The sequence below is a fragment of the Pongo abelii genome, chromosome 20 (assembly GCF_028885655.2).
Source record: "Pongo abelii isolate AG06213 chromosome 20, NHGRI_mPonAbe1-v2.0_pri, whole genome shotgun sequence".
Taxonomy (NCBI): Eukaryota; Metazoa; Chordata; class Mammalia; order Primates; family Hominidae; genus Pongo; species Pongo abelii.
In genome coordinates this window covers 62,125,137-62,263,660 of record NC_072005.2, presented here as the reverse complement: position 1 = coordinate 62,263,660, position 138,524 = coordinate 62,125,137, and the positions used below count along the sequence as shown (strand labels likewise).

Sequence of the window (138,524 nt, the reverse complement as noted above, 5' to 3'; positions counted from 1 at the left end):
AAAAAAATTTAACAATGGATTTCCATACTTTTGCCTTTATTTTCTAATTTTATTGTGATTGTTGAATGAGACCAGTGATCTCTGATTTAAAATGCCTGTCTCTCTTTTAGTTTTTATTTATGCCCAAGATAAGGTCAAGTTTAGTAAATGTCCCATGTGTGTTTGAATGGAATGTACATATTTGATTTGGAATCAAAGCACTTTCCCTTTAAAAAATGTATACATATATTTCACATACATATGCCACAAACTCTTTCTTGTGCATTACCTAAATGGCATATTATTTATTATTATTATTATTTTTTTTTTTTTTTCTGGGTGTGGTGGCTCTTGCCTATAATCTCAGCACTTTGGAAGGCCGAGGTGGGAGGATTACTTGAGGCCAGAAGATTGTGACCAGCCTGGGCAACATAGTGAGACATCATCTCTACAAAAATCTTAAAAAATTAGCTGGGCCTGGTGGTGTGTGCCTGTAGTCCCAGGTACTTGGGAGGCGGAGGCGGAGGTGGGGAGGTTGAGGAGGTCCTTGAGCCCCGGTGGGTGTGGGTGGGGGGCCGGTCGAGGCTGCAGGGAGCTGTGATTGGGCCACTGCACTCAGCCTGGGCACAGAGCAAGACCTTGTCTCAAATAATTTATTGTGATAAAATATACATAATACAAAACTTACCATCTTAACCATTTTAAGTGTATAGTTCAGTGGTACTAAATACACTTAAAATGTTGTACAAGCATCGTCACATCCATCTCCATAACTGTTTATCTTGTAAAACTGAAACTCTCCTCATTAAACAATAACTCTCCATTTTCTTCAGTCCCTGGCAACCGTCATTCTACTTTGTCTTTGTGATTCTGACCACTTTAAGTACCTCATATACGTTTAATTGAACAGTATTTGTCGTTTTGTGACTGGTTTCTATCACTTGGCATAATGTCCTCAAGGTTTATTCATGTCACAGCATATGTCAGAATTTCCTTCCTAGGCTGGGCGCGGTGGCTCACGCCTGTAATCCCAGCACTTTGGGAGGCTGAGACGGGTGGATCACGAGGTCAGGAGATCGAGACCATCCTGGCTAACACGGTGAAACCCCGTCTCTACTAAAAATACAAACAATTAGTAGGGCTTGGTGGCCGGCGCCTGTAGTCCCAGCTACTCGGGAGGCTGAGGCAGGAGAATAGTGTGAACCCAGGAGGTGGAGCTTGCAGTGATCTGAAATCGCACCACTGCACTCCAGCCTGGGGACAGAGCAAGACTCCTTCTCAAAAAAAAAAAAAACAATTCCTTCCTTTTTTTTTTTGAGACAGAGTCTCACTCTGTCGCCCAGAGTGGAGTTCAGTGATGCAGTCTCTGCTCACTACAACCTCCGACTCCCAGGTTCAAGCGATTCTCCTGCCTCAGCCTCCCGAGTAGCTGAGATTACAGGCACCTGCCACCACACCTGGCTAATTTTTTTTTGCATTTTTAGTAGAGATGGGGTTTTGCCATGTTGACCATGCTGGTCTTGAACTCCTGACCTCAGGTGATCCACCCGCCTCAGCCTCCCAAAGTGCTGGGGTTACAGACATGAGCCACCGCGCGTGGCTTCCTTCCTTTTTAAGGCTGTATAATACTGCATTTATAGACCGCATTTTGCTTTTCCATTCATCTGTTGATGAACACTTGGGTCACTGATGCTCCTATTAACATGAGTGTCCAGATAACTCTTTGAGAGAGGCTGCTTTCAATTCTTTTGGGTTGCTGGATCCTACAGTAATTCTGTTCTTATATTTTTCAGAAAATACGATACGGTTTTCCACAGTGGCTGAACCATTTAACATTTATATGTCACTAGGATACAAGGGTTCCAGTTTCTCTACCTTCTCATCAACACTTGTTTTGATTTTTTTTTTTTTTTGTAGTTACCATCTTAGCAGATGTGAAGTATTATCTCATTGTAGTTGTGATTTGTATTTCCCTAATGGTTAGTGATGTTGAGCCTCTTTTTATGTGCTTATTGGCTATGGACCATTTGTATATTTTTGGAGAAATGTCTATTCCAGTCCTTTTCTCATTGTTAATAAGATTGTTTTGTTATTGAGTTTTAGGCATTCCCTGTAATCTGGATTTTAATCCCTGTGAGATACATGCTTTGCAAATATTTTCTCCCATTCTGTTGGTTGACTTTTTACTCTTTTGATATCATCTTTGTTTTTGAGACAGAGTCTCGCTCTGTCACCCGGGCTGGAGTGTAGTGGCATGATCTCAGCTTGCTGCAGCCTCCGCCTCCCAAGCAGCTGGGATTACAGGTGTCTACCACCACACCTGGCTAATTTTTGTATTTTTAGTAGGGACAGGGTTTCACCATGTGGGCCAGGGGTCTCAAACTCCTGGCCTCAAGTGATCCACCTGCCTCGGCCTCCCAAAGTGCTGGGATTACAGGCATGAACCACCGAACCTGGCCGATATTGTCTTTTGGTGCACAAAATTTTTAAATTTTTCTAAAGTCCAGTTTGTCTATTTTTTTCTTTTGTCTGTGTCATGTCATATTCAAGAAATAATCACCAAATCTGTGTCTGGAAGCTTTTGCCCTACGTTTTCTTCTAGGACTTTTATACTTTGGGCCTTCCATTCAGATCTTCAATCCATTTTGCATTAATTTTTGTTTATGGTATAAAGGGTCCAAGTTTATTCTTTTGCATGTGGCCATAGGTGGTATGTAATCTTTGCTAATCTTTTGTAATTATCTGAAAGGTATATTAGCTCAGATACAATGATATTGTATTTGTCATCATCTCCTTGTGTGTGAAGTGATATTTTCAGGTGCACATATGCTCATGAGTTCTAGATCTTGGGGAACTGAATCTTGGTGTTCAAAAATTCTTAGTCCAATGAACAGACACTTCTCAAAAGAAGACATTTATGCAGCCAAAAAACACATGAAAAAATGCTCACCATCACTGGCCATCAGAGAAATGCAAATCAAAACCACAGTGAGATACCATCTCACACCAGTTAGAATGGCAATCATTAAAAAGTCAGGAAACAACAGGTGCTGGAGAGGATGTGGAGAAATAGGAAGACTTTTACACTGTTGGTGGGACTGTAAACTAGTTCAACCATTGTGGAAGTCAGTGTGGTGATTCCTCAGGGATCTAGAACTAGAAATTCCATTTGACCCAGCCATCCCATTACTGGGTATATACCTAAAGGACTATAAATCATGCTGCTATAAAGACACATGCACACGTATGTTTATTGCGGCATTATTCACAATAGCAAAGACTTGGAACCAACCCAAATGTCCAACAATGATAGACTGAATTAAGAAAATGTGGCACATATACACCATGGAATACTATGCAGCCATAAAAAATGATGAGTTCATGTCCTTTGTAGGGACATGGATGAAATTGGAAATCATCATTCTCAGTAAACTATCGCAAGAATAAAAAACCAAACACCGCATATTCTCACTCATAGGTGGGAATTGAACAATGAGAACACATGGACACAGGAAGGGGAACATCACACTTCGGGGACTGTTGTGGGGTGGGGGGAGGGGGGAGGGATAGCATTGGGAGATATACCTAATGCTAGATGACGAGTTAGTGGGTGCAGTGCACCAGCATGGCACATGTATATATATGTAACTAACCTGCACATTGCGCACATGTACCCTAAAACCTAAAGTATAATAATAATAAATAAAAAATAAATAAATAAATAAATAAACTCTTAGTCCATTTAGTGCTTTCTAGCTTGAGTGTTTTTCAGTGCTGATATTTTATACTATTAATACTTTGTTGGGTGAGAATTTGCCAGGCTTTTCCTTCTTCTATTTTACTTTTCTGTGTATTTTCTAGGATTCTCTTATAAACAACATATAGCAGGATTTTTATTTATCCAATGTGAGTCTATATATTAGTGAGCAATTTTATTTCATTCATATGTGTTAAAATTATATTTAGGCTGGGCACAGCGGCTCAAGCCTGTAATCCCAGCACTTTGGGAGGCTGACGCAGGTGGATCACCTGAGGTCAGGAGTTCGAGACCAGCCTGGCCAACATGGTGAAACTCTGTCTCTACTAAAAATACAAAAAAAAAAAAAAAAAAATTAGCCGGGCATGGTGGCAGGTGCCTGTAATCCCAGCTACTTGGGAGGACGAGGCAGGAGAATCACTTGAACCTGGGAGGCAGAGGTTGCAGTGAGCTGAGGTCATACCATTGCATTCTAGTCTGGGCAACAAGAGTGAAACTCCATCTCAAAATACATATATATATATATTTGGTATTATTTTTGCCACCTGTCTTATTTTGTCTAGCATATATTTCTACTTCATTTCTTGTCTTTTGTTGAATTGCAATGATTATCTGCAGGGTTTATAAAAGTGGGAAAGTTCACTACTCTGTTTCTGTCTGAGTTGTCTGCAGATGCTAACCTATAGTAAATCTAACTTTTTCCTTATATACTGCAATAAGAAGGCATATACCGGCCAGGTGCGGTGGCTCACACCTGTAATCCCAGCACTTTGGGAGGCCGAGGTGGGTGGATCACGAGGTCAGGACATCGAGACCATCTTGGCTAACACGGTGAAACCCCATCTCTACTAAAACTACAAAAAATTAGCCAGGCATGGTGGCAGGCACCTGTAGTCCCAGCTACTCGGGAGGCTGAGGCAGGAGAATGGCGTGAACCCGGGAGGCGGAGCTTGCAGTGAGCCGAGATCACGCCACTGCACTCACTCCAGCCTGGGCAACAGAGCGAGACTCTGTCTCAAAAAAAAAAAAAAAAAAAAAAAGAAGGCATATACCACCAAACAAGACAAAAAAAAAAATCTAAATTTGCTTTTATATCCTCTTCCTTTATTTTCGTCTTCCTGAATGTGATCATCTGTAATTTTAATATCAGCTCATTTTTTTCATTATCAAAATTGGATTAGACTATACTAAGCATGGGAAGGTCTATAGAGCAAACAAACTCATAGAACGCTGGTAGGAATGTCAGTTATTATATACATAAGGGAAAACCGTTGAGTGTTATGTAGCAAACATGGTGACCTGTGTTTTCTATTTGACCTATAATTTATAAATCTAGAGAAATGTGTGCTTATGTGCAGCAAACTACACAAAAACGCTTGTTCCTGGAAGCATCATTTATGTCAGACAAAAACAAGACACATAAGTGGCAGTCAACTCTACCATTCACATGCATTTGTTTGGAAAAAGATGAAGCTTCTTCCCTAGATGATGTTTGGTGCAAGCTACGCATGATGATATCAATAATTCTGAGCTGCTTTCGGCTGCTGAAACTTAACTCTGTAATCATATCATTCTTTTCCAGGTATCATTTATTCTTTATTTTTGAGGATCTTTCTTTTCCCTCTGGAGACACCTGAGTTCACAATCCTGGGGCGATATGGCAGAATCTTTTTTTTCGGATTTTGGCTTGTTGTGGTATCTGAAGGAGCTCAGAAAGGAAGAGTTTTGGAAATTTAAGGAGCTCCTCAAACAACCTTTGGAGAAATTTGAACTCAAGCCAATCCCCTGGGCTGAGCTGAAGAAGGCCTCCAAAGAAGATGTAGCAAAGCTGTTGGACAAACATTACCCGGGAAAGCAGGCATGGGAAGTGACACTGAATCTGTTTCTACAGATCAATAGGAAAGATCTCTGGACAAAGGCTCAGGAAGAGATGAGAAGTAAGTGCTGGATGAAGGGGCGAGGACCCATGGGGGAAGCCTGGGAACAAGGTGATATCATTGCTGAATGAGTGGCTACCGCCTCCATCAGATGAGAATGTGTGTAGGTCAAGGTGAGAGTTGAAGGCAGGAAAAGAATTGCAGGCCAGGGCTGTTCATATGTGGGCCAGTGATGAACTGGGGACAGACAGCGTCCTTATATCAACCGTTCACCTAAGGAGTGTCTTCCCATTTTTCCACCCCAAGTGGAGTCATTGTTGTTATAGGAGATGAGTGACCAGTTAGTGTCTGCATTGCCAGGTCTACTGAGATGGAATTCTAGTATAGCAGTTTCCTGTCTTCTTTTTTTTTTAAGAAACAGGGTCTTGCCATGTTGCTCAGGCTGGTCTTGAACTCCCACGCTCAAGTGATCTGCCTGCCTAGGCCTCCCAAAGTGCTGGGATTACAGGAGTGAGCCACCATGCCTAACTGCCTGTCCTTTTTGACCAGACATGTACCAAGCAGTAGGTAGAATCTTAATATTGAAGACAATCACAGACAGTGTATGTCCCGGGTACTACAGGAAGCATTCCTGCAAGCTTTTTTGGAGGTTCTAGTAGGGGAGCACAGCTTCTCTTCTGCCCATGACGGAAGGACCTTCCTCTATGGGCGAAGGTTGTCATCATCTTTCACCCACGGCAGACCTTCAGAACGGACGCATATGGAGCAGTGAGGGAGGAAGTGGACACCCACCCAGCTGGCCACATCAGCCGAATTAGCCCTGGGGCGATCAATGGGGTGACAGACATCACAGCCAGGTTGTCCTCACGTCCTGGAAGCACTCTTTCTGCATAATGTCTTTTCATTCTCATCACAACCCAGGAAAGGTTTACAAGTGAGAAAACTGGACAAAACAGTGTTCCCATGTGTTACATGACTTTTCCAAAAGTGACAGATCTGACTCCAAACCAGTTCTGCTGGACTCATTGATGGGGTCTACACCCTCCTCTGGGGGGATACTTAGGAAAAACTAAATATATTCCCTATTAGGTATCTAGTAATTAGTGTTTGTTTCTGATGATTGTTATCTTCTCCCTTTACTTTTGAGTTCAATCAACTTCTGTTACATTTACTTCTGTTTTGTTCATGTTTCTTCTTTGTGTTGGTAATTCTAATTTGAGACCTTATTTCGTATCCCCACATGCTTGAGGGTATTTTATTTGGTTTGGAGTTGCTTGCTGTGTTAGTTTTTTGGGTTTTTTGTTTTTGCTTTTGTTTTTGTTTTTTTTGAGACAGAGTCTTGCTCTGTTGCCCAGGTTGGAGGGCAGTGGCATGATCTCGGTTCACTGCAACTTCTGCCTCCCAGGTTCAGCGATTCTCCTGCCTCAGCCTCCTGAGTAGCTGGGATTACAGGCATGCACCACCACGCCCAGCTAATTTTTGTATTTTTAGTAGAGACGGGGTATCACCATGTTGGTCAGGCTGGTCTTGAACTCCTGACCTCAGGTGATCCTCCTGCCTGGGCTTCCCAAAGTGCTGTGATTACAGGTGTGTGCCAGTTTTCTTTATCTGTGTGGTTCGTGTCTTTGACTTTTCTGCTGATTAATGTTCTATGTTGGCAGATGAAAAAATGACCGAGTCAGTGTCTGAACTGAGAGTTTCTCAACTTGAGACACTGAGGTCCTAAATGTTATAAAAATCTCTAAGACATGACATGAATTTTTTTTTTTTTGAGATGGAGTCTCGCTCTGTCGCCCAGGCTGGAGTGCGGTGGCGTGATCTCAGCTCACTGGAAGCTCTGCCTCCCGGGTTCCCACCATTCCCCTGCCTCAGCCTCCCAAGTAGCTGGGACTACAGGCGCCTGCCACCACGCCCGGGTAATTTTTTGTATTTTTAGTAGAGACGGGGTCTCACCATGTTAGCCAGGATGGTCTCGATCTCCTGACCTCATGATCTGCTCACCTCAGCCTCCCAAAGTGCTGGGATGACAGGCGTGAATCATCAGTTTTAAATAACCTTGCTTATGAATTTTGTCTCAAAAAAAACCTTGGATGTCAGCAAATGTTTACTGTGGGCAAATATAGAAAGTGAATAATATAATGATAAATCCATTCAATTAAATAGCATAGTGTTTTGCCAGGCGTGGTGGCTCATGCCCGTAATCCCAGCATTTTGGGAGGCTGAGGTGGGCGGATCACCTAAGGTCAGGAGTTGGAGACCAGCCTGGCCAACATGGTGTGAGACTCTGTCTACTAAAAATACAAAAATTACCCAGGCGTGGTGGTGCACGCCTGTAATCCCAGCTACTCGGGAGGCTGAGGCACGAGAATCACTAGAACCCAGGAGGTGGAAGTTGCAGTGAGCCAAGATCACACCACTGCGCTTTAGCCTGGGCCACAAAGTGATGAGACTCTGTCTCAAAAAAAAAAAAATTTAATAAATAGCATAGTGTTTTATGATGAAAAATGTGCATGAATTTAGAAAGATGTCCATAATATATTTTTCAGTCAAAAACCATGTTTGAAAATAGTATATACAGTATAATTCTACTGCAGAGAGAAAAATAGGGCAGAAGAAAAATGTAGAGTAATACAGACACAGATCAAGCTATGAGCCATGATTACATACATTGATGGCATTTTGGAATGGCCTTATTTCCTTTCTCTTTATCTGCATTTTTTTTAATTTAATTTTTTAATAGAGATGGAGTCTCACTATGTTGGCCAAGCTGGTCTTGAACTCTGGGCCTCAAGTGCTCCTCCTGCCTCAGCACTCCCAAAGTGCTGGGATTACTGGCATGAGCCACTGTGCCTAGCATGTATGTTTTAAATTCAAGACAGTTTTACAATATTAATTTTGTACGAAGTCAGTCACTGCTCAGAGACTACAATAACTCCTGTGCAGCAGTGTTAAAGGGATATAGCAGAGAATAAAGTGGATGCTGTTCCCTCCTGTGATGTCCACAGACGAGTGTGCAAGGAGAACACAGACCATCGGTGGAACCGTCCCTGCCTTCCTGTGAGCGACTGTAGGGCCCCTTTGCAGTCTACTTCCATTCAGTCCCTTCCCAAGACTCAAAATTTTTCTGAAATTTGAAAACTCAGATTGTGAACAGGATTTTAATTCTTCTCCCTTCCCCATTTCTCATCACTCATTAGATAAACTTTGCATAAAATATGTATTTTGTGGCTGGGCATGGTGGCTGACGCCTGTAATCCCAGCACTTTGGGAGGCCAAGGCGGGCAGATCACCTGAGGTCAAGAGTTCAAGACCAGCCTGGCCAACATAGTGAGACCCTGTATCTACTAAAAATACAAAAATTAGCCGGGCGTGGTGGCAGGCACCTGTAATCCCAGCTACTTGGGAGGCTGAGGCAGAAGAATCGCTTGAACCCAGGAGGCGGAGGTTGCAGTGAGCTGAGATGGCACCATCTCACTCCAGCCTGGGGACAAGAGCGAGAGTCCATCTCAAAAAATATATATATATATATGTGTGTGTGTGTGTGTGTGTATGTGTGTATATATATGTGTGCATATATATGTATATATGTGTGTGTGTATATATGTATATATGTGTGTATATATATGTGTGTATATATATGTGTACTTTGCTGATAGGTGACCTGCTATCATCAGTTTAAAGAGAATGCAGAAATTAGGGGAAGGTTATATAGACAAGACCAATTTTGGAAACAATTGATATAGTAAAATTCTTTTTTTTTTTTTTTTTTTTTTTCTGAGATAGAGTGTCAGGCTGTTGCCCAGGCTCGAGTGCAGTAGTGTAATGTTGGCTTATTGCAATCTCCGCCTCCTAGGTTCAAGCAATTCTTGTGCCTCAACTTCCTGAGTAGGTGGGACCACAGGCACGTACTGGTTGACGGCCAGGCACGGTGGTTCACACCTGTAATCCCGGCACTTTGGGAGGCCGAGGTGGGTGGATCATGAGATCAGGAGATCAAGACCATCCTGGCTAACATGGTGAAACTCTGTCTCTACTAAAAATACAAAAAAATTAACCAGGCATGGTGGCGGGTGCCTGTAGTCCCAGCTACTCGGAAAGCTGAGGCAGGAGAATGGCGTGAACCCAGGAGGCGGAGCTTGCAGTGAGCCGAGATGGCGCCACTGCACTCCAGCCTGGGCGACAGAGCAAGACTCCATTTCAAAAAAAAAAAAAAAAAAAAATCTGGTTGACAACTGGTTGAGTTTATCTAAAGACCCGGGATCAAAATAAAGGAAATGTCTGGGTTAAGATAAAGGATTATGGAGATCCACATCGTTATTTGCAGAGGAAGCCTTCAGAGAGAATAGGTTGTAAAATGTTTCTTATCAGACTTAAAGCCTGTGTTCATGTTAATGGAGATGTATAATGAAGTATGTCTGACCCCCACTTCCCATCATGGCGTGAACCAGTCTCTCAGGTTAAATTTTAAAAGCACCCTGGCTTCAGATGGCTGGCGAGTATTAGAATTTTATTTTTGGTTTACAGTTCTCAGAAGTATGAAAGAATGAGTGCATTTTTACCTATCTTATATCCTGTTCTCATTAACACAGATAAGCTAAACCCATACAGAAAGCATATGAAGGAAAAATTTCAACTCATATGGGAGAAGGAAACCTGTCTTCATGTCCCTGAGCATTTCTACAAAGAAACCATGAAAAATGAGTCTAAAGAATTGAATGACGCATATACTGCTGCGGCTAGACGACACACTGTGGTCCTGGAAGGTCCTGATGGAATTGGAAAAACAACCCTTTTAAGAAAAGTGATGTTGGACTGGGCAGAGGGAAACTTATGGAAGGATAGGTTCACATTTGTGTTTTTCCTCAATGTCTATGAAATGAACGGTGTCGCAGAGACCAGCTTACTGGAGCTGCTCTCTAGGGACTGGCCTGAGTCTTCAGAGAAGATCGAAGACATTTTTTCCGTGCCAGAGAGAATTCTATTCATCATGGATGGCTTTGAGCAACTGAAGTTTAACTTGCAACTTAAGGCTGACTTGAGCGATGACTGGAGGCAGCGGCAGCCAATGCCAATTATCCTGAGCAGTTTGTTGCAAAAAAAGATGCTCCCAGAATCGTCTCTGCTTATTGCATTAGGAAGACTGGCTATGCAAAAACACTATTTTATGTTGCGGCATCCAAAACTCATAAAGCTCTTAGGATTCACTGAATCTGAAAAGAAGTCGTATTTCTCCTACTTCTTTGGTGAGAAGAGCAAAGCCGTAAAAGTCTTCAATTTTGTGAGAGAGAGTGGGCCGCTGTTTATCTTGTGCCATAATCCCTTTATATGCTGGTTGGTCTGTACTTGCGTGAAACAGAGGCTAGAGAGGGGAGAAGACCTTGAAATAAACTCCCAAAACACCACCTCTTTATATGCATCCTTTTTAACAACTGTATTCAGAGCAGGAAGTCAGAGTTTTCCACCTAAGGTGAACAGAGCCCGACTAAAAAGCCTGTGTGCTTTGGCTGCGGAGGGAATTTGGACATACACGTTTGTCTTTTCCCATGGGGATCTCCGGAGGAATGGGTTATCTGAGTCTGAGGGCTTGATGTGGGTGGATATGAGACTCCTCCAAAGGAGAGGGGACTGTTTTGCCTTCATCCATCTGTGTATCCAAGAGTTTTGTGCCGCCATGTTTTATTTGCTCAAAAGACCCAAAGACGATCCTAACCCGGCCATTGGAAGCATAACCCAGCTTGTAAGAGCAAGTGTGGTTCAGCCTCAAACCCTCTTGACCCAGGTGGGGATATTCATGTTTGGAATTTCAACAGAAGAAATTGTCAGCATGCTGGAGACCTCCTTTGGTTTTCCACTGTCAAAAGACCTAAAGCAGGAAATAACCCAATGCCTTGAAAGTTTAAGTCAATGTGAAGCTGATAGGGAAGCCATAGGTTTCCAGGAACTATTCATTGGTTTGTTTGAAACTCAGGAAAAAGAATTTGTAACCAAAGTGATGAATTTCTTTGAAGAAGTTTTCATTTATATTGGTAACATAGAACATTTGGTAATAGCTTCATTCTGCCTGAAGCATTGTCGACATTTAACGACACTTCGCATGTGTGTGGAGAATATCTTTCCAGATGACTCAGGATGCATCTCAGAGTGAGTCTTTCTATTAATCCCCTGCGCCACGCACTACGCTTGGAGTTTGCTCTAGTGGCCTGTGGGTATTTCATGGGCCTTATGCCACTGTGCTTAAAAGCATGGAGGTTGGAGTCAGAAAGGCTTCCTTTGGAGCCTTGGCACTGCTGTGGGATCATGAGCTGCAACTTCTTGAACTTTTTCCATTTGTATAAAGAGAAGTAAAAGTTTTATCTACTTCATAGGGCCCATGTGAGATTAAGAGGCGGCTAGCAGGACTTTTTTTTTTTTTTTTTTTTTTTTTTTGAGACAGAGTCTTGCTCTATCACCCAGGCTGGTGTGCAGTGGCATGATCTCGGCCTACTGCAACCTCCGCCTCCCAGGTTCAAGTGACTCTCCTGCCTCAGCTTCCCAAGTAGCTGGGATTACAGGTGCCCGCCACCATGCCCGGCTAATTTTTGTATTTTTGGTAGAGACAGGGTTTTACCATGTTAGCCAGGCTGGTCTTGAACTCCTGAACTCAGGTGATCCACCCATCTCGGCCTCCCAAAGTGCTAGGATTACAAGCATAAGCCACCGCGCCTGGCCTTGCTTGCTTCCTCCCTCCCTCCCTCCGTTCCTTCCTCTTTCTTTCTCTTTTTTTTTCTCTTTCTTTCCTTTCCTTCTTTTTTTTTTTTTTCCACCATTTTTATTGTTGTCAGACTGTGCTTTTTTTTTCCCCCTCCATAGCTTGTGCAGTATCCCCCAGTGACCCCACTGACAGGGGACTCCTGGAAGTTCGTACCTTGTTTCCTCTGCATTTCTTCCATATGCCTTTTCCCTCCGCTGATTTTGCCTTGTATTCTTCCATTGGGTTCAGGTTACCAGCTCATACGTTAGCTCTCAGATACATGCTGCTGTTCATGATAACATTTTTGGATACAGTTCCCTGTTCACTGAGGGCTCACCAAATAACCCTTGTTCACAGAACAATCAAGTATTCTCATCTAAAAGAGGAGGAAATGAAGCAGAATAAGGTTGAATAGCTTGTCCAGGGTCACATAGTTACTAAATGTTTACACAAGAGTTTGATTCCAATCAATTACTCTTGTCTCAGGATCCACTTTCTTTTTTTTATTTCCAACTTTTAAGTTCAGGGGTACATGTGCAGGATGTGCAGGTTTGTGACATAGGTAAGCGTGTGTCATGGTGATTTGCTGGGCAGATCATCCCATCACCCAGGTATCAAGCCCGATATCCACTAGCTATTCTTCCTGATGCTCTCCCTCCTCCCAAGCCCCACACTCCAACAGGCCCCAGTGTGTGTTGTTCCCCTCCCTGTGTCCATGTGTTCTCATCAGTCAGCTCCTACTTATAAGTGAGAACATGTGATATTTGGTTTTCTGTCCCTGCATTCGTTTGCTAAGGATAATGGCCTCCCGCTCCATCCATGTCCTTGCAAAGGACATGATCTTGTTCCTTTTCATGGCTACATAGTATTCCATGATGTATATGTACCACATTTTCTTTATCCAGTCTATCATTGATGGGCATTTAGGTTGATTCCATGTCTTTGCTATTGTAAATAGTGCTCCTTTTTTTTTTTTTTTTGTTCGAGACAGGATCTAGCTCTGTTTCCCTAGCTTAGTGCAGTGGCATGATCATAGCTCACTTTAGTCTTGTACTCCTGGGTTCAAGTGATCCTCCCACCTCAGCCTCCAAATAGCTGGGACTACAGGTGTATGCCACCACACCTGTCTAATTTTTTAAATTTTTAATAGAGATGGAGTTTTGCTATGTTGCCCAGGCCATTCTCAAACTCCTAAGCTCAAGCGATTATCTTGCCTTGGCCTCCCAAAGTGCTGGAGTTACAGGCTTGAGCCACTCTACCTGGCCAGGGCCTACTTTCTAACTATTATGTCATGTTGGCTCCATTTACTTGGCTGACCTTCTCCCTGTTCAGGCCTGGATGTCTGTCAGCTTTGAGGGGCTTTGGAAATGGTGCTCGACCTGTTTTGAGAATGTCTTGAATTGAGTTTAGCCACTGGAGAATCACGATCTTTGTTCTCTCATAGTTACAATGAGAAGCTCGTCTACTGGCGGGAGCTTTGCTCAATGTTCATTACCAACAAGAACTTCCAGATTTTAGACATGGAAAATACCAGCCTCGATGATGCCTCCCTGGCGATTCTTTGCAAAGCGCTGGCTCAGCCTGTTTGTAAACTCTGGAAACTCATGTAAGTTTGATGTTAACCTGTCCTTTAAGCAAATGGCAGAGTTTCCTTCTCTCTACTGTGGCCTTTTTGGAAGAAGACCAATGCATAAATGCAGAGCTGCAAGCCAGTGTGTTAAATGTAGTGACACGTACATGTATGTTTATTGTGGCACTATTCACAATAGCAAAGACTTGGAACCAACCCAAATGTCCATCACTGATAGACTGGATTAAGCAAATGTGGCACATATACACCATGGAATACTATGCAGCCATAAAAAAGGATGAGTTCATGTCCTTTGTAGGAACATGGATGAAGCTGGAAACCATCATTCTCAGCAAACTATCGCAAGGACAAAAAACCAAACAACGCATGTTCTCACTCATAGGTGGGAATTGAACAATGAGAACACATGGACACAGGAAGGGGAACATCACACCCTGGGGCCTGTTGTGGGGTGGGGGGAGGGGGGAGGGATAGCATTAGGAGATATACCTAATGTAAATGACGAGTTCATGGGTGCAGCACACCAACATGGCACATGTATACATATGTAACAAACCTGCACGTTGTACACATGCACCCTGGAACTTAAAGTATAATTTTAAAAAAATGTAGTGACATGTAAAATGAAATCTAGTTGGAGGACCAGAGAGCGAGCAGTCCTGGTTAGGGGTGACCTTTGCTTGGATGTGGGTGGATGGAGAATAGATGTTTCTCAGGTGAGAAAGGAAGAGTGCTGAGGACAGACAGAAAAATAGCCTTAAATTTGTAAAAAAAAAATAAATAAAATAAATAAATAAATAAATAAATAAAATAAGATAAGCATAATATAGGTAGCATTCATAAAACAGTGCTGATGTGCAATATTTTCTTCAGTTTCTTTTAATCCTAATAAAGTGTTTGTTATTACTTTTATACAGATAATGTATGAGAGGATAGAAACACAGTTGTTCCCTGATATTTTACTTATCTTGATTTGCCTGGGCCATGCTGTTCTCTTCACCCCTATAAGCAAACTTACTGCTTTCAGGTTAAATTTAAGTCTTCTTTCAGCTTGAAAAGTCATGTCATCACGGAAGACTTGCTATGCTCCCAAAGCACCTTATACATCTTTTTGGTAAGAGTTATTGCATTGAATTATTGGCCCACATATTTGTGCAGAAAAAAGTTAACATAGCAGACGTTAAGACTGCTGTCTCGAGAAAGGCCTGTTTGCTAAGTTGGTCCTTGGCTGATGTCTTTTTTGTTTGTTTTTGTTTTTGTTTTGTTGTTGTTGTTGTTTTGAGACGGAGTTTCGCTCTTGTTGCCCAGGCTGGAGTGCAATGGAATGATCTCAGCTCACCGCAACCTCCACCTCCTGGGTTCAAGCGATTCTCCTGCCTCAGCCTCCTGAGTAGCTGGGATTACAGGCACGCACCACGACGCCTGGCTAGTTTTTGTATTAGTAGAGACAGGATTTCACCATGTTGGCCAGGCTGGTCTCAAACTCCTGGCCTTGTGATCCGCCTGCCTCAGCCTCCCAAAGCGCTGGGATTACAGACGTGAGCCACCGCACCCGGCCTGGCTGATGTCTTGAAACTTGGACTTTGGGAGAGTTTCCACCAACCTAACTGATAAGAATGGTTCACTGTTTCTAAACTGTACTGACACTGTGGTTTATACTGAATGTCTGATTTCCTTCAGTGAGTTTTGAATTTTGGCTCATGCTAGGCAGAGGGTGCCTATATGACAAGCCCCAGAAAAAACCATGGACATTGAGTCCTTAATGAGCTTCCCCAGTAGATGACACTTCACATGTGTTCTCGCATTTTGTTGCTGGAGGAATTTATTGTGTCCTGGTGTCCTGGTGATCCCACGGGGAGAGGACTCTTGGAAGCTTTTGTCTGGTTTTCTCTGGATTTTTCCTATGTTCTTTTTCCCCTTGGTGGTTTTTCCTTTGTATCCTTTTGCTGAAATAAATCATAGCCATTGTATGACTGTACTGCAAGTCGTACAAGGTCTCCTAGCAAGTCACCAAAGCTAGGAGTGATCTTGGGGAGCCCAGTGTTTCTCTGTTGACTAAACCTCCATGATGGATGGGGATGCGTGTTTACCCTCACATCCTCAGCATCTAGAAAAATACAAAGCTTTGTAGGGGCTCACTAAACATCCATAGAATGAATGTGTGCTGAAAATAGTGAAGGAACTGACTCAACAGAATTTCTAAAGATCCCACCTGGATAGTAAAAAGTGGACCTCACTGAACTTTTTTTTCTGGAAAATGTTAAAGTAGGGGACTGGCTTGATTATAACGCATGAGCAGTATCTGAATTTCAATGTGATATGTGAGGAATAGTAGCAAGGAAGAGGTGGTTAGTGGTCTTGCAATTAAGACATTTGTCATTGATTTTTGTTTTATAAATTCAGTCTCAAAGCACAAGAAGTCATTGATTTTTAGATGAGATCAATGGCAACATGAAGCAGAAGAACAGTAATCTGGATAAACCTGGGTGAAGGCATGAATTAAGATGTACAGGTCCTTCCTAGGAACCTTAGGTTATAAAATGAGGACATCAGTGCTTCTTCACAGTATTGATGACAGTGAGAATAAATAATTGATCTTTTATTTAAAAAAACTTTTTTTGAGACGGAGTCTCACTCTGTCACCCAGGCTGGAGTGCAATGGCGCAATCTCAGCTCACTGCAACCTCCGCCTCCCAGGTTCAAGCGATTCTCCTGTCTCAGCCTCCCAAGTAGCTGGGATTACAGCTGTCCGCCACCATGCCTGGCTAATTTTGTATTTTTAGTAGAGACGGGGTTTCACCATGTTGGCCAGGCTGGTCTCAAACTCCTGACTGCGTGTGATCCACCTGCCTTGACCTCCCAATTCATTGATATTTTACATAAGTCCTTTAGTTCAATGTCTAGTAAAAATATCATTAGATTCATTTCAAGTTGTCCAGAAATGATAGAGACAGTTTGGTCATTTTTCTTCAAAAGTATCTAGCCACATGCCTTGAAATTGAAACATGTTTTTCCTTCTCTTTTCTGTTCTGTATATGAATGATAAATGCAACTGCTGAGACAAATGGAGAATCCGAAGCCAGAGCTCATTCCTTCAACATTGATTCTAATGCCTCCCCAAGGTTAGGGTTTAGGGAACATTGGAAGTATCATCCAACTGCCATCACTCACATGGAATGGTTAGTTCAGATCCTGTTCTATTTGCTTTATCAACTTTTTTCCCTCATAGTTAAGGGAAAAGTTATACTTGAGAAAAAGTGATAATAGTTTCTGGAAGCAGAGTGGCATCAGTAGAGGCTGAAAGAAGTAGATTGATTCCTTCGGTTATGTAGGGCAGACTAATCACAGATGGATCAATATGTTCCAAACACACATACCTCCAGCGTTCCTTAATCCCTAACATTGGGGAGGCATTGGACTCAAAGTTGAAGGAATGAGCCCAGGCTTCTGCTTCTTTATTCATCTCAGCAATTGCATTTTTTATCATTTTATGTGCCGAAAAAGGAAAAAGTTGACAAGGCAAATAGTCAACAAATGGTATCATAATCAACCCTTCTATTTTAGTTTGCCCCTTTTCCATGAGGTTCATTATCCTGAAATGGCAATGATTCCTGATTACATGTTCATCTTTGTGACTGTTTTCCCACCATATTGTCTGTTGACTCGATTGTTTGCTGCTGGCCAACGGTTGGCATTCACTGCAGCTGCCTAGCTAACCAATCCCGGTGCTTTCATTAATGTGGTGTGGTGGCTTGGGGGCCAGATCTTCCTGTCCTTTTTGCCCACCCCCCCATTCTCACAGGTGTCTCCAGAAATCAAGGGGGTTCGCTGTTTTTCTTTTTCTTTTTTTTTTTTTTTTTTTTCTGAGACAGTCTCGCTCTGTCCCCCAGGCTGGAGTGCAGTGGTACAATCTCGGCTCACTGCAACCTCCGCCTCCTGGGTTCAAGCAATTCTCCTGCCTCAGCCTCCCCAGTAGCTGGGACTACAGGTGCCCGCCACCAGGCCCGGCTAATTTTTTGTATTTTAGTAGAGACGGGGTTTCGTCATGTTGCCCAGGGTGGTCTTGAACTCCTGAGCTCAGGCAATCCACCCACCTCAGCCTCCCAAAGTGCTGGGATTACAGGCGTGAGTCACCGTGTCCAGCCTGGATTCCCTGTCTTCCTGTGGTAGCTCTTCCACCTGTTAGTGAGTCAGGCTCTGCTCACCCTCACCGCACAGATCCCTGTACATCTGACCGCCCTGTCACCAGCTCCTGGCTTCCTTTATCTCCGGGCAGGTGGTACCTGGGTGTCACTCAGACATTTAGGGGATCACTCTGCCCACAATCCCCACAGTTCCTTCAGCCTGCCGTTCGCCTCTGTGGTCTGCCGTTATCTGTCTTTTGATTCTGGCCTACTCAAAATTTCCATTCTAGTTTTTGAGCATGGTAAAAATATTTACTTTTAAAATTCTCTGTCATTTCTTAAAGTTGACTAGGAGAGAAATCAGGGTGCGCTCATCTGCTGTAATGCCAGGAGTCACATAGAGCAAGTTCTGTGTGTCATGTATTTATTCTTATGTGTCTGGTTTGTAAATACACATTTATCAGGCTAATAAATACATATATATATATGGTTTATACATAAATTTTGTCTGGATTGTAAGTACATATTCTGGTCTTGTATTTATCTGGTAAATAAATATGTACTTATCTGGTTTATAGATACATATTTGGTTTGTAGTTACGTATTTGGTTTATAAATACACATATATGGCATATACATGTAGATATTAAAATAAAAGCCAACATGAATTGACCATGTTCCAGGCATTACAATAAATGCTAATTTCTTTTTTTTGAGGTAGAGTTTCACTCTTGTTGCCCAGGCTGGAGTGCAGTGGCATGATCTCGGCTCACTGCAACCTCCGCCTCCTGGGTTCAAGTGATTTTCCTACCTCAGCCTCTTGAGTGGCTGGGATTACAGGCATGCACCACCATGCCCAGCTAATTTTTTGTATTTTTAGTAGAGACAGGGTTTTGCCTTGTTGGCCAGGCTGGTCTCAAACTCCTGACCTCACATAATCTGCCTGCCTTGGCCTCCCAAATCACAGGTGTGAGTCACCATGCCTGGCCTTAAATGCTAATTTCTTAATTACCATGACCATATCTATTTCATGAAGAGACTGGGCCACACAGCCAGTAGGTCATTTGCCCAATCTTGCAAAAGCAACAAGGAGAAAAGCAAAATGTCAAATCCAGTTTCCTGTAACTCGGAAGCCTGAGTTTTTTGACACTACATAACATTGTCTCTTTTATTAAAAAAAAAAAAAAAAAATCTTAGTTTTAAAATAGAAATGTGTTCTTTCCTTGGGTAACACAGTTTTGCTTGGAGCATTAATTCAGATATGTGTGCGTCTATTTTATGTGAGGCATTAATCTCAGAATACAAAGAGGTACAAGTATAGTTTGTTCCTGTCCCCATGGGTCTCGGTTTAACATGGGATACATCTGACTCATTTTCCTTATATGTTTGGTGTTATGTAGAAGTGGAGGGGCTAGGAAGAACCAGGAAAGTTCTAAGCAGCTTGAGCCTCTGTGCTGTCTGGTGTCTGAAAACCCCATCGAAAAATAATTTATGGGCAGGAGTAACCAGAATTCCAGAAACAGTGTGGTGAGGCCCAGCATTCAGGGCAGGAAGAATCGTACAAGAGGTGTCTGGCTTTGTGCTGGGATCTCATTGCATGACGCTATTTTTTTTTTAATCTTTTGCAGATTTACTTCTGTGTACTTTGGACATGATTCAGAATTATTTAAGGCAGTTCTTCACAACCCTCATCTGAAACTTCTGAGCCTATACGGCACTAGCCTCTCCCAATCTGACATCAGGCACCTGTGTGAGACGCTGAAACATCCAATGTGCAAGATAGAAGAGCTGATGTAAGTCCGGGCTGTTCATGCCGAGTGCTGTTTCTTTCCAAGGTGGGCTTTGCAGTTTGATTTTCTTGTTTTCCTTCCAGAGGGTCATTGCATCAGCCTTCATCTCTCTTGTTTTTCATCTTTTGAATCTCAGTCTCTCTCGTAAGGTGAAGGTAGATTCTGCCGGGAAGGCCTCCTCTTAGAAGGTTTGTTTCCACCTTCCCATCTCTAGTACTCACTTTAATTATGTCTTTTTTTTTTTTTTTTTTTTTTTTTTTGAGACAGGGTCTCACTCTGTTGCCCAGGCTGAAGTGCAATGACGCGATCTTGACTCACTGCAACCTCAACCTTCCGGGTTCAAGCGATCCTTCCACCTCAGCCTCCCAAGTAGCTAGGATTACAGGTGCACGCCACCATACCCAGCTAATTTTTGTAATTTTCTGTAGAGATGGGGTTTCACCATATTGCCCAGGCTGATCTTGCACTCCTGGTCTCAAGCTATCTGCTCGCCTTGACCTCCTAAAGTACTGGGATTACAGTACTTCACATGAGCCACCGCACCCAGCCTCATCTCACAGACACCTCCCTTGATACTTCCTGGTTCTGCCCTCAACCAACCAGGCCAAAACAACAACACCATTTTTTTTTCCCTAAAGATATTTATAGAAACATAAAACTGAAGCATGTTAATGATCACAAGTGTGATCGTCTGATTTGGCAGTTGTCAGCATTAAAGCCAGGGGGAGAATGACTTGCCCAAAGTAATTTCTTCCTCTTGAAAATTGTCAGAGTGGCCCCTGTCCTAACTGGGTGATTGCCAGGCAGAGCCAATCTATCTTTCTTTTTCTATTATTATTATTATACTTTAAGTTCTGGGGTACATGTGCACAACTTGCAGGTTTGTTACATAGGTATACATGTGCCATATTGGTTTGCTGCACCCATCAACTCATCATTTACATTAGGTATATCTCCTAATGCTCTCCCTCCCCCAGACGCCCACCCGCCGACATGCCCCAGTGTGTGATGTTCCCCTCCCTGTGTCCATGTGTTCTCACTAATCAACTCCCACTTATGAGTGAGAACGGGCAGTGTTTGGTTTTCTCTTCTTGTGTTACTTTGCTGAGAATGATGGTTTCCGGTTTCATCCATGTCCCTGCAAAGAACATGAATTCTTCCTTTTTTATGGCTGCATAGTATTCCATGGTGTATATGTACCATATTTTCTTAATACAGTCTATCATTGATGGGCATTTGGGTTGGTTCCAAGACGTGCTATTGTGAACAGTGCCGCAGTAAACATATGTGTGCATGTATCTTTATCGTAGAATGATCACTGGCCAATCTATCTTTCCAAAGAGAACAAAGGGAAGTCATTGAGGCAGCAATAAATAAAATCAGCCCACTAAACCCACTAAGAGAATATGCTCTTCTCTCTCCCAGTTCACTGTCTCGTCTTTGCAGTAATCATCAAAAATGTAATTGACAGATTCATCTATACTTGGTTAATTTTATGCATCCAGACTCATCAGGAGAAAGAGGCAGGTTCTATGCATAAGGGTTGTTTGAGCTTATAGAACTGCTGTAGATCTCATTCCTTATTCAAGCTGTTTCCATATCATGGCAACTTTTTTTTTAACTTCTACTCTAACTTTCTCTTCTCGGGGGGATCTTTCAAAATTCTATCGTATTTTGCTCCATTTCATAATTATGTTATTTGCATAGGGTTTTACCTGTTATACATTAACATAAGGATTGGGGAACATATCTACAATGATAGACATAATGTAGCTGGGAATGTTGCCTTTTGGGGTAAATGAACTATTCTTCATTTACTTCAATGTGGTATTGTTGGTGGAAGGCCTTCAAAGTCAGGTTCTCTCTATCTCAGTAGTTCTCGATGGGGGGAATTTTGTCCCTTTGGGGATATCAATGTTTAGAGACATTTTCAATGATCACAGTTGAGTGGGGAGGGTGCTGCTGGCATCTGGTGGATAGAGACCAAGTGTATTAGTCCATTTTTACACTGCTGATAGACATACCTGAGACTGGGCAATTTACAAAAGAAAGAGGTTTATTGGACTTACAGTTCCATGTGGCTTGGGAGGCCTCATAATCATGGTGGAAGGTAAAAGGCACATCTCACATGGCGGCAGACAAGAGAAAAGAGCTTGTGCAGGGAAACTCCCCTTTATAAAACCATCAGACCTTGTGAAACATATTCACTGTCAGGAGAACAGCCTGGGAAAGACACACCCCCATGATTTAATTATCTTCCACTGGGTCCCTCCCACAACACATGGGAATTATGGGAGCTACAGGATGAGATTTGGGTGGGGACACAGAGCCAAACCATATCACCAAGGATGCTGCTAAATACCCAGTAATGTACAGGACAGCTCCCCAACAACAAAGGATTATCTAGTCCAGTAGTGCTAGCCTGTGAAGTGCCCTAGGAGAGATTAGAGTGATGCTTCTCTTCTGGTGGTGGGAGGGGGTCAGCTTGGCTAAAACAGAATGGGGTATTTGCCTAAATCCAACCCAGGGGCTCTTGTACTAGGAAAAAAACATCCAATACTATGCAGTGGCCCTGGACAAACATTTTTATGGATACCATACCTTAATTCATGTGTGTCTGGAAACCCTTATGACAAACACCTGTTTCTCCACATCAGCCATTTTACTTTGTCATTGTTGTTGTTTACTTTTTATTGAAAGATTATTATACTCACAGGAAATTACAAAAATAGTACAGAGAAGTCCCATGTACCAATCACCACCCAGCTTCCACCGAAGGTAACATCTTACATAACAATAGTGCATTCTTAAAACTAGGAAATTTTTACTAATGAAACGTACAAAGCTGTTTTTAAAAATATGCTTTTATGAAACTTCCAGTGAAACTAGACTTAATCAGTATCTTTTAACCAGAGGCTTCACCAGATTATTTGCCTATGAAATGAATGCGTTCCACTTGTCCCATTTTTCTCCCCAACACTTAAGGGTGTTGATCTTTTCAAATCCATTCTGCTTCGGGCATAATATCTGAGTGAGTTTAATTTGCATTTCTCTAATGACTAATAATGTGAGCGCCTTTTCATTTGTTTGACTTTCTGGGCTTCCTGTTGTGATATGTCTGTTTGATGTGCTGGTGTAGCCCATTGTTTTATTGGGTTGTCTTTTTCTAATTGATTGACAGGTGTTTTTCCTATATTATGGAATGAATCCTAGGTCAAACACATGCATTGCAAATATCTTCTATGTGGTTTGGTTTTCCACATTCTTAATTTCATCTTTGAATTAAGAGAGATTCTTTATCAAAACTGAATGTGTCTTTTCATGTTCAGCTGCTTTTTGTGTTTGTTTAGGGAATTGTTGCCAGGCTTGGTGGCTCATGCCTGTGATCCCAGCACTTTGGGAGGCTGAGGCAGGAGGCTCGCTTGAGGCCAGGAGTTGGAGACCAGCCTGGGCAACATAGTGAGACCCCCATCTCTAAAAACAATAAAAAAAATTAGGTATGGTGGTGGATGCCTGTAGTCCCAGCTACCCATCAGGCTGATGCAGGAGGATCTCTTGAGCCCAAAGGTCCAAGGTTGCTGCAGTGAGCTGTCATCACGTCACTGCACTCTAACCTGAGTGACAGGGTGAGACCATGTCTCAAAAGAAAAAAATTGTTTCCAAGCCCAAAGTCATAAGAACAACTTCCTATGCATTTTTCTCTAGAAGTCTTATTGTACCATGCACAATTGGGGCTATGATCTACTTTGAATGAATGTTTCTATGTAGTATAAAGTCAGGTTTTTAAAATTTTTTTCACATATGAACAGAGAATGCTATTGAAAGACAACTTTTTCTCAAGTGAACAACAGTAGTTATTGTTATAAACCAGGTGACCACAGCGTATTTGAGACCAAAAATATTTGTTTTGATTTTATTTTTGTAGATTTTTTTCCCCCACGCATCAGAGAATTGTAGGTTTTCACTGTTTTCTTTCTTTTGTTCTTTTACATGTCAAAAATGTAATTCCATTCCATTCTGGCTTCCATGCTTTTTCTAAATTTAGCCATCAGTATATTTCATCCCATTATAGGCAATGTGCTTAATGTGTCTTGTCTCCTCTCCAGCTAACTTTAAGGTTCCCCCACCCCCACCCCCATTGTGTGTGGTTTTGGTATTTCTTTGTGTTTATCCCGCTTAAAAATTCACTGAGCTTCCTGCATTTGTGGATGAATGTTTGCACAGGCTTCTGAGAACGCGTTACCATGATCTCTGTCTTTAAATATGGTTTCTGCTCCATCTTCTCTCTCATTTCCTCTTGGTCTGAGAGGAGAGATCCCCATCACACTTTCAATCAAGACGCTTGAAGAATGAGGAGCTTTCTATGCGGCACAGAAGATAATTAGATACAGGCATGCAATAAGGAATAAAAAGTCAAAAGACTGAGGAGCTTTTAAAAAATTATCACAATGGGGAGCAAACAATCCATGCATGAACACTTGCGTATGCATTGCCCTTTGAGCAGGATGGAGAAGAGAGATCTGAAGGCAGCCAGTGGCCGGGCATGGCATTGCGCTCTGAGCAGGGTGAAGAGAGATCTGAAGGCAGCCAGGGGCCGGGCCGGGCACGGTGGCTCACACCTGTCATCCCAGCACTCTGGGAGGCCGAGGCGGGCAGATCACTTGAGCTCAGGAGTTCGAGATCACCCTGACCAACATGGTGAAACCCCATCTCTACTAAAAATACAAAAATTAGCTGGTTGTGGTGGCAGGCATCTGTACTCCCAGCTAGTTGGGAGGCTGAGGTGGGATCTCAGCTCAGTGCAACCTCTGCCTCCTGCGCTCAAGCAATCATTTATGAAATGTAATTGTTTTCCTGAGGTCTGTGATCCACTCTAGCAAATCAGTCTAACCCAAGGAAGGGATCAGGGGAACCCCCATGTATAGCCGGTTGGTCAGACACAGGCAGAGCAACCCAGCGCTTGCAACTGGCATCTGAAGTCAAGGGTGGTCTTGTGGGACTGAGCTCCTACCGTGTGGGATCTGACTGTCACCTAATTTAATAAATGATCTGAAAGATACAGATGTGCAGCTGGGATCTGACTCTCAATTTAATAAATGATCTGAAAAATACAGATGTGCAGCCAGATAGAGGGACACACAGGATGAGATCTGGAAGGGTCCTGAGTGTGAAGGGGGCCTGCCCCTCCACACCTGTGGGTATTTCTAGTCAGGTGGAGATGAGAGACTCAGAAAAGAAACAAGACACAGAGACAAAGTATAAAGGAAGAACAGTGGGCCCAGGGGACAGGCGCTCAACGTGCGAGGACCCGCACTGGCGCTGGTCTCTGAGTTCCCTCAGTATTTATTGATCACTATTTTTACTATCTTGGCGAGGGGAATGTGGCTGGGCAATAAGTGGGGAGAAGGTCAGCAGGGAAACACATGAGCAAAGAAATCTGTATCATGAATAAGTTCAAGGAAAGGTACTGTGCCTGGATGTGCAGGTAGACTAGATTTATGTTTCACTTTACACAAACATCTCAGTGTAGCAGAGTAACAGACCAGTATTGCTGCCAGCATATCTCGCCTCCAGCCACAGGGCGGTTTTCTCCTATCTCAGAATAGAACAAATGGGAATGGTTGGCTTTACACCCAGACATTCCATTCCCAGGGACAAGCAGGAGACAGAAGCCTTCCTCTTATCTCAACTGCAAAGAGGCCTCCCTCTTTCACTCCTCCTCCTCAGCACAGACCCTTTACGGGTGTCAGGCTGGGGGATGGTAAAGTCTTTCCTTTCCCACGAGGCCATTTCTCAGGCTGTCTCAGTGGGGGGAAACCTTGGACAATACCCAGGCTTTCTCAGGCAGAGGTCCCTGCAGCTTTCCACAGTGCATTGTGTCCCTGGTTAATCGAGAATGGAGAATGGCGATGACTTTTACCAGGCATACTGCCTGCAAACATATTGTTAACAAGGCACATCCTGCACAGCCCTAAATCCATTAAACCTTGATTCAATACAGCACATGTTTCTGTGAGCACAGGGTTGGGGCTAAAGTTATGGATTAACAGCATCTCAAAATAGAACGGTTTTTCTTAGTACAGATCAAAGTGGAGTTTCTTATGTCTTCCTTTTCTACATAGACACAGTAACAATCTGATCTCTCTTTCTTTTCCCCACACGAGTGCAGGAGCATCTGTCCCTGTGGAGCTGGGGCGTGGCGTGTGGATGTGTTTGCCAACCTGGACGCTCTCCGAACTACATTCTTTTAGGATTTTTATGGAGGCTTCATCACACAGGCATAATCGATGATCAACTCTGTGTCTAGCCCCTCTAGGAAGTGTCAGGATTGGGTTAAGTTTTAGGACACCCACTTAGTGGCTGCAGAAGAGCTGCCCTCCCGTCTCCGGTCACAGAAGCGTGTTGCACTGAGTGTGTGAAAGTAGGAAAAAAAACAGTTTGGTTTTTCCTATTTCTTGTAGTGCTATTGACAGAGAGTCAGATTTATCGAGTTCTGGATACTCCTTCGTTGCAGGGTCTGTCCTGTTCACTGAAGGATGTTGAGCAGCATTTCTGGCTGCCTCCGTTGTGACAACCAATAATATACGCAGACATTTCCACATGTCTCCCTTAGGGCAAATCTCCCCAGGAGGTGAGAAGCGTGGGGTTAGATGTTTTTCTTTTTTTTTTATTATTATTATTATTATACTTTAGGTTTTATGGTACATGTGCGCAATGTGCAGGTTAGTTACATATGTATACATGTCCCATGCTGGTGCGCTGCACCCACTAACTCGTCATCTAGCATTAGGTATATCTCCCAATGCTATCCCTCCCCCCTCCCCCCACCCCACAACAGTCCCCGAAGTGTGATGTTCCCCTTCCTGTGTCCACGTGTTCTCATTGTTCAATTCCCACCTATGAGTGAGAATATGTGGTGTTTGGTTTTTTGTTCTTGCGATAGTTTACTGAGAATGATGATTTCCAATTTCATCCATGTCCCTACAAAGGACATGAACTCATCATTTTTTATGGCTGCATAGTATTCCATGGTGTATATGTGCCACATTTTCTTAATCCAGTCTATCATTGTTAGACATTTGGGTTGGTTCAAAGTCTTTGCTATTGTGAATAATGCCGCAATAAACATACGTGTGCATGTGTCTTTATAGCAGCATGACTTATAGTCCTTTGGGTATATACCCAGTAATGGGATTGATGTTTTTCCTAACTTCAGTGCAAACCCACGGGATTAATGAGGGAGTCATGCCATTACGTTTGCACTTCTTAAAAGTTTGTAATGTGGCCGGGTGCGGTGGCTCATCCCTGTAATCCCAGCACTTTGGGAGGCCAGGGTGGGCAGATCTCTTGAGGTCAGGAGTTCGAGACCAGCCTGGCCAACATGGTGAAACCCCCATCTCTACTAAAAATACAAATGAGCCGGGCATGATGGTGGGCGCCTGTAATCTCAGCTACTTGGGAGGCTGAGGCAGGAGAATCATTTGAACCCGGGAGGTGGAGGTTGCAGTGAGCTGAGATCACACCACTGCACTCCTGCCTGGGCAACAGAGTGAGATTCCTTCTCAAAAAAAAAAAAAAAAAAAAAGTCTGTAGTGTAGATAATGGATCAGCAGGTGCAAGACTAGAATCAGAGGTGTCATTTGGTCTGTGGCTAATGTTTCATGAGCGATTGAAAGCTTTGGTCCATCTCATGGTGTGTGTTTCACATGTAGACTGGGAAAGTGTGACATCTCCAGTGAAGCTTGTGAAGACATCGCCTTTGTCCTGGCCTGCAACAGCAAGCTGAAACACCTCTCCTTGGTAGAAAATCCCTTGAGGGACGAAGGAATGACATTGCTGTGTGAAGCCCTGAAGCACCCACACTGTGCCCTGGAGAGGCTGATGTAAGTTGGTCTGCGGGAAGCACGGAGAGGCTGATGTAAGTTGGTCTGCGGGAAGCACGTTCGGAGGAGATTTCCGAAGCGTGCACCTGGATCCACCCATTATCAAAGCAAGGCAGTGCTCACTGAGGGGTGCAGCAGAATGTGGAATCCGTAGCTAGACCTGAGTTCCTTTTCCACGCCTCAGTTGCTCATCAGTAAAATGGAGCTGGCTGCGCGCGGTGGCTCATGCCTGTAATCCCAGCACTTTGGGAAGCCGAGGCGGGAGGATCACCTGAGCTCAGGAGTTCGAGACCAGCCTGGCCAACATGGGGAAACTCCATCTGTACTAAAAATACAAAAATTAGCTGGGTGTGGTGGCGCATGCCCATACTCCCAGCTACTCGGGAGGCTGAGGCAGGAGAATCACTTGAACCCAGGAGGCGGAGGTTGCAGTGAGCCGAGATTGTGCCACTGCACTCCAGCCTGGGAGACAGAGCAAGACTCTATCTCAAAAAAAAAAAAGAAAAAAAGAAAAAGATTTAAAAATTTTAAAATTGCATATATTTAAGCCATAAAATGTGATGTTCTGATATATGCATACACTGTAAAATGATTACTATAATCAAGCTAATTAACAGAGTTATCATTTTGGAGGATGTGAGAACATTTAAAATCAACTCTCAGCGAAGCATACAGTACATTGTGATTAAATAATTTTTAAAACAAAAAGTATTTGATATACACATCCATAGTAAAATGTTGACCGTCATCAAGGAAACTAACATACTCATTATCTGACATCGTTGAAGCATTTTATTTTTTTGTGACTAGAGCACTTAAAATCTATTCTTTTAACAAAACCTTAAATATGTATATTAAACAACAAAACAAACAAAAATTATTCTACATGGGATATCGTCCAGTGCATTCCGTTAAGCCATATGTATACTCCGTTGCAAAGAATGGGTGACTTTTGCCCTAGGTCTTTTAGCTGGTGTTGATCTGACTTGGAACTGGAATCTGAGATTGTTTGTTGGGACACTGTATTCCACATTCGTCCTTCTGTACATCTGTAGGTGTTACAAGTTTTAATCCCCTTCTTTTCTTTTTTTTGAGACGGAGTTTCGCTCTTGTTGCCCAGGCTGAAGTGCAGTGGCACAATCTCAGCTCACTGCAACCTGCACCTCCCGGGTTCAAGTGATTCTCCTGCCTCAGCCTCCTGAGTAGCTGGGATTACAGGTGTGTGTCACCACGCCTGGCTAATTTTGTATTGTTAGTAGAGATGGGGTTTCACCAGGTGGGTCATGCTGGTCTCAAACTCCTTATCTCAGGTGATCCACCCGCCTCAGCCTCCCAAAGTGCTGGGATGACAGGCATGAGGCACCGCACCCAGCTCCTTATTTTCTTGAGTGACAGCAGAGTTCAAGGAACATCTGGAAAGGTTTTGCCTGGGACAAAGAAAATATGGTAACATTACCATAGGAAGCTTCAGTGGGCTGGGAGATGGTGTGTTTCTCTGCAGGATGATGTACTGCTGTTCAGCAGGCTGGGAGACGGTGTGTTCTTTGCAGGTTGATGTATTGCTGTCTCACCTCTGTCTCCTGTGACTCCATTTCCCAAGTCCTCTTGTGCAGTAAGTCCCTGTCCCTCCTCGATCTGGGCTCAAATGCCCTGGAAGATAATGGAGTGGCATCTCTGTGTGGAGCGCTGAAGCACCCAGGCTGCAGCATACAGGAGCTGTGGTAGGACCGGCCATGATTTGCTTCAATGTTGGGGTTTCTTTTTTTGGATACTGTGGCTCTAGGAAAGACATAGGAAAGGGATATGCTAGCATCTGAATGTATATGTCCTCCCAAAATTCGTATGTTGGGTCCTCACCCCCAGGCTGATGGTACTAGGAGGTGGAGCCTCTGCGAGGTGATGAGGTTATCAGGGTGGAGCCTCTCACACCTATAAAAGAGGCCCCAGAGACTCTTCTGCCCCTTCTACCATCTGTGGACACCGTGAGAAAATGCCACTTCCAACGCAGAACGTAGCCCTCGCCAGACACTGAATTTGTTGGCATCTTGATCTTGGACTTCCCGGCTCCAGAACTGTGAGAAATGTATTTCTGTTGTCTATAAGGGACCCGTTTCCGTCTATGGCATTTTGTTATACCAGCCCAAATAGACTGAGACAGGAAGAGAATGGTGTCTTCTGAAAAAAAATCCAGATGAGGCTATACATTTACCCCACCTGGTTCTGGGAACCTTCAGTGGGAAGGAGTTGTCAAGACACAGCAGGGGACTCTGGAGTTGGGTCTCCAGCCCTAGAAAGGCCTGGATGGAGTCCCAAGTGGCCCTGACTGCCCGAGCTTGTGCAGGTGACTCACCTCTCCCCAGGTAATGTGAGGATAGCTACAGCCTCTTCCTCAAAGAATCGAGATGGCCAGTTGGAATCATACACATGAAGGACTATGATCAATGCCTGGCTTGTCATACACTCTCGATAAATGACAGTCAGAGCGCGAGACTCATTCATTCCCTCTGCTAGGAACTGAAGACGCTTCTGGGTGGATAAGTTGGTCAATAGAGCACTCTAACATCCCTGTTTCCATGGACTCCCATCTGATGGAGTGTCAGATACACACACATGCACGCGTGAGGCTGCAAGGATGTGTGTCTGCATTCTGGATTCTCAGTATTGACATGGGGGCATTTTAGCCCAATTCATTCTGTATTGTTGGGGCTGCTGTCCCATGCTTCCTAGGGTGTTGAGCAGCTTCCCTGCTTCCCAGCCACTAGAGGAGCAGAGAAGAACGAGGGAGGAGAGGGGAGGACAGGTGAATGGGGGAGGATGGGAGAGGAGGAGAGGGGAAGAGGGGATGGAAGTCGGGGCAGGAGGGGAAGAGAGGCTGAAAGAGGTAAGGGACGAGGGGGGAAGAGGGGAAGGAGGGGGGAGGAGGGGGGAAGGGGGGAGGAGGGAGAAAGAGGTGGAGAGGAGGGGGAAGAGGTGGAGAGGAGGGGGGGAAGAGGTGGGGAGGGAGAGGGGAGAGGTGGGGAGGGAGAGGGGAGAGGAGGAGGAGGGGAGGAAGAGGGAGAGGGGAGGAGGGAGAGGAGGAGGAGGGGAGGAAGAGGGAGAGGGGAGGAGGGAGAGGAGGAGGAGGGGAGGAAGAGGGAGAGGGGAGGAGGGAGAGGAGGAGGAGGGGAGGAGGGAGAGGAGGAGGAGGGGAGGAGGGAGAGGAGGAGGAGGGGAGGAGGGAGAGAAGGTGCCAGTAGCACTTTCTCTCCTGGCGTGGTAAACCAAAAATGTCTCCAGACACTACCAATGTCCTCTGGTGGGCAAAAATCTTGCCTACCTGAAAGCCACCAACACACAAGTACACACATCAGACATATACATATATGTGTATAAATGTGGATAGATACATGCCTATCCACACATCTATCTATATCATGTATCTATATGTCATCTGTCATTTGTCATCTATTAACTATCCATCTGTCCCCTATACTCTGTCCTCTATCTACCATCTTTCTGTCTATCTGTATTAGGGGGTAATAAGTACTATGAGGAATCACCAGCTTGGGCCCTGGAGAGGGATTGGACACATGATATACAAAATAGTCAGGGGAGGGCTCACCGAAAAGGTGACATTTGCACAGGGATTTGAAGGTGGGGAGGAGGTAGCTATGCTGATAATTGCAGCAGGAGCATTTCAACCAGGGAGAATAATGAGGACAGGTCACAGAGAAAAGAGAGCCAGGCAGGGAAGAAGAATTGCAGGGACCCCAAAGTGTTGGAGCAGAGTAGGGAAGGTGGAGGAACTGGGAAATCATTGCTGCTTCCACCTCCTTTGTCTTCCCTCCTCCTCTCTCCTGCCATCTCTCTTCCTCCTTCTCCCCCCTTCCCCTCCTCCCTCCCTCTCCTCCCTCCCCCCCTCCTCCCTCCCTCCCCCCCTCCTCCCTCCCTCCCCCCCCTTGCTCCCTCTTCCTCCTTCCTCCCCCCTTCCTCCTCCCTCCCGTCTTCCTCCCCCTCCCTCCCCCTCCCTCCCCCTCCCTCCTCCCCCTTCCCCCTCCCTCCTCCTTCCCCCTTCCCCCTCCCTCCCCCCTTCCCCCTCCCTCCCCTCCCCCTTCCCCCTCCCTCCCCCCTCCCTCCCCCCTCCTTCCCCCTTCCCCTCCCCTTCCCCCTTCCCCCTTCCCCCTCCTCCCTCCCCTTCCCCCTTCCCCCTCCCCCCTCCCCCCTTCCCTCTCCCTCCCCCTTCCCCCTTCCCCCTTCCCCCTCCCCCCTCCCCCCTTCCCCTTCCCCTCCCTCCCCTCCCCCCTTCCCCCTCCCTCCCCCTCCCCCCTTCCCCCTCCCTCCCCCTTCCCCCTTCCCCCTCCCTCCCCTCTCCCCCTTCCCCCTTCCCCCTCCCTCCCCTCTCCCCTTCCCCCTTCCCCCTCCCTCCCCCCTCCCCCCTCCCCCTTCCCCCCTCCCTCGCCCTCCTCCTCCCACCCCCACTCCTCCTCCCTCCCCCCTCCACTTCCCCTCTCACCCCCTGTACTTCCCGTCCCACCCCCCTCTACTTCCCCTCTCTCCCCCTCCACTTCCCCTCCCACCCCCCTCTACTTCCCCTCTGTCCCCCTCCACTTCCCCTCCCCCCCTCCACTTCCCCTCTCTCCCCCTCCTCTTCTCCCTCCCCCTTCCCCTCCCTCTCCCCCTCTTCCCCCCTCCCCCCTCTTCCCCTCCCCACTTCCCCTCCCTCCCCCCTCTTCCCCTCCCTCCCCCCTCTTCCCCTCCCTCCCCCCTCTTCCCCTCCCTCCCCCCACTTCCCCTCCCCACTCTTCCCCTCCCCATTGCCCTCCCCCTTGCCCTCCCCCCTCCTCGTCCCCTCCCTCCCCCTTCCCCTCCCTCCCCCCTCTTCCCCTCCCTCCCCCCTCTTCCCCTCCCTCCCCCCTCTTCCCCTCCCTCTCCCTCCTCTCCTCCCTCCCCTTCCTCTTCCCCATCCCCTCTTCCCCATCCCCTCTTCCCCTCCCCCTCTTCCCCTCCCCCTTCCCCTCCCCTCTTCCCCTCCCCCTTCCCCTCCCCTCTTCCCCTCCCCCTTCCCCTCCCCTCTTCCCCTCCCCTTCCCCTCCCCCTCTTCCCCTCCCCTTCCCCTCCCCCTCTTCCCCTCCCCTTCCCCTCCTCTTTCCTCCCCCATCATTCCTCTTCCCCCGTCATTCCTCCTCCTCCGTCATTCCTCCTCCCCGTCATTCCTTCTCCCTCTTCCTCCTCTCCCTCTCTCCTCTCCCTTTCCTCTCCCCCCTCCTCCCTGTTCCTCCTTCTCTCTCCCTCCTCCCCCTTTCCCCCTCCCCCTTTCCCCCTCCCCGTCCCTCCTCGCCCTTTCCCCTCCCCTTCCCTCCTCCCCCTTTCCCCTCCCCTTCCCTCTTCCCCCTTTTCCCCCTTCCCTCCTCCCCCTTTTCCCCCTTCCCTCCTCCCCCTTTTCCCCCTTCCCTCCTCCCCTCCTCCCCCTTTTCTACCTTCCCTCCTCCCACTCCTCTTCCCCCTTCCCTCCCATCTTCCCCCTTCCCTCCCCTCTTCCCCCCCTTCCCCCTCCCCTCCCCTCCTTGTCCTCCCCTCCCTTCCCCTCACCCCTCCCCTGCCCTCTTCCCCCTCCCCTGCCCTCTTCCCCCTCCCCTGCCCTCTTCCCCCTCCCCTGCCCTCTTCCCCCTCCCCTGCCCTCTTCCCCCTCCCCTGCTCTCCTCTTATCCCTCCCCTCCCCCTCCACCTTCTCCACCTTCCCTCCCCCTTCCCTCCCCCTTCTCCCCCTCCCCTCCCCCTTCTCCCCTCCCCCCCTCCCCTCCCCCTTCTCCCCCTCCCCTCCCCTCCCCCTTCTCCCCCTCCCCTCCCCTCCCCCTTCTCCCCCTCCCCTCCCCTCCCCCTTCTCTCCCTCCCCTCCCCCTTCTCCCCCTCCCCCTTCTCTCCCTCCCCTCCCCCTTCTCCCCCTCCCCTCCCCGTTCTCCCCCTCACCTCCCCGTTCTCCCCCTCACCTCCCCGTTCTCCCCCTCACCTCCCCGTTCTCCCCCTCACCTCCCCGTTCTCCCCCTCCCCTCCCCGTTCTCCCCCTCCCCTCCTTCTCTCCCTCCCCTCCCCCTCTCCCTCCCCTCCTTCTCCCCCTCTCCCTCCCCCTCCCCCTCTCCCTCCCCTCCCCCTCTCCCTCCCCTCCCCTCCCCCTCTCCCTCCCCCTCCCCTCCCCCTCCCCTTCTCTCCCTCCCCCTCCCTCTTCTCTCCCTTCCTCTCCCTTCCCCTCCCCTCTCCCTTCCTCTCCCTTCCCCTCCCCTCCCCCTTCTCCTCCCCTCCCCCTTCTTTCCCTCTTGCCCCTCCCCTTCCTGCCCCTTCTTTCCCTCTTCCTGCCCTTTCTTCCCCTCCCCACTTCTCCCCGTCCCCCTTGTCCCCTCCCCCTCTTCCTCTTCCGCCTCCCCCTCCTCCCCCTCCTCCTCCTCCCCCTCCCCCTCCTCCTCCCCCTCCTTACCTTCTGCCTCCTCCTCCTCCTCCTCCCCCTCCCGCCCCTTCCCTTCCTGCCCCTTCTCCCCCTTCTCCCCCTTCTCCCCCTTCTCCCCCTTCCCTTCCCGCCCCTTCTCCCCCTTCCCTTCCCGCCCCTTCTCCCCCTTCCCTTCCCGCCCCTTCTCCCCCTTCCCTTCCCGCCCCTTCTCCCCCTTCCCTTCCCGCCCCTTCTCCCCCTTCCCTTCCCGCCCCTTCTCCCCCTTCTCCCCCTTCTCACCCTCCCCCTCCTCCCCTCCCCCTCCTCTCCTCTCCCTCCTCTTCTCCTCCCCCTCCTCTTCTCCTCCCCCTCCTCTTCTCCTCCCCCTCCTCTTCTCCTCCCCCTCCTCTTCTCCCCCTCCTCCCCTTCTGCCTCCTCCCCTTCCGCCTCCCCCTCCTCCCCTTCCGCCTCCCCCTCCTCCCCTTCCGCCTCCCCCTCCTCCCCCTCCGCCTCCCCCTCCTCCCCCTCCTCCCCTCCCTCCCCTCCCCCTCCTCCCCCTCCCCCTCCGCCTCCTCCCCCTCCCCCTCCGCCTCCTCCCCCTCCCCCTCCGCCTCCTCCCCGTCCCCCTCCTCATTCTATCCCCCTCCTCCCCATCCCCCTCCTCCCCGTCCCCCTCCTCCTTCCCCGCCTCCCTGTCCCCCTCCTTTTTCCCCTCCTCCCCCCTCCCCCCGTCCCCCTCCTCCTCCCCGCCTCCTCCCCCTCCTCCTCCCCTCCTCCCCCTCCCCCTCCTCCTCCTCCCCCTCCCCCCTCCCCATCCCCCTCCCCGTCCCCCTCCCTGTCCCCCTCCTCCCCTTCCCCGTCCCCCCTCCCCCTCCCCCCTCCCCCTCCCCCCTCCCCCTCCCCGTCCACCCTCCCCATCCCCGTCCCCCCCTCCCCATCCCCCCTCCCCCTCCTCATCCCCCCTCCCCCTCCCCCTCCCCGTCCCCCTCCCCGTCCCCCTCCTCCTTCCCCTCCTCCTTCCCCTCCTCCTTCCCCCTCCTCCTTCCCCCTCCTCCTTCCCCTCCTCCTCCCCCTCCTCCTCCCCCATCCCCATCCCCCTCCTCCCCATCCCCGTCCCCCTCCTCCCCATCCCCGTCCCCCTCCTCCCCCATCCCTGTCCCCCTCCTCCCCCATCCCCGTCCTCCTCCCCCCTCCTCCTTCCCCTCCTCCTTCTCCTCCTTCTTCTTCTCCTTCCCTTCCTTCCTCTCCTCCCCTTCCTTCCTCTCCTCCTTCCCCTCGTCCCCCTCCTCCTTCTCCATCTCCCTCCTCATCCCCCTCCTCCTTCTCCATCTGCCTCCTCGTCTCCCTCCTCCCCCATCTCCCTCCTCGTCCCCCTCCTCCCCCATCTCCCTCCTCGTCCCCCTCCTCCCCCATCTCCCTCCTCGTCCCCCTCCTCCCCCATCTCCCTCCTCGTCCCCCTCCTCCCCCATCTCCCTCCTCGTCCCCCTCCTCCCCGTCTCCCTCCTCGTCCCCCTCCTCCCCGTCTCCCTCCTCGTCCCCCTCCTCCCCGTCTCCCTCCTCGTCCCCCTCCTCCCCGTCTCCCTCCTCGTCCCCCTCCTCCCCGTCTCCCTCCCCGTCCCCCTCCTCCCCGTCCCCCTCCTCCCCGTCCTCCTCCTCCCCCGTCTCCCTCCTCCCCCGTCTCCCTCCTCGTCCCCCTCCTCCCCGTCTCCCTCCTCGTCCCCCTCCTCCCCCGTCTCCCTCCTCGTCCCCCTCCTCCCCCGTCTCCCTCCTCGTCCCCCTCCTCCCCCGTCTCCCTCCTCGTCCCCCTCCTTCCCCGTCTCCCTCCTCCCCCTCCTTCTCCGTCTCCTCCCCCCTCCTCCTTCTCCGTCTCCTCCCCCCTCCTCCTTCTCCGTCTCCTCCCCCCTCCTCCTTCTCCGTCTCCTCCCCCCTCCTCCTCCTCCGTCTCCTCCCCCCTCCTCCTTCTCCGTCTCCTCCCCCCTCCTCCTCCTCCATCTCCTCCTCCCTCCTCCTCCTCCGTCTCCTCCTCCCTCCTCCTCCTCCGTCTCCTCCTCCCTCCTCCTCCTCCGTCTCCTCCTCCCTCCTCCTCCTCCTCCCTCCTCCCTCCTCCTCCTCCTCCCTCCTCCTCCGTCTCCTCCTCCCTCCTCCTCCGTCTCCTCCTCCCTCCTCCTCCTCCGTCTCCTCCTCCGTCTCCTCCTCCTCCTCCTCCGTCTCCTCCTCCCTCCTCCTCCTCCCTCCTCCTCCTCCGTCTCCTTCTCCCTCCTCCTCCTCCCTCCTCCTCCTCCGTCTCCTCCTCTCTCCTCCTTCTCCGTCTCCTCCTCCCTCCTCCTTCCCCTCCCACTCCTCTCCCTCCTCTTCCTCGTCTGCCTCCTCTTCCTCGTCTCCCTCTGCTTCCTCCCCTCTTCTTCCCTCCTCCCTCATTCTCCCTCCCCCCTCATTCTTCCTCCCTCCCCGTTCTCTCCTCTCCTCCCTCATTCTTCTCTCCTCCTTCCCGTCCCCACCCTCCTCATCATCTCAGAAGTACTTGGGTATTTCTTGCGGCATATGAATAAATGAAAATAAGGTGGGCCGTTATGATTGACCTCATAAGTGTACATATTTTTGTGTGTGTATCTTCCCCCACTCAGGTTGATGGGTTGTTTCCTTACTTCCGATTCCTGTAAGGACATTGCTGCTGTTCTTATTTGCAATGAAAAACTGAAGACCCTGAAACTTGGGCATAATGAAATAGGAGACACTGGTGTCAGACAGTTATGTGCAGCTTTGCAGCATCCTAACTGTAAATTAGAGTGTCTCGGGTGAGTATCTACTGATCATCATCGTAGGAAAATTTATCTTTTTCAAGAATAGGAAGAGCTGGAGGGTCAATAGAATGGAAGGAAGGCAAGTTTAAAAGCAAGTCCCTCTGGGACGATCTGATATGTAAAATGCTGCCCAAGGGTTTGCTCAGTCTTGGTACTCTTGCTGTTTGAAACTGGAGTTATTTGCCTTGGGGGCCATCCTGTGCATCATAGGATCTTTAGCTGTGCCCCTGGACACTATCCTCAAGTTGCCAGCAGCACCTTCAGTTGGGATAAATGTCACTAGACATACGTCCCCCAGGAGCACAATCGTCCTGGCTGAGAAACACGGGTCTAGACAGCAGAGTGTCCTGCCGGGAGGTGTCTAATTGGCAAGTAACAATGGTGTGCCTTCCAGCCTACCCAAAGCCAGAGTGGATTCTCTGATGTGTTTCCCTTTTGCAGGCTGCAAACGTGTCCGATCACCCGTGCCTGCTGTGGCGACCTCGCCGCGGCACTCATCGCCTGCAAAACACTGAGGAGCCTGAACCTCGACTGGATTACCTTGGACGCTGATGCGGTGGTGGTGCTGTGTGAGGCATTGAGCCACCCGGACTGTGCCCTGCAGTTGCTGGGGTGAGTGGACACTGTTTCCCTTGGGGTGAGTGACTTCAGAACGAGCTTAGTTCATTGGCCGTTTGCTCAACCGCGACATGATGGATGCCAGGCTGGAGGGTTGTTTGTGGTGGGGGCCTGTCCCGGGCCCCTGTTGACATTGTAAAATGTCATTGTAAAATATAAAAACCGTTGACATTGTAAGATGTCAAGCAACATTCTCGGCCTTTCTCATGAGTTGCCAGTAGGACTTCCCTCAGTTGTGACAATCAAAAAGAGCTTCAGAAATTGTCAGAAGTTCCCCGGAGACAGAGTTGCACCAGGTGAGAACCACTGCTCTACTAAAACATCTTCTACTTACGTTGCCCATAAATACGCAACCCCAGCTCAGACTTCGGAAGGGCTTCTGGAATGGGCTGAGCGGGGTCTTGATTCAGAAATACATTCGCCAAACAGCGGCAGTTAACGTTGTTCTGAGAATCAGGTTTGCCTTTAGAGTTGTACCTATTTGAAATCTGTAGGATGAATTTTTTAAGTTAATTTTTCCTTCTGATTTTATTTTTTTCATTTTTAAAAGTTGTTTTTAAAAAACAAATGGGTGGGGTATAAATGGAAGAGGCTGAATATTGATAATTGTTCAAGTTGGTGATGAGTACATGAATTCATTATACTAGTATCTCTGAGAAAAGTTCACAATATGTTGTTTAAGGTTTTTTTTGGTTTTTTTGTTTTTGTTTTTTTGGTTTTTTGGTTTTTTTTTGAGGGAGAGTCTTGCTCTGTCACCTAGGCTGGAGTGCAGTGGCACAATCTCAGCTCACTTCAACCCCTGCCTCCTGGGCTCAAGCAATTCTCGTGCCTCAGCCTCCCAAGTAGTTGGGATTACAAGCGCTCACCACCATGCTCAGCTAATTTTTGTATTTTTAGTAGAGACGGGGTTTCACCATGTTGGCCAGGCTGGTCTCGAACTCCTGACCTCAGGTGATCCACCTGCCTCAGCCTCTCAAAGAGCTGGGATTATAGGCATGAGCCACCACACCTGGCAGAGACTGGTAACTTATAAAGGAAAGAGGTTTAATTGGCTCATTCATCTGCAGGCTGTACAGGAAGCATAGCAGCTTCTGCTTCTGAGGTAGCCTCAGGAAACTTTGAATCATGGCGGAATGTGAAACAGAAATAGGCACGTCTTTGGTGGTGGGAGCAGGAGGAAAGGAAGCAGGGGGGATGCCACACACTTTTAAACAACCAGATCTCGTGAGAACCCTATCATGAGAACAGCACCAAAGGGATGGTGCTCAACCATTCACAAAGGATCCACCCCCATGATCCAGTCACCTCCCACCAGGCCCCACCTCCAACACTGGGGATTACAATTAAATATGAGATTTGGGTGGGGACACAGATTCAAACCATATCGCGAATGTCTAGGGAGGACCCCAAGTGAAGGGGGCACAGCAAAACGTAAAGGCCCTGAGATGGGGCCAGGCCTTGTACCCTGCAGGGCTGGAAGGGAGTCCTGGGGAGCTGTATAATAGAGAAAGGGAAAAATGAATTCAGACAGGAGACAGAGAACCAGTCCCCATAGGGACAGGCCAGGGACTTAAGACCTGCATTATAAAATAATAATTAGCATGTCTCCCTCCTCTTCAACCACCATCCCCACATCCAAAACATGTCAGCTCCACAGTAGCAAACGTTCAGAGCAGTTATTTCTGGATAACTTTCTCATAGTGTCACTGTAGCTGAAAGGAAACTTAGCCATCTTCCCTACCTCTGAAGATTTAAGATGATAAATTCCTACTTCCCCTGTGTCTAAATATCTATGAATTTTTGTGACCTGCTAATCCTCCTCAACTTCTTTTTATAATTGGAGATAAAAAGGCACATAACTATGAACACCAGGCAAGAAGGAAGGACACAGGAGAGGGGAGAAGAGAATTGCAAATGTTAGTTATATTCTTTGAGGAAAGCCTATGTTCCAGTCTTACCAATTATTTGTGAACTTATTTTTTATATTTTCCTGATGCTGAGAACATTTAGAAGTTATAAAGAGATAAAGATTCAACGTATAAAGCAAGAACGATAGCTGTTGAGGGAGTAGAAGCCAGGAGGAAGTGGTGTCCAATAAGCTAAGGGAAAAAATAAACAAGAAACTGTAATTAACTGTATTCAATGCTAACTGGGTAAGTAGGATAGAATGTATTTAACAAATTGATGTTATTGATGACTAGAAAAACCAGCTTTGTTGAGGTGGGTTCAGGGGACAATGACATGAAAGGAACTGAAAATAGCAAAAATAGACAAGAACGTTTGAAATATTTATGGGTGTAGCATCTGCTTTAATTATTTCTTAGAAAATGGGCGGGTTGTAAATGGAAGAGGCTGAATATTGGTAATTGTAGAAGTTGGTGATGGGTACATGAATTCATTATATTAGTGCCTCTGAGAAAAGCTCATAATATGTTGTTTTTTTTTTTAAAGCACATTATAAGAAGCAATAAATGTGCCAGGGCATATGAACATCAGATGAATGGAAGTTATCCTGTGTTTTTCTTTTTAACTTAAATTCATCTTTTTTGAATTAAATCTTAATTGATACATGCTGTTATATGAAATTTCACTTTATGGTATAAATCAGAGGCTTCCTATCCTATAGGAAAGATTCATGCTTGTTTTTCAAATTCAGTACAATTCTCCCAGTGATTTCCAGGAAAGAATAAAGAGGAGAGGAGAGGTAGACATCAGAATGTAGAGAGGCAATACTGTGTAAAAATGAAAAAAAAACAAAAACAAAAAAACTTTATTTCTATTTTCCCAGGCTGCACAAATCTGGCTTTGATGAAGAAACTCAGAAGATCCTGATGTCTGTGGAAGAAAAAATTCCCCATCTGACCATTTCACACGGACCTTGGATTGACGAGGAATACAAGATCAGGGGTGTACTCCTCTGATGGGGAACACCCTGAAGTAGTCTTCTCACAAAGGCTTTCCTTGGCCACAATGTGCCCTTCTCCTCGCACCTCTATCCTGTAATTGCACATCATGGCAGCAGGGCTGTGATTTCAGAGGTACTCCCTTGGTGTTCTAGCAACATGATTATGGAGTGTGATTCAGTGTACGTGTTGATTGTCTTTGCCTCGGTCCTATATCCCCTTGTCTTCAGAAATCCCATCCTGCCTTGTGATATTTAGAAGCACAAGTATGTTAAACAAGTGCTAAATGCTCTGGAAAACATGGCTTTATTTTCTTAATGGATGTCTTGGTGTGTAGGAGCATGCATCTGCAGGCACCACAATCCGGATACTTCTGATGCAGAAGTGATGCTAGAATGTGTCTATAGATTGTATTGCTAGCATCCAAACTTTCTAGTTTGTCCAGATTTCGATTTGATCAATTTTTTTGTCCAATAAAAAAGCATTTCCAAATCTCTACTTATCCTTTTATATATGACACTCCAATAGATTTTTCTAAAAATTCAGTATTATTCAAATGTATCTACAGTTTATATTTCAAAATACAATATTAAACACTTCATTGTCATAATTAAACATTCCCTAGTTCCCTAAGGTAAATTGCTGATGCCTTATTGGCCTGGTCTAAAATTTTTATTACAAAATTTAAAAGCAAGATGATGCAGAAGTTGGATTATATAATATCAGTTATCATTAGATTGAAATATAATCTCAGATTCTCCTGAGAATGAGAAATTGTGGACCTACTCTTGGATCTCTTGGCACACTCCTGGATTCTTTGGATATTTGGGAGGCTGAATTTTCTATAATCTTTGATGTAGCATGCTCGCACTTATTTGCTTAATTTTACTTCCAGGTTTTCCATATGTTTAAGCAATTATGAACTTTTTTGCCCAATTTTCTACTTGCTTTTGGCCTTTTCCCACAACTTTAAAGAATGCTGGCATAGGCCAGAAGTGGTGGCTCACGCCTGTAATTCCAGCACTTTGGGAGGCCCACGCGGGCGGATCATGAGGTCAGGACTTCAAGACCTGTACACATGAGTTTACACTCAAGACTGGACAGGGGTTTCCGTAGAACAAAAGACACCATTGTGTGGGGGATTCCAGTGGAAAGAAGAACCAAGGAGTTTGCCACGGCCATGTGGGCGAGAATCTTGTGTGTGGGCCTCATTCGATGCTCAGTCAAGATGGGAGGGACATTATAGAAGAATGGACAATGGCATTGGCCAGTCCCCACCCCAGTCTGGTAAGGAAAGATGGTTTTTATGGCCACTTCCCCTGTGGTTCTTAGGACATTGTTCTGAAAAGACATGGGGAGGGTTTCCGGGTGGTCTGAACTGAAGAGCCGGCTACGTCTGTGATGAGATCAGCACTCTTAGCTTTTCAACTTGGAAAATTATTTTGGTCTTTCCTTTACCTGAAATAGAGACATTGTCACATTCCACAGAAGGGGCTCAACATGGAGAACATACCCCTGACACCAATTTCACATTTAACTGGTTTTTGGGTACTTATTTTCATTTGCTATTTGTTCTTTCTTTCGTTTTAGAGTCAGGGTCTGCTTTGCGGCTCAGTCTGGAGGGCAGTGATGCCGTCATAGCTCCCTGCAGCCTTGAACTCCTGGGCTCAAGTGATGCTCCTGCCTCAGCCTCCTGTGTAGCTGGGACCACAGGTGCACACCACCGTTCCTGACTTTTTTTTTTTTTTGAGAGGGAGTCTGACTCTGTTGCCCAGGCTGGAGTGCAGTGGTGTGATCTCGGCTCACTGCAGCCTCCGTCTCCCAGGTTCAAGTGATTCTCCTGTCTCAGCCACCTGAGTAGCTGGGATTTCAGGCATGTGCCACCATGCCCTGCTAGTTTTTTTGTTTTTGTTTTGTTTTGGGTTTTTTTTTTAGTATTTTTAGTAGAGACGTGGTTTTGCCATGTTGGTCAGGCTGGTCTCAAACTCCTGACCTGAGGTGATCCGCCTGCCCTGGCCTCCCAAAGTGCTGGGATTACAGGCCTGAGCCACCGCGCTCAGCCCATTTAAATATTTTTAGTATAGATGGGGTCTCGCTATGTTTCCCAGGCTGGTCTGGTACTCCTGGCTTCAAGTTATCCTCCCACTTTGGCCTCTCAAAGTGCTGGGATTACAGGCACAAGCCATCGCACCTGGCCCATTTACTATTTTTTTTTTAATCTCTCTCTCTTTACTATTGTTTTTTAAATCTATTGTTTTTTAAATCTCTCTTTACTATTGTTTTTTAAATCTCTCTCTTCCCTTCCCTTTCCCCTTCCCTTCCCCTCTTTCTTCTTTCCTTTTCCTTCCCCTTCCCTCCTTTCTTCCCTCCTTTTTCCTTCTTTCGTGCAATGCTGCAATCTTGGCTCACTGCAACCTCTGCCTCTGGGTTCAAGCGATTCTCCCACCTTAGCCTACTGAGGAGCTGAGATTACAGGCATCTGCCATCGTGCCCGGCTAATTTTTGTATTTTTAGTAGAGACAGGGTTTTGCCATGTCAGCCAGGCTGGTCTCGAACTCCTGACCTCAGGTGATCCACCCACCTCGGCCTCCCAAAGTGCTGGGATTTCAGACATGAGCCACCGCGCCTGGCCCTTTCCCTTTTCTAAAACAGTGCGCCACCGCATTGTAGCCTGGGCGACAGAGCAAAACTCGGTCTAAAAAAAAAAAAAAAAAGGAAGAAGAAAAAGAAGAAAGGAGGAGGAAGAGGAAGAAGAAAAAAGAATAAAGGAAGAAAGAGGAGGAAGAGGAAGAAGAAAGAAGAATAAAGGAAGAAAGAGGAGGAAGAGGAAGAAGAAAAGAGAAGAATAAAGGAAGGAGGAGGAAAAAGGAGGAAGAAGAGGAAGAGGAAGAAGAAAAGGAGGAGGAGGAAGAAGAAATCAAAGTTCTCCAGTCTCGTAAAGCTGCACGTGCAGAGAATCTGGAAAAACTAAAGCTGGGTTGTTGCCCAACCAATGGACATTCTATGCTCCCTTTCCTTCCAGATAATAAGGCCTTGTTTGTAACTGCTGTGCAGACCTCGGGCTTCCCATCCAGCATAAGACAGACCTGGAAGGGCCTCTCCCACCATGCGATTTCATGGAGACAGGCTTATTTCCCTTGAAAAACATGTGAATGACGCTTGCAAACTGATACGGCGTGGCTCTGTGTCCCCAGCAAATCTCACGTGGAATCCCCGGTGTGGGAGGAGGGACCTGGTGGGAGGTGACTGGATCATGGGGTGATTTCTCATGAATGGTTTAGCACCATACCCCCTTGGTACTGTGTAGTGAGTTCTCATCACGTCTGGTTGTTTGAAAGTGTGTAGGGCCGGACATGGTGGCTCTCGCCTGTAATCCCAGCAACTTTGGGAGGCTGAGGCAGGCGGATCATGAGGTCAGGAGTTCAGGACCAGCCTGGCCAAAATGGTGAAACCCCATCTCTACCAAAAATACAAAAATTAGCCACGCCTGCTGGCAGATGCCTGTAATCCCAGCTACTTGGGAGACTGAGGCAGAGAGTTGCTTGAACCCAGGAGGCAGACGTTGCAGTGAGCCAAAATCATGCCACTGCACTCCAGCCTGGGCGACAGATCGAAACTCCATTGCAAAAAAATAATAAATAAAAGTGTGGAGCACCTGCCTCCTCTCTATCCTGCTCCTGTTCCTGCCCTGTTAAGACCTGCCTGCCCCTCCTCACCTTCTGCCATGATTGCAAGCTTCCTGAGGCCTCCCCAAAACCGGAAGCCACTTTGCTCCCTGTACAGCCTGTAGAACCGTGAGCCAATTAAACCTCTTCTTGGCCGGGCGCAGTGGCTCACACCTGTTATCCCAACACTTTGGGAGGCCGAGGTGGGCGGATCACGAGGTCAGGAGTTTGAGACCAGTCTGGCCAACATGGTGAAACCCTGTCTCTATTAAAAATACAAAACTTAGTCGGGCATGATGGCTGGCGCCTGTAATCCCAGTTACTTGGGAGGCTGAGGCAGGAGAATCACTTGAACCAGGCGGCGCAGGTTGCAGTGAGTTGAGATCGCACCACTGCACTCCAGCCTGGGCGACAAAGCAAGATGTCATCTTGGAAAAAAAAAAAAAAAAAAAAGAATCTTCAGTGTTTTAATCTAGAGACACCTCCTAAGAGTGGAGTCTAACCTTAAATGCCCGCCAGCGATGACAAGACTGTATCACCATTGAGTAAAATGGCCTCACTGTTCAGCTGTTATAGACTTAAAATTGTTAGGGCACCTTAGAATGTCTCATCTTTTCCAGATTGTCAACAGGTACGTACTATTTATCACATAATTTTTGGGGCACTGGAACATACCTGAACTAAGACTTATTTTGTCTTACACTTTATACTCACTGAAAATCAAGAACACTGCAATGCAGCTTTAGTGACAGAGCAAAACCTTGTCTCTAAATATATATATCCCACAACAACAAATATTCCAGCCAAAATGTCAATATGACTGTTGAAGAACCTGACCTTATGAATGACGTGTCATTTTCTCCATACTTTCAAGATTTTCTCTACCTTTGGCCTTTATTAACTTGACTCTGATAATGTTCAAGGATATTTTTTTTTTTTTCCTGAGAAAAAGTCTTGCTCTATTGCCCAGGCTGGAGTGCAGTGGCACGGTCTCAGCTCACTGCAGCCTCCACCTCCCGAGCTCAAGCAATTCTCCCACCTCAGCCTCCTGAGTAGCTGGGACCACAGGTGCATGCCGCTATGCCCGACTAATTTTTGTATTTTTAGTAGAGATGGGAATTTTGTCATGTTGGCCAGGCTGGTCTCGAACTCCTGACCTCAAGTTATCCATCCGCCTCGGCCTCCCAAAGTGCTGGAATTATAGGCTCACGCCACTTCAGGAAATGTGTTGTAGTGACTGTGGATTCTGTATCGTTCTGAGAGGTTTTTTCATTGGTTTTCATTTTTGTCTGTTTCCATAGGCAAAAAAGTTGCCTGGACACATTCACAAAACATATCTTCCTGCAGTCAGCAGCTAGCGGTATCTATGCTAAGTTCCTTCGAAGACTCCTAAGAGGCCTCCACGGACCTCTGAAGTTTAATAGTCAATGACTGGGGCAGAGCTTACTCAGAAACCTCAGGCCAGTGAGGCTTCCAACCTCCGCGGCCCAGGCTGAGCGGCTTGAGTAGCACATTCACTGTGTGGCAGAACTGCGAGTCTGCCCAGGCTTTTCATTTCTGCTGGGCTCCCTGGTGCCTCCCACGTGCATGTGTAGAACAGCACTCAGCCAGATGCTTGGAAGGTGGATGATGTCTACCATTCTACGGATCACTTGCGATGCTTATTTCCCAGGGAACAGAAATGAGGAGGTGGGGCCAGGCCGTCTCCTCTCTCTGTTGTCTGTATTACAGAAGGAAGGGAGCCGTGCTGGAGCAGGGGGCCCAGGAGCATCACAGGCGGCAGGCCAGTCCCCGCCAAGAAGAGAGATGTAGGTGGGATGACCCTCCAGGGACTCGGGAGAGAGACATGCGTGAGCTTTTGCGATACGCGGTGAGACAGAGCAAGGGTGCTGTGGGGTGTGCGTGCATTCCCACAGACAGGGTGGATGGCTGCATTCATGTTAGGGCTGTCATAACAAAGTACCGCCAGCTGGGAGCCCTATAGAACGTCAGTGTATTTTCTCGCAGTTCTGGAAGCCAGAAGTTCAAGATGAAGGTGCTGCAGGGTTAGTTTCTGCCGAGGCCTCTCTCCTTGGCTCCCAGACGGCTGTCTTCTCCCTACATCCTCACATGAAGGTGCAACCCCTCTGTATAACAGGCAGATTGGATTAGGACCCACCCTAATGTCCTCATTTTAACCTTAACTCTGTAAAGGCCGTCTCCAAATACAGCCCCATTCTGGGGTACGGGGTCGGCGCAGGGTGGGGGGTAGGGTTTCAACATAGAGCTTTCAGGAGGGCGCAGTTCAGCTAGTGACAGTGACTGCAGATGTCTAAGCGGAGAGAATGGGCCACTCCCACGGGGGTCGGGTGAGCAAGGGGCGCTGGAGAAAGAGCGTGGAGAGACACGTGCCGTCTAGTGTGCGCGCTGGGCTGGGAGGCGGGGGCCAGGAAGAGACCGGGACCACGAGTAAGAGCCCGCGAGAGGTACGTCTGAGAGCGACTGTCTCCGTGTGGGTGAGAAGCCTGGAGACGGAGGAACTGCGTTTCCGAGGGACTTAATACCTCGGTCGATAGTCTGCGCGCTGGCCCAGGAGCACAGGGGCGCACGGGATCGCAGCGTCTTCCCACAACCCCGCCTGCGGCTCCGTCCGCTCTCCGGCGCCCTCTGCGGGGCCAGCAGCCGAAACGCAGGGGAGCGCTTTCCAGCTTCCTCCAATCCCAGCCCACGCGGTAGCCGCTCACATGCAGGTGCTTAAACTTAAATCCATCAAAAATTGGCAAGATTAAAAAAATCTCACGCTGGCCACATTTCAACTGTTCTACGTGGCATGTGGCTAGTGGCATCCCTTTTGTACAGCACAGAGAACATTTCCGGCATCTCAGAAAGTTCCATCAGACGCCCTGCCAGTGACCAATCTCTGCGAAAAAGTGAGGATCCCGGGCTGCGCGCGGTGGCTCACGCCTGTAATCCCAGTACTTTGGGAGGCCGAGGGAGGTGGATCACCTGAGGTCAGGAGTTCGAGACCAGCCTGGCCAACGTGGTGAAACCCCGTCTCTACTAAAAATACAAAAATTAGCCTGGTGTGGTGGCGGGCGCCTGTAATCCCAGCTACTTGAGAGGCTGAAGCAGGAGAATCGCTTAAACCCAGGAGGCAGAGGTTGCAGTGAGCCGAAATCACGCCATTGCACTCTAGCCTGGGTGACGACAGTAAAACTCCGTCTCAAATTAAAAAAAAAAAAAAGAATCCCTGACTGTCCCAACCGCACACACCACACACACACACAGCAGCAATCTCCTTGGTTGAGGGCACTTCCCACTTAGGCCCCTCAGGACAGTGTTGTCCAGGACAGAAACACACATGTGGCCACACACACGCCCTCCCCTCCATTTATGGCTGGCCCCGAGCTGCCCAACCAGAGACGACGCAGGGCCAAAGGAAATAATCTGCTATCAAAACTGAAAGAGGCCGGGTGCGGTGGCTCACGCCTGTAATCCCAGCACTTTGGGAGGCCGAGGTGGGCGGATCACAAGGTCAGATTGAGACCATCCTGGCCAACAAGGTGAAACCCCATCTCTACTAACAATACAAAAAATTAGCTTAGCCGGGCGTGGTGGTGGGCACCTGCAGTCCCAGCTACTCGGGAGGCTGAGGCAGGAGAATGGCATGAACCCAGGAGGCGGAGCTTGCAGTGAGCCGAGATGGCACCACTGCACTCCAGCCTGGGCAACAGAGCAAGACTCCGTCTCAAAAAAAAAAAAAAAAAAAAAAAAAAAAACAGTGAAAGAAAGGAGTAAATGCGGCTTAGATGAATGAATAAATGCATTCACCCATTCTACTTGAAATCAATACCCAATTGATCTAAGAAACAGAAAGAAATCATTTAGGTAGATAGGGTGAAGAGAGTCACCAGCAAAAAACTTTCTAACAAAAAGCAGCTTAAAAATTGCTCCCTTTCTCACCACACTATGCAGTTCAAATAAATCACTTCTCCTAACAAAGAGCAGCCTGATCTTTCAGGCTGTAAAACACAGATAAGCAACTCAGGCACAGACTTGGGAGGTTCCTGGGTAATCACCAAGCCACATACATAGATGGGCCCCAGTGAAAACAGTGGGCCTAAAGCACATTCCTTTCCCTTTCTTTAGGCACACTAAGATAGGGAAGCTGGAAGCCTGCATGCACGTGGGGGAGATGCCTGCAGCTGGAAGGTGCCTGGGAATGGGCACAGAAACTCTCCCTCCCCTTTTAGCACACACAGATAAGCAGCAGCGCAGAGCAGCACAAACGAAGGACCTGCCTGCAGGATCAAAGAATGGGGTGGGGGACTGGCACGATGGCTCACGCCTGTAATCCCAGCACTTTGGGAGGCCGAGGCAGGTGATCACTTGAGGTCAGGAGTTGGAGACCAGCCTGACCAACATGGTGAAACCTTGTCTCTACCAAAAATACAAAATTAGCCGGGCATGGCTGCATGCACCTGTAATCCCAACTACTCAGGAGGCTGAGGCACGAGAATTGCTTGAACCTGGGAGGCGGAGGTTGCAGTGAGCCAAGATCACACCACTGCACTCCAGCCTGGGCAACAGAGCAAGACTCCATCTCAAAAAAAAAAAAAAAAAAAGGATGGGGTGGGGGCTGCTAGAGACTCTGCTCGATGCAGACAGCACACCTGGTCCTAACTGGTTCTTCAGGCCCTAGGAAGAAAAGACACCCCTCCTCACTAGCCCATCTATAAAACCCCTGACATTTCTACTACAACTTCACAACCCATTCGGGACCCGTCTCTGTGACAGAGCTGTTTCTTCCTTTTGCCTATTAAACTCCTGCTCCAAATCTCACTCTGTGCATCCACATCCTTGATTTCCTCGGCTGTGAGACCAAAAACCTTAGTATTTACCACAGACAAGACCGTTTTACAGGAACAAGCCAGGCAGGGTCCCGAAAGCTCAGTATTTTAAGGGTCTAACAGGGAGAAGTTCTCATTAATATCAGCTCCTTCTGAGAACTGCTGGGGTCAGAATAGTCCGGGAAAGGGGAGAGGAGACACAAGGTCCTTGTTCAAATAATGTATTTCTTAGATACTAAGAGAAAAAAATACAGGAAACGGTATCTTTTTTTTTTTTTTTTTTTTGAGACGGGAGTCTCACCCTGTCACCCAGGCTGGAGTGCAGTGGTGCAATCTTGGCTCACTGCAACCTCCGCCTCCCGCGTTCAAGCGATTCTCCTGCCTCAGCCTCCTGAGTAGCTAGGATTACAGGTGCCTGCCACCACACTAGGCTAATTTTTGTACTTTTAGTAGAGATGGGGTTTTGCCACGTTGGCCAGGCTGGTCTCGAACTCCTGACCTCGTGATCCGCCCACCTCGGCCTCCCAAAGTGCTGGGATTACAGGCATGAGCCACCGCACCCAGGTGAAACAGTATCATTTCTAACCCTTTTCATGTGGCTGTCAGGACATGTTTCAAGCACCGAGTCCAGCATCTTGATAAGGTGGGAACCAGGGAGCCCTCAGGGTCCCCGCACCAGCCCTCCCACTGCAAACCCACACCACCCTGGCCGTCTGGAGCTTACCCCAGCCCAGCTCCCTGTGACATAGGGACCTGGCCACTCCTGGACGTGGTGCCCTAAGCTCACCTCCCCCACAGATGGATGTAGTGATGCTTGATTTGGGTGGATGAGAACATTCCCCACAAGCCATTTTGCAACCTCACCTCCTGAGCCTCTGAGCTACCTTTCATTCCCCTTTGAGCATGCGGGGTTAACTGCTGTAGGGGTTACCCCCATAAATGCATGAGTTATACCTTTTGACAATAACACACAACTATTACTAGAGAGCATGTAATTACCATTTTTAAGTGCTCCGGGGAGGGGCCATGAGGAGGTTGTAGGTGAAACAGGAGTGGCTCAAATGTAAATGATGGCTGAACACGAGTGAGGCATTTGCAGGGGTGGTTATGACAGTACTGTCTATAGTTCTGTGTGCTTCAAGATGTCCCTCAGAAAATTTGTATTTATGGGCCGGGTGCCGTGGCTCACGCCTGTAATCCCAGCACTTTGGGAGGCCGAGGCGGGTGGATCACGAGGTCAGGAGTTCGACCAGCCTGGCCAATATGGTGAAACCCTGTCTCTGCTAAAAACAGAAAAGTTAGCTGGCTGTGGTCGCACGCACCTGTAGTCCCAAGGCAGGAGAAATCGCTTGAACCTGGGAGGCAGAGGTTGCAGTGAGCCGAGATCATGCCATTGCACTCCAGCCTGGGGGACAAGAGCAAGACTCCATCTCAAAAAAATAAATAAATAATAATAGTAAGGAAAGAAAGTTTATATTTATGGAGCAGTTGTTAAATAGTGCTTTATGGGCAGGGCACAGTGGCTCACGCCTGTAATTCCAGCACTTTGGGAGGCCGAGGTGGGCAGATCACGAGGTCAGAAGATCGAGACCATCCTGGCTAACACGGTGAAACCCCGTCTCTACTAAAAAAATACAAAAAAATTAGCCGGGCGTGATGGTGGGCACCTGTAGTCCCAGCTACTTTGGAGGCTGAGGCAGGAGAATGGCGTGAACCTGGGAGGCGGAGCTTGCAGTGAGCAGAGATCGAGCCACTGCACTCCAGCCTGGGCGACTGAGCGAGACTCTGTCTCAAAAAAAAAAAAAAGTGCTTTAGGAAATTATAAATATCCATACTAAAATAATGTGGATAAAACATAACATTAAATAATTATCCCTGAAAATAAAACAAAAGCATGAAGAAACATTCAATAGAAAACAAACAGCAAAGGGAGCGATTTCTCGGCGGAAAGCATGCTGGAACCCTGTGGAAGCGTGGGCTGTCCCAGGACGTGCAGGCAGGCCCTAGACCCCTGCCACATACAAGCAATCACCAGGGGTCAGCACACTTTTTGTTGAAGAGCCAGATAGTAAATATTTTAGGTTCAAGGGACACTCGATCTCTGCCACACTTAATGTCACCATTGCCACTGTAGTGCAGACGCAGCCGTGGCTGCACTCTAATAAAACATTTTTGTACAAAAGCAAGCAGCCAGTCCTTGGGCTGCAGTTTGAGAAGCTCCAGGGGCACCTGTGATCCTGTGATGTGAGTAGGCCGGTTTCTCAGCACAGTGAAGGGCCTGGCAGGATGGCGCTTGAGGGATGAGCTGGACAACCCAGTCATCAGAGAGACAGACAAGTTCTCAAGAAATAAAGCATTTTTGGCTGGGCACGATGGCTCACGCCACACCCGGGAAGCTGGAAGCATGCATGGGGGAGATGCCTGCAGCTGCAAGAAGGTGCCTGGGAATGGGCACAGAAACTCTCCCTCCCGTTTTAGCACACGCAGAAAAGCAACGCAGAGCAGCACAAACTAAGGGTCTGGGGGAGGCGGGAGGGAAAGCATTAGGAGATATACCTAATGTAAATGACGAGTTAATGCGTGCAGCACACCAACATGGCACATGTATACATATGTAACAAACCTGCACGTTGTGCATAGGTACCCTAGAACTTAAAGTATAATAAAAAATAAAAAATAAAATGGGGTGGGGGCTGCTGCAGGGCTCACGCCTGTAATCCCAGCACTTTGGGAGGCCGAGGCGGGCAGATCACGAGGTCAAGAGATCGAGACCATCCTAACATGGTGAAACCCCGTCTGTACTAAAAATACAAAAAAAATTAGCTGGTTACACAGCTTTAATTAGGTGGTTAGCACCTGTAATCCCAGCTACTCGAGAGGCTGAGGCAGGAGAATCGCCTGAACCCGGGAGGTGGAGGCTGCGTTGAGCCGAGATCGTGCCACTGCACTCCAGCCTGGCAACAGAGCAAGACTCCATCTCGGAAAAAAAAAAAAAGGCATTTCTTCCTATTCAATGAGAACGTGAGGAAAAGGCAAAAGGCAGAGGCTGGCTGGGAGAGGGTTTGTGTGTGTAAAATTGAGTTTCAGTATAAAAAAAGATCAAGGCAGGACTGAAAGCCCTGAGGCTGGCATCGCAGCTCCAGAGCGAGGGGCAAGTGCAGGGCGAGGAGCGAGGACAGGGTGGGAGCAGAGCGAGGGGTAAGGGTAGGGTGAGCACAGGTGGCAGGGGACTCTGGTGGGCCTGGACTCTGGCGGGTGGGGTGACCCAGGAGCTCGACTGAAGCTCCTACGGGCTCCAGGAAGGTTCCCTCAAGTGCCTTCCCCATCCAGCCCCTAGGCCCTGAACGGAGTCGGCCCAGGAATGTCCCACGCCCCAACGCTTCACCTGTCCCAGGGAGAAGTTCTGTGGGTTTTTTCCACTTCAGCCCTCTTTGGGGGAAGACGCCGGGTCAGAAGCACATCTGCTCCTGAGAGCCGGCCGGGAGCACCACCATGACTCTTGCTTGGCCAAACCTGAGAATTCTGAACCTCCTCCTAGGCCCATCCGTGCATGCCCTTGTAAAATCCTTTCAGCAAATGAACCCCACCGCCATCCCCCCCAACCCCCGCCACCCTCACATCTGATCGGCTTCTTCAGCCTCCACCATCCCCAGGTGACCTCTGATCACCCTGGCCTGCCTTCAGCAAGAATCCTGCTAGGTGGGTTTAGCTGAAACCCCCCAGACCCCTGAGGTTGGCTCTTAGTGATTTTCCATCCACTGATGGTACCTTGTACCTGTCTCGATGGTCCTGAATAAAGTCTTCCTTACGGCCATTTAACAAGCTCGCCATCCCACCGTGGGGACAGAGACACATCTGCTGTAGAAAGAGTGATACATACACAGTGGGGTGAACCCTCAATCGGGGACAACAGCAGGCTCCCAGCATTCTCCCAGCGTTCAACCGTGCACGTCACTAAGCTCAGGTGCTTGGGCCTCATGGGGGACTCTTACATGGCAGCTCCTGCTGAGCACTTTGGTGGCTGGAATATTCCGGAAAGAGGAATAAAGTAGGAGACACGAGATCTGTGGTGCTACTTTGTAATTCGCACTGTAGGGAAAAGATGCCGAAGATGCTGTAATTAAGCCCCAAATTTATGTGCAAGCCTCTGGGTTTTTGTCTTGTTTTTCAATCCTGTCTTCTCTGTTCTGCCAAATGAGGAAGTGGTGGGGAGAATTAAAGCCTCACACCTTTAACCCTTCCCCTGGACTAAGCCCAACTGTATCATTTTATCTTCCTCCTCAGAGAAAGGGAGTGAAGGCTCCGCAGTGCGAAATCGTGAAACTTATCCTTAATTTGGTGAATGGAGGGTCTGACAAGTGAGGGGCCGAGGAGCTATGACCCTGTGGGGAAACCAAGATTGGCAAGAGGGGGGCTCGCCTCCCCTTTCCCTGCGATCCCACCCAGAGCTGCCGCCTTGAGCTGGCTGTCCGTGCCCTGTGGGGCTCCCCCATCACAACTGCCTAGAGCAGCAGGGTCTCAGACAGCCCAAGCTAAAGGACGCTTGCTGCTGCCCAGGGACAGCACCTCATCCCCCGGTAACAGCCCCCATTTCCTCCAGGGAAATGACTCTCCCACAACATACCCAGGCTGGGTGTTGAGAATAGGGCTTCCCCTCCCTGGCTAAGCAAGAGGGATGCTCCTCTGCAACTGAATCTGGAACCAGCTGACCCCAAAGTTCCTGTGTCCCTGGGACCCACCCCTTCCTGCATGGTGTGGTCAGCAATTCCTCCATCAAGCCCCCCACAACCCTCCAGACACCATGGTCTGCAGGGGCAAGTGGAGGCCAGAGAACACTCCGACACAGGTCATGACCCAATTCACAGCAAGTAACAGAACCCCAACCTCACATCACCCCAATGGCACTCCTTTTGCTCTGCAATCCCCAGGTGACATAGGTCTGTCCACCAGGGAGGCGGCACACAGGGTGACCACCAGGCCGCTCGGACACCGCAGTCATGTCCCTCTCAGTGGCCTCCAACACTCCACTGGCTGAGTGCTCCCCGGACCCCAACCCATAGCAAGTGTCCCTGTGACACAGCTGTCTGGCCCCACCCTGAGCCCAGAGCATCTCCCAGGCAGAAGCGGCAAGAAGGAAGCCTGAGCCCAGAGCATCTCCCGGGCAGAAGGGGCAAGAAGTCTGACCCCAGGGGCCTGGCCCCACACAGCCTTCACCCCAGCACCTCTGAGACAAGAGCTGTCGGAGTCACTGAGGGAGGGAACCCAGCCATCAGGACTTGATCCCAGGGGATCACGGAGGGCGACTCCACATGGAAGAACAGCCTGTTCCGCTTAAAATAGACACGGCCAGATCCCCGTCCCTGAGGCCCTGGCTGTGGGGCCTGCAACAAGCTGTCACCTAGCCCTGGAGATGATAGCAACACCCGCCTCACAAGGCGGCCCAAGGATTCTCCCGGATGGTCTCACCAGGTGTGGTCCAGCCCAGGACAAGAGCACACAGAGGACAACAGCACACAGAGGACAACCAGGAGGCGCCTGGTGGTCCACTCAGCTCAGCCGGCAGAGGCTGACCCGGCTTTCCAGGAGTGCAGGGATGGATTAGTGATGCTTTCGGTGGGCCCGGGCGATGGCGACGGTGACCTGTGTTGCACATGTGCCATCTCTCAGGATTCTTCTCCTCCCTGAACCCCAGTGCACTCTCTGACCTCATCCTGGTGTCCCCTCAACACAAGAGCAAGGCCTCCTGCACCGGAAGCATCTGGCCATGAGTGGCCTCCCGACCACCTGGACCTGCGTGGGCTACAGCTCCGCCAGGCCTCGCACCGTCCACCCTCAACCCAGCCACCCCTTGACCTGGGAGGGTCAGGGAAATCAGGGCTTCTGAGACAGAGGGTCTGGTTCCCAGCCACCCCCGAGAGAGAGACGGGACCTGAGCCCTGGGTCCCTGGATGAAGGGGCTCTGGGGGACACACGAAATCACAGATGGGAATCTGGGGGAGCCAAGCCCGTGGGAATTGCCATTTATTCCCAAAGTTGCCAAAATCATCACCAAGGATTCACCGAGGGTGCGTGAGGGGGTGCGTGAGGGGAACAAGGAGGCTCAAACACTGACTGGGGGTTGGGAGTTTGGAGGGAGGGGGAATGGGTGGGGGCCCCAGCCACCCCTCCCCCTTCTAATGCCACGGGAAAGGGGTCCTCCTCTGGCCAGCTCCCCTCCCCAGGCCCCATGTCCAGTTTCTCTCCGGGGAGGTGGGGTGGGAAAGGAAGAGGGTGTAGTGTGAGTGGGCCCCAGGAAGGGGAAGGGCACTGGGGGCGGGGATCCCCCATTTCACATGCACTCACAACACTGATCTCCCAGGGAGCCGGAATGGGGCAGCCGGATGGAGCCAGGCCCCCTTCCGCCCTGGATTATAGGAGGAAGGGGTTAGTGTTGGGGGCCGGGGGGCCCGGGGGCATCATGGGGGGCAGGCCAGGGCCCCCGCCAAGGGGAGAGATGTACGTGGGTGGCGCTCCAGGGACGGGAGGCACAGGACTGAGACGGAGCTGGTTCAGGGTGAGTGACGCGGGAGGCGCGGGCTGGAAGGGGTTGGTGACGGAGGGGCCAGTGGCTGGGCCTCCTACAGGAAGAGAAAACCAGAGACACAGAGTGAAGTCAATGGCGCAGCCCACCTGTGTCCATCCAGCATGTGCAGGCAAAGGGCGAAGTGTCCCTGCCCCGTGAGGCACCTGCTCCGGTGGAACCCACAGGCAGGACTTTGGCAGGTGATGGGCCCACACTCACCGCCTGGCAGGAAGGGGTTGGAGGCCTTGGCTCCAGGCGGCGTGGGGCCTGGCCGGCTCACCAGCGAGTCCAGGTCGACGAGGGCTGCATTGGGCCCCAGGAATGACTCCGGCGTCTTCCGGGTGGGGGGCGTGGGAGTTGGTGTGGCTGCAGGTGGGGGGCTGCCCACAGCCTCAGCCAGAGATCCCCTGACCCCACTCATGTCAAACGCCCCAGGGCTTCGGGCCGGCACCTCTCCTGCCAGCAGCTCCAGCTCCCCTGGAAGGAGCCGGGAGAGGGGCTCAAACAGGGCAGATAGCAGTGAGGCTCCAACCCGGGAGCAGTATAGGCCATCACAGGGGGCGCTTCAAAGAGCCCGGTGCCCAGAGGCCTCGGGAAGGAGGAACTGAGGTGCAGAGCGGGAGCATTGCTTGCCCAGGCCAAAACCTCATGTCAGCCCAGATTCCCATAAGGTGGGTCTGATTCCAGTGAGCAAACACAAGAGGGATGACAGAAGCAGGTGTCACCCTCTGACAACCAGAAGGCAGCAACTGCTTCAGGGTGGGGCCGTCCAGGATCTCTAGGCCCGTGGGGGAAGGCAGCGGGAGCCTGTTCACAGGTGCCTCCAGGCTCAGAGGAGCCTGCCCTCAGATGCTCCTTGAGTACACAGCCCCAGAGGGAGCTTCCAAGTGGACAGACAGCGCAGACACGTGTTCCGGGCCAGCGTGAAGACGTCTGTTGGCTGGAGGTCTGATATTCTGGTTTTTTTTTTTTTTTTGAGACGGAGTTTCGGCTCGTTTCCCCAGCTGGAGTGCAATGGCGCAACCTCAGCTCACTGCAACCTCCACCTGCTGGGTTCAAGCGATTCTCCTGCCTCAGCCTCCCAAGTAGCTGGGATTACAGGCGTGCACCACCATGCCTGGCTAATTTTGTGTTTTTAGTAGAGACGGGGTTTCACCATATTGGCCAGGCTGGTCTCGAACTCCTGACCTCAGGTGATCCGCCCACCTCGACCTTCCAAAGTGCTGGGATTACAGGCACGAGCCATTGCGCCTGGCCTGATTTTCTTTTTAAATAGATTTAAGAATTCTATCTAATGTTGAAAAAATGCACACATTTGTATGGGACAAAAAAGGGCCTAAAAGAAGGAAAACTGCATGCTGGAAGGTTGCTCTACGTTAACCTAGATGATGAGAGGAGGGAAGCGTGGGCACAGCTCACTCCCCGCAAGCTGCCAGTCTTTCATCAGTGGAAACAGGTTTCTGTACCACAACCTGCTCTTCAGTAACAGCTCACTTAAAAAAAAAATAAGAGATCAAGGCTGACCTGACTCATCACGGGACAGACAGGTATCAGCTGAGGGCCGCGGCGAAGCACTAGTGGCCCACCCTGACCTCGGACACTCCTGACGGAAGAGCCACTCAGGACTCAGCAGATGGGCCCGTCATCGGCAGTGGGCGCCGGCTTACACCAGCTGAAAACCCCAAGGAGCCAGGGCAGCTAAAGTCAGCACCCATGAGGACGCACCCCGGCTGGCCCCGGAGCTACCAGCAGGTGAGTGGGGACCCGGAAGGGGAGCCTCGGCTGCCTTCCAAACCCATCCACGCAGCTCACTGCACAGGACAAGACAGTCCATGTTCTTTGAGACACCTGGAGAGTTTGCAAGGCACTCAAGCGATGTGGAGGCAGAGACGGGTCAGAGGTCAACATTCGGGTGGGAAACCTTGAGAACAATTCTCAATTTTTCTCTAAGTCTGCAATTTCTCTAAAATAAAGATGCACACTTCTTTTAAACACAGGTGGATGGTTCTGGCCCACTCTACCCAACTGAACTTTTCATCCCTAAGTCCAGCCGGCCCTGCCTGGAGTGGGACGGAGACAGCAGGGGACGGGGCTCCCGAAGAACTTGGGGAGGCTCCCTCTGGCCACTGGGAAGGAGGGCAGGGGCTCACCTGCGCTGCTCCCGGAGGTCGGCAGTGCCGTGCGGAGTCGGTCAAAGTCAGAGAACTCGTCGGGCTCCGTGTCAAATCCCCCAGCTGCTGTGGGGTCAGGATGTTCTGCTCAGCCCCTCCCTGGGGCCCCACCTCAGCCCCCACCTCCAGTCCAGGCGTCCACCCCTCCCTTAAGACACTCAATACTAACTTCTCCCACTCACTCCCACCCGGGGCTCCATTCCCACCCCGACTCCAGCACCTGTGGTGCCATTGGTGCTGGGCTTGGCAGGTGACCCTCCCCAGGGATCTGAGAAGGCCGGGGCCGGTGTCCAGGGATCGGAGGCTGAAGGTCCACTGACCGGGACCCCACCTGGGTGAGGACAGAAGAGCATGAGGGGCTGGCAACTCTGACTGCCCAGACGGCTAGGGGGGACCACTGCCTCCGAATCTGTGGCTGTTCACACAAAAGCCCCCCTGCCCCCCTGAAGCCCACCCCACCCGGCCTCCCGCACACACACTCAAATTCCAACTGGGCATCACTGCCAGGCTCTGCCCCCTGGGACCCCAGCTGGGGTGAGGAGCTTCCCCACAGCCTCTGCCAGACCTGCCCAGCCCTCCCTCAGCTCCCACGGCTCCCCCACCTCTCCCCTGTCCAGCTGGGTGTCAAGACCCTTCTCCATCTGCACCTCCCAGCTCCACCCACCGCCCTCCCCAGATGCCTACGTCACACAGGCTCTGCCCTGGCCGCAGCCTCTCTGCCCCTCGGCTGAGCTGCCATCCCCTCCCCACAGCACACCCCCCATGTCCTCCAAGGCACAATCTCACACGCCCTGTCCTGGGCTCTCATCTGACCCCTCCTTGCCCCCTCCCCTGCACCCAGGACACCCCACCACTGCCTGGCGCCACTTGGCTCGATCTGTCCCTGTCCAAGGGAACAGTCAACCAGACAGGTGCACACAGGCGTAGGGGCTGCATGCAAGTGGGCCACGCACTCACCATCGGAACTTCCCCACGGATCCGGCGTGGGCCCTTCCCCAGCCGCAGGGGCTGGCGTCCCACCCCAAGGGTCAACTGAGGGTCCTGCAGGGGCAGCAGGCCTCCAGGGGTCCCCAGAGGCCGGCGTGGGGGCGGGACCTCCCCAGGGATCAGCAGCCGGAGGGACAGGGGGGCCGCCCCAGGGGTCCGAGGTGGGGGCAGCCGTGGGGACGGCAGCAGCCATGGGTGCTGGGCCCCCCCAGGGGTCTGTGGTCGGGGGAGGAGCTGGGGCCGTGAAGACGTCAGCAAGGTCCATGAGGGACGACTGTAGGGGAGAGAGAAGAGAAGGAGCATGAAAAAGTGGTGGGAAGTCCGGGACAGGGACCAAGCTGGGGCCCGTGGCGGGGGAGGCGGCCAGGCCCTGGGTGTCCAGATAGCAGCCGTCCATAAGCGGTGAGAGGGAGGCAGGCCCCAAACACACCAACCGCCCCACCTCCTCATCCGTCCTGGGGTCGGCCCACCCCTGCCCACCTACCCCACCCCAGGGCATCACCAGGGAGCCCCAACACAGCCCCACCCCTGCCCCACATCCATTCTCCACACTGCAGCAGGGCAGCCCCTTAACTCCACCTGCGCCCAGGTCCTTGCCCGGCCCTGACTGAGGATGGAGGCCAAGCCCTCCCCTCGCTCAACCCGAAGCAGCTCGATCCTCCCTCTCTGCCCACCGTGCCTTCTTCAGCCAGCCTGGCCAGCCCCTGCTCCATGCCTTCCCCTGGGAAGCCCCCCGTGAACCCACTCAGGTCACCCTGAGCACCCCTCATGACGCCCCCTACGTTGCCCCGCCGTCACCCCGCAGTCATCACACTGCAGGCCTTCCCGTGCCACACGCACATGCATGCACGGTCCTGTGTTCTGGAAGTGGGCACACAACGGGCCCAGCCAACCAGAGCCCGTCTCAGAACATGCAGATGCCCCCAACATACTCATGCACACATCTCCAGTCAGCACCCGTGAGGCAAAGGCCCCGGGGGGGATGGGAAGGGGAGAAGAGCTGAGTCCAGGGCAGGGCAGGAGAAGAGATGGGTGAGATCTGGTGCTCCCCCAGCAGGGCAGCCCTTACTCGGGTCACTGAGCTGTGGTGGACACTGATAGAGACCCCTTGGCCGAGGCCAACCTAAAGAGGCTTTCCATCTACCAAGAAAGTCCCACTGTGCCTGATCACTTATGGCCACAAGCTGTCTGCCGCCTCCCATGGAGAGGAGGCCTTGTCGCCACCCCTCAAACCTGGGCTGGCCTCAGGACCTGCTGAGACCAATAGCAGTGCACAGGCTGACGAGGCAACTCCAACCCAGCCCGACGAGCTTGTCCTGGGGGGCGGCAGCAGCAGCTACTGTGCTGTGAGGACATTCGGGACAGACTAGTAAGCAAGGAGAGGCCAGGGCAGGAGGCTGGAGCGCAAGGCCAGTGTGGACGCCCTGGGCCCAGAGGCATGAGTGACCTCAGCCCTGACACGAAACAGAACCAGCCAGCGGGCCCGTCACAGAGAGGTACTGAAGCGTGACCTGGAAGCGCAAGGTGGTGGGAGGGTTTGCTACTCAGCTGAAGAGCACGGGGACGCCACAGAAACACTGTTCACGAGGGCGGGACCATGCCTCCTCGCTCACCAACAGGCCCTGGGTGTGCAGCACACGGCCTGGCACCAAGGAGGTGCCCGACAAAGTGTGGCAGATAGGCAAGCCCTGCGCCCTCCTCCCCGTGGCCATGCCAGGCTGTTGGCCTATTCTGGGCCTCCCCATTCAGCTGTGGCGGCCGGTGGTGGCCCTCATGGTGCTCAGCCCGAAGGGGGATGGCCAGCGCTGACCACAGGAGGTGGCCGCAGGGCAGCCTGGTCAGTCACCGGCCTCAGCCCAGCAGGGAAGGAGAGGCACAGAGAGGCCGACCAGGCCTGGAAACCCAGTGCCCAGCTCCAGGACCTTGTGTTTCAGTCTCTGCTCCAGGGACCTGGCCATGCAGAAGGAGCGATGAATGGACGGACACCTGCGGGGGCCAGGGAGGGCAGAAAAAGCCCCGCTCACCTCCTCCTTGCCCCCGGTCTCCCTCTTGCTCTCCTCGATTGCCATCTGCAGCCGCAGGTCATCCCCGCGACGGATCCGCTCCTCCTGTTGGGGCACGGGCAGCAGCCAGGGAGACACGAGAACATGAGCCACGGGCAGATGCCACCTCGGGCCAGAAGCCCCAGCGACCCCTCCCACCCCAACAAAGGCGGCTGAAGGATTCAATGGGATGCGGACAATGTATGAAATGGGGATGGGGCACCTGGGTCAAAGGTCAGGTGGGACAGGGGATGAGGGGAGTGGGGTGCTGTGCTGGGGCACCCGGGGAGGATGGGCACCCGCCTCGGTGGTATCTCCTGCGTTGGGGGAAGGAAGGGACCCTGGTCACCCGAGCAACCTTGGCACGGCTGTGCTGGCCACCACCCAGGCTCTGTCTGACTTGTGGTCCTACATCCTACGGCTGAAGGTACTGAGGTTTCAACACGCGTGAGCCTGTGGGCTTCGGGCCCAGCAGGATGGTGGGGGGTGACTTAGGAAGGGGTGACGGGGCTGGTCTGAGGGGAGCCCCTGGCAGGGGCAGGGACAGGGAGGCTGCTCTGACCTTATCATGCTCTTCTCGGCTCAAACTAAGGGCCAGCTGGAGCTGGGCGTCGTCCTCGGGGCCGCAGGACGGGGGCTGGGGGAGAGAGAGTGTGAGGGGCATGGCGGGAGGGGCCAGAGGCAGAGTCAGAGGCAGAACCAGGGTCAGATAGAGCCAAAGAAAGAGAGGGCTGGGGGTCCCTGAACCAGTGAGGGACAGGCAGAGAGTGACACACAGAGGGACGGCGGGGTGAGGATGAGGCAGGACTGGGGAGGAGACAAGTGACAGCATGTGGAACAGCGACAGTGAGGGCCAGGCCCACGTCTGGCTGGGAGGGAGCCTGAGGTGAGGCGTGGAGGCGGGTGGCGGATAGACAGCCCCAGCTGCACGCCCAGTACCTGGTCAGCCTCCTCCTTGCTCATGGCCAGGGCCAGCTGGAGCTGCAGCTCCTCCTCCCCGCTGCTCTGCGGCCACGCCTGCTCCGCCTCGGGAGGGGGACCCGAGCCCACAGCTGCTGATGAGGCTGGAGGGCGGGTGAGAAACGCGTGAGACCCAGGCCAGGGAACAAGAGACAGGAAACCCCATAGCCTAGACAGACGGGGGCTTCTGTGTCCAACCCCACCCGCCAAGTCCCCCACCCTACAACCTCTGCAGGCCAAGACTAGGACTGAGAGGCGGAGACCAGACGCCAGGTGCTCAGAGGAGGAAGGGTGGGGATGCAGGCAGACCCACCCACGGGAGGGGCCAGGCATCAGGGAAGGACCAGAGCAAAAGTCGGTCTGATTAGCAGGTGGGGAACCCCAGGAACCTCTGAGCCCTGCCACCACCAGGACTCTCCGCGTGCCTGGGGTCTGTCCCTGGGCCCCTGGGGACGGGAGGTCCTTCCTCCCGGGTCTCCCAGGCCTATTTCCAGGGCTTGTTGAGAATGGTAGCTCTGGCAGGGAACAACTGGAATTCAGAGGGGAGAACAGCGTCCGTTGAGATGGCGGGATCCAAGGCCTAGTCAGGGTTGGGGAGTGGGCTAGCGAGGAGCCCTTGGTTCCAGGAGCAGGAGGGGAAGGGAGAGAGGGGACACAGGAAGGCAGGGCAGGACCCTCCAGGAGGGTGCTGAGATATCCCCGGCCTCCACTGCAGCATCCTCTCAGGGACCCCGCCTACCCTCAAACTCTGTCCTGACACTGTTCTCTCCACCCCCAAGGCCTGTGGACCCTTGCCCCCTCCACAGTGCAGAGGACAGGCTCCAACCAGGCCTTAGGCCCGCTGAGCGCAGGGCCATTGCCCCAGCCTCCAAAGCCCCAGGGCAGACCCTGCCTCTCCTGCCCCGCCCTCCCAACCACTGTGCACTGGTCAGCAAGTTCTGTCCGCTCCAGCTCCAACACGCCCTGCACCTGTGTCCTGTACTTGTGTCCCAACCCAACCCACTCCCCAGGCCCAGGCCTCTCCCTGATGAGCAGGCCCTGGCTCCCCTCGCCCGGAGCCGCAGCAGGCAGCTGTCTGGCGGCCCCACCTGCACCGGGTCCAAGGGCCCCCAGGCTGGCCCCCGTGTGGTGTGCCCAGCAGGGCTGGGTGCATGGGATGCTCCAGGGAGCATGTGGGTGGCAGAGCGGGGCCAAAAGGTGACCATCTAGGGTTATGAGTGAGGAAAGGATGAGAGAACCAGCAGGGGCTGACGGACTTGGGTGGGTAAGCAGCCGTCTGGGGGGATGGGCAGATGGAAGGGCAGCATGGGGCACAAGTGAGGCCGGCACACAGGGAGGACCACACCCCCATGGCCCCTCCTGCTCTTCTCTGCCCCTGCAACTTCCTCCTAAGCTCTAGGGACTCTCAGAGGTGGGTGCTGGGAATCTACACCCCATTGCCCAACCTCTACCTTGCAAATGCCCCTAAGCCCCCAGCCTGGTGGTGGCTAAATCCAATGCCCAGCAGCCCTGAGGACCCCACCTCCCACATCACAGGTAATACCGGCACCCAGTCAGCATCACCCGGGCCTTCCCATCACCAGAGCACCCAGCCTCGGTGCTGCCCGGGGACCGCAGGCCCTTCCCCGCCCGCTGAGGGTCTCAGGGCACACTCCCTAGCTGCCCCCATCCTCCTCCCCAGCCACAGCCCTCCACACAACTCACTCCAAGACAGGGGCCAGCACACCACAGTGGCAGCCGCAGCTGGCCTGAGAAGGTCTAAGAAAGGCCTTTACATTTTTCAATGGTTGGAAAAAATGAAAAGAATGCACTAAGATGGGTGAAAATTCAGAGTACCCTTAAAAAATTAAATAACAACTTAAAAGTCTTAAAAAGACACGTGAAAACTACATAAAATTCAAATTTCAGAGACCTTGGTGAGTGTCGGAGGGGTGCAGCTGCTTCCCAGCAACCGCCAGCGGACGGGGCCAGGCAGCTGGAATGGGAAGGTGTGGCCAGCAACACAGAGGACGTTGGCTCTGGCCCTGCACAGAGTCTGACGACCCCCGAGCCAGGATCTCCCACCCTCAGGCCTCCCACCTGAGGCTCCCACTCTCCGCCGAGCTACTGCCAATGTCCCTCCTCCGTCTACCCCAACCCCGCCACCCACCTGCCTGCCTGCCTGCCTGGAACTGACCAGCCCCTCTCTGCCGCCCACACTCCCTCCTGGTGTCCCTGGCTCTGCGCACTCCCACGCCACACCGGCCTCCTTCCCTCCACTTCACTCTCTCTGCCTTCACGCCATCTACCGGCTTGTGGGTCCCTACTCTGGAGTCCCAGGCAGGGCGGCACACACCCCGTCACACCCATGTCTCCCCGTGGGTGCTGAACGGTGATCCCAAATGAGACCCGTTCAAACAGAAGGCCTAGACTTCCCCAAACAAGTCCAGTCCCTCGAGCCGGACCCCACGGCGGCCACAGGCCCTTCCTGCTGTCTGCACCGGCCTGGCTGACCCACCTCCACCTCCAGGGCAGTGCTCTGGCAGCCCCTCCACATCCCACGCATCCCCACTAACTGAGGCACCTCCACTCTTCCTGGAGAGCAGAAGAGCCTCGCAGACATTCTCCAGCCTCCCTCCCAGTCCTGAGCAGCCGGACTAGTCACTTCACAGCTGTGAGCCCCCAACCAGCATAGACCACACTTCCCGCAACAGTCCAAGACCCACACACCCATCACATAACTGGAAATGTTTTGTGGGACAGATCTTGGCCTGACGATGTGGGATGCACTATTTCAAGTTTTGTTTTCAGTGCTGGTCACCACCCACCAGACTGAGTCCTCCACCTCCAGAAGGCACTGTCAAGGCTCCTAACACAGGCCCAGATGCCTGGTGCAACCTGCAGGCCCTGGCTCTGGCCTTCCTTCTGTGCCTCTTCCAGGCCCCCCTCTGCCTCTCTGATGTTCCCCTCATCTCAGCGCAGACAGAAGGACAGCACCCTCGGGGGTCACTGTGCGTGTCCCCTCAGAGCCCTGTCCCCAGCACTGACCGCCCTCAGGCCCTGAGCCTATGGGGGAGTGGAATAAAAGTTCCCAATTCTAGGCCTGCCCTGGGGCACGAGGCAAGAGGCAGGAAGGGTCCCAGAGCTGCTGCGTGGGAGGTGCTAAGGGAAAAAAAGGGCCCACGTGAGACCAGAGCAAGGGGCCCAGGTGAGGAGAAGAAAAGGGGGATGCCTCGGTCCCTCCTGGCTGGGAGAGAAAGCAGTGGGCGGCTGGGTGCCGGGAGCCGCAGCAGGCGGAGGACAGACTCAAGGACGTCAGGGGCCGCAGGGAGGGACTCACCCGTGGCGGTCTGTGCCAGCTTTTCCTTGGTCTTGAGTGCGTGCGCCCGCTCTTCCCGCAGCCGGTCCTCGTCGCGCAGCAGGGCCACCAGCTGCTTAGCTTTCTCACGCACGTTCACGCCCTGGTCCTTGCCGTCGCGGTCCACATACTGGAAGTCCTTCAGCGTCTGCACGGCGTACATGTTCTCCTTGCACTGCTGCGACACGCGCTCCGAGCCGGTCTTGATGAGGTACTCCATCAGCGTCATGGCCTGCGAGCGGGCACAGGGACGACCGGTCAGCACGCTGGGCACAAGGCGGGCTGGAGACTGCCTGCGACCCAGGCCCTGGGGCGGCTGACTGGGTGCAAGGCCCACAACCCACCTGTCGTCAGCGGGTGGACACACATCTGTCCCCACAGAGTACGACATGGCCATGCAAAGGAATGAACACGGACCCACACTGTGAGGGGGACCAGCCGTGGAGGTGCTGCACTCAGCGACAGATGCCAGCACACTACGCCACACAGCCTATGATTCCATCGACGTGAATCATCCAGAATGGGCAAATCCAGAGAGACGGAGTGGATTATGGGTTGCCAGGGGTGGAGGAAGGGATGGAGAGGGACCACGCGAAGGCTACGGGTTTTCTTTCTGGGGCAATGAAGAAGTTCTGGAGCTGGACAGAGGTGGTCGCACAGCACTGTGAATGGGCCAAATGCCACTGAACTGTGCGATATGAAGGGGGCTGCACAGTGTAGGAGCTCCATCTCAATCCAAATAAAAGAAGAAATGGCAGCTACAGGCACCACAGCCACCGTGGGCATCGCCTGGCATCCCGGAGCCCTGTCTATTTCTTTAAAACTAAAATCTAAAGTAGCATGGCCAAGAAAACCACATGGCCATGTTAAATCACAATGAAGGGGGTCTTAGTACTAGTTTGAAATGTATATTTCTGACTGTAAAACCTCACGCTGGTATTAACAGCCTGGAGCAGTAGCTTATCACCTCTGCAAGAAGGGAAGAGATCCACGCAAGGGCCTGTGTAGACCTGGGCTCTCTCAGGAGGGGCGCCCAGGTTCCACACCACCAGGAGCAAAAGGACAGGACGGAGGGAACATTATCATTCAATCTGCACCCTTTGGTATGTTTGTATTTTATAATATGAAAACAAACTCCCTTTCAACAAGTTGAAATTAATAGTGGGGGCGGGGGGACCAAGATCTCTGAGGCTCTCCCTAGCTCCGGCTCAAGTCCTGGGCTTGAGGGGTCATGGCCCCCTTAAGGCTCTGCAGGGGGTCTCTTGCTCACTGACCTCAGAAAAAGGCACACCTTTGATTCTGCAGGGGATTCCAGGGCCTTCACAGAGCCACAGAAACCCACCCAGGGCTCCCAGGGGAAGAGTCGGCTATCACAGCTAAGCTCCATCTGAAACCAAGGAGAAATTTGCCAGGAAAGAAGCCAGGGCCGTTCGTATCTCCTCACCCTCTGAGGCAGCTGGACCTAGCTCTGGCAAGGCCTTTCAAAGGTGTGTTAACAGTATTTACAGTGTAATCAGAGATTAGTCTTTAACCGGCCCTCAAGGTATTTACACGAAAGAAAGGAAAGCAGGTAAGCCATTGCTATGCCTTATCACACCCCAAGCCAAGAGGCAGTCCCAGGTCCTGAACTCCTGGAGCCCTTGTGTTTTGGAATTCAGAATTTTCCTGAGTTGAGACCAGTAAAATAACGCACGTACAACACATAAGAGAACGCGCCAGGCAGAGTCGTGCCAACAGCCACGCTACTGTGGGACCAACAGACACCATGTGAATGACCTCACTTCAGTCTGGGTCAGACTTTGTGCCGAATGGATCATGAAATACTTTTGTTTCCAGGGCTCTCTGGACTTTGGTATCGCAGCTAAAAAGATTGTGAAGCAGGAAATAGCGCGAATAGCCAGGCACAGTGAAATGCATACATAAACTATGGTACACTCACACAGTGGGACTACCACATACACTGAAATAAAAGATAAACGAGGCCAGGTGCGGTGACGCACGCCTATAATCCCAGCACTATGGGAGGCTGAGGCAGGTAGACCACCCGAAGTCAGGGGTTCGAGACCAGCCTGGCCAACATGATGAAACCTGTTTCCACTAAAAACACAAAACAACTGGCCAGGCATGGTGGTGCACACCTGTACTCCCAGCTACTCAGGAGGCTGAGGTGGGAGGATCCCTTGGATCAGGGAGGCAGAGGTGATAGTGAGCCAAGATCACGCCACTGTACTCCAGCCTGGGAGACAGAGTGAGACTCCATTTAAAAATAAATAAATAAGGCCAGGCGTGGTGGCTCACACCTGTAATCTTACCATTTTGAGAGGCCGAGGCGGGCGGATCACAAGGTCAGGAGTTTGAGACCAGCCTGGCCAACATGGTGAAACCCCATCTCTACTAAAAATACAAAAAATTAGCTAGGCATGGTAGCACGTGCCTATAATCCCAGCTACTCAGGAGGCTGGAGCAAGGAGAATCGTTTGAGCCCAGGAGGCAGAGGTTCCAGTGAGTCGAGATCACGCCATTGCACTCCAGCCTGGACGACAGGGCAAGATTCTGTCTCAAAAATAAATAATAAATAAAATAAATCAATAAATGAAACAAATAAATATCCGGGCACAGTGGCTCATGCCTGTAATCCCAGCACTTTGGGAGGCCGAGGCGGGCATATCATCTGAGGTCAAGAGTTAGAGACCAGCTTGGCCAACATAGTGAAACACCATCTCTACTAAAAATACAAAAAATTAGCCGGGCATTGTGGTGTGCGCCTGTAATCCCAGCTACTCAGGAGGCTGAGGCAGGAGAATCGCTTGATCTTGGGAGGCAGAGGTTGCAGTGAGCCAAGATAGTGCCACTGCACTCCAGCTTGGGCAACAAGAGCGAAACTCCGTCTCAAGAAAAAAACAAAAAATAGGCTGGGCGCGGTGGCTCACACCTGTAATCCCAGCACTTTGGGAGGCCAAGGTGGGCGGATCACGAGGTCAGAAGTTCGAGACCAGCCTGGCCAATATGGTGAAACCCCATCTCTACTAAAAATACAAAAATTAGCCAGGCGGGTTGGCAGGTACCTGTAATCCCAGCTACTCGGGAGGCTAAGGCAGGAGAATTGCTTGAACCTGGGAGGCAGAAGTTGCAGTGAGCCGAGGTGGCACCAATGCACTCCAGCCTGGGCAACACAGCGAGACTCCGTCTCATAAATAAATAAATAAGAAACAATAATTAAATAAATAAATAAAATCCAGTGCAGTGGCAAAATCCTGTAACCTCAGTGCTTTGAGAGGCTAAAGTGGGTGGATCGCTTGAGTCCAGGAGTTCAAGACCATCCTGGGCGACATGGCAAAACCCCAGCTCTAAAAAAATAGATAAATAAAATAACAAAAAATTAGCCAGGCGTGGTGGCACATGCCTGTCATCCCTGCTACTTGGGAGGGTGTGGCAGGATTGCTTAAGCCCGGGAGGCAGAGGCTACAGTGAGCCGAGAACATGCCAATGCACTCCAGCCTGGGCAACAGTGAGACTCTTTCTCAAAATAAATGAACAACTGCTTTATGCAACAGCACGGTCAACCTTGCTGACCTGATGGTGATGGTGAGCAAAAGAAGCCAGACACAAAAGACCACATGTGTGACTCCACATATATAAAGCTCAAGAACAGTCTTGGCAGACAGAAGTCAGACACGGTGCTGTGGGAGACGGGTCTCCTGAGGGAACCTGGAAGGCTGGACACATCCTCTACCTCCCTCTAGGTGAAGGCTACACAGGTGTCCACACGCGTAACAGCTGTATTACACATTCATGATATGCTTAGTATACAACTCCTTAATGAAAAATTTCAAACCTTATTTTAGAAGTGAGCAAGTGGGCCAGGTGTAGTGGCTCATGTCTATAATCCCAGCCCTTTGGGAAGCCAAGGCAAGAGGATTGCTTGAGCCCAGGAGTTCAAGACCAGCCTGGGCAACACAGTGAGACCCCCATCTCTACAAAAAAATTTAAAATATTTTAAAATTAGCTGGGCATGGTGGTGTGTGCCTGTGGTCTCAGCTATTCCTCAACCATGCTTGGAGCCCAGGAGGTCAAGGCTCAGTGAGCTATGACTATACTGCTGGATTCCAGCCTGGGCTACAGAGCAACACTTTCTCTCTAAAAAAGTTAAAAAAAAAAAAAAAAAAAAGTTTGCAAAATAAGTCATTATTTCTCCTTTGCTTTTCTGAAAACAACCAAAAAGCAGTGGGTAACTGCATAAAGTGATAGTCCTTTTTAATGTTAAAGGCAGCTTTATCAAGCACATCCTGCAATGCAGAAATAAAGTTTAAAACATGGATCAGCAAACATTTCTGTAAGGAGCCAGATGAAAAACATTTCAGTTTTTCAGGCCATGTACTCTCTGTCTCAACTACTCCACAGCCACAGATGAATGGGCCTGGCTGTGTTCCAATAAAACTTTATTTACAAACACGGTATGTGAGTGGGATTTCACCAGTGGGCTGTAGTTTGCTGATCCCTGGTTTAAAGTCAAGACTGAGACCCTGCATTCCTCAGAAGTGAGGTGGCAGTGCAGGGCCCAGAGGGTGGGCTCGGGGCTCCTCTTGGCTCTACCACCTCCTGCGTGGTAGAGCTGAGCTCCTTTATGTCTCAGTTCCCTCATCTGGGAAACAAAGAAAAAGGAGGAAAAGAACTTCCTTTACAAGGTAACCGTGGATTTCATGAGAACCTGTGTGTGCTACACGTACAAGGTACCAAATAAACGCCAGCCCTTACTCACCAAGACTCACCCCCAAGGCCACGCAGGGAGGCCGTGCAGAGCCAGGCCTGAGGTAAACGTCGGCCCTTACTCACCAAGACTCACCCCCAAGGTCGTGCAGAGCCAGGCCTGCAAGGCCCCCACAGCTCACCCTCCTTCTCCACGGGGACAATAAGACCCACAAAGTGCCAGCCAGCAGAGCCACAGGGTGGGACAGCCTGGGCTCTGAACAGATGGGCCCGAGCCCCAGCTCCCCCATGAGCCTGGGCAGGCCACCTCCCCCGTCTCTGGGCCTCAGTTTCCCCACCCATCAAAGTGGAAAGACTGCTCCTGCACAACCCACCGCCTGGGGCTGAAGTGACAAGATGAGACCATGTGGCGAAGGGATGATGGGAAGCAAAAGGACTTGCCCTCATGCCAGAACAGGTCAGCACAGATGGCTCCGGAGAGGGCCAAAGGGGGTGTAGCAGCTTCACAGTGGCTCAGGGCCTCTGGGCCTGTGGGGTTGTCCTCATCACCCATACTTCCAGAAGGGGACTGAGGGATAGAAGTGGTCAGCCAGGAAGGGAGGCGCTGGCTAGACGTGGACCCAGGGAACCCCTCCTGGACCCCTGCCCTGTGCCTATGCTCAGCTATCGGCACATGCCACAGCAGGGACAACAGTGACACGTGCTGACCTCACAAAGCTGCTCTCAGGACAGTGTCCAGCAGGCAGCACAAGCAGCAACCAAAGCAGGTTTCCACAGACAGCATCAACCCTTCCCCGGGGAACTGAGGCTGAACCCCACCCTCAGCATGAGGAACCAGCGGTTCAGGGTGGAGTGGGAACCCCATGTCCTTAGCCACATGGGCTGGGGATCCCACAGGCTCTGCTGTGGGGATCATAGAAAGGAGAGTCCCAAGAATCAAGAGATGCTGCAAGGATGTCAAACACAGCAGGAAAAGCCAGGCCTGGGGAGAGTCCCAGAGGGGCTGCAAAAACCATAGGGGAGGTCTTCGGGGTGACAAAGGAGGTCTTCTATGCCTTGACTGTGATGACAGTTATGAAATATGTGCATCTGTCAGAATCCAGAGAACTCTATCTCAAAAGGCTGGGTTTCACTGTGTACAAATTATACCTCAGTAAACCTACCTTTAAAAAGTTATTAGAAAGAACCAGGCTAGAAAGGCTGGCTGAGACCTGTGACTGGCTGCTTCCTCTAGGAAGTCTGCCCTGACTGCCTGAGGCCTGTAGGGCCTTGTGCTGTGTTCCCCACTTCATGGCACCCGCCAGCCTATCGGCTCAACTCCCACCTACCCGGGAGCCGCTTGAGGGCCGGGGTCGGGTCTGATCAGGGCTGGGTCCCCAGCACCGTCCAGCAAGAGGCTGCCCACAGGAAGCCTCAGGACAAAAATGCGGCATGAAAAAAAAATCCAGTTGCTTCCCCATGGAGACTCTCCCACCTCCTTTAGGAAGCAGCCCAAGCCCCGCCTGGCATTGGAGGCCACGTCCCCTCTCCTGCACTGCCCTGCCCTGCCCTGCCGTCCACCCCAGCCGCCAGCACCACATGCTCCCCAGCAGACTCTCAGGCCTTGGCACCTGCCAGCCCTGCCCACAGGCCACTCTGTGTCTGCCCCCAGCAGCATCACCCCAGCCACTGGTCAGGAAGGATCTGCGTCTGGGGCCCCTCTAGATTCATCACCTCTGCACACCCACCCCTCCAGCCCCACCTGCCCCTCTAGCCCCGTCCCTCCTCCTTGCCTCCACGGAGGCTCACCTGCACCTCCAGGGTTTTCCAAGATTCTCAACTAAACAAACGCCACCCAGCCCTTCACAATAAATGACCAATAACTGATTCAATCTATGACTCAACCCAATCCTGGTGTGTCGGGATGGGTATGAAAACGAGTCACAGGAAACGAGCCTCAACCCCTGCTCCCATGTGTAAGCGCTGCAACGCTCCGGGCCTCAGCCTTCTCATCTGTGAGTGGAGGGAACCACCCTCGCCTAGGCAGAGGTCTCAAAGATCAGCAAGGACAGGGACCTCGGCCAGAGCAGGCCCAGGTCTAAGCACATGAGGGTGGGGGCCTTGTTGGTCTTGTGCACCAAGACACTCAGAGCGGGCCCTCTGCAGATGCTTGCCAATGGAACCGCAACAGCAGAAGTCTAACACTCACCAGCCCCTGCCCCAAGTCAGACGTGAATCGACTCCATGGGCCCTCACAGAGGAAGATACAGGGACGAGCCTGAGATCCCGCCACTGGGAAAATAATCCGGCCCCAGCCCATGTCCTTGGCCACTTTGCCGTACACGAGGAACACAGTAACCAAAGACCAAAGGTGGGGATGCTAAGGCCCCTGGACCCCAAGAGCAGCAAACTGAAAACCCACTCGCGGAGTCCTGCTCACAGGCACAACCCCTTTAGCCCAAAACCTGCCATCTGCATGTGTGGTCAGTGGATCAGGGCCAGCAACTAGGCCCCATCCATGGAAGGCGCTCTGGCCACATTTGCTGAAATTACACATGCACGAGCCTCTTGACTCGGCAACTCCAGTTCTAAAAAACAAAAAAGGTACAAGGATATTCATGGCAATCTCATTCTTAAAAGCAAAACACTGCAAAACCCTTTTTACAAGAATCCATCAACAAGGCACTAGTTAAATAAATTATGACCAATGCATAGAGTTGAAAGTTCTGCAGTCGTAAGAGAAAAAAAAAGTGGCAAATCTTTTACATCCTGATAGGCAATGTTTAAGATAAAGTCTCATCTTCCTTTTTTAAATCAGGGTCTAACTTACATATGGTAAGACTCACTCATTTTAACATCAGTCTGAGTTCTGACAAATGCAGAGACCATGAAGCCACCACGGCACTCAAGGCACAGAACAGTCCCGCTGCCCCCAAAATGTCCTTGTGCTGCCCTTTGTAGGTGACCCTCCCTTCCAACTCCTGGCGAGCACCAAGCTGCTATCTGCATTCCATCCCTACGGTCCTGTCTCTCCCACTGTCAGATCGATGCCAGCAAACAGCATGCAGGCTTTTGAGTCTGACAAGGAGTGTGAGAACACTGTGCCGTTCCAGCGTTCATCCCCAGCATGGCATCGCCTGTGCCACGGGGAGCACACACCTGCCTGAGAGGCATTCACAGATGGGACCCAGAGCGGAAACTTGGCTGCTGTGAGGAAAGGAACTGGGTGTCTGGGCACACAGAAGAGATGGGCACCGTGGGCCCTCTCAGGCCTCCTGAGCACATGAATCTTACGAACGCACCACTCACTCAAAAACAGATTTTAACCACAAGGCTTCCAACTTCTTAGCCTTATATTCGTTGCCTTCATTAAACAAAAAGAGAGATTCTACTCTCCTCCAGTTCCTCTTGAGAACTGGGATGCCATCCCAGGCAGGGTGCACAACACGGGCTCCTGTCCTCCCACCTGAGCCCCTGCACCTGCCCGGGGAGGAGAGCAGGACGCTGACCTTGTAGACGTGCCGCCAGTTCTTGCCATGGTCGTTGAGCCGCTTCCAGATCATGCTCATGATCTCCGAGAAGGCGACAACGTTGTAGGTGAGGTCGGCAATCTCTGACATGAGGGAGCTGGATGGGCCCCAGGGATCATTGCTCGTGGCCTCTCGAACCTTGATCTCTGCCTCTGAGTAATTGTGGACGATGTTCTTCATCTGGCGCCTCAAGGACGAGGTCGACATGGTGCCCGGCTGCAGCAGCAAGGGGCACAGGGCCCCTGATGCGTGGAGAGATGGGGCAACTCCCGGACGAAGGCTGCAGCAGGTGCTGGGAGGTCACCGCATCTGCGAGGGGAAAAGGACCTCTGGAAACACAAATGGGACATGGGCTGCCCAGAGCCCTCAGGGTCAAAGATGAGTTCCTAACTGTGGCCCAGAAGGCTCTGTCCCTTGTTAACCTCTAGGTCTCAAAGTAACCCCATCCATGTTTCAGTTCCTCAAACAGGCTGCCTCCTTCCTGCTGGGGCCCCTGCTCAGTGAGGCAGAGTATATGCAGTGGCAGATCGCAGCCCCACACCCTGGCTCAGCACTTCCTGGCCAGGCCACCCTGGGCGGGCTGTGATCTTTTGCACCTCAGCTTTCTCTTCTGTCAAATGGGGCTCCATGCGGTCATCTAGGGAACTGACGCCCTGTAAACACCGGCGGCGCATCAGGAGGCCCTCTGTCCTGCCCATGTGCTCTTCCTTCTTCCTCATCCAGGGATATCCACTCACCCCAAGGGCTCTGCTTACACTTCCCAGGTGCACACCCAAACATCACAGTCACCTATCCCTGGAGCCTCATCAGTAAACTCAGTCTCCCTCATGATTTTATATTCTTTTGTCTGATTCTGTAGCTAAGGTCAACCCACAAGCCCCATGGGGTCAGATAACATGTCTGTCTGGACGTGGCTTTTCCCAGCAAAGAAGCTGGCCCAGAAAAACCATTCAGTAAACTATGCAAGGAGGAAGTGGAGAGAGAGGGCAGGAGAGACCTGTGGAACAAGGGCAGAGGGGGCAGGAATCCACAGCAGAAACAAGGACACATGGGAAAGAAAGCTGATGAAGGGATTAAAGACAGGGGCAGGAGCAGGGAGCCAACCCAGGGCGGCAGGAAGAACCAGGGAAGCCAGAAGACCAGACGTCCCAAGGATAGGGGAAGCCCAAGGCTCAGGAGAGATAAGGAACCTAACAGCCCCACTGCCTGGGTCCCAGCTGTGTGCCAGGTGCTCGCTCAGCACAAGAGGGACATTACCTTTTTCAACACTGCATGCAGAGACTAGGCTCCTGGAAGTTAAATAATTCAACCAAGGTCACACACCAGGAATGGCAGGGCAGACTCAACCCGAGGCCCACCTGAACTCCAAAACTCATACTTTTAAATTAACCTAAATTAAATTAACCCATCCCAAGACTGGTGATGAGAAACAGGAGAGTCAAGCAAATGATGATGACACCAGCAGACACTCGCACTGCTCTTATCCCATGCCAGACACTGTTTTAAGCGCTTTACATGTATTAACTCAGTTAATCTTTGAAACAACCCCATGATTCATAGCCACCTCACAGGGTGGAAACTGAGACACAGGTTCAGCCCCTTGCCCAGGGACACACATCTCACTCCTGGAGCAGCCTGGTTCCAGAGCCAGCTCTGATGACCCATCTATGCGGCTCCAACAAGCCACAGAGGGAGATTTTCAAAGCCCCACCATGATGTAAGCCCAGGGGAGATAGGGATGACTGAGAGAGGCTGGCCTCTGCTTGGAACTCAGGCCAGAGAGCCAGGCACCTGAAGACAGATGTAGCTAGTTAAAAAGTAACTCTCCGGAGTCCCAAAACAGCCCCAGCCTGACACATTAAGATGAAAAGATGATGTAACAAATACAGAGAAGGGGACTGACAAGAAATAGAGACAGTTCCGACAGAAAGAGACACACAGAAACCCGGGCAGAGGGAGCTAGGCAGACACAATGAGAAAGATACAAGCAGCAGCAGATACAAGAACATGGGAAGATAGGGAGGCAGGAGGCCAAGGAAGAAAGAGGCCCAGAAACAAAAAGAGACCTGGTGCTGAGAAATAAGAGATAAGAAAAATGGAATCTAATGGCAAAGAATATAAAACGTGGGTTCAAATCCTGGCCACATCAGCTACCTGCAGCGCACACTTCCTTGAGACACAGTTTGCTCAACTCTGAAATGAAAGAATTCCTACCTGGCAGGCCCGTTGATTAAATAAGATGGGTACATACAGTGCTTGGCTCTGTGCCCCACAGATAGTAGGCACTCAATAACACTGGCTGCTATTATTATCAGAGAAAAAACAGAGAACAGTTCCAAAAGGGTAGCGGCAGAAAATGCACTATCTTAATACTCTGTACTTATTTGGCGTGCATTAAAAAAAATACCCAACTAGCACATCAAAGCTGAGATTTCTCAGATACTGCTTAGAATGAGACTGTATTTCAAATTAAATTGATTCAAAGAGAATTCTTAAATTAAAAAGAATACAAAGGACATGGCAAAGTTCTCCAAGGAGTACTCCAATAACCGACCGATATCTAACACTTACTGTGTAAAAATCTCTAAGCACTGTAATAATAAAAACCAGAGCTCCCAGTAATTACACACTTGCTATGTGTCAGATACCGTCAGGCACTTTACAAGCATCACATCAACTTACATGCACAAGGACCCTATGAGTAGGAACTACGAATGCCTACGAACTACGGATTTCCTACGACCAGGAAAATGAGGTTTTGAGATAGAGAATATCACCCGGCAAATATTACACAGCTTAGCAGGCAGCCGGGCCTCTGAATCCAAGGCTGGGGCTCTTCACCACCACACCAGAGACTCAGAAAACTGGGGAAAAGGGGCAGATTCTAGACCAAGTAACAGACTCCTGGAAAGAAACTTCAGGATTGGAGGTGATAGGTATGGGGGCAAAACTCAGATGCGAAGACGGGGCGGGGGTAAGATTTGCACCATAGGCAGAAAAGCCCGCAGGGAAGGGCTAGAGACAGCTAGGGAGAAGAAGACTCGGAAACTCAACGAGACACGAACAAATCCTGACAGACACAGACACGACAGACAGGAGAAAGAGACCCGGGACAGACACACAAACACACTTCTATCTCCAAACCCTTTTCTAAGTTCACTGAAACAGGCACAGGCAGAGGCCCACAGGAAACAGACGCTGACAGACACACAGACACGAGAGAAACAGACAGACACAGACAACCGACACGGGGGCAGTCAAGGCCGACACAGGAGCAGAGACACAAAGGCCGCCAGAGACACCCAGAACTGGCCAGGCGCGAGCCCGCGCGCGCCGCGACCCAGGCCCGAACACCCGGAGCGGGCGGGCCAGCGTCCCCCGCGCTCCGCCCCGCGCTCACCTCGGCCCCCTCACGCCGGGCTCTGGGGGGTCATGGCGGTCAGCCCCCTGCCCCGCTCGGCCTCGGTGTCGCGGGGCGTGCGCCGGGCCACGGGCGCACGCACGAACGCAAGGAGGGCCGCACGCCGACGGCTCCGCCGCCCCGCCGCCCAGAAGGGGCGCGGAGAGCCGGGCGGGGGAGGGGAGCCGCCGAGGAGACGGGAAGCAACCGAAGGAGGCGACGGACCGGAAGCGGAAATTGCCGCGCTCCCCGCCCTCCCGTGCCCCACCCCGCCCTGGCAGGAGTCGCTTCCGCAGCCAAGCCAACCTGGAAGACATCACTTCCGGCGCGCTGGCCCCCGTTGCTAGGCGCCTGTACGTCACTTCCGCCCGCTGCAGTCGGGGATCCGCGGGGTGCTCGCGGGACGACGAGTGTCAGCTCCAGCTCTCTTGGTGGCAACCGGGGAGCTCCTGGCGCACCCACGCCGCGCCCGCCCCGGCTCGCTCGGCCACCCTCCCTTCTGTCGGCGGGGTGGGAGAGCACTCAGGAACCTCACGTCTCCCGGAGCTATGCCTGTGCCGACCCCGAGGAGCGCACCGCGCAAGCAGGGAAGGCCTCGAGGATGCCGGCGCCGGCAGCAGGGGCGTCCCAGCAAGGGGTCCGCAGTTTGCCAAGGGAACCCCCACCCGAGCCCAGAACCGAGGAAGAGGGTCGGACATACTGGACACACAGCCGCTCCATAAAGTAAAATACAACAAAATGTTTAATGAGCAAATTCGTCTTAGCAAATATGAAACTGCCACAGAGAGTAGGAGAGGGGCAGGGGCCACGGGGCTGGGCGCAGGTCGGGGGAGACTAAAGAGGAAAAATCAACTACGTAAGAAAACCAGGAGGGGACCAGAGAGGACCAGAGGCCGAAGGAACAGAGCTGTGGTCCTGGTAAGGGAGAGGACAGGACACTGAGGGCCGGACAACAAAATTCAAAATAGTTTGGCCATAAAATATAAACACGCTATGTTCCTACCGTGGGGAAGGGGAGAAGAAAGGGGTCTAAGGGAGAAAGAGAGGCTGTTTTGGGAGGGGCTGGGGTCCTACCCCGCCCTGCTGTGCACCCTGTCCCCATCCCAACCCCTTCCCTCTGTGTCTGTGTGGGTGCGTGTTGTCTGTGTGGGCTGTGTGCGCACTTCCCCAGTCCCCTCCCTGCCCTAACCCCCCCAACCCCCGCCCCCCACCCTTAATTGCTGCCATTCCAGTTGCTGCCGGCTGTCGTGTGTCTGCGGCTGTCACTCCTCTGCCCATCGTCTTCAGAGGGGGATAAGGGGGGGGCGGGAGTGGGGAGAAGCCCCCAGCCAGCCCTGCCCCCACCCTCCCCCAGCCGCCTCTACCAGAAGTCCCGGCGGTGATAAGAGTCGGGGTCACAGTATTTTGTGACAACCACTCTGTTGGCGAACTTGCGGCCCGTCAGGCCCTGCATGGCTTTCTGGCAGTCAAACACAGAGGTGAACTCCACAAAGATCTGTGGGGAAAGGAGAGGCAGGTTTGTGAACAAGGCTCACGCCAGTCAGTGTCCACCCAACCCCAGAACTGAAGGCAGGAAGGGACAGGGAGGAGGGGGCTTCGCCACAGGCGTCAGAAAGGGACCCTTAGTGCAGGTTTGGTGGAGTTCACCCAAATATTCTCCAGGATCAAAAAACAAGAGCATAAACACACCACAGGCATGAGAGGGAGAAAGAATAAAGACATGCCAGAGCCATAGAGGGCAGGCAGCAGGCCTAGATGAGCTCACCGCGGGGGAGGGGTCCCTCGTGCTGAGTGTCTACTCCACACAAGCCACCACGGTGGGCGCTCCCAGAACCACCCCAACAGCCATGTTCTCCCAACAATAAATGAGCTAAGGGAAGCTCAGAAATTAGGATTCAAACACAGGTTGAATAAAATTTAAAAACTTGAACCTTGATCTATTTGAGCTTCTAACCTTGCTTAAACCAATTTACAGGAGAATGGAGGGAGGGAAGGATACAATAAGCCTACACGAACATTGAAAATCCTATATAGCAGATGAACTTATTTCTTCTACAAATAAAAGAGCTTGCAAAAAAAAAAAAAAAGGGAGTGAGGTACAAAAGATAAATTACAGAAACTTTGTAACCAAATTCAAGGTAGGGACCTGATATGGATCCTTACTGAAACAAACTATAAAAAATATTCTCGGCTGGGCACAGTGGCTCACGCCTGTAATCCCAGTACTTTGGAAGGCTGAGGCAGATGGATCACCTGAGGTCAGGAGTTCAAGACCAGCATGGCCAACATGGTGAAACCCCATCTCTACCAAAAATACGAAAATTAGCCAGACATGATGGCGGGTGCCTGTCCCAGCTACTCTTCTTTAACTCGGGAGGTGGAGGATGCAGTGAGCCGAGATTGCGCCACTGCACTCCAGCCTGGGCGACAGAGTGAGGCTCCATCTCAAAAAAAAAAAAAAAAAAAATTATTAGCCGGGCGTGGTGGCTCACGCCTGTAATCCCAGCACTTTGGGAGGCCGAGACGGGCGGATCACAAAGGCAGGAGATGAGACCATCCTGGCTAACACAGTGAAACCCCGTCTCTACTAAAAATACAAAAAAAAAAATTAACCAGGTGTGGTGGCGGGCACATTGCACGCCAGCGTGGGCAACAGAATGAGACTCCGTCTCAAAAAAAAAAAAAAAATTCTTGAGACAGAAAAATTTGAACATGGAATAGGCACTAAGGAATTTTGCTAATCTAATCATGCTATTGTGGTTTTGTTAAAAAAAAAAAAAACAATTTTTTAAGGTTATCTGGTTAGAGCAGTGGTTGTCAACTGGAGGAGGGGGTTGTCCCCAGGGAACACTGAGCAATCTTTGGAGATGCTTTTGGGTGTCTCAGCAGGGAGTAGTGCTCCTGCATCTGGTGGGTGGAGGCTGGGGATGCATCTCAATATCCTACAACGCACAGCAAAGGCCCCCACAGAGAAGTTATCTGACCCAAAATGTTAATTGAGAAATAACAGAAATATACTTAAGGATCTCAGGTGAAATAAATCTGATATGCTTTAAAATAATCCAGCAAAGAAAAAAGAGGAGGGGGGAGAAATAAGCTGAATATGAAAATTAAGACTAACAAAATATTGGTAACTTGAAGCCAGATGAAGGAACACCAAAATATTAGCACATATACTATGATAAAAACGTATCACTATCATAGTCTCTACTTTTAAGTATATTTGAAAAGACATGTAACAAAAAATTTAAGAATAAAACAAGAATACGACGCAGTTTTTTTTTTTTTTTTTTTTTTCTCGAGACCATGTCTTGCTCTATCGCCCAGGCTGGAGTGCAGTGGCGCAATCTTGGCTCACTGCAACCTCCGCCTCCCGGGTTCAAGTAATTCTCCTGCCTCAGCCTCCTGAGTAGCTGGGATTACAGGCACGCACGGCCACCATGCCTGGCTAATTTTTGTATTTTTTAGTAGAGATGGGGTTTCACCACATTGGCCAGGCTGGTCTCCAACTCCTGACCTCATGATCCGCCCGTCTCAGCCTCCCAAAGTGCTGGGATTACAGGCGTGAGCCACCTCGCCGGGCCGATGCAATAAATTTAATATGCAAAACAGGTCAGCTGATCCCAAAGGCCAGGGTCTCTCCATTCGTTCTTCCCACAAATGTTTCCTCAGCCCCTGCTTGAGCCAAGCTCCATCCCAGCACCAGAGGGCAGCCCTGAGCACCCCTGACATACCGGCTCAAGGGACAGGGACTCTGGAGGGCAGTGGGCAGGAGCTGCAGTGAGAGGAGATGCCGTTGGCCTTCCCCATGCCCCTTTTCTAAGATGCTCCTTCCACTTCTCCAGCCGCCCTCCCCAACCCTGCTCTCCCTGGGCAAACCACTCCGACAACCCAAGCGGGGCCTCGACACCTGAGTGTCCATCAGCCCTCATGCTGGGAACACAGACCTGTCCAGCTAGTTTTTCCTTGACATCTCTACTGGGTGTCTCAGAAACCGCAAAGCCAGCTAGCCGCCCCCCACCCCCTGCTCACCCCCCACAACGTGCTCATCACCCCTGCATCTCACCTGCCATCCCCACCATCAGAGCTGCCACTAAGCAGCTCATAGGCCTTCTCCTCCCCTCCCCACAAACCCACACCAATCACCAAAGTCTGGACACTTCCCAGGCACAAGTCTCCCTCAAATCCATCAACTTCTCTCCATCCCGTGCTGCTACTTTAAATCAGATCACCATCTTTCACCAGATTATTGCGGGAGACCTCATTCATTTTCCCAACTGCAGCCACAATCACCTCAAAAATGCCACCACCACAGCCCTGTTTTCTCCTTGAAAAGCCCACCACTCCAGGGGAAAGCCGAGCTGCTTCCACGATGTAAGAAGGCCCCCATGCCCGATCTGGCCCTGCAGAGCCAGCCTTGGTCCTGACAAACCTGGCTGTGGCATTGCTTCAGCAAGACCAACCCTGCCAGCTCCCAGCAAGCCCTCCTGTCCACAGTACCCTCTCTGCCCTCCTGCTGATCCACATCCTGCCCTGCAGGGCTCAGCAGGGAAGCCAGGGCCGGGGGAAGCACCTGCTGTGCCTCCACACCCACCCCCAACCTCACTATGTGGGGCCATTTCCATCTGCCAGGCGTGACCACACTGGAGGCCTCTCAATATTGCTTCCCTCCCATCTGGCTCAAAATAACCTGTCGTTCTAAGACCCATGCAGCCCCAAGGCCTGCCTCTCAGCCCTGGCCCCACCACCTCACTCACTCACCTGCTCACTGCCACCTCTTGACCTTGACCACCCTGAATGAACAGCACACCCAGGAATGCTGCCCCTGCCCCGACTCAACACGGCATGCAGGTCCTCTAACAGCTGCACCCCCAGGACTTCTGCTGCACAGGACAGGAGGGACCTCTATTCACGACTGAACCCTCAGCGTCTAGATCAGAGCCTGCTACGATGGGAATTCCATACATACACCCAGCAAGGGGATCAAAGAGCAGGTCACATGCCCTCACCACCACCGTCTCATGAGGCAGACGAGGTGAGGTGATTACACCTGTTACGGCGCTAGAGGTGACAGGACTTAGCAGGCTCTGAAATCAGACTCCGAGAACCTGAAACCTGCCAGTGTGAGCCACCCCTGCTCTGCCTGTCTCCTCTCACGATGGGGCTCAGGAGCTACTGGGAGGGCTCAGGGTGAGCACAGACACAGCTTCAGCAGGGTGCCTCGCATACAGGAGACACCAGCAGGTGTCTCGGGACTGTTCCCGGCACTCTTCCCCACTCCACAGACCAGGCAAAACCATTTGCACAAGCAAGGTCATATAAGGGGGAGCAGGACCAAGTTCTAAAGCAATACAGAGCTGCATTCCCCAACTACTCTCTCGCCTGCAGGTCTTGGGCCCCCACAGGGCCACACACCCCTCTGGGTCACCAACATCTCCCATGGCCAGGCCTGAGGGCGGTACTCAGTGATGGCACACACCTATATGCATGTGCAGCGAAGGGAGAGGGAGACTGAGGAGAGGGAGAGAGGAAGAAAGAGGGGGCGGGGAGAAGAGGAAGGGAGAGAGGGTGAGAAAGCACTGAGTCCGAGGCCTCCTGACCTTTCCGCAGCCGGGCACCTCGACGCCGTCTACGGGCCGGGGGATCTCGATGGACTTGACAAGCCCGTACTTGCTGCACTCGTCCCGCACATCCTCCACGATCTCCTCATACTCCTCGTCGTCCAGCAGCTCCTCAGGCAGCACCATGTTCATGAGGCACAGGACCTCAGTCGGGTGGCCGCCCATCTGCACCTGGGAGCTCATCAAGCCCGGCACTTGCAGGGTCACAGGCGTCTGATTGATGGTGCTCTGTGGGGCCAGGGGAGGGCGTCACAGGGGGCCCAGACCCAGTCTCCCTCTGCTCAAGCCTAGGCCCCTCAGATGCCCACCCAGGGGAAAGACCATCTCTCCACTTAAACACCTAAAGCCCAACTCCCCAACACTGCACTGAATGCCCCCCAAATGCCTTCCCATGAAAGCTGGGAGAAAGATCAAGAACACTTGTCCCTAGCTAGCCCCTCCCACCCCCAGGGTCCCTCGAGCCAATGGAAGATGACGTGCCGGGGGGCTCACCAGCGTGGCATTCTTGGCTCCCACACTCGCCCTCTGGACCAGCAGCTTCTTATCCCCCAGCTGCATGCCGTTCAGCCCCGCAATGGCCTGCGTTTGGAGGATGAGGGGTGGGGGGGTGCGGGGAGAGGTGGGGTCAGGGACCAGGAGCCTGACACCTACCCCCAAGCCGGGGCATTGGTGGGGGAAGAGGGGAAGGCAAAGGGGATTAAGAGCCTGGAAAAAGCCAACACCATGGGACAGGGACGAGCCCACACGCAGAGCACTGCCTCAGGTTGGCCGCCTCCCGCCCCGTCCCCTGAGGAGGGGAGACCACGGCTTGGCAACAGCACAGGGCAGGGAAGGACAGACACGGCAGCGACCAGGGACTCACCTGATCCGTGACGTTGATGTCCACGTACTCACAGAAGGCGTAGCCCTTGGAGAGCCCCGTGGCACTGTCCTTGACCAGGTTGAAGGCCTTGAGGGGCCCAAAGGATGTCAGCAGCTCTTTGACCTGCAGCAGCCGAGAGTCCATCAGGGCTGGGATGAGGTGGAGCGGGGTTGGGGGACGGGGCTGGAGGGAGGCACGGAAGTTACCTGGTCATCGTTCAGGTAGTTGGGTAAGCCCCCGATGAACAGCTTGTGGGCAGAGTCAGGGACCACAGTGGACACAACCCCTATGGGCAGAGGAGAGAAGGACTTCAATTCCAGTACCAGGTTATCTCCCAAAACCTGGACGGCGAGCTCCTCAATCGCCAAAGAGAACCTTCCTGCCTGATCTGACGAGGGAGGGGTCGCCACGTGTCCACCCCACCCCAGCCTTATCTGACGAGGGAGGGTCCCAGGCAGTGGCACACAGAGGCTCCTCGGGGAGAACGTACCATGTCTCCCAAATCTGCCCAGCCTCAAGGGAACCTCAAACTAGAACATCCTCCAGAACGCTCCAAGGGCACAAAGTTCACACCCACATCTGCCACCTGCTGCTGTGGAATGCTGGCAGGTCACCTGGGCTCAGGACCTACTGGTGAGCAACACACTCCACCCCTTCTCTGACAGCCATCCAGGCAAGGCTCCCATTAAAGCTCAGTCCCGGCCGGGCGCGGGGGCTCATGCCTATAATCCCAGCACTTTGGGAGGCCAAGGTGGGCGGATCACAAGGTCAAGAGATAAGACCATCCTGGCCAACATGGTGAAACCCCGTCTCTCTAAAAACACAAAAATTAGCGGGCTGTGGTAGCGTGCACCTGTAGTCCCAGCTACTCGGGAGGCTGAGGCAGGAGAATGGCGTGAACCCAGGAGGCGGAGACTGCAGTAAGCCGAGATCACTCCACTGCACTCCAGCCTGGGTGACAGAGCGAGACTCCATCTCAAAGGAAAAAAAAAAAGCTCAGTCCCTTCCCTTCACGCCCTGTCAGAACAGCGGGTGCCACTGCAGGGGTGCAACTGCCCTCACAGGGGTGACATGGCATAATGAGCAGCCACGGCTGCTCGGGAAGTCTCAGAACAGCGTCTGCAGCATTAGCTGCTCTGATCTCACTGGGAACTGTAGGCTGACTGTGGGATGCAGGATCCAGTGTCTTCGAGGGCTGACATACCAGAGTGGGGGCTTATCAGCTCAATTTACTGGCCCTCGATCCTGCTCTATCCACTGAACTCTGGACTCACAGACAAGTGCCTGCTGGTGGGATGATTCAACCTGAGACCCCACAGGCTCTGCCAATGTATCTTGACGCCGTCCTGTCAGATATCAGCTATGCCAGGCCCCAGTAACCAACCAGCCTGACTCCCAAGTTCACAGCCTAGGCCATATGGCCTCCCCTTCCTCTGCAGCCTCCACACCAAGTGTGAGTGGCCCCATCCCACCTCCATCCTGATGCTGGGAAGGAACAGGTAAGACAGGAAATGGGAAAGAGCCTCAGAAGCATGAGCCGCTGTGCCCATGGCAGGAGGAGAGGCGACCCCACGCACCCTCCCCCACCTACTCACTCAAGCCCCTCCAGCCCATGATGACGCTGCCCCCACAGAACTGGAAGCACCAACCCAGCCAGCTCCAACCACCAGACTGGGGCCACACAGACCCCAGGAGACCCGGCTCCTATGCTATAGGGACAAGTAGCAGCAGCCCGGGAGCAGGAACACACACCGAGCACTCACCCCATGGGCCAGGCATCCTGTAAGACTTTCAGTCTCCTACTGCAATGCTGTACATACAGCACAGAAGGCAAAAACTGAGGCACAGAGCAGACACACAGGCAGGAAAAAGGCAGCCTCCAGAGCCCACACTCAGCTGTGACTCTCCACAGGCAGCATGGCAGGCTGCAGGCTCTGCCTGGGTCCAAGGAAGAATGGGTCACACTGGAAGCTCGGCCGCGAGCCTGGCTCTGCCCGTCTCACTTGAGCAACACAGAGCCAAGGGTACAAGAGTTGGGCTCCCTGGGTTCATGGCTCCTTGGGTTCAAGTCATGTTTGTACCGTATGAGACTCCAAGGGCCTCAGTGTCTTCATCTGTAGAATGGGAAGAACACTGGTGCCCGTCGTGCGAGCCACATGTGTGAGAACAGCTCAGGCCAAGTGCTGATTCGATAGAGGACGTGAGAACAGGCACGGCAGTCCCTGTGGCCCGGGCATCTGCCAGACTCAATGCCCACAACAGGACCCACCCAGCCCAGACACACAGTGTGAGCACTGTCAGTAGGGTCAGCTGCTGTTACATGACAACAACTTCAAAGGAATCTTCTCGGAGTCCCGAGTTTCCTCCACTCATCACTGAGGAGGACAAGCCCTGCTTGGCAGGGATGTTCCAAGAGTCGGGCGGGGAAACAGGGCCCCATACCTCTGCAGCAGCTGCATCTACAAAGCATCACACCTGGAGCAGAGGCGTTATGGGGAAGACCCAGCAGGAATCCCCACTGTCCCGAAGCTCTTTCCTCATCTGTAAGATGGAGGAATGTCCCCTCCCATGGTGACCAGGCCATCTCGGTGCAGGGGGCGCCTGACAGGAGCTCGGCAGCCACTATCACTGGGTCACCCTCAGCTCAGCCCCTGCCAGAGCACCCCATCACCTTCAGAAGAGTCAAGCTCCTCAGCCTGGTAAGAGAAGCAACCTTAGATCCATAACCCACCGTTCCTATTCCCCAAGGCCCACCACACGTCCCTACCCAGGAAGGAGGCACTGCACAGTGAGGCCAGCTGCGCCACAATCAATCTTTACTTACAAAAACAGGCAGTGGCCGGGAGTGGTGGCTCACGCCTATAATCCCAACACTTTGGGAGGCCAAGGCAGGTCACAAAGTCAGGAGTTCGAGACCAGCCTGGCCAACATGGTGAAACCCCGTCTCTACTAAAAACACAAAAAATTAGCAGGTGTGGTGGCACATGCCTGTAATCCCAGCTACTCAGGAGGCTGAGGCAGGAGAATCGCTTGAACCTGGGAGGCGGAGGTTGCAGTGAGCCGAGATCACAGAACTGCACTCCAGCCTGGGCAACACAGCAAGACTCCGTCACAAAAAAAAGCAACAAAAAAACAAAAAACAGGCAGTGGGCCAGAGTTGGCCTCTCAATCGTAACTTGCCAAACCCTGTATCGTAGGACTGCCATCCGTGGAGTGCACTTAGGACGGTGCCTGACACACACAGTAAGCACCAGCAAGTGGCGGGCCACTCACGGGATTTAAAATGAATGAAAACGCAGTAGATTCACCGGGAAGAGACGTGGGGGAAGACATTCGGTAGCTTGATCGGGGAAACGCACCCATGCGTAAAAAGTCCATGTCGATTGGGAGCATGTCAATATATATTACAGGCTCCAAAAGGTTAGTTGAATTTACCAAAACTCATGGTAGAAAAGCACTGGGCTGGGCACAGTGGCTCATGCCTGTAATCCCAACACTTTGGGAGGCTGAGGTGAGTGCATCACTTGAGGTCAGGCGTTGGAGACCAACCTGACCAACATGGTGAAACCCCGCCTCTACTAAAAATACAAAAATTAGCTAGACATGGTGGCAGGTGCCTGTAATCCCAGCTGCTCGGGAGGCTGAAGCAGGAGAATTGCTTGAACCCTGGAGGCGGAGGATGCAGTGAGCCAAGATCGTGCCACTGCATTCCAGCCTGGGCGACAGAGCGAGACTGTCTCAAATAAACAACAACAACAAAAAGAAAAGCACTAGAGGCCAGTGAGGGACCCAGCCCAAGTCCTGCCTGACACAGATGTGCCTCCATCTGGGGCTCCACATCGCCTGCCCTGAAGAGCTGACTCGGTTCCTAAAGGGCTCCTCGAACAGTAAGTACCCGCCAGCAGAACCCCACCTCCTCCATGTCCCAGGCCTGAGACACAGCCGCACCCTGACAGGGCATCAGACAAGCCCTCCCTCAAATCCCATTCATCAACTACAAGGGTCAGCAAACTATAGCCTGTGGGCTGACAGGGCCCATCACCTGGTTTTGCACATCCTGCAAGCTTTCTAAAGGGAGACCATTCTGTGGCCTGTGAGAAGCACAGGAAAGCCCAACCTCAGTAGCCACGTGTGTTGAGGTGTGCCGGCACACTGCCAGGCCCATGCACGCAGACACCGTCTGGCTGCTTTCACACACAGTGAGATGGTCGCCAACCCCTGGTCTGCTATGTTACCTACCAATTACAGATGATGTTAAACAGCTATGGGGAATGGCCCAGAACACAAGATTCAAGGCAAACACTAGGAGACAAAAAACAAGTGAATACCCAGGTGCCAGACCCCACAGCAGGAGCTTTGCTGCCAACTGTCGACGCACAGCAGCCCTGACGGGCACAGACTGAGCCCTCCAAGGTCCCACAGCCGCAGAGCAGGCACGAGGTCCAGGCCACAAGCCCCTCACTTCCCCAGCACCTTTGGTCTGATCCTGGCTCTGACACGTACAAGTTGTGTGTCCTCAAGCAGGTGACAGCTCACTCTCCCGGCCCTAGGCACCTTCTCTACCAGCAGGAAAGCATCCCACTCACACAGACTTAGGGGAAGCAGGGAAAAGGCACCTGTCTTCCACAGTACGCACACGACTTCCTAAGCCACTCCAGCTGGGCTGAAGGGATGGACAGGCCATGGGAACAGGATTGGGAGAGAAGGGGGCCCTTAATGGATTCCCCACTCACCAGGCACATAGACGGAGGGATTCTCTGACATGCCAGGAAGCGGCTGGTAGTCATGAGGCCTGCGGATCTTTAGTGACTGGCCCTGGAAGATGATGCCATCAAAGGCCATGGCCTGGGTAGTCTCATCCACTGAGCGGAACTGAATGAAAGAGAAAGGAGTGGTGAGGGATGGGGGTCAGGGACTAGTACAGCCCCTAGTGCTCCAGGATTGGGATTTCCTCTTTCCTTTCACTCATATCAACAAATACAACATCCCAGGCCCCAGGCTGGGCACTGGGAGGACAACAGACACGCATGTCCCTGCTGCCAGGAGCTCACACTCGACCATTAAAAACACCAGGCACCCGACACAAACACACAGGCAAACACACAATCGCAGGCTGTGATGACGAGGAAGAGGGACAAAGTGCTGAAAAGGGATGTTATGGGAAAGTTTAGTTGAATGGGGAGATGACAGTACTGGAGTCTTTCTGGTGAGGGGACATTTCAGCGCATATCCAGAGCAGTGCAACTGAAAGTGGACTGCAGTGAGGCAAGTACATAGTGAGAGGGAGTGCTCAGAAACCTCTGCAGTAAGCTAACACTGCCCACACCTTCACAGTACTTCACGAGAGTTATCAGTCCACCAAGAGTCGAAAATCAAAAACCAAGGCCCTTTCCCAACAGTTGAGAAACACGGACACAGAAGACTAGTTAGGAACATCAGTTAGCTAGGGTAACGGAAGACTAGTTAGGAACATCAGTTAGCTGGGGTAAAGAACTCTAGCCAAGCAGGCAGGAGCATGGTAGGTTCTGGGAAGGTCAGTGTGGCCAGTGCAGAGAGGACTGGGCCGGAATGGTCTGGAAAAGGCCAAAGAGGTCTGCAGAGGCCAAACAGGCCTCTCAGGTCACACAGAAAGCAAAGGGAAGGCAGAAACTAGGATCAGATCTGTAATGCTATTACAGGGCTCACTTCAGCGACCAGGTGGAGAAGAGGCTGCAGAGGGCCCGGTGGAAACAGTGCAGGGCAGCTCCACACAACATCGGCCTGAGGGCTGGGCCCTCACATCACACGCGTTTCCTTGACCTCACTCACTCCCCCAGCTCACCTCCAAAAAGGCAAAATTCTTGTCCTGGTTAATCTGCACAGCCAACACTGGGTTGCCAGGGGCCTGGGTCAGCCCCCCCAGGCGCATCTGGGCGTTGAAGAAATCCATCATGGCCTCCTGCAGAGGGAATAGGAGACAAGGGGGGGGCGGGGGAAGGGAGGTGGAGAGAGGAGGGGAAGGGTGAGAGAGGGAGACACAGAGGGGTTTGGGGGTAAGGGGAGAGGGATGAGGGGAGGGAGGAGGGGGGGAAGGAACAGTGGAATATGGGTGGGGGTGTAGAAGTCAATAGTAGGAACAGAAGCAAGACAGAAAATGGGGAGGAAGCAGTAGCAAGAGACGGCCAAGGGCAGGCGATGGACAGGCGTTGGGGGACAGCCGCAGGGGCCCCAAAAAATCAGGGGAAAGAAGAAGATTGTTCAAGAAAAGGCAGAGGGCATGATAACAACACAAAATGAAGAAAAACACGAAACAGAGGAGATGAAGAGACAGAGCACACAGGAAGGGACACCCAGTGGAGACAGACAGAAAAATGGCAGGAAAGTAGAAAGGAAGTGGCAGGCAGGGGCAAAGATAAGCAAAGGACAGAAAGGGAGAGCAAGACAGAGACGAGCGAGGAGGAGGAGGTCAAGAGTGCAGGGGCAGGAGAGGAGGAGTGTAGGGAGGAGGAGCAGGGACGGGAGGGGAGGAGAAAAGAGTGATGTGGAGGAATCTGGCCCTGGAGTCCGGGGGCTGGTTTATCAAATGTAGCAAAGTGCAGGTTGAGAAAGTCAGAATGGACCTTACTTGCCTTCGACGATGGTAGCAAACTTTTTGTTGCTACGAGGGATCTCAGCCCCACAATATTTCACTTTAAAGAGAAATGGAAACAACTCTTTGATCTCGGGATTCTCAGGGGGTGCCACAGGAAGGGGTTGGGGAGAGGGGAGAGGGAAAAGGAGTGGTGGGGAAGGGGGAGGTCAGGGGCGATCAAAAATAAAAGAACAGCGACCATGGGAGGGACGTGGGGGAGAGGATGGGGGACAGGCGGCAGAGAACGAGAGGCGTGTCAGAAAAAAACTGAGGGGCAGCGTGCGTCTGTGTGTGTGTGTGTGTGTGTGTGTGTGTGTGTGTGTGTGTCCAAGTCTCCCTCTCTGTCTCTCTCCGACACGTAGGTACAACACGTGGGTACATTATGTGTGCGCTTGATCCCTGGGTTGCTGGAGGAGGTTGGGGGGAGGGGAGACGGGAGAGGGGAAGAGGAGGGAGGGAGGGCCACCCCCAGCCCGGCCCCTGGCTGGCTCAACTCCATCGGTCCGTCTGGGAGGGGGCCGGGGGGTCTTGCAGGAGCAGAGTCTGACCCGTGCAGGTTGGGGAAAGGGAATGGAGGGAGGGAAGGGGAGGAACGGGGTAGAGGGACAAGGGAGAGGGTAGGGGCAGGGGAGGGCAGTACCTCAGTGATGCCAAAGGGGATGTTGCCCACGTAGAGGCGCCGGGCTTGTCTGGTCATCTGGCTCCCGACCACGGGCACCGGCGTTGGGGTCACAGCCAGACCGTCAGGGGTCATGGTGGGGAGAAGAGCAGTGGCTGGAATCTGACCCGCAGCTTCAAAGGGGGTAAAAGCAGGATAAAACCCCATCAGGGGAATGCTCAGTGACCCCCCCCAATCACACACTGGGAGTTCCCCTCCTCAGCAGAAAGCTCTTACAGGCTCTGGGCCTTAGCACCTTCCAGAACCCTCTTTCCACCTTCGGGGCCCCCACCCAGTAAAACTGCTGCTCCTAAAAAGCCTCACTTCCTAATGGCGTCCAGATGGAGGCCTCATTCCCCTGTCAACCACGCGTGTCTCTGGTCATCTCCTCCTCTAGGGAGGCTTCAAAAGCGCAGAGACCAGAACCCCCAGGGGTGTGCAACCCTCTACCTGTGTCCTTGACCCCCTCCAAGCACACACGCAGGAGAATGACTGACGGAGAATCCCAACCCCTGCACCCTCCCGCTCTGGGAGCAGCCCGGCCAGGGGCCTACCTTGCATGGCCTTGTACTGCATTGGGGTGATGTGCTCGAAGCCTGGTGGTGGCACGTCCCAGTATTTACGGACCTTCTTCTTCTTCTCATGGCGGGGGGAACGACTGGGGGAGGTGGGAGGGGAGAGCGGGGCAGGGCAACCTCAGTCTGACCAACAGTGGGCCTTCAAGCCCCCTCCCAGGCACCCTTTCACCCTCCCCCCAACCATGTAAGCTCCACTCTCTCCAGGGAAGGAGAGGGTCTGGGGCAGGGCCTGGGAGAGGGGTGCTGGTTTCAAGGTAAGTGGACTCTTCCCAGTGCTTGGGCCAGGGCTGGAAATGGGCGGGACAGGGTGCACGGGCGTGAGGAAGGTGAAGGGAGTGGACATCAGGGAGGAAGGGGCAGGAAGAGAAGCTCACATCAGTCCACCGTGCTCCTCTTTAGCGCCTCTGGTCAAAGGTTTGCTGGGGGGTGGGAGGGAAAGGTATGGGGAGGGGTGACTGGGGACCCTCGTCTTCCCCACATGCCACACCCCCCCAAGGGCACTGAGCCCCAGGATGGGAGCAGGGTCGAGGTGAACAAGCAGCAAGCAGGCCACCCTCGGCCCTGCCATTTCCCCCCAAACACTCCCACCCCCAGGAAAGAGGAAGTGAGGAAAGGAGAAAGGGGCCAGGGGCCAGGAAGAACCAGTCTCTAGCTGGAGAAACTGAGCTGGGAGGAGGCAGGAGGACTTCCGCCTATCCTGCCCTTCCTCACCTAAGGGGGCAGAGAACAGAGCAGGGAGCCTAGAAGGGAAGAGGTGGTGGAAACCGACACCCCTGGGCCAAAAAGTAAGCTCAGGCTGTGGATACTGCCTCGGTCCCAAGAGCTCCCTTCTCCTGGGAGGCCGGGAAGAAAGAAACTGGAGGCAGAGACCAACCCCCTCGAAGAGAGTTCCCACAGAGAGTCGAAAAGAAGGAACAGGCCCTCAGAGTCAGAAACAAAGAACAGTCCCTTGTGAAGGAAAACACAGAATCAATTCCCAGGCTCCAGATAAAGAACCTATTGCCCCCAGCAACCCACCAGCAACCACCAAGACAGAAAATGAAAGAAACCCCAGAAACGGGGGAAAAAATCGGAATCCAAGACAGACCAAGCAGTAGATCCCTCCCCCAGATCCACACAAAGAACGAACGAGCCACACAGGGCCCGGGCCCAGACACAGACACGCACAGACCACCCACAGGCCGGCCAACACCGACCCCCCAACTCCCAGGCTGGCCCAGGGGGATCCCTGAGCCCTAGTACCTTCGTCGTCGCCTGTCCCGGGAGGCGCTCCGCTGGTCCCGGTTGCGCCGGTCGCGGCTCCGGCTCCGGCGTTTGCGGTCCCGGCTTCGAGAGCGGCTGTGGCTGCGCTTCCTATGCCGGTTCTCCTTGTCCCGCTCTGGGCAAGGGGGAGAGGAGGGGCACGGGATAAGCGGAGTAAGGATGCGGGCCCAGCCCACCCTGCGCGCTGGTGGCTATGTCCCAAGCCCCAGGGAGGCCACCCCCAAAGGGCAGGGATTCAATGGAGGAAGGGAATTAACAGGCCTCCTGGGTCCACAAGCGAGTCCAGGGACCATGAGGGGACCAGGGGGACGGGGCCTGGAAATGCCCCCGGGGTGTAAGATACCTGAGGATGCTCAGGAGGAGCTGGGGAGCCAGAGAAGACAGAGGAGGCTGGCTCCTGGTCCCCCTCGAGGGCTGAGGGGCCTGACCCCAGGGTCGTCCCTGAGAGGGGCAGGGCTAGAGGCTGGGGAATCAAGAGACCCAATGATGTTTTCCTGAAGGGACCCAGCGACCCCTCAGGAAAGACCTCTGCAACTAGCTGGCACCCACAGCCCCACCATCAGGACTAGGGGTCAGGTGCCAGGCAGGATCTGATATCCCCAGGAAGCAGGGAAACTCAACCCATCCCTTCCCAAGCCAGTGAATAATGCAGAAGCAAGCACCCTTCCCAGGGGAAGGGAAGGGCCTCGGAGAATCTGCAGACTGAAGGGGAAAGAGGCCCTCCTCTCCTTCAGCAGGTCAGGGGAGGAGCTTGCCCCATCCAGACTTGAATCCCAAACCACTTGACTCTCTCGGCCTCACTCCCTTCAAAGCCAAGTACTGGAGAGGCTGTAGAGTAAAGGCGTGAGTAGGGGCGTGTATCTCTGCCAGCCTCCAACAGGCTCCCTCAACCCTCTATTTTCCTGAGGTAGCCACTAGGAATGGAGCCTCGCTGGCAAAATCACAGAAACCTCTGCTCTCACCAGACCCTTCAACCCCTGAAGAAGGGAGACCGGCCCTTCAAGATGGAGTATCAACCATGAGCATTGGGGGGTGTTCATGAGCACCGCCACACCATTTCCTTAATTCAAAGACACCCAGATTTCTCAACTAGGCATGAAGCACACACATAAAAAAGAGGCACACGTTAAGGTGCTGATATATGTTAACACGCATCTCCTGGAGTGATCATCCCTGGGGACAAGAGGAGGAAAGGGCACTGAGGGAGGATGTTAGACTTCAGCCTCACCCACAGTGTTTTGTCTCACGTTTTTGCGATGCAATGTGAATGTCTGGAAAAGCATCACAATTCCAAAACCACCAACACTCAGAAAAATATGCACCCAGCAGGGAAAAAACAGCAACAAATATTGAGATGCTTCCTACAACCGGAATCTGTACTAAATCGTTTTGTATGTTCTTAATCCTCACTACTGCTTCGGAAAAACACTGCTGAGGGCTGACATAATGGGTAAGGAAACTAAGGTACAGAGAGATCACAATTGCCCAATGCCAAACAGCTAGGAAATGGTGACACCGGAATTTAAACACTCTGACATCAGCGAGTTAAGCACGAGGCCATACTCTCGAATGTAGATCAGGCAGAACACTCAGGTCTGGCTAGAACCATTAATGACAATATAATTGTCCCCTTGAAGGCCAAAAACCCCAAAATCAAAAACTGAAATTGGGAGAAACAATCGGCAGGACAGGCCAGCAGTGTAGAGCAGCGGGGTAAGCACACAGGCACGGCACTGGGCACAGCTCCACGCTTGTAAGATGGACAGGCTGTGAGCCCCAAGAGCCCTTCCTGCTAAGGCTCTGAAACAGGCAAGCACGAAGACAGGAACCCACGCAGAGAAAGCAATGATGCCCGCTGGGTGCCTGGGACATAGACAAGGAAATTCCCTGTAGATACAGGTAGCAGAGGAAAGGACTGAAGCAGAAGGCGACACGTACAGAAGCTGGCCCGTCCTCCGCAGAGACAAAGACTACAGACAGTGACACGCGGGCAGAGCTTCCCCTATGGCAAGAACCCTCTCCCACACACTGATGCTGGACAGGCAAAAACAAAGAGAGCTTCGTTTGCTCAAAACATTGTATTGTGGTCATCTCATGGGAGCAGCTCCACCAACCCAGGAGCTGTGCCAGGTCTCAGGGACTGCCCTACCAGCACCAAAGGGGAAACCCCGGGAGAACTGGTGAAGCAACATCTGAGAGCCTCAAAGAACCGCCCAATCAGCTCCACTTGGTCCAGCAGAGTGGAACTTGGCCTTGTAGCCAGCCAGAGCTCAGAATCAGTACCTGCTTTTCTGCTTACCAACAACAAAAACTATGCAAAAGCAACTTAGCCTTTAAGACTCGGTTTTCTCTTTAAACGAGGGTCATATCTACTCCGTCCAGGTGTTGTGTGGCAGAGTGACATTTGGAAAGCACCTTTTCCTGCCCTTTCCCAACTCTGACACAATCTCTGTGAGCGGAAGACCCTCCTAAGAATGGAATTTTACAATTGCAAATATCGCTTACTGCACACCTAGTGTACGCCAAGCCACATGCCACACACTTTACATGTTACCCCATTTAATCTCAGCTCTGCCTCCGACTAGCTGAGCCCTGAGAAAGTTTTTAACTTTTCTGAGCCCTCAGTTTCCTCCCCAGTAGAGGTGGAAATCATTTTGGCCTCACAGGGCTGTTACAAGGATCCACTTAGTAAAACATGTTAAGAGTTTAGCGAAGAGCCTGGCACACGGTAAGCGCTCAGAGTTTAACTACATCTATCGTTACTATCATCCTTATTAATCTTCTCAAAATCCGGTGACAAGAAAATAATAATCAGTCTACAAATGGAAAAATATATATATAAACGTATTAAAAGTAGTTACTAAACGACAAAGCAGGTATCTAAACTCCTGATGTGCTCAACTCCAAAGCCTATGCTCTTGAGCAGTCCATCAACTAAGACAGAGTCAGACCCTCAGTAAACGTTATTTCTTCCCCAGGGCACTGTTTCCTAATACAGCCCCTACCCAACTCTAGCCTGGGTTCAAAGGAAAATTCCTCAGCCCTCATTTCGTCCTCCGAACGAGCTAGGAACATGGGCAGCTGAAGCCTGAAAAGAAACAAGTCTCCAATCTTCCCTAGTCCTGTATTTCTTCACTCTCAAACTGAAACACGGAGGATTTTTAAAGCGTCTAACAACTCTCCCACTTCTAATATTATTGGAATCCCTAAGATCAGGGCCCCACGCTTTTTGTTCTAACCCATCACAATTTTCGATACCCTGAAGGGAACCTGCCTCCCACCTTCCCCGTAACTGAAGAGTTTAGCGCAGTGGGCCAGATCCCTCTTCCTCCCTCAGAACCTCTGTTTCCTTATCTCTATATTGAGATCTGAGACTGAGTACTATCAGGTGCCCTGAGTTTAGAATTGTACATGATTTGAGGTTTGTCTCAAACACTCCATAACGCGATTCTCGGGACCGCCAAAAGCCCCGCATATGCAGGATGTGTGCGTGCGGACACTCAAAGAATGCAGATGCTTTTAGGGAACATGCGCCAAACACGTTAATAATATGAGGCGCCCCACTACTGACAGGGCAGAAACCACCTGGCAGGAGAGGTCAGAGCAAATCAGCAAAAAGGAAAAGGGGTACAAGAGGGGCCCGTGGCCTCCAAGCGTCCGCCGAAACGGCTCTGCCCTCATCCACGTGAAGGAGGGAAAGGGCCCCCCCCAACCCAAGTCCTCACAACCGCCATTTTGGAAACAAAGGGGGCGTGGAGACGCGGCCGTGGGCCCGACCGGAAGCGGAAGTGCCAAGGCAGCGGGAGAAAAGGGATTACGGGGCCTAACATAATCTCCTTTTCAGAGAAAACAAAAAGATTTTAAAAATCAAAAGTTCACGTCGAGGCATCTGGCGCGCTCGCGCCGCGTCCCCCGCGCCACCTCCGCCAGGACCACGTGGGGCGCAGGGACAGCCGCCGTGCGCATGCGTCACGGGCCCGCGCCCCGCCGCCCCCTTCCCCTCGCCTACCGCGCGGCGGAACGCTGGGGACGTCACGTGAACGAGGCGCGCGCCACGGAACCGGGGTTGGGGGGCGCCGCGCGGCCGTGAGAGGTTGGGGGAAGCGAGGGAGAAAATGGCGGGGGGGCAAAGAGCGACGCGAGGAGCCGCCCACACCTCCGCCCCGCGACCCCGGCGCCCTCACCTTGTTTATTCTCGTTGAGCTGCCGCTCGAACTCGTCGAAGTCCGACATGCTGAGGCGGCCGCGTAGGGCCCTGTGCAGCTCTCGCCTCGCCTTGCCGCCCGCTCCAGCCGCTTCGGCTACTTCCGCCGCTGGCTTCGGCTACTTCCGGCCGCCGCCGGCGCTTCGCCACCTCCTACCTAATCAAGCCTCCGGCAGCCCTCCCCGCCCCGCCCGGGCTCCGCCCCCTCACCCGCCCGCCCGCCCGCCCGCGAGCTTGCCCCTCCCCCCGAGCCTGGCTCCGAAGCGCCTCGGCTATTTCCGGCTACTAGACGAAGGCGAAGTAGGCGACAGCTTCGGCTGCTTCCGAAAACACCCGAACCTAGGGTTTCGCCGACTTCCCAGATTTCCGTAACTTTTCCGAGATTATCTTCTCAACGTTCGGAGGTTTCCGTGTGTCCTCGTGTGCCACTGCGCCCAGCCCCCTCTGCGAGTTCGGGTTCTTCCAACAATTCAATCCGTCCCAGTCTTTGGCTTCTTCCACGGACTTGCTCCGATCTTCTCCGCTGGCCCTGTCCAAGCAATCGGCCACTTCCGACAATCCTAACCGTCCTGGCCTTCGGCTCTTTCCGGAGGTTTCCGGAGCTCGCCCTCGGGTCCCTCCTGGGATTAAGCTCGAGTCCGTGTTTCGGCTCTTTCCGGAGATGCCACCTGCTCACTCCTCCGATCAGAGAACTTCGGCTCCTTCCGCCACCGCTTCGTGAAGGCCTCACTCTCCGGTGACAGCTTCGACTTTTTCCGTGCGTACCTCGGCTCCTTCCGGCTTCGGGAACGGAAAAGGGAGGGAGGACAGAGGCGAGGTGGATCAGGGGAAGGGATAGAGAAGGGGATGAGGTCCTGGTTCTCAGCACCTGGCTCTCCGGGTGGGGAAAGTGAAAGAAAAAAAGGGCCGGCCTCGCGGAGGGCCTGAGAAGGTTTCGCGAGACAAAAGCAGCAAGAGGGGTGAAGGGTGCGCGCTACCGCTGCGGAGGTTGCCAGCGCGGCTTTTTGCGCCTGCGCAGGGTGGAAGCGGCGGGTGAGGGGGAAACAGGCTTCTGCGCCTGCGTTAAAGTCGTTCTGTGGCGCGCTCTCCCACTGCTCCGGTGAAGGGGGTTGCGGGGACCAGGTCTCAATACCCATTGCGCGTGCGCGAGATTTTCCCTTACTAAAGTGAAAGTGCTTAATCCCTAACCGTTAAATCCGGCCATCGTCTTGGTTGTCTTGGCAACCACATCAACACGCTCCGGCTCCTCCCGCCGCGCAGGCGCAGCAGACGGATCATCTCGCATTACTTCCGGGAGGCCGATGATCTGGCGTTACTGCCCCCTGGCGGCCCGACGGAAGTATCCTCCAGACTTGGCCTGGCCGCTAGGTGGCCTCCCCCGCTAGAGGTCATCGACTCACGCCTCTCGCGCCGCGCTCCCGTCCAGGTACCCAGCGGGTAGTGTCCACGCTTCTTTTTACTTTTTTTTTTTTTTTTTTTGAGACGGAGTCTCTGTCGCCCAGGCTGGAGTGCAGTGGCGCGATCTCGGCTCACTGGAACCTCCGCCTGCCGGGTTCAAGCCATTCTCCTGCCTCAGCCTCCCGAGTAGCTGGGACTACAGGCGCCCACCACCACACCTGGCTAATTTTTTGTATTTTTAGTAGAGACAGGGTTTCACCGTGTTAGCCAGGATGGTCTCGACCTCCTGAACTCGTGATCCGCCGGCCTCGGCCTCCCAAAGTGCTGGGATTACAGGCGTGAGCCACCGCGCCCGGCTGTGTCCGCGCTGTTCCCGAGCTCTGACTCCGAGTTTTCTGGGTCACAGCTGCTTCACTCTCCATCTCTGCCTCCGGGGGGCTAATTACACCGTGTCCTACCCGGCCTCCCGCCTGACCGCCCACCCCCTTGGAAGCCCCCGCAACCCCGTCACCGTCTTCGGGGCAACGGCCGCCCCCTCCCAGACAGGTCCCCCTCCTAGGAAGAGGCTGAAGCCAAGTTTATTCCAAATTTTCACGTCGTTTTTTAATTTAAATTCTCTGAATAATTCTCTGTCTCACGCGGAGTTGGGGAGGTCTGTCCGGGAATCAGGTGGGCAGCTCCTCCACGGGCGGGGCGGAGATGGCGTCTGTACAGTCCCCCACCCGAGGCGGGGGGGGGGCACCCGCCTGCCTGGTTTTCCAGGAGGAAGGGGCCCGGCGAGGACAGGGCTGGGCAGCCCAAGCGGAAGGGGGTGCCGGCGTTCGGGAAGGGGCCGCGGCCGGTCCGGGGCCGTCGCGCTTGGGGGCCCGGTTGGGAGCCCCCAACCCAGGGAGCGAGGAGGAGGGGCAGGGGTGCGGCGGGGAGAGGGGCAGGTCATCCACCGGGGGCCTGGGGAGGGCCGGGATCCGCGGGGGAGGAAGGCCCGGGCGGAGGCGCGGAGGCGTGGTGCGATCACCGCTTGAAGCGGTAGGTGATGGGCAGCAGCAGCTTGCTCTTCTTGAGCGCCTGCACCTTCTTGAGCGTCTCGTCGTCCAGGGCCAGAAAGCAGCGGCGGGAGTACTCGAGCAGGCGCTCCTTGGAGGGGTCGAACTCGCCCACCTCGGCCAGCTTCTCGGGGGCCACGATGAGCAGCTCGGCGATGGGCGTGGTCAGCGCCACGGTGTTCCTGTCCACGCGGTGGTGCTCGAAGGCCCGCGACATGCTCTTGAGCTTCTGGAAGGTGCCCAGGATCTTCTTGTACCGGCAGAGGACCCCGTCGGCGTCCTTCACTGAGGGGCGGAGGCGGGGACACGGAAGTGAGGGGCGGGGGACAAGACCGAGGGGGCGGACACGGGAAGGAAAACGGCCATGTGAAGGAAGGATCTCGGCGAGCAGAAGCACGGGCCGGTGCAGGAGGAGACGGAGAACAACAGGGAAGGAAGGGGCAGAGAGGAGGGGAAGAAGCGCAGCCAGAACTTGGACCAGTGGGAAATGGGAAGAGGCAGGCCCAGGAAGGAGGGTGAGGAGACAAAATGAGCCAAGAGGCCGGGTTCAACCCACGCGGTCCCAGCACCCCCCCACCCCCCCACCCCCGCAGACATCACCCTCCCTTCCCTGTCTCAGGTGAATTCACTTATTCAAGTCTCACCCTCCCCGTGAGGTAGGTCCTACTGCGCACCTCCTTCTTACTGATGAAGGTTAAGGAGGTGCCCAAGGTGGCCCTGCCCTCGACGGTGGACGAAAATTTAAAGTAAACCCAGGCCTCACGCCTGTAATCCCAGCGCTTTGGGAGGCCGAGGCGGGCGGATAACGAGGGCAGGAGATCCAGACCATCCTGGCTAACACGGTGAAACCCCGGCCTCTACTAAAGATACAAAAAATTAGCCAGGCGTGGTGGCAGGTGCCTGTAGTCCCAGCTACTCGGGAGGCTGAGGCAGGAGAATGGCGTGAACCCAGGAGGCGGAGATTCCAGTGAGGTGAGATTGCTCCACTGCACCACTCCAGCCTGGCCGACAGGGCAAGACAATGTTCCCCCCCCCCCCCAAAAAAAAGAAAGAAAACCCAGGACCACACGTGGAGGAGGGAGAGACAGAACCCGGTGGGTCTTTCTCCAGCAAGGCTGGAGGGGCTTGGAGAGAAAGGAGGGCCTCTGGGAAGGACACACAGCAATTCAGCAGCCCAGGCCCCTCAGCGCCCACCCCATGTACCCCACTCACCTCGCTGCCTCTCCCGGGCCTTGGGCTTCCCAAAGCGCCTCCGACTAGCACCTCCCTTCTGCTTCTGCCGCCTCCTCTCACTGGCACTGTCTTCTTCGGACGCTCCACTGAGGGAGGAGGCTGCTGACTCAGGGTCCGAGGCCTCGCCCCCAGCCCCACCACGGCTGTCCCCCTCCATCCGCCTGGGCCCAGGCTTCATCCGGCTGTGGTCCTCTGGGGAGACAGAGACACACACATGAACTACGGGACCAGACATCCCATCACAGGTCCCGGGACTGAGAGAGGCTGCAGTCCCCGAACTGGATCCCCCAACCTGGGCTGGTCCCCTAAAGAGACAGAGGGACAGGGAGTACGGTAGAGACGCTGGTGGCTGAGTAGAGCCAGCTGGGGTCTGTGGGAGGTGGTAATGGGTGGAGTATTTTCTCAGAGGCCTGGGTTGGCAAGAGGTCTTGGGGAGGCAGCCGACCAGGGGCCTCAGGACCCCTGTGACTATGTGTGGTTCCCATAGGGGAGGGAGAGATTTCTGGGGACCGGGTGGGACCTCTGGAGAGTAGCCTCTGGAAACCCAGGAGGCAAGCAAGGCTTTGGCTGGAGTCGGGGGGTCAGACCGAGAGAAATCAGGGGCCCTGGGTCCAGCGGCTGGGTCCCACCTCCATCTAGACAGAGGGAGCCGGCAGGCGGAGGCCCAGACACAGACTCCTCTAGACCGCAGGTTAGGGGTGGGCTCTGGTGCCAGGGTCCCCACTGGGAAAGTGCCAAAGCCGCAGGGCCAAACTCTGTGCAAAGGAGTCAGTCACCCAGGATGGAACCATCAGTGAGAGGAGACAGTGGCAGGCAAGGGCAGCCAGAGGTGGTTTGTTCCCGAGCAGAGGAAAGGCCAGATCTCCAGATGCTGGGCTCCCAGTAACAGAGACACCACAAGATCATAGCCCCCTTGCCCAAGTTTTTGGGGGAAAGGATTGAATTCACAAAGAGAGATGTGGGAGCTTTTGAGGGGTCTTCCCAGCCAAGGAGCTAGAAAGGCTGAGATGAGGGTAGGTGGGGTAGAGTGTGGGTTCTCCAGGACATGGGCTGTCTGGCAAACAGCCTGACCATCCGGGGAAGAGGATGGGGCTGGGGTCCAAAATGTATTAAGCAGGGCACAGGGTCCCACCAGTCAAGAGAAGACGCTAGCTGTGAACTGGCTGGGGCTGGGGGCTGCTATGGGAGGTCTCTGGGCTGCTTCTGGCCATGAATTATAGCAGAGTACGGTATGTGGGTGGGGACTGCCCAGGAATCGGGCAGGGTTTGAGGGACAGCACCTGCTGGGGTCGCCACCCAAAAAGGCCCACAAAGGAAGGGACTTAATGTCTTTGATGGGGAAGGAGTGCTCATTAACCAAGGATGGGACAGGGTGGGTGGGAAGACAGCGCCTGCTGTCACGGGGGGCGGGGGGGGGGTAGACAGGAGGAGGGCTGATGGCTGGACTCTTGGATCTTGGAGAAGACAGGGCTGGGAGGAGGAGCAGGGGCCCCCTGAGGAAACCGAAAGAAGTAGGGTGGGCCTCTCAGCCAAAGAGATGAAGGAAGGTCCCCCTAGGAGTCAGAAGAGAGGGGCTCTCAGGTGCCAGAGTCCCTGAAGTCACCATGGGCTGAGGAAGCAGATGGCAGGGCACTGGAGGCTGATGGGATTTGGGGAGCTGACGGAGAAGGCAGGAGGACGGGCCCCAGTAGACAGTTCATGGGAATGAGGCCCTGGAATCAAGCGAGGAGGAAGCTGGGCCTGGGGGCCCAAAACAGGGAGGGGACTAGCAAAGAGGGCCAACATGGCAGGTCCCACCCATCCAGCCAAACAGTGGAGCCTTGAGTCTGGGTGAGCGGGTACCCAGTAGCAGGACAGGGAGGCAGGTGGATCAGAGCACCCCACACACACCTGCCTCCATCCGAGCAGAAGAGATGAATTTGTCCAGCTGGCACCGCAGGAAATCCCTCTCTTCCTCCAGGTCCTCGATGCGCTTCTGCAGCCAGGAGTTCCTCTCCAGAGCCATGTGCAGCTGGGCCTTGACGCTGTTCATCAGAGCCAGGGCGGGGGACGCAGCCTCCGGAGGCTCTAGGGACACAGCGAGGGTGGGGGGACCAGGTCACACCCTGGGACTCAGGGCCTGGCTTCCCAGCTGACTCCAGTCCCTCCACACCCCCTCAGCTCACCCTCGAAGTTTCTCCGAGAGGGGCTCAGACTGTAAAAGATCTGTGAGTCTAGGTGGGGCGCCTCGTCGAAGGGGATGGAGATCTCGAAGGTCTCATCGTCCTTCACTGGAGAGGAGAGGCCCCGGGTTACCCCAGAGAATTCCCCGGGCCTTTCGGGCCACCCCCCAACCACGGCAGCCTGGAGCCGACCGCACTGGGACCCAGGGTAGGGAAGGGGACCCAGCTTCCTCACTTGTCCGCCTCCGGCTGCTCCGGTCATTCATGGCGCGGCTTCCTGCGGACCCCAGCAGCCGAGGGCCTCAGGGGCACTGGACAGAAACAGCAGCCACAAATGGAGAGACGCGGATGGACTCGAGGGTCCATCCTGGGGGAGGTGAAGTGAGACAGGAGGGACCTTCTGCCCTGGACCCCTGGTCTGAGGGAGGAGGGAGCCTGGACCCCAGGACTGAGGCAAAACGCGCCTGGACTTCAAACTCCTGGGCTCCTGGAGTCAGGGGCAGGGGGCCCAGCCGCCTAGGTCCTGGGGGAGAAGTGAGCTGGGGACGTGGGCTCCTGGGTATCGAAGGAAAAGGAAGCTGAAGCCCTAAATTACTGGGTGCCCCAAGGGGTCGCCTGAGCAGGGACACCTGGCCTGAAGGGGAAGGACCCTCTCTCATCGCGGGCCACTACCAGGCCTAAGGAAGAGGCAGGTGCAGGGGGAAACTGCCCCAACTTCCCAGGGTAGGAGGAGGTCCAGCCCGTGAGCGCTGCCTCCCCTACCTTCGGGGCCCCACACCCCTCCCCCGCACTCGCGTGGGCGGGCGGACCCTCCCCTGGTGGTGGGGGCTGGGCGCGTGCGCAGTACGGGGAAAGGTCACGCGTGGGGGTGCGCCCCCCCCGCCCCCGCCCTTTGTCCCGCGGGTGGGAGGGGGAGCGGTCGTAGAAAGATCCCAGTGGGGACATGCACCAGGGCGGGGGTGCAAACGCGGCCACCATCCCCCGCCCGCGGGTGCCCGGGGTCCGAGGGGCCGAGGCCCCCCGCGCTCACCCACCCGCGCGCGGAATCCGGCTCGGGGACCGACGGCGGCGGCGCCCATGCCCGGCGCCGGGGAGCGTCTGCAAAGTGTCACGGGGAGCCGAGGGAAGCGCCCACCCACCCGCGAACAGGCGGGGCGGCAGGGGAGCGAGTCGTGGAACTGAGCGACGGAACGGGCAGGGACGCGGGGACTCGCCCAGTCGGGCCAGGCTAGCGCCCCTCGTTGAAGAGTCCCCGGATCCAGGTGAGGCCCGCCGTTTGCGGCAGAAGCAGAGGGTCTGCACTTGCGCGATAGCCCCTTACAGCACTCCCCCGCCCTCCCCGAAGCTCAGGCAGGGAACATCACGAAATTCCCATCCTGGAGAGCTGGCGAGTCTCCGGGGGTCCCCGGGTTGGGTGGCGGTGTGCCCAATGGGCCCAGAAGGCAGGAGAGTGAGACACCGAGAAAGTTGGAGCGAAAGGAGAATCTACTTTTAACGCGCTCTCAGGAACTAGCCAGGGCGGACCCCCCAGAGCTCCCCCACCTCCTACAGCCAGACCCCAAGGTTCTCAGGGATGTGGGGGCCAAAATCGGGGGAGTTACCCATCTCCCGGAAAATGAGGGCCAGGAACACGCCACCCCCATCCCCATGTTGGTAATTAAGAGCTGGCTTTGGAGCAGAGCTAGATTCCAGTCCTGACTGTTCCTGCTCCTCCCCAGCCTGTTAACTCACCTGTAAAATGGGGAAATTACAAGCCCTTCTAAATTTCTTGTGAGGATGCAGTGATGTGACACACAGCAGCTCAGCCCAGCACCTGGCCATAGTCAGGGCTGAAGAGAGGAGCGTTGCTGGTATTATTTGAGGTCAGATGGTGGGGTATGATCGCAGCCTCTGGGAGGCTCTTTCCCACTCTGGGGAGTATGAACGGAAGAGTTGTTCTTCCTCCCAAAAAAAAAGGTCGGAAGAGCAAATGAGGCCTAGCACAGTGCCTGGCACAAAATAGACAGGCAAGAAAAATGAATTAATAAGCAGATGTTTATTAAGCTTCAGGCTGAGCTCCACCTGCCTCTCCTGTTCACCAGAAGCATCCAAGCTCTGGACTGTGGCCAGCCCTTATGAGAGCAAGGTCTTAACCGGATGGAGGGAGAATCTAAATGTCTGCACCGCCTGCAGAGCTGTGACCATGATCCTCCCCTCCCCACTTTACAGATAAACTGCAGCCTGGTCCAAAAATTCCAGGGGGAACCACCTGCCCTAGATTGGTCTCTTCCAAACTACAGGTTCATGGGTGGAGAATTCAATAGAATAGGATGAAATCAGCAGTTGAAAAAAATATGTAGCCGGGCATGGTGGTGCACACCTGTAATCCCAGCTACTCGGGAGGCTGAGGCAGGAGAATTGCTTAAACCGGGGAGGTGGAGGTTGCAGTGAGCCGAGATTGCACCACTGCTCCAGCCTGGGCAACACAGCGAGACTGTCTCAAATAATAATAATAGTTGATGGAAAAAAAATCTGCACATACTAAAGCTAACTATGGTAAAGAAACTTTTGTGGGCCAGGCACGGTGGCTCACGCCTGTAATCCCAACACTTTGGGAGGCAGAGGCGGGCGGATCACGAGGTCAGGAGATCGCGACCATCCTGGCTAACACAGTGAAACCCTGTCTCTACTAAAAATACAAAAAATTAGCTGGGCATGGTGGCGGGCGCCTGTAGTCCCAGCTACTCGGGAGGCTGAGGCAGGAGAATGGTGTGAACCCTGGAGGCGGAGTTTGCAGTGAGCCAAGATTTCGCCACTGCACTCCAGCCTGGGCGACAGAGCAAGACTCCGTCTCAAAAAAAAAAAGAAACTTTTGTTTCGAGGCCTAGTGCCCTGAGGGAGGCCAAGGTGTGTGGATCACCTCAGGTCAGGAGTTCGAGACCAGCCTGACAAACATGGTGAAACCCGTCTCTACTAAAGGTACAAAATTAGCCGGGCATGGTGGCACACACTTGTAACCCCAACTACTTGGGAGGCTGAAGCAGGAGAATCGCTTGAACCCAGGAGGTGAAGGTTGCAGTGAGCTGAGATCACGCCATTACACTCCAGCCTGGGTGACAAGAGCGAAACTCCGTCTAAAAAAAAAGGAGGCCGGGCGCTGTGGCTCACGCCTGTAATCCCAGCACTTTGGAAGGCCGAGGCAGGTGGATCATCTGAGGTTGGGAGTTCGAGACCAGCCTGACCAACATGGAGAAACCCCGTCTCTACTAAAAATACAAAATTAGCTGGGGTGGTGGCACATGCTTGTAATCCCAGCTACTCGGGAGGCTGAGGCAGGAGAATCACTTGAACCCGGGAGGCGTTGCGGTGATCCGAGATCGTGCCATTGCACCCCAGCCTGGGCAAAAAGAGCGAAACTCCGTCTCAAAAAAAAAAAAAGGAAACTTGGTTCACGTATATTTTGCGTATCTGTGTACTCTATTGCCATATAAAATGTGTTTGTAGGAGATTGTGGTTTTAAAATTGTTTCAGTTAAAAACATTCTTCCCAGATGACCTAGGTCTTCAGGAGCTGAGGAGGGGATAACCCCAAGGCAGGCCAACCTTCCCATTCCCCAGCCAGGCAAGCTGAGGTCTCCCTGCTAGGCGGCCACCAAAGAGGGTCTGAGATGCTGTCTCTAAAAACAAACCTCAAGTGCTCAGAGTGGGAAACGTGTTTATTGTTTGATCAGTCTCAGGCCTGGTTGGGGGGTGGAAGGCAGGACTGGGGTCCCTTCCCCAACAACAGCGCAGAAGCCTCAGGAAGATGGCAGATTCCTGATGACCCACAGCCACCTTTTATGAGGCCAGAGACTTTACACACCACACTCCCCACTCCCATCCAGTCAAGGCTCTGCCATGGAACAGCTGGTATCTTTAGGCTAGAGGACTCCATTCTGTGTAGGGGCTCATTCCCATCTCAGCTCCAAAACACGGAGGACCTGAAGATTACTCACGGATTCCTCCTTCAGACAGGGCTCTGCCTTTGAGATGCGGCTGCTCTGTGTCTCTGTCCAGGGCCCTGAACACCAGCCTCAGGCTCTCACGAGGTGTCTAGACAGGAGTCCAGGCTCCCTGCAAAGTCCTGTGGTACCTGGGGCACCCGGCAGCCCAGCTCATGGATGCTTCCACCGTGTGTGTTTCTGCAGTGTGTTCTGCTCCATAAAGCGGCGAGGGCAGTGTGGACACTGAAACGGGCGTTCCCCAGAGTGCACCCGGCTGTGTTGGGCCAGCTCACCCGCATCCCGGAAGCGGCGAGGGCAGAGCGGGCAGCCGTGGGGCCGCCCACCACCTGCCAGGTGAATGGAATGGTGCCGTGCCAAGTGGCTGGCGCGCTTGAATGCCTTCCCACAGATGTCACACTCGAAGGGCTTTACCTCCGAGTGGGTGATGCTGTGTCGCTGAAGGTAGGACATGTACTCGAAGACCCTTGAGCACACGGGGCAGCTGTAGCACTTTTTCTGGCCTGGAGCCCCACCGGCCCCTGGCTCCCTCTGTGACTCCTCGTCCACCAGCACTGTGTAGGGGACACCCTGAGTGTCAATAAGCAGGTAGTGGTTGGGCCTTGGAGGAGATGAAGCCTGGGGAGATCCGATGGAGGAGGAAGGTCCAGGTTCTGGGGAGCGGCATGTCCGACGGGGAGGGCCCTCCATGGTCTCAACGGAGGAAAATGCCAGAGGCTGAGGGCAGGGGGATGGCAGCACCAGCATCCGGAGGGCTGGCTGAGGCCTGGTGGATGGGAGATGGGATAAGGTGGTTATATAGGAGAGGGCAGCTCAGCACTGCAGGCTCCATCCTTTTCCTCCCTATACCCGGCCCAGGACCTCTGCATCCTGCCGCCCCTCAGTCCCTCTTTTCCAGTCCCACTCACAGCTGGACTCTGTGGCTCCCTAAAAGGTCCCAGGGTCTCCCTCCTTGGAAAACCTCTCCTAGCCTCGGTGCTCCACCACACACTGTACTCACAGGATCTCTTGACCTGCTCTGCACAACCTGGACCTCACTCTAACCTTCCCCTTTGTGCCCTCCCAGGTCACTGGGTGCCCCACCCCGCAGGCCTCCAGGCCTCTCCCTCCCCTCCTTCTAGCCCTTTCCAGGGTCTGCGTGTTGGCCCATCCTACATACCCAAGCCTTTCCTGATCCCCTCCATACAAGCCAAGCCTATTCACAGGGGCTCCGACGTTAGGACCCCCAGGTTCCGGCCCTCTCTCCAGCCACGTGTCTGAACAACTCCGTGCTCCCACCCGTCCACCCACCTCAGGTTCTCTCCAGTCCTCGCCTGGCCACCACCAGGCTCGTTCTAGGTCCCAGCGCTCTCCGGGGTTCCACCCCCGGGGCCGCAGCCCTCGCTTTCTGGGCCTTTCTGTGTAAGTTCTCGCCCCCTCCAAGCTCCAGAACAGCCCCCTCCGGCGCCTGCCCCACTCCCGCCCCGGCCCAGGTACCCTCCACGCGGTCCAGCCCCTCCCGCCGCCCGCCCCCAGCCCCCTCCCTCCTCCCGGCCCCCGTACCCAGTGCAGCAGCCTCTCAGGTCCGGGCGACTCCAAGTGGCCCCGGGCTACCCTCGCAGTTGCAGGCGGCGGCAGGAAGGAGACCTCTGGGTGTGCCCCAGGAGCTGGCGGCGCCGGCCGAAAGAGAGAAGCCGAAGAGAGAGAAGAGGGTCTAGGGAAGGAAGGTGGGGGCGGGGCGCCCGGGCCGTCGCGAAACGGCTCCGGCCAGAAACACACACCGAGAGGAAAGTACCCAAGCGAGGAAGATCCCGTCTCCACCCCCCAGCACCCAACGCGCACGCACACGCAAGGAAGAGCCTGAAAATGGAGTGCGGAATGTTTATTGAGCAAAGGGTCGGGGGCGTGGGCGGAAGGGGGGTAGATACAGAAATGAACCAGACCGTGCCCGTGCTCTTTATCATCTCTTCCCCGCAGACAACCACCGGTTCACCGCTCCAGAGAGCAGAAAACCAAGGTTTAGAGAGGTCATGTCACTTGCACAGGCTCAGACAGCACAGCTGCACTGGAACCCAGTTCCGACTGGTTCCCAGGCCCAGAGAGGGGCAACGACTTTGGTCTACATCACACAGCTAGAAAGGGGGTAAGGAAGAAATGATGCGCCTCCCTTTGGAAGTTGGGGAAACTGAGGCCCAGGGTAAGGCAGTAACCTCAGCAGAGCCAGGGAGTGTGTGTGGGAGTGCGTGACGCTGTGTGGGTCAGACTTGGTGGCCCTGAGACGGGCAGGGCAGCACAGGCCGGGTCTCGAGCTTAGTGGAGGCGCACGTGCTGCGCCAGCTCCGCGGCGTCCTGGAAGCGGCGTGGGCAGAGCGGGCAGGTGTGCGGCGGCCCGGCGCGGGCGCGGTGCGTGGCGCGATGCCGCGACAGGTGGCTGGAGCGCTTGAAGGCCTTGCCGCAGGCGCCGCACGTGAAGGGCTTGAGGTCCGAGTGCGACACGCGGTGGCTCTGCAGCCGCAGAGGGCTGGCAAAGACACGGGCGCACTCCGGGCAGCTGTAGCCCTTGCGAGGGCCGGGCTCTCCTGGGGGCGCCTCGCGCTGGGGCGGGCCCCGGGGCTCCTCCTCCAGCTGCACCGTGTATGTGTAGGGGACCCCATTGGCGTCGATGAGGAGGTGGCGGCCCAGCCGCGGGGGACGGGGCCCCGCCGCCGAGGAAGGAGTGGAGGAGGGGCCTTCCGCCTTGGGGAAAGGGGGAGCCTTGGGGGGCGGTGGGTCCATGGCCTCCGGAGAGGAGGACCGAGGGTGGGGTGGCCGCGGCGGCAGCAGCAGCATCTGGAGCGGCAGCTGGGAGCGGCGGAGGGGAGATTAGTTAAAATTGCCACTTCCTTTTAGGAAAAGTTTCCTAAAATGGAAAGCATCCCCACTATCACTGCTTGTTACCCTTTGTGCGCCACTGACTACCTCCCTAGCAAAATAAAAACTGTGACTCCAGCCCAGCTCTCCCACGTTCCATCAAGCTGCCTCGGAGAGGGCCTCCACTGAGCTCTGCAGAACCCCGCCACCACCTGCCACTCCTCCTGTGCCCACCTCACACCACCCAAGTCAGGTCTGAGGACCTAGTCCCCCGACTTTTCTTCCCTTTTCTCCTCTCAACCCACCCCAGCAGACAATCAATCCCTAAATCTGTTTATCTCTTTACATCTTACACCCCGGGCCTCCTGACCGCCGAGATTTCTCTAATCTGTGGTTTTCTTTCCCTGTTTCCCAGCCCCAGTTCAGGTTGCTTCTCCTCCCTTTGCCGCCCCCCACCCCCCACCGGCCCCCGCATCGGCCTCCGGACCCTCCTGGGGCTCCATCCCCACTACATGCCGCAGGGCCTCCCCATCTTCATATTCCGTGGCCTCCCTCACTTCCTCTCTAGGTACCTCCCCAGAGCCCCACTAACCCAATTCCCCACATTTCACTAGGGCTTTTCCATCCTGTTCCCACACTTAGCACCTCGAAGTCTAGCCACCTCTCCCCACTAGAGACGATGGAACCCATCGTCTCACTACATCTATACATCCCAAAATGCCTCAAATGCCTTCCTTCTGTATACCCCGCCCCGCAACCTGGCTATCTGCTACATTCTCCCCAAAGGCCCCCTTTTCTCCCCCACCCCTATATATGGCGGTGACATCGTTACTTCTTTCTGTACCCATCAGGGGCCTTCTCCCAAACCCCGTTATGCACACCAGGCTCCGGGACTCCGCTTCCCACAGCACCTCTCCCAAGCCCACTTTCCCCTCCTTTCTGTGTACGTCTGGCATCTCTCCTTCTCCTCTTCTTCACCTCTTCCAGGAGCCCCATCCCTCCCCCTGTTACACACAGCATGGCCCCCCGCCCGTTCTTTTGCTCTGCTCCCCTTGTTTCTGGGAACCCCAGCGCCCGGGCGTTTTCGCCCCCATCCCGCTACACACCGCCCGTCCCCTGGCCCCGGGGCCCCTCCTATTGCCTTCACTTCCCCAAGGAGCCGTGGTGCCTCGACTTCCCCTCCCGTTCCTCCGCCCGATCCTGCCGCTCCCGACCCCCACCCCCATCCCGGGTGGCTCCAGCGCACTCCCCTAGCCTGCCTGGCCTCGGCGCCGTCCCGGGGCCAGGCTCCTCCCTCCATCCCGGCCCCCGTACCCCGTGCGGCGGGCTCTCGGGTCCGGAGGAACGGGCCGAGGTCCCGGGCGGCCCCGGGCTTCCCCTGGCGAGCGCCGGCGGCGGAACCGAGACTTCCGGGCAGCTCCGGGCCGGCGGCGCCGGGGACGCGGGGACTGGGGGCGCGGGCGCGGGGGCGCGAGGGGTTGGCGGCGTCCCTGGGAAAAGGCGCCGGCCGGAAGCGCGCGAGCCCGGTGCGGAGGTTCCGCCGCCTGGAGCCGGCGCTCCCACCCCTCGCCTCTGCGGAGCGCCCTGCGAGGAGGGGACCGGAGGCGCGGGGTCCACTGAAGACGCCCGCCCCCGGCGGCCCCGCTCCCCTCCCACCTCCCGATCGGAACAGTTCCGACGCTTGACAACAGATTGGCCAATAAACCGAGACTAAGCAAAATTACGTCTTTGCCCTAAGGCCCACAAGGGTTTGTTCTCTTTCCACTGGGCCGTCGCTGCCTGCTCGGCCGTGGCCACCCACCGAGGTAGAGGGCCGGAGAAGGTATGTTCCTGCCGGCTGAGCAAATGTAGAGACCGAGGTCCAGAGGCCAGCCATTGCTCCGATGTGGCCGGGCCGTGATTCTCCACCCAGCAAATGGGGAGACCGAGGCCCGGAGAAGGCCAGACGCTGCCAGATAGTTGGGGAAGGTGTGTTCTTCCCACGGGGCACATGCGGGAACCGAGGCCCACAGAGGACGGCTACATGCGCAGGTGGGGAGGTGTGATATTTCCAGAAGGCACGTGGCGACCGAGGCGCAGCGAAGGCCAGGCTTTGCGAGATGTGGAGGTGGGAAAGGCTGGCACTGCCCACGGGGCCCACTGGAAGCCTGATGCGGGCTCGCGGGCTGTGCCAGGTCCTGGGGCACTTGAGGCCCGGGCGCTGGCTGCGCATGCGAAGGACTCGGGCGTCGAAAGCAACGCGCGGTGGCGCTGCAGCCGCACTGGAGAGCTGCACACGCGGCAGCACTCGGGGCAGCTGCAGCTCCTCCTCCAGCCACGTGGCGCCACGGCCTCGCTGGAGGGCGGCAGCAGCAGCATCTGCAGGTGCAGGTGCAGCTGGGAGTGGGGGACAGAAGAGGAGTAACTGTCGCAGCGAGCCCCAAGACCCTAGGGGTGCCACAGCTACGTCCTAGAGCACTGTCCATCAGAACTTTCTACAATGGTGGAAAGTTCTATGACAGTCACTAGCCACGTGGGACTCTTACACTCTTGAAATGTGGCTGGTGTATCAGAGGACCTGAATTTTAAATTGTATTAAATTTCCCATAATCAGCACGGCGGCTCACACCTGTAATCCCAGCACTTTCGGAGGCCAAGGTGGGCGGATCACCTGAGGTCAGGAGTTCGAGACCAGCCTGGCCAACATGGTGAAACTCCTTCTCTACTAAAAGTACAAAAATTAGCTGGGCGTAGTGGTGCTCCCCTGCAGTCCCAGCTACTTGGGAGGCTGAGGCAGGAGAATCACTTGAACCCAGGAGGTGGAGGTTGCAGTGTACCAAGATCGAGCCTCTATACTGCAGCCTGGGCAACAGAGGGAGACCGTCTCAAAAAATAATAATTTCCCATAATCAAAATTTAAGCCACATATGGCTCCTACCTTATGGAACAATTCCAGAGACCACTGTCAACCAGTTGTAAACTGGAGGCCCAAGGGCCCAAAAGCCCTCACAGTTATATTTGGTTTGGGACACAAGGTACTTTTTAAACATTTAACTGAGCAGTGTGTATATTTTTGAGACAGAGTCTCACTCTGTCGCCCACGCTGGAGTGCACTGGCATGCTTCTGGCTCACTGCAACCTCAACCTCCCAGGCACAAGTGATCCTTCCACTTCAGTCTCCCAAGCAGCTGGGACTACGGGCGTGGGCCACCACACATTTTGAGCCAGACCACTCTTTGTTGTTGGGGACCATCCTGTGCACTGTAGGGTGTTGAGCAGCATCCTTGGCCTCCACCCACCAGATGCCAGTAGCACCCTCCCCCAACCCCGAGTTGTGACAACCCAAAATGTCTCTAGACATTGCCTGTGTCCCCTAGGAGGCAACATTGCTCCTGGTTGAGAACCCCTGGTCTACTTGGACAATTACCCAACCTGAGTGTCTTGCCAAGATCCCTGATATAGTTAAGATGTTTGTCCCCTCCAAATCTTTTTTTTTTTTTTTGGAGGTGGAGTCTTGCTCTGTTGCCCAGGCTAAAGTGCAGTGGTGCAATTCTAGGCTCACTGCAACCTCCACCTCCCGGGCTCAGGTGATTCTCCTGTTTCAGCCTCCCAAATAGCTGAGATTACAGGTATGCACTACCACGCCCAGCTGTATTATATAAAATATAACAATTTTATATTTTTGGTAGAGACGGCTTTCACCATATTGGCCACCTAGTCTCCAACTCCTGACCTCAGGTGATCCACCTGCCTCAGCCTCCCAAAGTGCTGGGATTACAGGGTTGAGCCACCACACCTGGCCTCCTCCAAATCTCATGTTGAAATGTAATCCCCAATGTTGGAGATGGGGCTTGGTGGGAGGCATTTGGATCATGCGGGTGGATCCTTCATGAATGGCTTGGTGCCATCCTCGAGGTAATAAGTGAGATCTCGCTGAGTTCACATGAGATCTAGTTGTTTAAAAGAGCATGTCAGGCTGAGTGCGGTGGCTCACGCCTGTAATCCCAACACTTTGGGAGGGCGAGGTGGGCGGATTACGAGGTCGAGATCGAGACCATCCTGGCCAACACGGTGTAACCTGGTCTCTACTAAAAATACAAAAATTAGCTGGGCGTGGTGGCGGGCGCCTGTAGTCCCAGCTACTTGGGAGGCTGAGGCAGGAGAGTCACTTGAACCCGGGATGCAGAGGTTGCAGTGAACCGAGATTGTGCCACTGCACTCCAGCCTGGCAACAGAGCAAGACTCCGTCTAAACAAACAAACAAACCAAAAAAAAAAGCGTGTCACCTCCCACCAGTCTTTTCCCCCCACCATGAGATATGCCAACTACCCCTTTACCTTTCACCACGATTGTAAGCTTCCTGAAGCCCTTGCCAGAAGCAGCTGCCAGGACCACACGTCCTGTACAGCCTGCAGAACCGTGAGCCAACTAAACTTCTTTTGTTTATAAATTACCCAGCCTCAGGTATTCACTCATAGAGACACAATGAAACTAATACAATCCCTCTCTTGAGTTTCAGACCATATAACTAGTGGCATTATAGTGGCCACAACCCCCACCCCCACTGCTATCTCCAGAAATAATGACAACAATAACCAACATTTATTGAGCCCTCACTCGGGAACAGCCATTGCTAAATGCACAGCATTCTCAGGGCAGAGCTACAAGGAAAGTACCATGAGGATCCCTGTTTTACAGATGAGGGAAGCAGAGCTCAAAGAGATCGTGTGATTGGCCTGAGGTCACACATCCACAGGCGGGATGGCCAGGACAGCACCTGCCTCTGCCCACACTGGGTCAGTGCACATGACCCCTGTTGGCAAGCCACACACTTCCCTGTAATCCCACCATCGCCGCTGCCACCCCAGCGCAAACCACCACCATTTACCCCCAGCTTGTAGCAGCAGCAGCCTCCCCCTCCATCACTCTCTCCCTCCCCTCTCGTTTTTTTGTTGCTGTTTCTTTTTTCAGATAGAGTCTCACTCTGTCGCCCAGGCTGGAGTGCAGTGGCACGATCTCGGCTCACTGCAGCCTCCACCTCCCAGGTTCAAGCGATTCTCCTGCCTCAGCCTCCTCAGTAGCTGGGATTACAGGCGTGCACCACCACGGCCGGCTAATTTTTTATAATTTTAGAAGAGACAGGGTTTCACCCTATTGCCCAGACTGGTCTCGAACTCCTGGCCTCAAGCGATCCGCCTGCCTCAGCCTCCCAAAGTCCTGGGATTATAGGCGTGAGCCACCATGCCTGGCCTTCTCCCTCCCTTCCCTGTGGCAATTTCCAATTGATTTTTTAAGGTCACAGAATCATTCCCTGACTTAAAACCTTACCCTCTGAGACACAGCAACATATTGAGACCCTGTCTCTCCAAAAAAAATGATAATAATAATTAGGCAGAGGTGGTGGTGCCTGCCTACAGTCCCAACTACCCAGGAAGCTGAGACAGGATTGCCTGAGCCCAGGAGTTTCAGACTGCAGTGCGTTATGATCAAAACCTTCCCCTCTGCCCTTAGAGTAAACCCAGACACTCTGCAAGGCCCTGCGTAGACTGGCCCCTCAGCTGCCTTCCCTTCTGGGCACCATGGTGCTGCCTTTCCCTTGCCCAGTGCACCAGCCTCTCCCAACTGGAGAGCCTTTGTGCCAGCTCCTCCCCTCTCTGTGATGTTCCTTTCAGCCCCTCACAAGAGTGACTCCTTCCTGGCCTTCAGGGTTCAGCTCACAGAACACTTGGTCATAGCAGCCTTTAGTGACCGTGTTAGCTCGAGGTGCCCTGCTCTGCATCCTCTGTATGTTCATTTCCTTCACATCCCACAGCACAATCCATGATATGGCCTCGTTGATCTACTGCCTGCTGTGTTATTGCCTGCCTTCCCCACTCTCCAAGGCCCAGCTCCATCCTGGTCAACATTCTACCCTCAGAATCTATCAAAGGTCTTTCAGGAAATGGTAAGGAATCAATTCGATATTGGTTGAATGAATAAATGAATGAATTTGATCACCCCATCCGAAAGTCAAGCATTAACCTCCCTACCCAGCTCCCCACCAAAGAGAACCCCTGCTCAACCCCAAGACATGATCATGAGGAAGCCACACCATCTAGACAAAATTCTTGCCACACCATCTAGAACTTTGAACGTCCCCATTTCCACCCACTGCCTCACTCCCCAAAGCCAGACAAGCACCAAATTCCATCACCTCCACCCCCTGAGGGCACTGACCTCCATTCTCCAAGCCAAGTTCTGGCCCCTTCCTTCTCACCTGGACCACCATATCTGGTACCCTGGCCTCCAGTTCCCCTCCCACACTGGCCTGACCCCGACAGATGCTTCTCACAGCTGTACTGAATGCAACTTCAGCACCATGCGTAACATTCTCCCGGCTCCCTTTACCCTCAGGACCAAGTTCGAGTTTCTCAGCCAAGAATTTGAGGCCCTTTGTGAGGTGGCCCAGCCACTTCCCCACCTCACTTCTCATTCCTGTGCTCCAAGCACACACGGCATCTCACAGCCCCCTGGCCAGACCTTGAATTTACACAGCTCCACACACAAAGACTTATGTGTTTTCCTCGCCCTGGGAATTCTTCCCCTTTACTCTACTGGCAGCCTTCTCCTTAGCCTTCTGGAATCATGTATTCTGATCTCTCAAGTTGGCTAGGTGTCACCTATATGCCCTGCTCACCAGTTCACCAGCTCCTCTGCTTACAATCCTCCCTATAGTATAACCCCCTCAGCCTGGCATGAAAGGCCTCTCACAGCCTGGCCTCAGCCACCTTTCCCACCCTTGCCCTCACCCAACCTGTTCCAGACAGCTGCAGCGAATCATTCTGACTTCTCCATTTACACCTCAAATCTTGGGCCACTGTGACTGATTACTCATGTCCCCAAACTTCAGTTCACACTGCATATTCATATCCAGGGTCTCGATGAATCCTCTCAACGGTCCAGCGAGGCTGGCAGTCAGATGCACTCCACAGCACAGAGGAGGCAGAGGCCACTCAGATCTCCGGCCAGAGTGACCGACTGACCCCCGCTCCAGCACCCTCACCTCCCTCTGGCTGCCCAAACCCTCCCCAGCCTGCAGTCTGGGTCCTGCCTCCTTCAGGAACCTTTTCCTGGCCACCCCTTCTTCTCAAGGTCCACTATTCATCCCACTTTGTCTTCCCATGGGAAATAGCCCCTTCTCCCCTTGGGAAATACAGTGATGCCCAGGCCTGTGCCTCTGGGGCAACTGGGATCCAAGAAGCCCACTACCAAAGCTTCCCGCCCTCCTCTTCCTATACCTCGTCCCCTGGTCTCCGCAGCCCCTCCCCAAGCCTCCTTAGCAGGGCCTCTCAGTTTCCAACGCCCACTGCCCTGGGGGCCACTGTGTCCCACACCCCAAGTCCCTCACTTGGACAGGACTCTTAAGAATGCCGTCACTGCTGAACCTGCTCACTCCCCGCAGTCCGGCCCGGTCTCCCTATCCCTACGCAGCAAACTTTCACGTCCGGAAGAAGCCGCAGGGACGACTTCCGGGATGCTCCGACTTCTCCGGCAGCTTCCGGATTCGGAGAGCAGCAGGAAAGCACTCGGGCCAGAAACGCACCCACAAGAGAAAGGTTCCTGCGTCGCGCACCTTGCTACTCCACACACACACTACACAAAAGTTAAAATGAAATCACTGTTTGGCACCGTGCCGGATGCTGAGGGAGGGAATACAACAGAGATGGCTTTCGTCAAAAAAAAAAAAAAGGACTTTTCTTTCTTTCTTTTTTTTTTTTTTTGAGACGGAGTCACGCTCTGTTGCCCAGGCTGGAGTGCTGGAGTGCAGTGGTGTGATCTCGGCTGCTGCTGCAACCTCCACCTCCTGGGTTCAAGCTATTCTGCCTCAGCCTCCCGAGTAGCTGGGATTACAGGTACACACCACCACCCCCGGCTAATGTTTGTACTTTTAGTAGAGATGGGAGTTTCACCATGTTGGCCAGGCTGGTCTTGAACTGACCTCAAGTGATCCACCCACCTCGGCCTCCCAAAGTGCTGGGATTACAGGCGTGTGCCACCGTGCCCGGCCAGGAAAGACTTTCTAGAGTAAGAAAGACAGCACAAAGTCTTTCTACAAATAGGACCTGAAATCAGAAAGGTCTAGTGATTTGTCTGTTGCTACAGAGCAAAGGCAGAGGGCTGAAATTCTTCAACTCATGAGACAGTTGAAGACAGTCAGGCCCTAACTCTTGATTTGCTCCATGGCAAGAAAATGGAGTACCATATCCCTATTGGTTAGGTGGTAACGCCAAGGCCATAGAGGGGCAGTCATTGGCCCTGGATCACACTGCTAGTCAAAGCTGGCTAGTAGGATGTAAAGGAAAATAAAAGTCCAGGGCTGCCAAATTCATTATGCCAAAGGGAAGGTTAAGCCTGGAGACTGAGTTACGCAACACTGCTATCTCTTCCCAAATCAACAGCTGTTGCTTCACAACCTTGTGTCAAAGCATTACACATTAGCCAGACCCTCACAGAAAAACAAAGGGTCTCAAGTATCTCCATATGACCACCAGTACAGATTGTTCTTTGCTGTCCTCGATCCTCCCATAAAACAAGAACATGGGCCGGGTGCTGTGGCTCACACCTGTAATCCCAACAATTTGGGAGGTCGAGGCGGGCGGATCACCTGAGGTCAGACGTTCAAGACCAGCCTGGCCAACATAGTGAAACCCCATCTGTACTAAAAAAAATACACACAAAAAAATTAGTCAGGCGGGGTGGCGCACACCTGTAATCCTAGCTACTTGGGAGGCCCAGGCAGGAGAATCGCTTGAACCTGGGAGCCGGAGGTTCCAGTGAGCCAAGATGGCGCCACTGCACTCCAGTGTGGATGACAGAGTGACTCTGTCTCAAATAAAAATAATAAGAAGAAGAAGAACATGTCCCTTGTAACTTTAGGTTTGCAATCTAAGTCTAGCTCCTAAAACTAAAGTCTGTTAGATTTCACACTGATAATGCTTATCTTCCCAGGTACAGAACAAAAACGATGAGCTCAATCATTCTTCCATCTGTCACCCTCTTCCTACCTGCCTTCCCTCCTTTAAGGAAATGTATAAATATTAAGCCTCCTGAAAACCTCTTCCACAAGCCACAGAGGTTTTCTGTGACTCTTGCCTTTCCCAGGTCTGCCCTCAAGCTCTGGATATATAAGCTCTGGAGTGATTGAGGCTCTTGCCTCAGTAACTTATTTTGGTTAACAATAATGTCGCTTCCCTCTGCAAGGCTACGTAATGGAGGGAAATGATATCCAGCTCTAAAGATCACCTAAAGAGGCCGGACGGGGTGGCTCACACCTGTAATCCCAGCACTTTGGGAAGCTGAGGCAGGAGGATCACCTGGGTCGGGAGTTCGAGACCAGCCTGGCCAACATGGAGAAGCCCCGTCTCTACTAAAAATACACAATTAGCCGGGCGTGGTGGCGCGTGACTGTAATCCCAGCTACACGGGAGGCTGAGGCAGGAGAATTACTTGAACCCGAGAAGCGAAGGTTGCAGTAAGCCGAGATGGCGCCATTGCACTCCAGCCTGGGCAACAAGAATGAAACCCTGTCACAAAAAATAAATAAATAAATAAAATAAAGTAGGTGGCCTCAGCCTCCGCAGCCAGCCGGGATATGCTGGGCCAGCTCCTGGAAATGTTGGGAACAGTGGGCAGACAGGCAGTGATCATCCACCCAGCTGGTTAGCCAGTGTTAGCAGAGGCTGCTGGAGTACTTAAAGACCTTTCCACTGGACCACACACATGTTCATATCATAGGGCCAGGAGGATGCTGAGTGTGAGACATGATGCTGTGTGAAGTAGAGCAGGCTCGTGAAGGTTTGTAGGAACTCAGGGCAAGGCTGGGAACTGGGCCCTCTTTCTTTGCCTCCTCCTGAGCTGTCTTCAACCACAGTACTACATGTGTAGGGCACCCCGTGGTGGTCAATAAGGTAATGACAGTTTGGACTTAAGGATACAAGTGAGGACAAAATAGGTGAGCAACTCATCCTGGTTTGGGAGAAGTCCTGGGACTATCCAGTTTTAAAAATGAGAGGAAGAAATAAAGAAGAAAAAGGCAAGAAAATAGATGTCTTAGATTTGGCAAATCACCACCTTCTGGCTGTTGACAAGGAGGAGATAAGTTATTCCCATTTTATCGATGGGGCTGCTGAGACCAGAGAGTAAACTCCCCATTCACAAAGTCCAGCAGGTGCAGAGTTAAAATAGATTACCCGCCTCCTGAGTGAGACTAACGGGGGAAAGAAGACCAGCAGTTACCCTAGGTGGCAAGTAAATCTTTTTCACTTTTTTGGGGGGGGCGGGGACGGAGTTTCGTTCTCGTTGCCCAGGCTGGAGTGCAATGGCGAGATCTCAGCGCTGCTCACCGCGACCTCCGCCTCCCGCGCTCAAGCGATTCTCCTGCCTCAGCCTCCCGAGTAGCTGGGATTACAGGCATGCGCCACCACGCCGGGCTAATTTGTATTTTTAGTAAAGACGGGGTTTCTCCCTGTTGATCAGGCTGGTCTGGAACTCCCGACCTCAGGTGATCCGCCCGCCTCGGCCTCCCACAGTGCTGGGATTACAGACCTGAGCCACCGCACCTGGCGGATTGATCTTTACTGGACACCTGCTGCGACAGGGCACCCTCCTAGGCCTCGTGGGGGCGACAAAGACCAAAATATCAAAATGTCTCACCCACCTTAGAACCTGGAAAAAGCAGGTAGGGCTACTGTGTTTCCTCTAGCCTACAGAAACTCAAGTTCAAAGACTCGTTCAGCCTCACTAAGGAACCTTACGTAACTCACGACTAGAATTTGGAAGAAGAAGGCCCTTTGGTTTCTCAAATTCAGCAGTAACATTTCACAGATAAGGAAACTGAGTACCAGAGAGGTTGAATGAAATGGCAATAGGCCTGGTGCGGTGGCTCACGCCTATAATCCCAGCACATTGGGAGGCCGAGGCGGGCGGATCAGGAGGTCAGGAGTTTGAGCCCAGCCTGGCCAAGATGGTGAAACCCCGTCTCTACTAAAAATACAAAAATTAGCTGGGTGTGGTGGCAGACACCTGTAATCCCAGCTACTCGGGAGGCTGAGGCAGGGAACTGCTTGAACCCAGGAGGTGGAGGTTGCAGTGAGCCAAGATCGCGCCACTGCACTCCAGCCTGGGTGACAGGGCAAGACTCCGTCTCAAAAAAAGAAAAGAAAAGAAAAGAAAGAAATTATGCGGCTAGACACGGTAGCTCACGTCTGTCATCCCAGCATTTTGGGAGGTCAAGTCGGGAGGATTGCTTGAGCCCAGAAGTTCAAGACCAGCCTGGGCAACATGGTGAAGCCCTGTCTCTACAAAAAAATGCAAAACAGCCGGGCATGATGGCGTGAACACTTGTAGTCCAAGTTACTCAGGAGGCTGAGGTAGGAGGATCACTTGAGCCCAGGAGGTCGAGGTTGCAGTGAGCTATGATTGTGCCACTGCACTCCAGCCTGGATGACAAAGCAAGACCCCATCTCAAAAAAAAAAAAAAAAAAAAAAGAAAGAAAGAAAGAAAAAGAGACTGGGCATGGTGGCTCACGCCTGTAATCCCAGAACTTTGGGAGGCCGAGGCGGGCGGATCACGACGTCAGGAGATTGAGACCATCCTGACTAACAAGGTGAAACCCCGTCTCTACTAAAAATACAAAAAAAAAAAAAATTAGCCAGGCGAGGTGGCGGGTGCCTGTAGTTCCAGCTACTCAGGAGGCTCAGGCAGGAGAATGGCATGAACCTGGGAGACAGAGCTTGCAGTGAGCCGAGATTGCACCACTGTATTCCAGCCTGGGCGACACAGCAAGACTCTGTCTCAGAAAAAAAAAAAAGAGAAAAAGAAAAGGGGGCCGGGCACAGTGGCTCACGCCTGTAATCCCAGCACTTTGGGAGGCCGAGGCAGTCGGATCACTTGAGGTCAGGAATTTGAGACCATCCTGGCCAACATGGTGAAACCCTGTCTCTACTACAAATATAAAAATTAGCCGGGCGTGGTGGCAGGTGCCTGTATTCCCAGCTACTTGGGAGGCTGAGGCAGGAGACTCACTTGAGCCCAAGAGGTAGAGGCTGCAGTGAGCCAAGATCGTGCCACTGCACTCCAGCCTGGGCGACAGAGTGAGACTCTCTGTCAAAAAACAAACCTGCCAGACGCGGTGGCTCACGCCTGTAATCCCAGCACTTTGGGATGCCGAGGCGGGCAGATCACGAGGTCAGGAGATCGAGACCATTCTGGCTAATACGGTGAAACCTCTACTAAAAATAACAAAAAATTAGCCGGGCGTAGTGGCAGGCCCCTGTAGTCTCAGCTACTCGGGAGGCTGAGGCAGGAGAATGGCGTGAACCCAGGAGGCGGAGCTTGCAGTGAGCACAGATTGCGCCACTGCACTCCAGCCTGGGCGACAGAGCAAGACTCTGTCTCAAAAAAAAAAATAGTAATAATAAAATAAAAAATAAAAAAAGAAGATGGTTTGGGCTCATCTTGTATATTTCTTGCCCCATTCCTACCATCAGCCATATTCCCAAGGAGTCCTTGGAGATTGGTATCAGAAACCAACATCTGGGTGCTTAGGGTGCTCATTGCTACTGGGGCATCATTGCTTCTAGGCCCTTTCAGCCAACAGAGCAAGGAAATACTTACACCTATAGTCTCCTATGTATATGCTAGCCACTGTAAATATACATATATAATTATTTCTAATAGTTGCCACATTCATAAAGTAAAAAACAAACAGGTGAAGTGCATATGAATAACATTTTATTTAACCCATCCTATCTAAAATATTGTCAAAAATTTTCACATGTAATCAGTATAAAAATTACTGAGATGTTTTACATTCATTTTCGTTGTACTAAATCTTCGATGTCTGGTGTCTATTTTCCACTTACAGCATGTTTCAATTTGGCCTAACGCAATTTCAAGCCATATGTGGCTAGTAAGTTAACCATATTGGACAGACAGGTCTACAGAAGTAGACAGGTAAACAGGCAATTATAATGCAGGGTCATAAGTGCAATGATAGCTCCAAGAGGCCAGAAGGGCCACTTGACTCAGCAGGGGAGAGGAATAGTATTAGAAAGGTTTTCCAGTGGTGACAACTGAGTTGTCTTGGAGAACACAAGAGAGTTAGCCAAGATGGGGAAGTGGGTGCAAAAGCCAGGACTGAAAGAGCCTAAATAACTGTCCATCTTTCAGGGCACCTGAGCACACACAATGGACCAGGCAGGGGACGATGCTGGTGGAGACATCTACAACTACCAGACTAAAGAACTTGGACTTGGCCGGGCATGGTGGCTCACACCTGTAATCCCAGCATTTTGGGAGGCCGAGGCGGGCGGATCACCTGAGCTCACGAGTTCGAGCCCAGCCTGGCCGATACGGTGAAACCCCGTCTCTACTAAAAATACAAAAATTAGCGGGGCATGGTGGCGCACGTCTGTAGTCCCAGCTACTCAGGAGGCTGAAGCAGGAGAATCGTTTGAACGCGGGAGGTGGAGGTTGCAGTGAGCCAAGATCCCGCCACTGCCCTCCAGCCTGGGCGAAGACTCTGTCTCAAAAACAAAACAAAACAAAACCAACTTGGACTTTGTGCCAGAGGCACTGGGGCATCATGGAAGGGCTCTAAGCTACACGGGACCACCATTTGGTGAGAGCATTGGGATTCCTCCAGAATGAGTGGCACAGAAAAGCAGCACAGGAGAGAGCTGCAGGGGCACCTCACACTGCCTGGGAGCTGGAGGTAGGCAGGAGTCAAAAGTGGCTTTCCAGAGGAAATAAGTCCTGAAAGAAAAAAAAAATGAACAAGTTACACCAGAACGGTTACTTGAGGCAGCAGGAACAGCCCAAGACTTAGCAGCTGGACATGTGGAGGAGTCAGGATAGAGAATAACGTGGTGAGAGGTGAGGCTGGAGAGCTCAGCTGCCACTACCTCATGAATAGCCTCAAATGCTAGGCTGAGGAATTGATTTTTTTTTTTTGGGTCTTGATTCAAGAGGAAGCAGCAGAAGAGATTAGAGCTGGGAAAGCACGGGTTTTAGAAAAAGTTTTTAGAAAGATCTGTCTGTGGCCGGGCGCGGTGGCTCACGTCTGTAATCCCAGCACTTTGGGAGGCTGAGGTGGGTGGATCACCTGAGGTCAGGAGTTCGAGACAAGCCTGGCCAACATGGTGAAACCCCGCCTCTACTAAAACTAAAAAAAAAAAATTAGCCGGGTGTGGTGGCACGCGCCTGTAGTCCCAGCTACTCGGGAGGCTGAGGCAGGAGAATCGCTTGAACACGGGATGCGGAGGTTGCGGTGAGCCGAGATTGCGCCACTGCACTCCAGCCTGGGAGACAGAGCAAGACTCCATCTCAAAAAAAAAAAAAAAAAAAGTCTGTCTGTGTGTGTTAAGCGGCTGAGTTGGGAGCTGAGAGACTAGGGAAGGGAGGAGGCTGGCTGGTGCTGTGACCCAGATGAGAAAGAATGAGGTCTCAGCTAGGGACGAGGCTTTGGAGATGGAGAGACCTCGAGAGTGATTATCTGGGAATCCTCAGATCTCTCTCTTTTAATGCACGAGTTCCCGGTTTGAATTCCCTGATGAACTTCAGAGCTGCAGAAGAATTTCAGAGTGGTAAAATAATACTAGCAGCCCTTCCCAGGTGTCCCACATTGTGCAAAGGCATTATGCTTGGTCCTTTCATACCTGATTTTATTTCATTACCCTGAGAGGTAACAGAATCATTTCTGTTTAACAAGTGACAAATATGAAGCCGACTAAGAGTTCACAGCTCTAGGGCACGCTGGTAGCGTTGGACTGAAACTAAAGTCCTCCCAACACGCCAACATCCCTCAACCCAAGAAGATCCGTTTTCCGTTGCCGCCTTCGGAGGCCAGCGGCCCGCCCGACACCGCATCTCGCTCAGGACTGCCGGTCTAGCCGCTCCGCGTCTCCAGGGTTTTCCCTTTTTGCCCATCTACCCGCAGGCTTCCTCTCGTCTCCACTCCCACACTGGCCCTTCTACCCGCCCGCCTCTCTATGGTTGCCCTCTCCCCAGGCGCAGCCGTCCGGCTTGTTATATTCTCTCCTTCTCTAAGCTCCTCAACACTGGAGCCAGCGGGTTCTACGCGGGTTGGGTCGGCTATCCGGGCTGCTTCTCTGGTCCAGCCGAGCGGAAACGGCGGCCAGTGAAAGTGCTTTTAGGGGAGGCCGGGCCGTGACTTCTGGGGAGAGTCCCTGGGAAGAAGGGGCGTGTTTTGGGTCCTTTGCGAAAACGCTCCGGCTGGAAACACAAGGCTCCGAGAGGAAGGAGCCGCTCTCCGCTCTGAGCCACCCCACCCGCTTCAGTAAGTGGGACCCCTCCGCCCCACAACTCCCCAAACCATCACTCTCCGCAGAGGGGCTTCCTGTCTGTCGTTCATTTTTGTTCTGACAGCGCTGAGAACCAACAGGGAGATCGGGAAGTGCCCACCTCATCACACAGACGAAAACATGAGGCGCCAGAATGGGGAGGAACTCGCTCGGAACCAGCCAGGAGCCAAGTGGGGCTCCCGACTCTCCGTTCTGGGAACCTCCGAGTTTTTCTGTTTGAAGATAGGCGGGGTAGGTTAGCGACAAGAAGGATCCTAAGACAGGCGTGGAGGGCCCCCACAATCCGGTTCCAAGCCGGAGTCCAGTCTTACCTATCAGGATTCTCCCTTTCGTGTAGCAAAACGGATATTATACTTTCCCTTAAAAGTCGTTAAACATAGCTGTTGAGGTGGATTTACCACGAAGCTAAGAAACCGTAAGCTTCCGAAGCTCCTCGCGGGCACAACAACTTCCCTCCGTAACGAGTGTCAACAATTCAAAGTATTTAAGATTAGTCGCTGCTCAAAAAGGTTTGCCATGCCCTGTAAACTTAAATTCATACCTGAAAGAAACGTGATTTTGATTTTCCCAAACTTGACAGTACTAAAACTGCAACTGTCGTGAATCTGAAATAAAACTTTCTTAAACTGTAAATTATTGTGATGTGAAGAACAGATCGAAGGATGCAGGGAGGAAAGTATTATAGAGCTGTGTAAGGCTGTAAATTAATAAAAATATCTAGGCCGGGCGCGGTGGCTCAGGCCTGTAATCCCAGCACTTTGGGAGGCCGAGGCGGGCGGATCATGAGGTCAGGAGATCGAGAACATCCTGGATAACACGGTGAAACTCTGCCTCTACTAAAAATACAAAAATAAAATTAGCCAGGTGTGCAGGCGGGTGCCTGTAGTCCCAGCTACTGGGGAGGCTGAGGCGGGAGAATGGCGTGAACCCGGGAGGCGGAGCTCGCAGTGAGCCGAGATCACACCACTGCACTCCAGCCTGAGCGACAGAGCGAGACTCCCCGTCTCAAAATAAATAAATAAAAAAAAATATCTTGTATGCTTTATAATTGGAGGTTGCATATGGTAATTATCATCTTGTAAATGTCATTAGGTGGGATTTATTTTCTCATGCTAAATGTTCGTTTGTATATCTTATTTTGTATTTTGTTTAGTACTCTTTTTCTTAATTGGATAAGCTTCACTTTCTGCAAAATCTGGACCTGCGTCCCCTCACTGGCAGTGAGCTCTCAATATATATTAGCTATTATTGTTAATCTTATTGTTACTTTGCAGATCCAACAGGAAAGTTTAAGGACAATCTACTCTTTGAGGATTACTATTGGCGTAGGACTTCACACGGCCATTGTTACCAGCTACTTATTCATCTCTTTATTCATTTCACATTCAATACACTTATGTATTGATTCACTAATTCAATTCATGTGTATTGAATATCTGAATACTCCCAGACACTAGTGTGGATGCCAGAGATATGGGAGGCGAAGATGTGAACATGGTGTCTACCTTCAGGGAACTTACAGTATCATGAGAATTATCCATGGAATTGATTTGGGGTTTTCAAAATTCAGATTACAAAAACAGTCTACAGGCTCCCACACCAACATTTTATTATGAAAAATTTCAAATATATAGAAAAGTTGAAGTAATTGCATAGTAAACATCCATATACCTACCATACCAGGTTTATAGTTTTTAAATATCATCTACAGTTTGATCCTGAAAGGTCATCATGTTCAGCCAATTATTTTTTAAACAGCTTTATTGAGATGTAATTCACATATCATTACATATATAATTTGCCCATTTATTTAGAGGGGTGTGTGTGTGTGCATGTGTGTGTTTGTTTTTGAGATGTATTCTTGCTCTGTGCCCAGGCTGGAGTGCAGTGGCACGATCTTGGCTCGCTGCAACCTCCGCCTCTTGGGTTCAAGCGATTCTCCCGCCTCAGTCTCCGGAGTAGCTGGGATTACAGGCATGCACCACCACGCCTGGCTAATTTTTGTATTTGTAGTAGAGACGGGGTTTCACCATGTTGGCCAGGCTGTTCTCCAACTCCTGACCTCAGGTGATCCTCCTGCCTTGGCCTCCCAAAGTGCTGGGATTACAGGCATGAGCCACCGCGTTTGGCCTCTTTGTAGTTTTTTTGAGACGGAGTCTCACTCTGTTGCCCAGGCTGGATTGCAGTGGCAATCCACGGTCATGGCTCACTGCAGCCTCAACCGCCTGGGCTCAGGTAATCCTCCCACCTCAGCCTGCTAAGTAGCTGGGACTACAGGCATGCACCACTACACCGGGCTTTTTTTGTTTTTGTTTTTTGTTTTTGTTTGTTTGTTTGTTTTGTTTTTAGTAGAGATGGCTGTCGTGATGTGTTGCCCAGGCTGGTCTGGAACTCCTGGGCTCAAGGGATCCTCCTGCCTCTGCCTCCTAAAGTGCTAGAATTAGAGGTGGGAGCCACTGAACCCCACCCAATTCACCCATTTAAAGTGTATAATTCAATAGTCAGTATATTCATAGTTGTGTGCAAATATCATGATAGTCAACGTTAGAACACCTTCATCACCTCAAAAAGAGATCCCATGCCCTTTAGGTATCACTCCTCTATTCTTCCTCCCCCCAACTCTCTATCCCCACCCAACCGAAGGAACCACAAAGCTACACTCTGCCTCTATAGATTTCCCTATTCTGGTATTAATAGAATCTTATAATATGTGGTCCTTTGTGCCTGGCTTCTTTCACTTAATATATTTTTAAATTTTTATTTTATTGACACATAATATTTTACAGAGTTTGGGGTACATGTGAGTATTTGTTACACACATAGAATGCGTAATGATCAAATCAGTCAAATCGGGGCATTTGCGGTAACCACCATCTTGAGTGTTTATCATTTCTATGTGTTGGGAACATTTCAAGTGCTCTCTCCTAGCTACTTTGAAATATACAGACCGGGCGTGGTTGCTTACACCTGTAATGCCAGGACTTTGGGAGGCCAAGGCAGGTAGATCACCACGTCAGGAGTTCTAGACCAGCCTGGCCAAGATGGTGAAACCCCGTCTCTACTAAAAACACAACAATTAGCTGGGCGTGGTGGTGGGCACCTATAATCCCAGCTACTCAGGAGGCTGAGGCAGGAGAATCGCTTGAACCCGGGAGGCGGAGATTGCAGTGAACCGAGATCGTGCCACTGCACTCAGGCCTGGGCAACAAGAGCGAAACTCCATCTCAAAAAAAAAAAAAAAAAAAAAAGTATATCTTCTATGTAACTATGTTGGTACCCATTAACCAACCTTCATTCATCCCCCCTTCTACCACACACCCTTCCCAGCCTCTAAGTTAGCATAATGTTTTAAAGGTTCATCCATGTTGTCACACGGATCAGTATTTTATTCATTTATGGCCAAATAATATTCTACTCTATGGATATACCACATGTTTATGTTTATGGACATCTGGGTTGTTTCTGCTTTCTGGCTGTTATGAATAATACTGCTACAAGCATTTGTTTACAAGTTTTTGTGTGAACGTATATTTTCAGTTTTCTTGGGCACATAGAAAAATGAAAGGGAGAGGAATTGCAGAGCCATCTAGCTAACCCTATCAGCCAATTTCTTTTAAAAGGCAGGAAATCTAGGCTCCATGAGGAGAAGTGAAGTGCTCAGGTTTTACAGGAAGACAGAGACGGAAAGAAGCGAGGCAAATCTTCTGATTCCAAGTCCAAGACTCTTCCTGGCATTTTCTTTTCTTTTTTCTTTCTTTTTTTTTTTTTAAGATGGAGTCTTGCTCTGTCTCCCAGGCTAGAGTGCAATGGTGCAATCTTGGCTCACCGCAACCTCCGCCTCCCCAGTTCAAGCAATTCTCCTGCCTCAGCCTCCCGAGTAGCTGGAATTACAGGCGCCCACCACCACGCCCCGCTAAAATCTTCTTGCAATTGTCTAATGGCTCCGTGTAGCAGGGCTTCTAGCCTCAAGTCACGCAATAGTCTGTTAGTGTTATGCCAGGCACCGAGGGACTCAGAAGCCAGACAACAGGTGAAAAGGCAAGGAACCCAGATTCATTTTTAAATTTTAAAATTTTACATTTATTTTATTTTATGTTTATTTATTTGTTGAGACAGGGTCTCACTTTATCACCCAGGCCAGAGTGCAGTGGTGTGATCTTGGCTCACTGCAGCCTCAACTTCCCAAGCTGAAGGAATCCTCCTGCCTCAGTTCCCCAAGTTGCTGGGACTCCAGGCGTGCTCCACTGTGCACGTTAATTTTTGTATTCTTAGTAGAGAATACCAAGGCCAGCCAGAACCCACATTTATTGAGCACCAGTTGGTTCCAGGCATCACATAGACCTTCGGCATTCTCAATCGCTAACTACACCCCTGCCAAATGACATTATGGTGCCCACTTTGTAGATGTCAGCTAGACACTTAGAGGGCACATTGCTTGCCCAGAGTTGCACAGCAAGCGGATAAACAGATCTGGACCCAGGTTTGCCTGATTTGAAAGCTTATGGTAATTCCACTAAACAGTGCTCTCCTCTGCGAATATTTAATAGCTTTAGTGGGGGTGGGGAGAAAAAAATACTCAATAGCCTTAAGTTCTGGTACAAAGTTCTTCTATCTGCATGAATTCAATTTCTCACTCATTCATTCACCAAACACTCACTGAGCCATATACATGCCTTCTCTATAGCGATGTACAGAGGGGATGCAGAGATGACATATTCCAGCTCTCAAAAAAGGGAAACTGGAGGATGAGTTCTGGGTGCTATGAATGATCTCTTTTAATAAAGAGCTTCTCAATAAGAAATAGACCAGGCGCGGTGGCTCATGCCTGTAATCCCAGCACTTTGGGAGACCGAGGCAGGTGGATCAGCTGAGGTCAGGAGTTCGAGACCTGCCTGGCCAACATATAGTGAAACCCCGTCTCTACTAAAAACAAAAAACAAAAAACAAAACAAAACAAAAATACAAAAATTAGCTGGGCTGTAACACCCTGGGAACAAATCCGAACGTTCCTTCTAAACCAACGCAGGCCGACTCGAGGCTCTAGCAGTCAGTGGAACCTCAGCAGAACTGAAGAGGCTTTGCTTTGTTTCCACAGTAAAGGTTTTTGTGGTTACCTCTGCACCACTTGTGATAACATAATGACGTGTCACACCTGTAGTCCCAGCTACTTGGGAAGCTGAGGCAGGAAATTTGTTTGAATCAGGGAGGTGGAGGTTGCAGTGAGCTGAGATCACGCCACTGCACTCCAGCCTGGGCTGTTTCTCAAAAAAGAGAAAAGAAATGAAATGATTTCACACCCAAGAGATTAGCGAACATTTTAAAGTTTGAGTATCAGAAATTGATAAGAATGTTAAGCAACAAAGGTCCCTATTTATTGCTAGTGGGAGTGCCAAATGGTAGTAATTATTATAGCTAACTCATAGCACCTACTGTGTGCCATACATTGTCCAAAATCCTTGACATATAATGACTTCTTTAATCATCATAGCAACTGTGTGAAGTAGCTTTTATTATCATCCTCACTTTGCAGATTAGGAAACCTGGACAGAAAGGGCTGACTTAAGCATTAGACACAGTAGTAGATACAGTGCCTAGGGCCCATGATACTCTTAGGGACCCACAACATTTAAAAATTTATTTTAGGCCGGGCGCAGTGGCTCACACCTGTAATCCCAGCACTTTGGGTGGCCGAGGTGGGCGGATCACTTGAGGTCAGGAGTTCGAGACCAGCCTGGCCAACATGGTGAGACCCTGTATATACTAAAAATACAAAAATTAGCCGGGCATGGTGGCGGGCACCTGTAATCCCAGCTAGTCAAGAGGCTGAGGCAGGAGAATCGCTTGAGCCCGGGAGGCAGAGGTTGCAGTGAGCCATGATCATGCCACTGCACTCCAGCCTGGGCGACAGAGCGAGACTCCATCTCAAAAAAAAAAATTATTTTAAAATCAAAAGAAAAGAAAGGGGAAATATAGCTTTGGAAGACCAAGGCAGAAGGATTGCTTAAGGCTAGTTCAAGACCAGCCTGGGCAAGGCAAGACAGCAAGATCCCCATCTCTATAAAAGAAGAAGAAAGGAGGAGGAGGAGGAGATAATTCAGCCTAAGTGGTATTTATCTTTATTTTATACCAATATATCACAAAATATAATTTCATATATATTTATGAATGAAAGGATCATGATTAGGATCATGTTTAAGTATCTCCTATCCTGCCCTTTCAAGAAAACCATTTAAAGATGTTTCCAAAGTCTTCCATATCTCTTCTCAGTGGTTTGTCACAATGCTTCTACAGTGCTATACAAAAGAAAGAGAAATGGTCCAGAGAAGTGTAGTGACTTATCCAAGGTGACACCACCAGGAATGACTAAACTGGGCAGCTAAGAAGAGCCCTGTCCTTGATGCTGCCGAAAACCCCGCGTCTTTGAGCTCTTTCCTCCCAAACATAACATCAGCTTGCGGATTTTTGCGTCCTCCCAGGACCACCTGTGTTGCTGTTTACTGAATATTTTTCTCTACACTGCATTTTTTTTTTTTTTTTGACAGAGTCTCTCTGTCACTCAGGCTGGATGCAGTGGCGAGATCATGGCTCACTGCAGCCTCGACCTCCCGGCCTCAAGCGATCCTCCCACCTCAGCCTCCCGAGTAGCTGAGAATACAGGCATGAGCCACCGCACCCGGCCTACACCGACGTTTATAAACTTGGCGTCATTACGTTGTCATGAGCAGTGCAGAGGTAATCACAAAAACGTTTACCGTGGAAACAAAGCAAAGCTTCTTCAGTTCTCCTGAGGTTCCCCTGACTGCCAGAGCCTCGAGTCGGCCTGCGTTGGTTTAGAAGGAACGTTCGGATTTGTTCCCAGGGTGTTACAGGCATCCTAGCGCCACACAGAGGGTACACTCGGAGGGACAGACAGGTAATTACAGAAGGAACAACTCACATTCTCCCGGGCTCAGCCGCCACGCCACGCCCCGCCCCGCCCCGCCCCCTGCTGCACCACGCCCCCTCGCAGCCCCCCAGTGCGCCTGCGCAGTAGCTCTTTCCCCAGTGTGAGCCCCACCTCCTTTCAGAGCGAACATTGGCCTCGGGGGCGGGGCTTGGGTACAAGATGGCCGCTGCGCGCCCAGAGCCCCAGAGTCCGAGCTCACCGACCCCGGAGTCGCGATCCCAGGAGCCACTGGACCTGGTGCGGGCAAGGAAGGGGCCTGGGCGTGGGGCTGGAGGTGGGAGGAGGTCGTAGTGTAGGGGGCGGGTCCGGGGCGTGGCCTATGAGGGGTGGGCGGGGGAGGTATTTAGTGCTATGGCCCTGGGGGTGGGGCTTCTTGGCGTTTCGCGAGGGGCGGGGCAGGGGAGGAGACTATGCCATGGTGGGCGGGGTGGGGGAGGGATCTATGGATGGTGGGCGGGGCCTGGATGGGGGCGGAGTCTGAGGACGGTGTTGTCTTGTGGGGCGGGTTTGGGTCCAGGGAAGGGGGCTTACCAGGGATAATTTGCATAATTTGGGTGGAGCCTTGTAAGGGGCGGGGCCTCATGAATTCTAGGGCTAATTCTAGGGTAGAAGGTTGGAAAGGTGACCCTGAAAAACGTGGGGGTTTATGATTGGAGCACCTATGTTGGGGTAGGGGATAATTCTTCAAGGGTCTTAGTGATGCTTCTCGAATGCCCAAGGGAGAGTTTGGGGGTAGAAGTGGGTGGTCTAGATGACTTTGGAACTTCCTCCACGTTCCCCCACTCAGAATTAGACTAATTGAGGACATTCATTCATTCAACAAACATTTACTGAGCTCCTACTTCGGCTTTGTAAATAGAGAAGGGACCAAGACAGACAAGGGCTGTATTCTCTTGGAGCCTGCAGTCTCTTGAGGGGAGAGAGACAATAAATGAGAGTTACTGTGATATGTTGTATAAAGGAAATAAAAATTGAGCCAATTTCTATAAATTGAGCCAAGAGTGGGGGTGGGGCAGCTAAATTTAGACGAGAGAAGTCAGCTGGGTGCCGGCTTATGTTTAAGCTGGGGTCAGAGAGATAAGTGGAGCTACATCGCCACAGATATTATAGTGACGATTTGGGATAAGTACATTTGGAGCCATTGGAGGGTTTTGAGTGCGAAAAATGACTTGATCTGATTTACATTTTCAAAAGACCTTCAGGCTATTCCTGGGAGGTGGGTTACAAGCCAGCAGAAGTAGGAACAGAGATGCCCTTGGGTTTTTCAATTTTGGAGGTGCCAAGTGATGGGACTTTAACTAGGGTCGAGGAGAAAAGGTGGGATCCATGATATATTTTGGACAGGAGGGGAAATGTTGATGAGGATCCAACAGAATCCTGGAGGATGGGCCGGGCGCGGTGGCTCACGCCTGCAATCCCAGCACTTTGGGAGGCAGAGCCAGAAGGATCTCTTGAGCCCAGTAGTTGGAGACCAGCCTGGGCAACATAGTGGGACTCCTTCTACATTAAAAAAAATAATAATAATAATTTTTGTTTGTTTGTTTTGCTGTTTAAGGTGGAGTCTTGTTCTGTCACCTGAGCTGGAGTAGAGTGGCATGATCACATCTCACTGCAACCTCCACCTCCTGGGTTCAAGCGACTCTCGTGTCTTAGTCTCCCAAGTAGCTGGGATTACAGGCAGCAGCCACAACACCTGGCTAATTTTTGCATTTTTAGTAGAAACGGTGTTTTGCCATGTTGGCCAGGCTGGTTTCGAACTCCTGACCTCAGGTGATCCACCTGCCTTGGCCTCCCAAAGTGCTGGTATTACAGGCCTAAGCCACCGTGCCCAGCCAGAAATAAAATTTTTTTTAACTAGCTGGGTGTGGTGGTGCATGCCTGTAATCCCAGCTACTCAGGGAGCTGAAGTGGGAGGATCGCTTGAGCCCAGGAGGTCAAGGCTGCAATAAGCCACGATCGCGCCAGGGCAACAGAGTGAGGCCCTGTCTGAAAATAACAGAGGAGCCCAAGCTTTTAATAATTGGAGCGTGCTGGGGCGGTCCTGAGGCAGGTTTCACAGGCTCCTCTTTCTTCTCCTCTTGCCCAGGTCCTGGTGCCTGATGACTGCCAGCCCGGCACACCCCCGAGTGACCTCATCGAGATCCAGGTGGTAAAGGTGACGGACACCACGCTGGTCCCTGAGCCCCCGGAGCCAGGTTCTTTCCACTGTGCCTTGTGCCCTGCTGCCTTCCGGCTGGTTTCCGAGCTGCTGTTCCACGAACATGGCCACTTGGCTGGGGCCGAGGGAGGCGGGCAGGGTGGGGACCCGAGCCGGTGCCACGTGTGCGGCCACAGCTGCCCGGGCCCCGCCAGCCTGCGCGCGCACTACAGCTTGCACACGGGGGAGCGGCCCTACCGCTGCGCGCTCTGCCCCCGCGCCTTCAAGGCCTTGGCGCCCCTGCTCCGGCACCAGCACCGGCACGGGGTGGAGCCGGGCACCTCTCGGAGGCCTCCGGACGCAGCGGCCGTTGCAGAACAGAGGCCCGGGGTGGCCCCGGAGAGGGCGGAGGTGGTGATGGCGGCGGCGGCGGCGGGCGCAGCGGTGGGGAAGCCTTTTGCCTGCAGGTTCTGCGCCAAGCCCTTCCGCCGCTCCTCAGACATGCGAGACCACGAGCGCGTGCACACTGGCGAGCGGCCATACCATTGCGGCATCTGCGGCAAGGGCTTCACCCAGTCCTCGGTGCTTAGCGGCCACGCCCGCATCCACACTGGCGAGCGGCCGTTCCGCTGCACGCTCTGCGACCGCACCTTCAACAACTCCTCCAACTTCCGCAAGCACCAGCGCACCCACTTCCACGGGCCGGGGCCGGGCCTGGGAGACTCTGGAGGCCAGCTGGGCTCGTCGGCGGCTGAGGGGTCGGGGAGCGGGTGTGGGGTAGGGGACCCTGCGGAGGAGGGGCGGGGGGAGACCGCAAAGGTGAAGATGGAGGCCGACCAGTAGGCTGCAGACCAGGGACATGGGTTAGTTAAGGCGGAGGTAGGAGGCCGACCCGGGGAGGGCGGGGGTGGGGAAACGGAGGCAGGGGACAGAAGAGGGGAGATTGGGGGAGAGATGACAGCTGCAGGGATGGTTGTGAGCCGCTAGTGATGGAAAGCAGAGGGAGAGGGCCAGGCTCCAGACTCCCACACGCCCACACAGCACCTCTGCCAGGCCTAGGAGAGGACAGGTGCAGCTCTTGCAGCTCTGAGGGTGTGCGGCCAAAGGCAAGGCCCATGGGCTGGATGTCACTTCCCCAACTGCCTCTTGGTTGGCTTGTCCTTGTGCAAGACCCAGCCTGTCACGACAGAGCCTGGGCACTTCAGAGGAGGAGCCAGGATCGAATGGAAAGGGGGAATTGGGGTCCACCATAGTGTTCTGCTCTGGTCCTCCATGGGTGGACCAGGATGGAGTCTCTTGCCTACCTCACTGCATTGCACTGGACCTGGGATGCCTATCCACCCTCAGGCAGAAGACACTCACCAGGTTATCTGTGAAGAGACTCTGGGATCCCATCACCTCAAAGCCAGAGGGTCCCCAAGTCACAGCTGAGAGCACTTGAGCCTCAAGGATGTAAGCCTGACCATAGGATCTTGACTCCAACAGCGGCAACTCCCACCCCCCACCCCCACTGTGGTCTGTCCTTAACCCATCCACTCTTCTTCGAAGGCAACTGAGAACACATAAAGCAAGCAGCTACCTAGCATCCGCCTCCTAAAGCTTTAGACTCAGAGCCCAGGGTCCTCCACAAGCCTCAAGGTAGCCTCAGGTTTCTCTAATTTCCTCCACTCCCAGTTCGAAGCAAACAGCTTACTGCCTAGTCCCCGCCAATCCCAAGGAAGGGCTGGCTGATGGCAGCATGGTGGGCTGGCCTGGGTGTGGAGTGAAAGAGTCACTGTGGTGGGGGCGAGAGGAAGACTAGGGAGCTGGAGGTGTGACACCTTCAGTTCTGTTCCTATTAAAGGACCTTCTGAAGGGCTTCTCTGTTGGTCTTGTATTCGGATTGTCCGCTTTGGGGAGTTGGGGGAGGAGGGGGCCACACCATGGTTTTGCCACCAGCAGTGAGTTGCATCATACCTTCCTCCAAGCTTCTGTTTCCCCATCCTTAGAATGGGGGGTGAAGAGGCCCCACTGTGTGGTTACGTGTTATGTGGTTCAGCGGTAGGAGAGGAGGGTCAGGGAAGTTCGGCAAAAGCACACTCAATGTGCTTTGCATGCTTGTTGAGTGACAGCCTGTGATTTGCACACCCTTCTGTTCACCCAGTGGGCCCCATGAGCTAACTCACAGGCAACTCACAATGTGAACAGAACTCATTCCATTTTCCTCAAAGAAACCTCCAGGCTTCTGATGTCATTGGCACCACTACCCAAGCTGGATACCTGGGCAGGTTTAAACCTTCTTCATCCTCATTCTTATGTCCAATCCCTTATCAGTTTCCCTCAATTGAGCCAGTTAATATCTTTGGAACTGGAACGTGTTTTCAGCATCACTACACTTGTAGACCAACAGTGGTCTCACACACAGACAACTGCATAGCAGTCCAGTGCCTGCTTTTTTTTTTTTTTGAGATGGAGTTTTGCTCTTGTTGCCCAGGCTGGAGTCCAATGGCACAATCTCTGCTCACTGCAACCTCTGCCTCCTGGGTTCAAGCAATTCTGCCTCAGCCTCCTGAGTAGCTGGGATTACAGGTGGGCGCCATCATGCTCAGTTCATTTTTGTATTTTTAGTAGAGATGGGGTTTCATCATGTTGGCCAGGCTGGTCTCAAATTCCTGACCTCAGGTGATCCACTTGCCTCGGCCTCCCAAAGTGTTGGGATTACAGGCGTGAGCCACTGAGCCCAGCCACCTGCCCTCTTCATTCTCCATATGGCATCCACGCAGATCCTTGTCACCAAGCCACAGCTCCTTGTGGCTTTGAGACGATTTGGAAATGTGAATGCCTACAAGAGCTGGGTGAAAATGTAAATACATGAGCAAGACGGCCACGTTCAAGGGGGAAATATCAGCAACATGAAATAATGGCGATTGCCACCAGGTCTCAGAATTGGTATTCAACAAATTGGAGAGTGCCCCTTCAGAAGAGGGTAATGGCTGCTCAGCTCCGGAACACAGATTGGGTTGCCACATCTTCCAGTTTCTTTCAGAAGTTCCATTAGTTCACATTATGTAAAATCTTTTGATTTCCCAATGTTGGCAGTCAAGTCAAACTTTTTAAAAAATGCACAGACTAAACAAAAATGTATTGGTGGTCATATTCGGCCTTGCAGCTGCCAGTTTCCAGCCTCTAGCCTATAAAATCACCCAAGCCCCACAATTTGGAATTCAAGACCCTTCAGGGTTTAGCCCCCAAGAACCCAACCTCCAGCCATACTAATCTGTCTTAAATGCTCCAGAATAGCAGGGTTTAGTTCAACACAATAAACTCTCTGCCTGGAAATCTTTGCCACTTCTTTTTTTTTCATATTTATTTATTTTTTTGAGACGGAGTTTTGCTCTGTCGCCCAGGATGGAGTGCAGTGGCATGATCTCGGCTCACTGCAAGCTCCGCCTTCCGGGTTCACGCCATTCTCCTGCCTCAGCCTCCTGTGTAGCTGGGACTACAGGCGCCCGCCACCTGCACTCACCACCACACCCCGCTATTTTTTTTGTATTTTTAGTAGAGACGGGGTTTCACCGTGTTAGCCAGGAAGGTCTCGATCTCCTGACCTCGTGATCCACCTGCCTCAGCCTCCCAAAGTGCTGGGATTACAGGCGTGAGCCACCGTGCCCGGCCTCTTTGCCACTTCTTTACCTGGCAAACTCCAGTTGGTGTATGTCATCGTTCAGGGATCACCTTCTCCCCAAGAAGCTTTTCTAGCCCCCCTTCCACTCTGACAAGGTGACTCCTCTGTGCTCCCTCAACCCCTAGTGATACTTCCATGTCCCTTACATTGTGAGGCTCCATTTCCACGTTACTGCTGAACCCTGAACCCTGGGGGCACTGGCACAACGTCTGTCTCATGCTGGGTCTTCAGCATTAGAACATGGAGCCACACAGGGTAGCTGCTCTCCCATGGGTCACACAGGACTCACCCAGGCAGCGTTCTCTTACCTAGTTTCATCTTCAAGTTTCTTTCTTTTTTCCTTTTTTTTTTTTTGAGATGGAGTCTCGCTCTTGTCGCCCAGGCTGGAGTGCAGTGGTGCAATCTCAGCTCACGGCAACCTCCGCTTCCTGGGTTCAAGTGATTCTCCTGCCTCAGCCTCCCGAGTAGCTGGAATTACAGGCGCATGCCACCACACCCAGCTAATTTTTGTACTTTTAGTAGAAAGGATGTTTCACCATGTTGGCCAGACTGGTCTCGAACTCCTGACCTCAGGTGATCTGCTCGCCTTGGGCTCCCAAAGTACTGGGATTACAGGCATGAGCCACCGCACCTGGCCTCATCTTAAAGTTTCTGTACTGAAGTACTCTGGGACTGAAGTCCAAATTATTTATTTGTTGAGATGGAGTCTCACTCTGTCGCCCAGGCTGGATGCAGTGGTGCGATCTCAGCTCACTGCAACCTCTGCCTCCTGAGTTCAAGTGATTCTCCTGCCTCAGCCTCCTGAGTAGCTGGGATTACAGGCGCCCACCACCATGCCCAGCTAAGTTTTGTATTCTTAGTAGAGATGGGGTTTCACCACTTTGGCCAGGCTGGTCTCAAACGCCTGACCTCAAGTGATCTGCCCGCCTCGGCCTCCCAAAATGCTGGGATTACAGGCGTGAACCACCATGCCCAGCCTGGAGTCCAAATTCTGTGGATTTTCGAGATGTCCCTGGAGCACCTTTGTTCTTCAGGACCCCAGGCCCTTCTAACAAATGAGATAACGAAACACACATTGCCAGGCATACATCTTGCTGTTCCCAGAGCCAACATGAGAGCTGTGAACGGGCTTTTGAATCTCCCAATCATTATCCTGGAGAGCAAGTGCTAAGAGGGAGCTGTATGTATCATGACCATCAGTCTGCACATGGTTGTGAGGCAGCCGCGGCAGCCGGATGGGAGTTCTCTTTCGTGTTACTTGAGGCCAAGGGGCATGTCCAATTCATCTGTTTCCCCAGTGCCCAGCTCAGGGCCTGGCTGGCAAGAGGCCTCCGGAAGTGGCGGTGGAGTGAACAAAGGCTGAAAGCATCAGAAAG

The 138,524-nt window shown here is 52.5% G+C and overlaps 7 protein-coding genes and 2 pseudogenes across 20 annotated transcripts; 3 read left to right on the top strand and 6 right to left on the bottom strand.

Annotated features, from left to right (window-relative positions):
- Positions 1–5,365: 5,365 nt before the first annotated feature.
- NLRP9 (NLR family pyrin domain containing 9) lies at positions 5,366–40,942 on the top strand. Its single transcript, XM_024236969.3, has 9 exons — positions 5,366–5,673; positions 10,203–11,754; positions 13,788–13,949; positions 19,687–19,851; positions 27,561–27,731; positions 29,282–29,452; positions 36,753–36,923; positions 37,371–37,541; positions 40,336–40,942. The coding sequence occupies exons 1-9, from the start codon at positions 5,394–5,396 to the stop codon at positions 40,466–40,468; spliced, it is 2,976 nt and encodes a 991-aa protein (XP_024092737.3). The 5' UTR covers positions 5,366–5,393; the 3' UTR covers positions 40,469–40,942.
- Positions 31,723–35,789, top strand: LOC134760752 (basic proline-rich protein-like; annotated as a pseudogene).
- Positions 41,522–41,803, bottom strand: PONPYGV1R-PS1925 (vomeronasal 1 receptor ponPygV1R-ps1925 pseudogene; annotated as a pseudogene).
- On the bottom strand, positions 54,950–76,890 carry EPN1 (epsin 1). 12 transcript variants are annotated; one of them, XM_063719703.1, is made up of 12 exons: positions 76,460–76,589; positions 74,477–74,508; positions 73,199–73,528; positions 64,986–65,235; positions 61,646–61,770; positions 61,269–61,343; positions 60,689–60,772; positions 58,635–58,938; positions 57,898–58,008; positions 57,657–57,740; positions 55,726–55,983; positions 54,950–55,561 (listed from the first exon to the last, which is right to left on the bottom strand). In XM_063719703.1, exons 3-12 carry the CDS (start codon positions 73,424–73,426, stop codon positions 55,353–55,355), a joined length of 1,728 nt encoding a protein of 575 aa, XP_063575773.1. In that variant the 5' UTR covers positions 73,427–73,528; positions 74,477–74,508; positions 76,460–76,589; the 3' UTR covers positions 54,950–55,352. The 12 variants fall into 12 exon arrangements, with proteins under 12 accessions (XP_063575773.1, XP_063575772.1, XP_009231428.3 ...); XM_063719702.1 differs by having other exon boundaries at positions 57,657–57,743; positions 76,460–76,494; XM_009233153.4 differs by lacking the exons at positions 74,477–74,508; positions 76,460–76,589 and adding an exon at positions 76,620–76,890.
- A 448-nt stretch (positions 76,891–77,338) lies between these two features.
- On the bottom strand, positions 77,339–96,588 carry U2AF2 (U2 small nuclear RNA auxiliary factor 2). Of its 2 annotated transcripts, none has more exons than XM_024236967.3 (12): positions 96,396–96,588; positions 92,191–92,326; positions 91,323–91,367; positions 90,925–91,028; positions 90,353–90,504; positions 88,924–89,040; positions 87,836–87,974; positions 83,309–83,388; positions 83,103–83,225; positions 82,721–82,819; positions 82,220–82,468; positions 77,339–78,114 (listed from the first exon to the last, which is right to left on the bottom strand). In XM_024236967.3, exons 1-12 carry the CDS (start codon positions 96,442–96,444, stop codon positions 77,980–77,982), a joined length of 1,428 nt encoding a protein of 475 aa, XP_024092735.1. In that variant the 5' UTR covers positions 96,445–96,588; the 3' UTR covers positions 77,339–77,979. The 2 variants fall into 2 exon arrangements, with proteins under 2 accessions (XP_024092735.1, XP_024092736.1); XM_024236968.3 differs by having other exon boundaries at positions 82,733–82,819.
- A 1,802-nt stretch (positions 96,589–98,390) lies between these two features.
- CCDC106 (coiled-coil domain containing 106) lies at positions 98,391–104,275 on the bottom strand. 2 transcript variants are annotated; one of them, XM_009233150.4, is made up of 6 exons: positions 103,286–104,275; positions 102,487–102,562; positions 102,255–102,359; positions 101,980–102,156; positions 100,069–100,281; positions 98,391–99,141 (listed from the first exon to the last, which is right to left on the bottom strand). In XM_009233150.4, the coding sequence occupies exons 2-6, from the start codon at positions 102,515–102,517 to the stop codon at positions 98,825–98,827; spliced, it is 843 nt and encodes a 280-aa protein (XP_009231425.2). In that variant the 5' UTR covers positions 102,518–102,562; positions 103,286–104,275; the 3' UTR covers positions 98,391–98,824. The 2 variants fall into 2 exon arrangements, with proteins under 2 accessions (XP_009231425.2, XP_054395083.2); XM_054539108.2 differs by having other exon boundaries at positions 103,282–103,769.
- Positions 104,276–105,927: 1,652 nt separating this feature from the next.
- On the bottom strand, positions 105,928–106,977 carry ZNF581 (zinc finger protein 581). The gene has a single exon (XM_003779266.5). The coding sequence runs from the start codon at positions 106,975–106,977 to the stop codon at positions 106,384–106,386; it is 594 nt and encodes a 197-aa protein (XP_003779314.2). The 3' UTR covers positions 105,928–106,383.
- Positions 105,928–110,935, bottom strand: ZNF580 (zinc finger protein 580). Its single transcript, XM_063719802.1, has 4 exons — positions 110,861–110,935; positions 110,374–110,769; positions 107,773–109,050; positions 105,928–106,996 (listed from the first exon to the last, which is right to left on the bottom strand). The coding sequence occupies exons 1-3, from the start codon at positions 110,933–110,935 to the stop codon at positions 108,520–108,522; spliced, it is 1,002 nt and encodes a 333-aa protein (XP_063575872.1). The 3' UTR covers positions 105,928–106,996; positions 107,773–108,519.
- Positions 110,936–131,463: 20,528 nt separating this feature from the next.
- On the top strand, positions 131,464–135,351 carry ZNF784 (zinc finger protein 784). Its single transcript, XM_002829795.5, has 2 exons — positions 131,464–131,584; positions 133,434–135,351. The coding sequence occupies exons 1-2, from the start codon at positions 131,507–131,509 to the stop codon at positions 134,325–134,327; spliced, it is 972 nt and encodes a 323-aa protein (XP_002829841.2). The 5' UTR covers positions 131,464–131,506; the 3' UTR covers positions 134,328–135,351.
- Positions 135,352–138,524: the final 3,173 nt, after the last annotated feature.

Excerpts from the sequence above, each read along its gene's own strand:
- CCDC106 (XM_009233150.4), bottom strand. The coding sequence starts at position 102,517 with ATGAATGACCGGAGCAGCCGGAGGCGGACAA. Across the intron at positions 102,157-102,254 it reads CTCTCGGAGAAACTTCGAGG|AGCCTCCGGAGGCTGCGTCC; the intron begins GTGAGCTGAGGG and ends CTGTGTCCCTAG. Across the intron at positions 100,282-101,979 it reads TTCTGCTCGGATGGAGGCAG|AGGACCACAGCCGGATGAAG; the intron begins GTGTGTGTGGGG and ends CTGTCTCCCCAG.
- ZNF580 (XM_063719802.1), bottom strand. The coding sequence starts at position 110,935 with ATGGCTGGCCTCTGGACCTCGGTCTCTACATTTGCTCAGCCGGCAGGA. Across the intron at positions 110,770-110,860 it reads TTCTCCGGCCCTCTACCTCG|TCTCGGTTTATTGGCCAATC; the intron begins GTGGGTGGCCAC and ends AATTTTGCTTAG. Across the intron at positions 109,051-110,373 it reads CCGAGAGCCCGCCGCACGGG|CTGCCGCTCCAGATGCTGCT; the intron begins GTACGGGGGCCG and ends CGCCGCTCCCAG.
- EPN1 (XM_002829801.6), bottom strand. The coding sequence starts at position 73,426 with ATGTCGACCTCGTCCTTGAGGCGCCAGATGAAGAACATCGTCCACAAT. Across the intron at positions 61,771-64,985 it reads GCTGGCACAGACCGCCACGG|CCTCATCAGCAGCTGTGGGC; the intron begins GTGAGTCCCTCC and ends CCCGCCCTCCAG. Across the intron at positions 61,344-61,645 it reads GCAAGGAGGAGGCTGACCAG|CCCCCGTCCTGCGGCCCCGA; the intron begins GTACTGGGCGTG and ends TCTCTCCCCCAG.
- ZNF784 (XM_002829795.5), top strand. The coding sequence starts at position 131,507 with ATGGCCGCTGCGCGCCCAGAGCCCCAGAGTCCGAGCTCACCGACCCCG. Across the intron at positions 131,585-133,433 it reads CCCAGGAGCCACTGGACCTG|GTCCTGGTGCCTGATGACTG; the intron begins GTGCGGGCAAGG and ends CCTCTTGCCCAG.
- U2AF2 (XM_024236967.3), bottom strand. The coding sequence starts at position 96,444 with ATGTCGGACTTCGACGAGTTCGAGCGGCAGCTCAACGAGAATAAACAA. Across the intron at positions 92,327-96,395 it reads GCTCAACGAGAATAAACAAG|AGCGGGACAAGGAGAACCGG; the intron begins GTGAGGGCGCCG and ends CCCCTTGCCCAG. Across the intron at positions 90,505-90,924 it reads GCAGTACAAGGCCATGCAAG|CTGCGGGTCAGATTCCAGCC; the intron begins GTAGGCCCCTGG and ends CCCCCTTTGAAG.
- NLRP9 (XM_024236969.3), top strand. The coding sequence starts at position 5,394 with ATGGCAGAATCTTTTTTTTCGGATTTTGGCTTGTTGTGGTATCTGAAG. Across the intron at positions 27,732-29,281 it reads TGTGCCCTGGAGAGGCTGAT|GTTGATGTATTGCTGTCTCA; the intron begins GTAAGTTGGTCT and ends TGTTCTTTGCAG. Across the intron at positions 37,542-40,335 it reads TGTGCCCTGCAGTTGCTGGG|GCTGCACAAATCTGGCTTTG; the intron begins GTGAGTGGACAC and ends CTATTTTCCCAG.
- ZNF581 (XM_003779266.5), bottom strand. The coding sequence starts at position 106,977 with ATGCTGGTGCTGCCATCCCCCTGCCCTCAGCCTCTGGCATTTTCCTCC.